We start from the raw sequence: 126,170 nt of genomic DNA on the forward strand, positions 1-126,170 counted from the left end.
CTGTATTTAAGTTACAAAATTAATAATCAAACAACATGCCACTACGTTGAAAATGACTAGAAGAAAAAATTAAAACACCTCGGATCAATTTTGGAGTAAACAAATCATTTTCCCCGTGTGGGGATTTCCCCGGATGAACTTGGGAAGTTCAAGTTCTCAATACAAGTTTATATTATATTTCGTATTTCTCAAACGAAAAATAAACATTTTTGGAACTTCAAAAAAATTATATTATAAGAAAATTTATGAGCTTACTTTAGTTTTAAAGAAATATACATCCCTTTACTGACACCCCGTAAAATAAAGAAATTGTTGCCAATCACCTTTGCAATCTATTTGGTTTCATTAACTTTATGTTCGAAGATAATTTTTTTTCTAGTAGTTACACGCGTATTTTTTTTGTATATTTTCCATATCGAAATCAAATGTTTAAAAATACGAATATTTGCACAAAACTAAGATAAAAATAATCAATTAACAAAAATATTAAATTTAATGAAGTAGAGCAACTTTCACTTCGGTATGAAGGAAAATCGAGCGTAGAGCACACGTCAGAACGCTCCGGCCCAAGGAGCGCGACTAATTCGATATTTTTTTAATATTTAAAAAATTATCAAAATTAAAAAAAAAATTTTTTTAAGGGATTACATTATACTCATTGGTCTTCAACCAACTCGAATAAATTAATGGAAAAAATAACTTTTAGCAGTATTTATCAATCGATTTTGTGAGGCAAAAAATGGGAAATTTAATGAATTTATAACGTTCTAATTAAGAAAATCATAAGTTTTTCGGCAATTGTATTCAGCAGTTTTTAATAACGACTATATAAGGATAATAATGCGCTGATCAGATTGTGTAAATTGTAATCGGTTGCAACGTAGTGAGTGCACAAACTTAGCTCGAAATGATTTTGGGGGAAAGAGACTTATCTTGAAGGCCTGATTAAGGTAACATAAAGTAACTTTATAAATGTGAAAAAATTCACGCGCATTGCGTATATAACACTAATTGATAAACAAGAAAAAAAAAATTCAGTTTATCATTTCATTAGCCGGGAAAAAATTGTCAAATAACTTGTTGAAAACGCAATTTTGCTAGACTGCAGCCTTAAGTGGTTTAGGAGTCCATTGAGGACAAACATTGTGACACGAGATTTATATATATATATTAAGATTGGTCACCAAGACCACGCTCGCTGCAACGTGTACGAAACGTTAATAGGTACCTATAACGTAATAATATAATGAATAAATCGCGTTTAAAATCTGTTAAAATCTTTAATTTCTAAGCATTTTTTTAAAGTGCAGCAATAAAAAAATAACCTTAGGTATTATTATAAATACACAGTAAGACGTTGAGGGTGCAATTTATATTTATAAACCAAATGTGTTACGATAATGTTATATACACAGGTAACGTAACGGCACCAGTCTTGTACAGATTAAGGAAAAAATTGAAGTTTTTTACAAATTTCTCGTAGGTTTTTTAACTTTATTGGATATTGTTTAGTTATACCTTTAGTTCAATGTTAGTTTAACGTAACCAATGTTAGAAAAAAGATTACAATGCATAAATAAAGAAGTTATTTATAAATTAAAAAACCACTTTTTTGCACCAGTGTTGGACAGTGAAAAATCTAATGATGGACATCCAGTTTTGGACAACATCCAGTTATGAACACCCATTTATGGACTGTACCTAATGTTGTTTCTCCAGTTATTTACACTTGGAGAAGACTTATAGTTAGCAATAGAATCTTGAAAATGATGATTGGAATACAATAAATCGGGGATGCATTTATGAAAAATAGTACTTAATAATTATTTTTCATACTTATAATATTTAAAACAGTCTTAATTTCCATTTTCTAGGCAAAAATTGGACAAATGCATCGTTAAATACGAGTTATGTCCGTTACGAAACACCAATATTGTTTTTTTTTTCTCAATAAGTCAGGGATGAAAAATATAACTAAAAAGTACTGCCATTCCATCCATTTTGGGAATTCTTCTTCTTCGTTATATCACTCTAGTCAGAGCGAACGTGGTCAACATGAGGTTTGGGGGGTAGATGTTACCCGCTTCACGATGTTCCACCATATCTCTCTGTTTCCTGGCATTCCGCTACACTCGTGAAGTGAATTGCCAATCTGAATCCGCCAGCAGCCGATCTGATCGGTCCATCGATATGGGTTCCAAATTGTAGCACCCTCGTGCTACAATGGATTCCAAATTATAGCACGAGGCAAAAAGCTTTTTTTAACTGTTGTCAAGATGGTGTGGATGAAATTTAAGCGTGTATGCTATATGGTGGTGGAATTTAGCAGCAGACAGCGATCCAAACAGTTCATCAGAGAACTCTCTATGATAGATGCGTTACAATACGCATAAGTATGCGACTTCTCTAAGCAGTGATAGAGCATGAAGCCGAGAACGAGTCGCACAGCACATAATGACCCATTGTTCTAAAATATATTCTTCATGTTTAGATAGATATTATGTTGTTGGACCCATTAGTGTAATTTTAACAAAAATATCAATGTCCATTATAGGAACCAAAGCAAATCCAGTCATGGACAATTGTTGTACAATATTGGAACCCTTTGTTTGAAATGGTCGTGATAAATATATTATTAATCAGAAAGAAAAGACAATACAGAGAAGCGCATGTAAATAATAACTTTAAAAAAAGTTTATTTTCGACATATGTCCATAAATGGATATATCCATAGAATTAAATCCAGTTATGGACACTGAAGAATTTTATTTAAACAACATAACCTATCATGATACTAAATCGTGTAATATTTCGTACACTTAACTACTATAAATAAAAGTAATATCAAATTTTGCTGACATTTATACAAAAATTTTTATAACCAAAATTGTGTCCTCACTTCCTTAAGGATTTCCTTAGTAAAAACGGATTTCTTCGAAACGAGTCGCAGCAACTAAACATAACGTTCTGCCATCTTCAAACATTTTGGCCGAATAAGATGAAGTGTCGTATTCTGATAGCTTATGAACCAAACTTTTATTTTAAGTATTGCCAAATTATATAACGTTAATTTTGGCCTTAATATTTAAATTTAATATTTATTTTGTCCATTACTGGATGCTTGTCCACGACTGGTGCCGTTACCTTATTATGTTTAAGTAATTGTAATAAATACTCTTTAAATGGCTGTGGATTTAATTACACGTCAAATTTACAACAAACATATTGTACCTATATCAAGTTGTTATTGTGCAGCGAGCAATTAGTAATTTCGATTTAAATGCATAGACAGTAAATAGTAATGCAGTCTATAATTATAGGTGGATATTTTTATTAAAACATTACCGCGTTTTTTGTACCATCAAATAATAAGCAATAATAAGCAAATAATAAATAATGAAGAAGATTCTAATTTTGTAGCACATTTATTAGAAATATTGATTGTGTTTAACAATAAAGTTTATATGCTTTTTTAGTTTCACAAAAACTGCGAAAGGTCAAAACTCAAAAGTAAAACTTAGGTAGGATAACCAATAAAAAAGTATTGTAGATAGAAAAAAGGAAATCAAACGCTCTTCAAATTATATGTTTACGACGAAGTCAAGTCATAAATGCCAATAAAACACGCAAAATATAATAAATCTGTTACGCCTGACTGATTTTATAGCAAAAACGTAGAACAACAACAACCAGAAAAAATCATCAGGCGTCTATATTTTGCGTTAGTCGTACTTGACCGGTTTTTAATAAACAAGGAAAGTCCACTGAACCAAATGGTTGTAAAAAACCAGTTACATCTAGCATTACGCGTGAAGATGTCGCGTATAATAATCATATTTTTATTACATTTATTTTGTTTATCTATAAGTTATAAACATGAAGCTGTGAAGCGTGTATTTGCTTGGAAGCAAATAGATTACAATTTTGATGGTGTTTTTTGTGAGTTTTCTATTTTAATAAATAAGTATATATTTTTATATTAAATTATATATAAGTTTAATGTGATTCTAGTTTGTTCAATTTATAGACGTTTTTAAACATGTAAAGATGACCTTCCCACAATATATTAATTACTTATGATAAATTGAAAAAAATGTTAATTAATACCAAGTTAGAAGGACCATTGCATTGTTTTATACTATAGTTTCAGTATTATAAACATAGTCTTGAAGACATAGCTGTTTTTTAGAAACGAGACAAACTGCTCAAACAAAATGACGATATATGAACAATAGAAACAAAATAAATAAAATTTAATTGTATTTAAAAAATTGTATTCAAAATACTTACATTTTTATCTCAAATTATAATATTTAATTGAACTATTAATTAAAGGGGTTATCAAAATGATATTTTGTTGTGTGAAGTTTTTATCATAAGTATAATATTATGCACTATATGGTATTAATAGATGTCGCAGGCAACTTACTAATTTTATTAGCCGTTTAATAAATGGCCTAGCCTCTTCACTTGGCGGTGCCGGTTAGTTTATATACAATATTCAGCCATTCAATCCAACCGCAGTCAAAGATCTCTAACAGTTAAATACTTGCCTAGTCAATTCATAAAATTTTAGGCCGAGAATGCGCCACCGTTAAATAATTAATTTTAGGCATTTAATTGAATGGCTGGTAACGCTCTTTAACTGCGACAATCAAATATAAATATACATCAAAATGTATTAATTGTTATTCGTAGTTCCTATCTATTCATTAATTATTATAAGCAGTTTAATCAATTCTTTCAAATTATAATTAGACTGCCTTTTTAAAAAATACCTAGTTTAGTATACATTTTAATTTACTTAAAAGCCATTTTATAGTATTTTAATTTTAATATATTTAATACCATTAATATGCAAACCCTTTGATTATACTATTATAAATGTGAAAGTTTGTTTGCTTGTAACTATGTCTTTCAAGTCGCAACGGAATGATTTTGTGATATTTTTGTGTCTGTGAGATAGTTAGGCTAGAGAGTGGCGTAGCTTATAGGTAGGTATCTTATTACACATAACAGCGTTGAAACATCTCATTCCCAGAAAAATAACAGGTTCAAAAATTTAAAAGAATGTGAAAATTGCATAAAAACATATTATAACTAACAAGTCTCATTATAAATATAAAATTTTTTAATGTATATTGTTGTCAAAAAATCTAAATACCTAAGAGATTTTTTACAAAACCTTTGAAACCAGAGAAAAATCCCTACTAATATTATAAATGCGAAAGTAACTCTGTCTGTCTGTCTGACGTCTGTTACTCAATTACGCCTAAACTACTGAACCAATTTGCATGAAATTTGGTATGGAGATATTTTGATACCCGAGAAAGGACATAGGCTACCTTTTATTGCGAAATATTATGTACCACGGGCGAAGCCGGGGCGGACCGCTAGTAGATAATAAAATGAAGGACTAAAAAGTAGAGATGAATAAAAGTAACATTTTATTAACTTTTTAATTAAATTTATTATTTACAGACAGACGCGACGCTAATTTCGAAAGAAAAGCAGATAGAGTAGTTTTTCCGGACCATGTAAACGACAGTGAAAAGTTCTTCATACAATACAATAATGTGCCGATTGGTTTCGAATATTATAAAGACAGGGTCTTTGTGACTGTACCTAGGAGGAGATATGGTAAGTTTAGAAAGAAATAAACATTTATTTGCCACAATACAGAAAAACTGAAAAAAAAATATAAAAAAAAAATGTTGTGTGGTTTTATGAAACCACGGTAAAAGTGAAACTTAGGCACAAAATTATCGTATTTGTACGAAAATGACTCCGAACACTGCTTTATACCTACTCGGCAGCCGACCGTCACGCGACATGCGTTACACAGACCAAAAAGTTTGAGATGATGTAATAAAAGTTTCACTTTAAAAAAAAAAACATTTGCATCTAACGAACATAGAGCAAGCAATCGTAAGTCATTCTTTCGTGACCTTTTAGAGTACCTAAACGAAAACTCGTATTCATCAGTGTTGTACAGTATTAGAACATTGCATTGAATCTTTTCGAACGCACTAAGAACAATGAAATAATGTTCTACGCCTGTTTACACTAAAAGAATTGGACAAGGCTTAGAATGAGCATTTGCTCGTTTGATGCACCGGTACGATGAAATTATTGTATCCTCACAGATCCAAACTGAATAAAATCAGTATATTTAAAGTTTAAGTCAAAATAAGGCGGTTACATACAAACATACAGGTGAAGCTAATAAAAGCATTTTAAATATAACATCACTAAACTTGTCCATAAATAAGTAGATCATGATTCAAAAGCGCCAAAAGATGTCTACTTAAACAAAAAATGTTCAATTTTTTATGATTTTTATTATATACTAGCTTTCTGCCCGCGGCTTCGCCCGCTTTGTCTAAAACATAAAAATTATATACTAAAACCTTCCTCTTGAATCACTCTATCTATTAAAAAAAACCGCATCAAAATCCGTTGCGTAGTTTTAAAGATTTAAGCATACATAGGGACAGAGAAAGCGACTTTGTTTTATACTATGTAGTGACAGTGATTATTAACTGCATTGTTTTACAGGCATACCATCCACTCTAAACTACGCAATGCTATCCGAAACATCCCCATCCCTTCGACCATATCCCAGTATTGAGACCATACACGACCTCGTCTCAGTTTATAGACCGAGGGTGGATGTTTGTGGACGACTATGGATGGTAGATACTGGTCTGTTGGAAGTACCTGGTAAGTTGATGGAGAATATATAGGTATTACTACTAGTAACTTTTACTACTTAGACTGTTTTTTTTACATTATTCACGATCGTAACATACATGAAAACCGGCCAAGTTCAAGTCGTTTTCACGCAACGAGAGTTCCGTATAAATCTGTTTTGTTGTATTGTAAATTTATACTTTTCACAATTATTATTCCTTTATCTGTGCTAGTATTAGATGATGTTCACTGTAAGAGTCCCTTTCGAATGTATGCAATAGGCTATATTTTTTGATTGCGTTGGTTTATAAGTTTGATTTTTCACAGACAGACAGACGGAAAACAAAGTGATTACACAGATAAGGGTTTTTCCTTTTGAGATTCGGAACCCTAAAAAACAAATTGACAATAATTGTTTCATTCAGAGCTCTACACTCTCTATTGCTGATCATTAAGTTAAAAAGACGTGTGGCACTCGGGGACTGCCGCGGTAAAGCTATTGCATGCTATGCCTTCAAGTCACACCTCCGCGCCCGTCGGAGTGGGGAGCGTGAGGTTTTTCGTTACGTAATTTCTGGATTCGGTCCCCGCGCTCAAGGCCCGCGATAGAAGCTATGCAATAGCTTAAAAATATTATTTCCCATTTTTATATTATTTTTCAGGAGAAAGGCGTCAAGTCCAGAAGCCAACGATTGTGATATATGATTTAAAAACTGACAAACATATATTAACATATGAACTCAAAGATTCCGATCTTATTAACGAAAGAACACCCGGAGGTAAGAACTTTTCTTTATGACTAATTTTAGAAAGCAGAAATGTGTCTTATTGGATTGGTATTAGGTACTTTTGATAAAATTACGCATAACAGTAGGTAAAATCCATACTAATATTATAAATTCGAAAGTAACTCTGTCTGTCTGTGTAATACTCATTCACGCCTTAACTACTGAACCAATTTGCATGAAATTTGGTATAGAGATAGTTTGATACCCGAAGGACATAGGCTACTTTTACCCCGGAAAATAGGATAGGTTTTATCCCGGAAATCCCACGGGAACGGGAACTATGCGGGTTTTTCTTTGACTGCGCGGGCGAAGCTGCGGGTGGAAAGCTAGTCTGTAATAAATAATGTTTAATGATGGTTAAAAGGTCGTATAAATTAATAAAACATTTATTGAAATTAGCACTTTATGTCGTGGGCGTAATGCTCAAAGTCTATTGTATCACTCATTACAAAACTCTGCTTACTACACGCGTAGGCATAGTTTAACTCAGGACAATTTTGAACGTGACTGCAGACTGTTGTTGTTTATTTGTCAATGCTATTATCCACACTAATATTATAAAGAGGAAAACTTTCTTTGTTTGATTGTAATGAATAGGCTCATAAACTACTGGACCGATTTTAAAAATTCTTTCACCATTCGAAAGTTACATTATCCACGAGTAATATAGGCTATACATATATCATCATGCTAACAGGAGCGGAGTAATGCGGGTGAAACCGCGCGGCACAGCTAGTGTATTATATATTGAGAATTATTATTAATTGCAGGTCTAACATCAATAACGGTAGACGTAACAGCTGATAATTGTAACGACGCATACGCATACATAAATGACTTAGCTACAGAGGGAATGATTGTGTTTTCTCTCGCCAAAATGGATAGTTGGAGGATTCAGGATCCTTCGTTTGCGCATGACGAAGGATCTTTGAATTTCACTGTTGCTGGTATGTGTTTTTGATAGTAGGAAAGAATATTAAGAACTGGTTTCATAGCTTCATGATATGCTCTAGCTTATCTGTCAGTTAAAGTTACAAATAATGTATTACATTTTTGATAAAAAAGTGACCAATCACGGATATTATCAGTAAGCGGTGAAACCGGCTCTATCTAAGCTCCGTCACGCTGGAACCCGCTTTAAAAAAAACCTTACTTTTTTTCAGCCTATTTTACCTACAAACGATGCCAATAAATGTAGTAGGTTCCAGCGTGACGGAGCTCTCTATCTATTTTCTTAGTTTGTTTTTGTTTACCTATTATAAAGTAACGGTCTTACTAATAAAATGTTACCCATTCGCTATGCAATGGATTAGTTATTGCAATAACCTGTCTCGTTTTTATGATTGACGTTTCATGTGAGCAAGAGCAGGACACAGCTATGGTAGAAAATGGTAGAAATTTATCTATTCTTTAACTTTTTATTAGTAAGGCCGTAAAAGAATACCTACTATATTACCTATTTTGCAATTTATAATTTTGAATATGAAATCTAAATATATATATTTAGGTTTCATATTCCATGTATGTATTCATGTGGGGCATGGGGCAAATGCTTTATACTTTTACTGGTCGATTTTCTTTACGGAAACGGACCATTAGATAATCAACCATCTGTGTCCTGCCAGATTGAGACTTTCCTTTAAACAACTTTTCTACAAGAATCGAGTATATCTATAGTTCTATACTAATATTATAAAGCTGAAGAGTTTGTTTGTTTGACCGCGCCAATCTCAGGAACTACTGGTCCGATTTGAAAAATTCTTTCGGTGTTAGATAGCCCATTTATCAAGGAAGGCTATAGGCTATAAATCATCACGCTAAGATTAACAGGAGAGGAGCAATGCGGGTGAAACCGCGGGGCACAGCTATTTTCTTATTAATGTTATATTTCTAGGTCATGTTATTAACTGGAAGGATGGTCTATTCAGCATCGCTTTGTCTGAAGTTAAAGATGGCTCCAGAATGGCATATTATCATCCTTTAGTTTCTACTCAGGAATATGCTATAGATACTAAGCATTTGAAGAGTAACTCTTTTAAGGGAAATAATGTAGTGAGTAATATTTTAATATCGTATTATAAACATCATCCTACTCATATTACTTATAAATGCGAAAGTTTGTGAGGATGTCTTTCACGCAAATACTACTGAACCGATTACAATGAAATTAAGCACACATATAGAAGGTAACTTGGATAAACACATAGGCTAGGTTTTATCCCGGAAATCCCACGTAAACGGGAACTATGCGGGTTTTCCTTTGAAAAGGCGGGCGAAGCCGCGGGCGGAAATCTAGTAATTTATAAACAAGTAATTGAGATTTTCCTATTTATAATTTATCCCAGTTAATATGGGAAAATCAGAATAAAAAAGTTACTCCTTGTAACACCAGCTATCTGTAAGTGTAAGCCTTTTTAGAGATTAGCCGAAACAAACAGAAAGACAGAAACTACGGTGCGCAAGTTCGATTCGCACTTGACCAGTTTTATTTTTTATTCCTTAACTAGTATATTATCATATTATTATCTGTAGGTATGTATAATATAAAATATATAACTTGATTAATATATACTGAATTATCTATGTCTATTCTTTAATTAATGAATTATTTGAATTATCTATCCTTTTTTTTTATCTTTTTGATGCGCCCTCGCTTTTTAACAATGTCTTACATATCCTTTATTTTTATGGTTGCCTGGAAGAGATTGCTTTTAAGCAATAAGGCCGCCTATTTCCAATTTTATGTATTCATTTATTTTAAATTCCTGTTATATTTACAATGAAGTGTCATAAATAAATATATTATCTTTGAAAGCCCATATTAAGGTGCTTTTTCACCAATAATGTGCGAGGATGCGTAACGAGCAATGTGTTTGTAAACGACCAATCATATCGCTTCATTTAGTTTGAAGTTTAGCGTTTGAAGCGATACTATTGGTTATTTACCAATACATATTCTTCGCTATACATCCTCGCACATTATTGGTTTAAAAGTAACCTAATAGTCTTAAACAAGAAGCTTATATCTAAGGGCGTATTCAGAAAGAAAGCTTGAAACTTATAAGCGCTTATCGGCGATTGTCATGTTCATATATTTTCCTGCGCGGGTTACCAGCACTGACAGGAAAATATATGAACATGACAAGCGCCGATAAGCGCTTATAAGTTTCAAGCTTTCTTTCTGAATACGCCCTAATACTCTGGAGATTTCAGTATGACATTAACTTGTAACAAAAAAATATGACGTTGAATGACGCCTGTATGTTTTTTATCTCTTTCACACCTAACTTGGCAAGTGGGTATGAAAGGGATAAAAAAACATACAGGTGTCATTCAAGGTGATATTTTCTTGTTACAAGTTAATGTTCATATTGAAATCTCCAGTGTATTAGATATAAGCTTCTTGGTCTTAAATTACAAAATAAAAGGCTAATATTTATAAAATTCCATAGCTTCTAGGTAACAGAGGTGAGAACACGCAAAGCGGTTCCCATGGTTACCACGCAAGGACAAAAACAATGTTCTATGCGAATGTCGCGCAAGACGCCATTTTGTGCTGGCGGGTGACGAAGGAATTGAAGCCAGAGAATGTGGCTATAGCTGCACAGGATCATGAGAAATTGGTTTATATATCTGGTGGGTTAATTATTATACAAGGTGTCCCACTATTGGTATACTAAGCGCGAAGGGACTTGTAGTTTTGCATACACTAATCACGTAAAAAATACTTAAACAACAAAATTACGTCAAAAATTTTTTTGCTCAATTTTTCCTGAAAATCCATGTTTTCTTCTCTAGCTTCACACAGGAGGCATAAGTATATCGCTTCTCTAATGTGAGCATTTTGTCTATAATAACAAAATCTTAAACGATAGCTCACGTGCTGGTGGAAAAGTTGGGCGGGTTGCTTGTTATGGGTGTACACATCAGAGTTTTAATAGAATTCATCTATTTGAAAAAAAAAAATGTGTCTGGAATTTTATAAGTATTTTTTACGTACTCAGCGTATGCAAAACTATAACCTCCATTGAGCTTAGTATACCAACAGTGGGACACCCTGTATAAGTTTCTTTGTAGAAGTGGTCAGTTCTGATATGGAGCTTGAATAGAGCAAGAGCATTATTTTATGATCTATTAGTGTAAGCTGTAAACGAAATTTCGTATTTAGTGTTGTTCAGTATTAGAACTTTGCTTAGAATCTTTTCGAACGCACTACGAACAACGAAAGAATGCTCTACGCCTGTTTACACTAAAAGAACTTGACGTAGTGGGGGAAAAATGAGAATTCGCTCGAGTCTCAATTCAACTATTTATTGTGTAGTTACAAAGACGAAAAACATAGCCTTCATTTTTGCACAGTCCAAGTTTTTAATTTTATTTGCTTTTGCTGATCTCAAGGTAATCGGCGATGAAGTCTGGGTTCTAGTCAATCAGATACCTAATTTCGTTTTCTCTACTTTGGACACGAAAGAAATAAACTATTATATACACAGGTAAATGTAACTATAATAATACTAGCTTTTTCCTGGAGTTACGTTCGAATTGAAAATGCAAACCATTCTTGAATCCAACTGAATGTAAAATTGTAATTAAAACTTACTCCTCATAAAGAAGTTCAGAAACAAATACATAGCCAGAACAATTATGAACATCGAGATTATCATAGATTTTGTATTTAAGAGATATGTATATTTAGTATTATAGATAGAGTAGGAGAGCAAGCTCTATGGCACAACTAGTATTAAAATAAGGAAGATAATTTATTTATTTATCTATGTTGATTAGTTGTTCAAATATACTAAAAAAGAGCGTATGTGCCGGGCATACGTATCAGAAGTGAAACTTCCTTGGCAAGATTCAAAGATACCAAAATGGTCGCCTTACTCCATGACTTGACGGTATTGTCATGACGAGACCTTGAAATTTTACTCTCAACGCGCCTAAAGAAGTTTCACTTCAGTAAATTAATTCATAATAGAGTTATTGGAATATCCTAATGTTGTTTTATTTTACAGAGCGAACGTTCGTGACTTAATCCGAGGCACAGTATGCGAAAAAGACTGATTGGTAATTTCTATCATATTATTTTGTAAATGTTTGATTTTATATTTTATTGAATAAATAAACTATTATAAATAAACGTGTTTTTATTTCTTCCCGACTATCTCTTCTTCTTGGTTCTTAAATAATTGTTTAATTTTTAAATTCGTCAACATAAGTACCTACCTTGTGTAATAACCAAGAAGCTTATATCTTATCTATACTAATATTATAAAGAGGAAAGGTTTGTATGTATGTATGTATGTATGTATGTATGGTTTTCACGCATAAACTACTGGACCGATTTTGATGAAATTTGGCACAGATAATCTTTAGACCCTGAGAAAGAACATAGGCTACCTTTATTGCGAAATATGTACCACGGGCGAAGCCGGGGCGGACCGCTAGTTAGAAATAAGCTTCTTGGTAATAACACTAGGTAGGTATTTGTTTTGGCGAAATAATTGTTGTTAATTTGTGTTCATTTAATTCAATTAATAATTAATCTAAACCAACTTAACAAAATTGTTTGGGTATCTCCGGAAATTTTAAATATAGGACATGATTATTTACTGAAGAAGGAAGCTTTAGAATAATCACTACATAGTATAAAACAAAGTCGCTTTCTCTGTCCCTATGTCCCTACGGCCCTTTGTATGCTTGAATCTTTAAAACTACGCAACGGATTTTGATGCGGTTTTTTTTAATAGATAGAGCGATTCAAGAGGAAGGTATCCATACTAATATTATAAATGCGAAAGTAACTCTGTCTGTCTGTCTGTCTGTTACTCAATCACGCCTTAACTACTGAACCAATTGGCATGAAATTTGGTATAGAGATATTTTAATACCCGAGAAAGGACATAGGATAGGTTTTATCCCGGAAATCCTACGGGAACGGGTTTTTCTTTGAAAACGCGGGCGAAGCCGCGGGCGGAAAGCTAGTAGTATATAATTTATTAGGTTTTAGACAAAGCGGGCGAAGCCGCGGGCGGTAAGCTAACAATTTTATAATGAAATCTGTTTTTAATTAATTTCTAGAATTTTGTTTAATTTGCACACATTTTTGCGCATGTTAGATTTATGAAAATTTAGGTTCAATCAAAAGTTGTTTATGACAAAGTTAGGTTTGTCAAAGTTAGGTTTCAGGAAAAGTTAGGTTAGTTAAGCTTAGGTTTCTACATATTATAGTTAGGTTTTAGTAATTAAATGTTTCTGAAAAAGTAAGATTTCTCTAAAAGTTTAAATAAGAAGGAAAGAAATTATTATATTCACAGGTAAATATTAATGTCATAAGTTTTTCGCCGGGGTCTTGCTCACGTTCGCGTATCTAACACCGAAAGAATTTTTCAAATCGGACCAGTTGTTCTTGAGATTAGCGCGTTCAAACAAACAAACGCTTCAGCTTTATAATATTAGTATAGACTATATTCTTTAAAAATGTACAGATATATCAATTTATTTTCTCATGTGATACAACATACAGAATGACCTTCCTTCCTGACATGTTGTATCTCCTCCACAATATGTTAAAGTTATTTTTTTTTTTATACTCTGTGCAATGTTTTATTCAAAAGCAAGTGACGTAAAGTTGCATTGGCGGAAACATTTTTATTCTATGTTGAGGTAGGTCTTGTAATGCCTATTTATTAGATAAAGTTGGTACAAACAGAACTTAAAATATTTTATTCTGGTATGTGATATCTAGCTTTCCCTTTTTTAAGTGGGGAAATCTTGCAACGATACCCACGGCCCCTTCTCCGGGGGCCGGATTGCTACCGACCAAAACCCCACCGTGTTCCAGATGTCTTTCCGTAAAATTTTTTTGTAAGATTATCTTGTGTCTGTCGCAGGCAAATTGTATTATGTATTTCGTGATGTATTTCGCTATTTACAAACAGCGTACGTGTCACTTTACAAACGCGCGGCATTTTGTAATACACAGAAATTGTAGTTTTAAAAACAAGAACCTAACCTAACCCACCCCCTTATCCAAACCAAAAATTTCTGATTACGAATTCTCGACATATTACAAAATGCCGCGCGTTTGTAAACAGCGAGATTATACAATTTGCCTGCGACATGTCTAAGGTAGATAATGATTTTAGATTGCAGTATTAAATGCTCCCGCATTGTAGCAGGATTCGAACCCACGTCTTTCGCTGTGCCTAATGTAGCGGTCCATAGGCTCATAATGTTCCCATTTTAGTAATCTAATCTCTTCTACTCTGTGATTAAAATATTGTTGGAGTAAAATCCGGAAGGCCACCCCCCGCGCCTTCCTCACCGCGGTGCGGCGCGCCTTTATAACAACGAACGAGCGGCGGAGTCGTCCATTTCGTCTGCTACTCGCGCGCACATTATCGCGGAACCTCTGCCCATTTATTTCTACCGTCATTTTGCTGTCATTGTCAAATAAATGTATTTCGTTTGATATGCTTTTAATTTGAACTATTTCCAGTACTTTTTTTATTAAAGTAGGTCGTTTTTATTAGAATATTATTTTATTAACGCTTATGCAAAGAGTATACAGATGGGACATGATACAAATATTCATAGTCGCAGAAATACAAAAATACAATGTACGATGCCACAAACAAGCACCATTATAATAAAAGATAACGCTCTCACAAACACGGACACAGAAATACAAATAAAAACACACAGGGTGTCCTACCATCTGTGTACTTAGCTCAAAGGAATTAATAATTACGGAAAAACCAATACTAATAAAATTCCAAACAATTTAATGACACATAATTCCAGAAAAATCGAATTTAATACCTCAACACAACCCTTGCGAGCACACAGACTTTTTCACACAATAAAATATTTAAAAAGAGCACAAATTTTGTATCAGTTACATTCAGCTGCGATGACACAAAAAGGCACAAAAATACACAGATTCTAACGCATTACATAAAAACCGACATATATACACAGAATAAACCTTTTTCATCTGTTACATTCAGCCTTAACAAATGATACATTACTATTTAAAGGTCATTTCAAAGTGGATTAAATAATAAGCCAAACGGTTGACTAAAAAAAAATGTGTGCGTGTACTAATGTACACACGTAAGAAGTGAAACTTCTTTATGACCTTAGTTATCTAAAAATAATTTACTAACTATATGCAACTTTACAGAAATACGTGAATCACGTGTGGTAGGGATAAGAAAAAGATACAAAGATACTTAAATTATGTATTATAAGCTGAAGAGTTTGTTTATTTGAACGCGTAAATCTCAGGAACTACTGGTCCGATTTTAAAAATTCTTTCAGTGTGAGATAGCTTATTTATTGAGGAAGGATATATATCAGCCATAACAGGAACGGAGCAATGCTTGTGAAACCACGGGGCGCAGCTAGTTTGAAATACGCTCTCGTTAGTGTTTCGATTGTAGATTACGTACCTACTTGCTATCGAAAGTTTAGTATGGGATCAGATCGTGCCATGTGTGTAAATTGTAATGAAATATTTTTATTTTTATTTTTATTGAACTACATAATTTAATTTATTCATCTTGAAAGTAACTCAGCCACTACTGTCTACCTTTTTCGTTTTGCTACGTTGTTATTCATTCTCTTCTTCCTAGCAATAAGTATCGCTTGCTGAAGGCAAAGTTTTTGAAGTGAAACTTCTTTATCGGGGTTGGAAAAAAATTTAGTGTAACATTTTTTCGTCACGCGTGACATTTTTCCGTTACGCGCCATCTTTTTCTTATCTGTAAAGTTGCATATTATAGTAAATTATTTTTTGAAAAATATGGTCATAAAGAAGTTTCTCTTCTTACGTGTGTACACTAGTACGTACTACGTACGCACACATTTTTTTTTATTTCAAATGTCTATTTTGACCAGACTATTGTCCGTAAACTAATCAGTTATCATATTACATTTTGCAACGAACAACGAACAACGAACAACGAACAACGAACAACGAACAACGAACAACGAACAACGAACAACGAACAACGAACAACGAACAACGAACAACGAACAACGAACAACGAACAACGAACAACGAACAACGAACAACGAACAACGAACAACGAACAACGAACAACGAACAACGAACAACGAACAACGAACAACGAACAACGAACAACGAACAACGAACAACGAACAACGAACACCGAACAACGAACAACGAACAGCGAACAGCGAACAGCGAACAGCGAACAGCGAACAGCGAACAGCGAACAGCGAACAGCGAACAGCGAACAGCGAACAGCGAACAGCGAACAGCGAACAGCGAACAGCGAACAGCGAACAGCGAACAGCGAACAGCGAACAGCGAACAGCGAACAGCGAACAGCGAACAGCGAACAGCGAACAGCGAACAGCGAACAGCGAACAGCGAACAGCGAACAGCGAACAGCGAACAGCGAACAGCGAACAGCGAACAGCGAACAGCGAACAGCGAACAGCGAACAGCGAACAGCGAACAGCGAACAGCGAACAGCGAACAGCGAACAGCGAACAGCGAACAGCGAACAGCGAACAGCGAACAGCGAACAGCGAACAGCGAACAGCGAACAGCGAACAGCGAACAGCGAACAGCGAACAGCGAACAGCGAACAGCGAACAGCGAACAGCGAACAGCGAACAGCGAACAGCGAACAGCGAACAGCGAACAGCGAACAGCGAACAGCGAACAGCGAACAGCGAACAGCGAACAGCGAACAGCGAACAGCGAACAGCGAACAGCGAACAGCGAACAGCGAACAGCGAACAGCGAACAGCGAACAGCGAACAGCGAACAGCGAACAGCGAACAGCGAACAGCGAACAGCGAACAGCGAACAGCGAACAGCGAACAGCGAACAGCGAACAGCGAACAGCGAACAGCGAACAGCGAACAGCGAACAGCGAACAGCGAACAGCGAACAGCGAACAGCGAACAGCGAACAGCGAACAGCGAACAGCGAACAGCGAACAGCGAACAGCGAACAGCGAACAGCGAACAGCGAACAGCGAACAGCGAACAGCGAACAGCGAACAGCGAACAGCGAACAGCGAACAGCGAACAGCGAACAGCGAACAGCGAACAGCGAACAGCGAACAGCGAACAGCGAACAGCGAACAGCGAACAGCGAACAGCGAACAGCGAACAGCGAACAGCGAACAGCGAACAGCGAACAGCGAACAGCGAACAGCGAACAGCGAACAGCGAACAGCGAACAGCGAACAGCGAACAGCGAACAGCGAACAGCGAACAGCGAACAGCGAACAGCGAACAGCGAACAGCGAACAGCGAACAGCGAACAGCGAACAGCGAACAGCGAACAGCGAACAGCGAACAGCGAACAGCGAACAGCGAACAGCGAACAGCGAACAGCGAACAGCGAACAGCGAACAGCGAACAGCGAACAGCGAACAGCGAACAGCGAACAGCGAACAGCGAACAGCGAACAGCGAACAGCGAACAGCGAACAGCGAACAGCGAACAGCGAACAGCGAACAACGAACAACGAACAACGAACAACGAACACCGAACAACGAACAACGAACACCGAACACCGAACAACGAACAACGAACAACGAACAACGAACACCGAACAACGAACAACGAACAACGAACAACGAACAACGAACAACGAACACCGAACACCGAACAGCGAACAGCGAACAGCGAACAGCGAACAGCGAACAGCGAACAGCGAACAGCGAACAGCGAACAGCGAACAGCGAACAGCGAACAGCGAACAGCGAACAGCGAACAGCGAACAGCGAACAGCGAACAGCGAACAGCGAACAGCGAACAGCGAACAGCGAACAGCGAACAGCGAACAGCGAACAGCGAACAGCGAACAACGAACAACGAACAACGAACAACGAACAACGAACAACGAACAACGAACACCGAACAGCGAACAGCGAACACCGAACAGCGAACAGCGAACAGCGAACAGCGAACAGCGAACAGCGAACAGCGAACAGCTAACAGCGAACAGCGAACAGCGAACAGCGAACAGCGAACAGCGAACAGCGAACAGCGAACAGCGAACAGCGAACAGCGAACAGCGAACAGCGAACAGCGAACAGCGAACAGCGAACAGCGAACAGCGAACAGCGAACAGCGAACAGCGAACAGCGAACAGCGAACAGCGAACAGCGAACAGCGAACAGCGAACAGCGAACAGCGAACAGCGAACAACGAACAACGAACAACGAACAACGAACAACGAACACCGAACAACGAACAACGAACACCGAACACCGAACAACGAACAACGAACAACGAACAACGAACACCGAACAACGAACAACGAACAACGAACAACGAACAACGAACAACGAACAACGAACAACGAATACCGAACACCGAACAGCGAACAGCGAACAGCGAACAGCGAACAGCGAACAGCGAACAGCGAACAGCGAACAGCGAACAGCGAACAGCGAACAGCGAACAGCGAACAGCGAACAGCGAACAGCGAACAGCGAACAGCGAACAGCGAACAGCGAACAGCGAACAGCGAACAGCGAACAGCGAACAGCGAACAGCGAACAACGAACAACGAACAACGAACAACGAACAACGAACAACGAACACCGAACAACGAACAACGAACACCGAACACCGAACAACGAACAACGAACAACGAACAACGAACACCGAACAACGAACAACGAACAACGAACAACGAACAACGAACAACGAACAACGAACAACGAACACGTGTTATGAACATACTAATGCTTTTTTTTTATTTCAAATGTCTATTTTGACCAGACTATTGTCCGTAAACTAATCAGTTATCATATTACATTTTGCAACGAACAACGAACAACGAACAACGAACAACGAACAACGAACAACGAACAACGAACAACGAACAGCGAACAGCGAACAGCGAACAGCGAACAGCGAACAGCGAACAGCGAACAGCGAACAGCGAACAGCGAACAGCGAACAGCGAACAGCGAACAGCGAACAGCGAACAGCGAACAGCGAACAGCGAACAGCGAACAGCGAACAGCGAACAGCGAACAGCGAACAGCGAACAGCGAACAGCGAACAGCGAACAGCGAACAGCGAACAGCGAACAGCGAACAGCGAACAGCGAACAGCGAACAGCGAACAGCGAACAGCGAACAGCGAACAGCGAACAGCGAACAGCGAACAGCGAACAGCGAACAGCGAACAGCGAACAGCGAACAGCGAACAGCGAACAGCGAACAGCGAACAGCGAACAGCGAACAGCGAACAGCGAACAGCGAACAGCGAACAGCGAACAGCGAACAGCGAACAGCGAACAGCGAACAGCGAACAGCGAACAGCGAACAGCGAACAGCGAACAGCGAACAACGAACAACGAACAACGAACAACGAACAACGAACAACGAACAACGAACACTGAACAACGAACAACGAACAACGAACAACGAACAACGAACAACGAACAACGAACAACGAACAACGAACACCGAACACCGAACACCGAACAATGAACAACGAACAACGAACACCGAACACCGAACACCGAACACCGAACACCGAACACCGAACACCGAACACCGAACACCGAACACCGAACTTTTAGTATCCCTAAGTTACTGTTATTACTTGTTTCAATCAAATATGCATTAATATAGCAGTTATTTGAATAGATCTCCCAAAATTAAATCTCATAAAATCGTAAATGGAAATCTAAACACCAATCTTTTAACTTATATTAATTTAACTGTTCCCCGTTCAATCCCACGTTATGCGATAGTTAATACTTTTTCTGCCTCTTCGTCTCGTACAAACTTAAAGAAGTATAGCCCCATGAACAGACTAATGCGTGCTTTCAATAAGATTAATATAAATAATGATGTTGATATCTTTCACGACTCATTTTGGTCTTTCAAGAAAAAAATTATCAAAATTATCTCTACGGACACTGTTATTGAATGACTGTAAAAATGTTATTGAATTCCTACAATTATTTTTGACAATATTGTTTTCACATTGCTCTACATCTAACATTTTTTTTTCTGTGTATAATTATTTAGATTAAATATTAAATTCAATCCAATTCTCAAGTAATGCTGTATGTACCTATAATTAGTAGCCAATTTAGATTAAGACTTTATGTACGATTATTTATATAATGTTACAAATTGAGTTACTGTTGGTGCATCATAAAAAAAAAAAAAAAAATTGACCAATTAACCAATTACCAATTACCAATTAACCAATTAACTAGCTGTGCCCTGCGGTTTTACCCGCAGTGCTTTAGTTCTGTTAGTGTTCTTAGCGTGAAGATAATAATATATAGTCCCGCCTCGTGATCAATTTTCTTCTATTCTTTATAAATTTATATTATTTATAAAGCACAAGCTTTCCACCCGCAGCTTCGCCCGCGCAGTCAAAGAAAAACCCGCAACGTTCCCGTTCCCATGGGATTTCCGGGATAAAACCTATCCTATGACCCGGGGTAAAAAGTAGTAATGTCCTTTCTCGGGTATCAAAATATCTCTATACCAAATTTCATGCAAATGGATTCAGTAGTTAAGGCGTGATTGAGTAACAGACAGACAGACAGAGTTACTTTCGCCTTTATAATATTAGTGTATGGATTTGAATGCCGTACAACCAAAAATATCAAATTCAGAAAAGTTAATTTTCTTTACTAGAAGTTTATAAATATGTAATTCTTTAATGCTATATCTATCTTTATAAATATTAAATTTATCCTAATCCATTCAGTAGTTAAGATGCAATAATATGACAAACAAACAAATAAAATAAATATATTTGAAATTTGAATTTGAATTTTTTATTTTTTGAAAATAATTATTTTTTCTCCATTGAGCCTATCTATGATAAGAATAATACAGGTAAAATAAAAGACAGAAATTATAATATTAAATGCTTTTTTAATATTTATTTTGATAATCACTTATTTTCTAAAAATGCGAAATTTTGGTACATTCTAATTATAAAAATGCAACATCTGTTGAAAAAAATAATATAATCTTTTAAATATAAAAATGGCATTTCAAACAATTAATAACATAGGAACTAGGAACCATATAAATATAATTAAAACAGAAATTATAAAATATATAATAATTGCAAGGAAATAACTTTTTTTAAGAAAAAACAATCGCCATTTTTATATTTTATCTATGGATTTTAATTTTTGAAATTTGTTTACCATAGAGCATTTCTTGTTTATTGCTAGCATCAAAAATATATTATGTCGAGCGAAAATGAGTAATTTTTCGCTAAATTCGTCGCCTAAATCTTATTTTACTACTAAACTATTTTGGTTCGTAAAACTTCAATTACACAGTTTTCCATAAAATTATTAAATTATATATAAAATAAAGAATAGTCTAGAATAACATTTAAAAAGGGCAAAATTAATACCAAAATCGCAATTATGTATGTTCAATTTAGAAAAAAAATGTGTGCGTGTACTAGTGTACCTACACACGTAAGAAGTGAAACTTCTTTATGACCTTATTTTTCAAAAAATAATTTACTATATGCTTGACAGAAATACGTCGAATCACGCGTGGTAGGGATAAGAAAAAGATGGCGCGTAACGGAACAATGTCACGCGTAACGAAAAAATGTTACACTAAATTTTTTCCAACCCCGATAAAGAAGTTTCACTTCAAAACTATGAATACAAGTATATAATATATTATAGAAAAAAAATAGATTTAAATGTTATTTAGACAATAATTCTGATTATAACAAAAATAATATAGGTCGTTAAAAAAGTAAAAAACACGCTTAAAATCAAGAACTCATTGTCACCGATCCTTGGTGCACTTTGAATTAAATCTGTCCGTTTAAAGTCAAAATCGAGTGTAAAGGAGTCGGTTCCATACAAACATACAGGTGAAGCTAATACAAGCGTGTTCTGTGATATTGTAGTTTTACAAACCATTGACTAAGCTAAATTATCAAGTCCAGTAACATAGCAGTCGTTTAAATAAAATAAATTTAACAATACCAAATCATATCAACATTTGGATAACTTAATGGCGTAATATCGGCTTTGATAAGTCTGTAAGAATAAATCAAAATATTTAATCCTAAAGTCAATTATTTCAAGAAATAAATAGTTTTTGAGCGTAACTCACAAATTGTATTATGTGCGAGAATCACTGCAAGTTGAATCTAAAACACAATACAATAAAGAGATTTTATCTAAAAATACTAAATATATAGTTTAATATTTTCGCGGCAAGAGGTAAAGTGGATAGGTTTCTTTGGGTAGGGCAGCGCATGCCGGCTTTTGTCGTAAGTCATCTTTGCTTACAGCAGCGACGTCAAATTCCTGAACTATGTTTGCGAACATTACGAAGCTCATAGTGGTCACCATGGTTTGTCCTATGCACGTTCGTTTGCCGATACTAAAAGGCAAGTAGTGTGGTATATTCTTCTTCACGGATACAACTTCTTTCTCCATTTCTTTGCTCTTATCTATCGGGCCTGTTCGTTCGCTGTCCGATTCCATACCAGAATCGCATAGAGAGTTCCTTCGTACACGTATTTTTGTCTTTTCCAGGAACCTAGATGGGTCAAATTTCTCTGGCTCGTTCCAGTATTTTGTAGATGTGTTCAACTCGTAGTTGTTGATGAAAACGATGGTTCCTTTTTCGACTCCGTAACCATCTACGGCGGCGTTTTCTGTTGCTACATGAGGGACGATTGGTGACGAACAATATCTAAGGCATTCTAGGATCGTTGCTTCTGTGTACGGCAATGATGGTCGGTCAGTTAGTGTTACGGCGCGTTTACCTTTAGTCACACCGTCAATTTCTGCTTTAATACGCCTGCCAACTTCAGGATCTCTGGCTATAGCTGTCAGACACAACATAACTAGATTACCAACAGAGGAATGTCCTCCAAGAAAATCTTCAAGCATGAATATGATTGTGTTTCTATCAACTGTAGGGTCGTCATGCAGCACTCGTAGTAGACCATCGAGGAAGTCCTTTTCAGGCCCTTCAGTGTCTAAATTCAGTTCTCTTTGCTCAATGATTCTTGACAGAATAAAGGTACGAATCTCTTGTGACCAGTGTGATAGTTTCTCCATGTGTTTCTTGTAAAACGGAGCGAGGAAAGGCAGGAAATCGACGGCGTATCCCTGGTTAATCTCCCAGAAGATCTCATCGAAGTAATCCACGACTTTCCTGAATTCAACATCTGTGTCAGCGTCGAATCGGATACTGCACATGTAATTAGCGAACATGTTCATAGCTGTGGACATTAAGAGCGGTTTGAGGTTGATTGCGCCCTCTGTACTGCGTGTAATGTGTTTCAACGTTTGTATAAGTTCAATGGATTCGAATGTAGCAACGGAACCGATTCGTGCGAAGTTGTCTGTGTGCTGTTTGGGCCCGCAGTGGCGACGCGCGAGGTTTCGTCTGCGGAGTTGTAGGTTCGACCAATCGCAGAGCGCGAGCGCTGGAAAGAAGAAAAAGTTTGGTTAGTTTGGACGAATTGTTTATATTTAAACTAGAGTAAAATGAGAAAGAGGAGGCCATTAATACATCTGACTCAAATATTATTATGACATTATACAGGGTGTCCTACTATTGGTTATCTAAGCGCAAAGGGAATTGTAGTTTTGCATACACTGATCACGTAAAAAATACTTAAACAACAAAATTACGCATAAGTATTTTTTACTTACTCAGCGTATGCAAAACTATAACCTCCTTTGAGCTTAGTATACCAACAGTAGGACACCCTGTATAGGTATGATAATATTATGTAGTTGCAGTTTATGATCAATGCTAACAATTAAGAATAAGAAGAATGAAAAGGGATCATTGAGATCTTTGAAATATCATAATGTACAAAATAACAATAATAAGAAAACTTAATAATAATCATGCCTGAACTAATTCAATTTAAATAATTTATCTAACTGAGTTGGCCCTGCATAGAAACTAAAAAATATAGACTATGCCAGTTATGAATAATTTAGCTTTGAACAAAATAAATATATATCGATAAGTTTTTTTTTCATCTTGCATACTTTACTGTTGTATAACGAACAATTTGTAATCTCTATTAAAAAAAACTCAAAACTCAAACATTTATTTATTCAATTAGACTTCTTCTAGTAGCGCTTTTGAATCGTCATTACATATTTTTAACATTTACCACTGATTCGGAAAGCAGTATCTATGGAGAAGAACCGGCAAGAAACTCCATAGTTGCTCTTTTTATAGAACTGGTATATAAGTGAACTCTACAAAACCACAAGCATATGCTAAATCATAAAGTTTGCATGTGCGCACGGCATTAGCATGGCATGCATTATGTATGAACATATGTCGTTTGACGTTGGTCATTTGAAATTATGATTCTGAACGATTATAAATAAGTTCGGATGGATATTACGATCAATATACAGGGTGTCCCACTATTGGTATACTAAGCGCGAAGGGACTTATAGTTTTGCATACACTGATCACGTTAAAAATACTTAAACAACAAAATTACTTCAAAAATTTTTTGCTAAATTTTTCCTGAAAATTCATGCTTCGCAGTTCGCGCAGCCGGCATATATCTTAGCATTTTGTCTATGAAAACATAATCTTAAACGATAGCTCACGTGCGGGTAGTAAAGTTGGGCGGGTTGCTTGTTATGGGTTTGAGAGATTTTAGAATTCATCTATTTGAAAAAAAAATGCGTCTGGAATATTATAAGTATTTTTTACGTACTCAGCGTATGCAAAACTATAACCTCCTTTGAGCTTAGTATACCAACAGTGGGACACCCTGTATAACCAGCATGTCACTATGTTCCTAAAAAGAAGTAGGTAAGTAAAGTAGTAATAATCAAATATATGAAAACACGCTTTAATAAGATAAACTCATGAAGATATTGTATTGTCACCGATCCTTGATAAGTGTACAAAGTTTGAATTAAATCTGTCCGTTTAAAGTGGGTCAAAATCGAATCCAAAGGAGTCAGTTACTTACAAAAATAATTATATACAGGTGACGATAACAAAAGCGTGTTAAAAAAAATTCTACCTATCAATTTTTCAGGAAATAAGTAAAGTGATTTCTTTTTAAATTTCCCAAAAAATGAGAGAAGTTCCTATATGTAAAAAAATAAATAAATATAAATTTATGGTTAATTTGATTATTGAGGTGGTAAGAGAACTGTGAAACATTCAGAGTGGAAATTATGAAATATTAATAATTCCTATAACATAAACATCTATATACATAAAAATGAAACCCGTTTCGCGTTGTCACGTCATCACGTGTGAACGGCTGAACCAATTTCGATAATTCTTTTTTTTAAATGTTTATGGAAGTCCAAGGATGGTTCTTATGTAGAGAAAACATAAATAGGTACCACGGGCATATCGGGGGTGGACTGCTAGTTCGTAATAATTTGATGGCCGAGTGATGCCGCTATATGAGATTTTAAATTTAAAAACTATAATATGTAAAAAAAAATGTTGTGTGGTTTTATGAAACCACGGTAAAAGTGAAACTGTTCGAACGGTTCCGAACACTGCTTTGTGTAGCGCATGTCGCGTGCCGAGTAGGTATACCTACTCGGCAGCCGCGATACACGCGACATGCGCTACACAGACCAAAAAGTTTGAGACGATGTAATAAAAGTTTCACTTTAAAAACTTTGTAGATAGAGTGTAAACTTTGTAGTAGTGATATAAACTTTGTAAATAGATAGAGTGATTCAAGAGAAAGGTTTTAGTATATAATTTATTAGGTTTTAGAAAAGCGGGCGAAGCCGCGGGCGGAAAGCTAGTTAATTAATAAATTAGGATTTAGGATAATTAATGAACTGGGTTACTATTTTAAGTAAATCCGTTTGTCTATCTCTTCTTCACGCCTTAACCACTGAACCGATCTGGATGAAATTTGTTACAAAAATAGTTTCAGACCTAAGAAAGGACATTCGTCTACTATATCAAATACGTGTTTACGTATAGGTACGTGGTCGAACCGCTATAGCTAAATAATGTGTATTTTAAAGTGAAACTTTTATTACATCGTCTCAAACTTTTTGGTCTGTGTAGCGCATGTCGCGTGACGGTCGGCTGCCGAGTAGGTATAAAGCAGTGTTCGGAAAGTTTCACTTTTACCGTGGTTTCATAAAACCACACAACATTTTTTGGATAATTTTTTTATCTTCTATACAAATATTATAAAGAGGAAAGGTTTGATTTTTTGTTTGTTTGTTTGTTTGTATGAATTGAATAGGCTCCGAAACTATTTGGCAGATTTGAAAAATTCTTTCACTGTTGGAAAGCTACATCATTTCTGAGTGACATAGGCTAGGTTTTATCCCGGAAATCCCACGGGAACGGGAACTATGCGGGTTTTTTTTTGAAAACGCGGGCGAAGCCGCAGGCGGAAAGCTAGTCTTATATATAAAAATGAATCGCAAAATGTGTTGGTAAGCGCATAACTCGAGAACGGCTGAACCGATTTCGATAATTCTTTTTTTATTATATTCCTTAAAGTACGAGGATGGTTCTTATGTAGAGAAAACGTAAACATGTACCACGGGCGAAGCCGGGGCGGACCGCTAGTTAATTCATAAAATATAAGACACGCATTTACGCAGTAGGTTAGTAATACTTGCATTATTTCACATGACGCATAAAATATCTGATTTCCCAAACGTTTGCTAAATAAGAAGGTCATTTATAGTTATTATAATAAATATTGAGATTCTTAAGTCATGAGCGGTAGCGTTAGCGATATAATTTTAATAAATTTAAATCTATACTAATACTAGCGGTCCGCCCCGGCTTCGCCCGTGGTACATATGAAAAATAGATGTTGGCCGATTCTCAGACCTACCCGATATGCACAGAAAATTTCATGAGAATCGGTCCACCCGTTTCGGAGGAGTATGCAGACTAACATTGTGACACGAGAATTTTATATATAAGAAAGAAGATTATAAAGCTGAAGAGTTTGTTTGAACGCGCTTATCTCGGAGACTACTGGTCCGATTTGAAAAATTCTTTCGGTGTTAGATAGCTTATTTATCGAGGAAGGCTAACATCACGCTACGACCAACAGGAGTGGAGCCACGCGGGTGAAACCGCGCGTAGCAGCTAGTCTTTAATATTTATGATTGAGATATTTATTTTAATGCAAAAAAGATGGTTATTGATGGAAATTAGACGTAGATTTTTTTGATTTATAAAGCATGACGCTTTAGTTCCTGTTGTCACAAATCTTTAGGGATTAAGTATAAGTTTACTTGCATAAAGCTAAAATGTTGTTAAATGACATCATATTAATCCATACTAATATGTATTACAAATGCGAAAGTAACTCTGTCTGTCTGTCTGTCTGCGGGTTTTTCTTTGCCTGCGCGGGCGAAGCTGCAGGTGGAAAGCTAGTTTCCAATATGTCTTCACCTTTTCCTTTTTTTCGAAATTGTGGAAAATTCTAGAATATTCTTATTCAATAAATCGCTACCGCTTATGACTTGTACTTCGACTATTTATATCTACTACGCGCTTATAATTAATTTATTCCTATGCAATGATTGTTTATATGTCAAGTGATTCAACAAATTTTTGGATTTGTTACCTCAGAACTTACGACTGGGTGAACCGATTTTGATGACTTTTTTATATTTTGAATGCCTTCCGGTTGTTTCCATTCAAATTTAGAATAGCCTTGATTTACTTAATACGATCACGAGGCGGGATTCGAACCCGCGTCTTTCGCCTTCCCGGGCGACGTCTGACCTATCTGCCACCCGTGATCTCGCCAGAGCAATCGAATTTATTCTACTCTTTTGGTTTTATGTGTTACACGACACGCCACCTATTGAGATGATTTGTTCTAGAAAGTTTTTATTTATTAAATCGCTACCGCTCATGACTTGTGTCTACTATCTATGCACTTATAATTAAGTTATTCCTATGCAAGATCGTTTATAGGTCAAGTGCTGCACATATTACAATGTATGGGAACAGTGGTAACAGTCGTGGGTTCGATACTCGGAGATAGTCTTATATAACAACTAGCTAACCGCCCGCGGCTTCGCCCGCTTTGTCTAATACCTAATAAATTATATACTAAAACCTTCCTCTTGAATCACTCTATCTATTAAAAAAAACTCCATCAAAATCCGTTGCGTAGTTTCAAAGATTTAAGCATAGGTACAAAGGGACATAGGGACAGAGAAAGCGACTTTGTTTTATACTATGTAGTGATTTAAACACAGTCTAACTACCAGGGATCTGTCACTTTAACAGTTGTCTATGTGAAATACGACAAAACCAGATTAAAAAGAACCCGCGCTTAAAGTTAAACCCTGTCTAAAGTTTTTTTATGGTAAGACAGTTCATTTTTTAAGTATTTACTTGGGTTTGATTTAAAGGATGTTAATGTATGATTTTGAATAATTTAACGGTTTTTAAATGAGATTTACTTGTGCAATAATTTTTTAACTTTTTTGCACGATATTCCTGCATATATTAGGAGAACAGCAATTAGCTTGGAAATTTGGAAGCGAACCAAGTCTAACAACGAGTCAAACAAACTACCAATATAAAATCAAATAGTAAGTTACGCGTGTAAAGCATCAAAATCCATTAATTAGTTTATGACCTACTTTTTATAAATATACCTATATTTTTTTACATACCTACTAATAGGTATCTACTAATGCTGACATGGATAATTTTTATTTTTAGATTAATTTTGCAATATGAATTTTAAGATACTCAAGAAAAGTAGGTAAAAAGGCAGACTTATTTCGCCATTTTAAAGTCGTGCCTTTCTAGGGTTGTCACCCATTTTAACAAACTATTTAAATAACGCAGGGCTGTCAATTCTTCAGCAGGCGTTTCAAGTCAAAATTATAAAAAATGGCTGTTGTTTAATGCAAAACTAAAATCTAAGTATATTTTCAAGAGATATCAAAATCTATAAACATAGTTACTTAGGTATAAAATTGTAAATACTGCGATAATTTAGGTGGTAATAATTTTTACTTAAAAATAAAATAATATTACGCTGTAATATGAAGTATTGTTATCAGCATTTTAACGGTCATGCAAAGATTTTCGTCTATATTTTTCGAACAAAATTCATGATAGAGCGTCGAAAAAATATAAATGGCCAAAATGGCGGGCAAATTTTAAGTAAAATAATTTAAAATACAGAGCTATCTTTACGTTACTGTTAAAAATAACAGTTCAAGTGGTTAGTGTTGCCATATCAATTCTTAAAATTTGCACGTCAACACTTATGAATAAAATAATAAAATATAGTATGATTTACAACGCATATAATTATGTCTAAATTATAATCTCTTAGTATCAATTGACAATCAAATTAAACTTTATTGGTCTTACCACAAAACAATTTAAACACAGTCTAACTTTAAACCAGGGATCTGTCACTTTAATAGTTGTCTATGTGAAATACGACAAAACCAGATTAAAGAGAACCCGCGCTTAAAGTTAAACCCTGTCTAAAGTTTTTTGTGGTAAGACCATAATATAATATAGGTATTGTGTTCTATTTTTTTTTATTTAGACATATTTACACGAAAAATATAAACAAAATATGCAATACTCACAATTATTCCTATCCCCAGCGAATAGCTGATGGAATCGCAAAAAATCAGGTCGTCCACTGAAGAATTTGCCGTTTTGATTCAGAACTTCTCTAATCAATTCTAGATTATTCACAACCAAGCACTGCGAACTCCCTAATTTAATGCTGAATATGTTGCCATATTCCTTCGAAAGCTCCGTAAAAGACTGGAACGGAGATTCATGTTTGCCCAAAAGATGCAAGCTGCCGATGACTGGTAATGGCGTAGGGCCCGGCGCGGGCTGCAATTCAACAATCCCTTTTGACTTTTTGCATACAACCGTTTTGCGTGTGAAATATTTGTACGCGATCAAAGCGCAAACAACGATTATTAGGAGCGCACTCATTTTTATTCTAAAAGAAATTTTTTGAGTGACACAACCGTTGACAGGAGAAAAGGCGGGAATGAGACGCCAGCCGGCACTGTGGCTCAGCCGCCATCTTCTCGATATATATAGGGACTGTATTTGCATTTTTGCAACGCGCATACAATTTTTTCAGGCCATTTTCAACTTTAGCACCTTGTGATAGGGGTTTTTCGTGTACACAATAGGACGAGCGTCTGCTTGTTTTGTACAATATAATCGTTGTATCATATTTTTTATTGGCACTAAGATTATGTACGAGATGCCTACAGTGCAAATTAGTTCAAGCCAGGCTCTGGTTCTGTTTTATTGTAAATATAGGTTTGTGTTAAAACAGCGATGGGCCGCCATTTTCAGCGTTGCCATGGTAACGGAGCGGAGTTAGATTCGGTTTTCCGTTTTCATACATAATTCGGACGCTCATACTTAATGCATTTTGGTAAGTTATTTGGGTACTATTTATGAAATATAATTAAAATATGATACGGAGAAACAATATGAATATGAAATACATTAGTTTATGATTATTTGTGACTTAAACAATTAAATATAATTAGATAAATTAATAGGTATATTTAACTAATTATAGCAGGTATGTTGATAAACACAGTTTCAAAAGTTGAAGTCAAAATTAATTTACAAAAACTGGTCTATAATAAAAAAATGACTTAAAAATAACATTTCTGGAACGAAAATTCTTTTAAAACTAAGTATAGCAGACCGACTGACCGCCTCCTCGGTACGGTGGTTGACGCGAGAGCGTAACACCGAGGGGTCCTGGTTTCGATTCCCGGTGGAGACGAAGAAAAAAAATGTCTCGGTCTGGTAGGACACAGTAGGCTGATCACCTACTTGTCCCTAAAGGAAATGGATCAGTGAAACAGATGTATGCATATTGCATCTGCCCCTTACCCCACTAGGGGACACGAGACTTCACTTTATACAACCTAAAAATACTTACATAATAGTATCTAACATCAAACATTTTCATTTCATTTTATATCGTCAATTCATATTCGGTGCTTCTTATTTTTATTTTTTTATACGCTCCGAATTATTGAGAACATTACATATTAAAAATCATATAGTTTTTTGGAAACGTTATTTAAAAAGTTTCCTATAAAACTAATTTTTTGAAAGTCATTAAAAAAACGAAAGCTCTATTAAAACGTTATATTGGCAAGAACAAACATAACATAATAAACAAATGGCATAAAAACGTATTCGTCACAGGAAGGTAGAGATAGGTCTTAAGATATGTGCATATTATGAGCATTGAGCTGTATGCCTAAATCGGAACCTAAGGAAAAATATAGTGCTAAGTTAACGTAGCCCGCGACTTCGCCCGCGTTTTCAAACAAAAACCCGCATATTTCCCGTTACCGTGGGATTTCTGGCATAAAACCTATCCTATGTGTTAATCCAAGTTACCCTCTATATTATGTGTGCTAAATTTCATTGTAATCGGTTCAGTAGTATTTGCGTGAAAGAGTAACAAACACACTCACATCCTCACAAACTTTCGCATTTATAATATACTAGCGGTCCGCCCGGGTTCGCCCGTGGTACATGTTTACGTTTTCTCTACATAAGAACCATCCTCGTACTTCAAGGAATATAATAAAAAAAGAATTATCGAAATCGGTTCAGCCGTTCTCGAGTTATGCGCTTACCAACACATTTTGCGATTCATTTTTATATATAAGAAAGATGTAGGATAGGATAGGATAGTAATTATCTGTGATTTGAGAAGCCTTTAAGTTTAGAAATTGGAAATTTCCGATTATGCTTTCCTTTTTAATGTAGGTGAGTTGTTAGAAAGAGTTTTTGAAATAGGGTGTTTTTAAAAACAGTAAAAAGGGATTTCTAAACTTATAATAAAATCGAAGGAAAGCACATTGAATGTTTACTATCAAACGAGCGAATGCACATTCTAACCCCACTATGTCAAATTCTTTTAGTATAAACATTATTCGTCCATGGTATAAAGGCGTAGAGCAATCTTTCGTTGTTCTTAGTGCGTTCGAAAAGTTTCTATGCAATGTTCTAATACTGAACAACACTTAATACGAGTTTTCGTTAACACTAAAAGATCACGAATGAATGCTCTTGCTCTCTACTACTATGTTCGTTTGATGTAAATTCGCCGCGAAAGTGCGAGCACACACAATCGTATCGATTCTTAATATATTAATTCGTTTTAATAAATATTTAGTAAATTATAAACACAAATAATGACATTAATGATGATTTACAATGCTATTAATGTATAACTGTTTCTCTATAAATATATTATACTAGCTGTTCCCCGCGGATTCACCCGTATTGCTCAGCTCCTGTTGGTCTTAGCGTAATGATATAATATAGCCTATAGCCTTCCTATAGGCTATATTATATCCTATTCCTTTTCTCCGATAAATGGGTTATCTAACACCAAAATAATTTTTCAAATCGGACCAGTACCTAGTTACTGAGATTAGCGGGTTCAAACAAACATACTCTTCAGCGTTATAATATTAGAAAAGATAGGGACATACATCTTGAATCGACTTTGTTTATACTACGTACTCTGTGATAGACCAGAAGGCTGATCACCTACTTGTCCCCAAAGAAAATCGATCAGTGAAACAGATATATAATGAATCTGCCCCTTACCCCACTAGGGGACATGGGACTTTACTATTTTTTCACACTCTGTGATAAAAACTTTTCTTTTTTTAATCTATATTTTAGTTTCCGCCCACGCGTCCCCAGTAAGGTCGAGGTTGGTTTTTTGTAAAATAATACACATTTGAATTTCGAGACTCCATGACGTAAACGGCGGAATATATTGTAATAATCATTTTATAGCGACTGTTGCTTGTTGGTTTTTTTTCTTTTTATGTGTCGATTAGATGGCCTGTGTCAAACTTGAGTTGAATTTAGAAAAAGTTCTCTTTTCGTTTTTGGCGGCTAGAAAAAAAATAGTACCTAAGTATGATATTAATAGACGGCCTGTGTCTTTGGCTTCTTCTGAATTTAAAAAGTTATTTTTCCTTTTTTCGCAGCAAGAAAAAAAATAAGTATGATATTGATAGACGGCCTGTGTCTTTGGCTTGTTCTGAGTTTAAAAAGTTCTTTTTTGTTTTATGTGGCTAGAAAAAAAGTTGACAGATATTTTGGAGCACAGATAAGTTAAAACTATTTGCGTGATTCGTGTTTATACAGATAGACGAATATTAATTATTTAAGTCCGAAGTTAAGAGAGCTTTTAATATTTTTTTTGATAAGTATCCTCATAATATGTTAAAATATGTGTGTGTTCTACTGTAACACTTTTAAAAGTAAACTCGATAAATAAGTGATTGAGTTTAAATTGTCTGCAGAAAACATGAAAGCTCTGAAGTAAATTGAATAATATATAATATTTTACGAGAACCAAGACTAAACAAAAATATGATAAATACATTAGCATTCTCCAATCTCCTTAGTGGAAATTAAGAAAAATTAAATTTAAAAGAGATAGTCGATCTACGTCATATGTATTATTAATGTCTGGCCAGTTCTGGCAATTTTTACACGCTTTATATTAGCTTCACTTGTATGTTTGTATGTTTGTAACCGACTTCTTTGGGCGCGATTTTGACCCACTTTAAACGGCCAGATTTCGTTCAAACTTTGTAGATTTATTGAGGACCGATGACAATACACTAATTTGATAAAATTTTCTATTTTATAGTTCGGTTTTCTATAAAAAGCGTGTTTTTTAGTTTTTTTTAAACTATTATTATTTTTTTTTATTTAACTCCACTGTTGTTTACATTTTCCACTAAGTTCTGCGCACGACTTGGTCCGTATCCTCATTTTATTTGTCGAATAAAGCCTTGAGCATATGAATAGTTTAAGTTCAAAAACAAATTTTGTGTCAAAATAACTAATATTGCAATAAAAAAATATGTTGTTATGTTCGTTTGTTTTTGCAATAAGACTCCTCGTGCTATATTTTTCGTGTTTTTTAGTAGTTCCTGTATTTTGCAACGGTGCATTACAAATATTTAACTACTATAAACATAACATATATAATCTACTAGAGGTCCGCCCCGGCTTCGCCCGTGGTACATATATCGCAATAAAAAGTAGCCTATGTCCTTTCTCGGGTATCACAATATCTCTATACCAAATTTCATGCAAATTGGTTTAGTAGTTTAGGCGTGATTGAGTAACAGACAGACAGACAGAGTTACTTTCGCATTTATAATATTAGTATGGATTTAGATAAAAAGGAAATATTAGTTAATTTAATAGATAGATATTTATAAATTGTACTTAATATATTGTATTGCAATATCATTAGGAATACGATTGGGTGTGTTTTGGCATGTATCGAGTTTAGCACGAAAGTTATTTGCTGCTGCTTATTTTATTGTTGAAGTAGGCTCTCGAGTCGTGGCTTCGCAACTACATATTTGTTATTCTTATACCACCCCATAACACCAAATAGACCAATAAATCGCCAATGCGCAGCTTAACCGTCAGCGTTCTTTTTACATGACCCGACCTATAATTGTCACATAATTATACAGGGTGTCCCACTATTGGTATACTAAGCGTGAAGGGACTTATAGTTTTGCATACACTGATCACGTAAAAAATATTTAAACAAAAAAAATTACGTTAAATTTTTTTGCTACATTTTTCCTTAAAATCCATGTTTTCTTCTCTATCAGTATTCTTCGCGCAGCCGGCATATATCTACCGCTTCGCTAATGTGAGCATTTTATCAATGAAAACATAATCTTAAAAGAAAGCTCACGTGCGGGTGGCAAAGTTGAGCGGGTTGCTTGTTAGGGGTCTACACATAGAGTTTTAGAATTCATTTATTTGAACAAAAAAATGCGTCTGGAATTTTATAAATATTTTTTACTTACTCAGCGTATGCAAAACTATAAACTCCTTTGAGCTTAGTATACCAACGGTGGGACACCCTGTATAAATTGAGTTATATTAGTTGGAGAAATTTAATAAGAAATTTACTTACTATGAATGAATGAATGATATATCGATGTGTAATATATAAATCAATTTCTATTGAGTAACTAAACCCTTTATTAAAAACTAGCTGTGCCCCGCGGTGTTACCCGCATTGCTCCGCTCCTGTTGGTCTTAGCGAGATGATATATAGCCTTTCTCGATAAATGGGCTATCTAACACTGAAAGAATTTTTCAAATCGGACCAGTAGAACCCGAGATTAGCGCGTTCAAACAAACAAACTCTTCATATTTATAATATTAGTATAGATTATTGAAATAAACAAAGGAAATATAAGTTTTGTACATTAGATCGTAAATAAAAACCGCTTTTCAGTGTTGTTAATAATTTTTCACGATTTTATCTTCCATTTTGTACAAAAAATAGAATTTCTATAAATAAACAAAAATACCACGCCCTACATGTAAAAAAATAAAGAAATTTCGTTTAAAAATCGCCCCACAATCGGACTTTTCCCGTTGTAAAACAATTTCTCGGAAAATCGAGATTTTTTACTGGCAATACATTATTTATGAACGGCGTTCTACTTTTTAATTCTAGTTTCAGGGAAGAGATATGACTGCTAGAAAGAGAGGTCAGTATGAATGAACTTTTTCCTTTTTCCATTCACTAGATTTTCGCTCCCATTTTTTTTTATTGAAATGAGTTAAAATCTCAAAAGTCTTAGTTTAGCGGGTTCTAACACGTTTTTTTTACACTACTATTAATTATCCAGACATTTCGAACACTTCACAGGAAACTTGGCTCCGGATAGACTGTACTGAAGTCTGAAAATAATTAATCACTACATAGTATAAAACAAAGTCGCTTTCTCTGTCCCTATGTCCCTTTGTATGCTTATATCTTTAAAACTACGCACCGGATTTTGATGCGGTTTTTTTTTTTTTTTTAAAAGATAAAGTGATTCACGAGGAAGGTTTTAGTATATGATTTATTAGGTTTTAGACAAAGCGGGCGAAGCCTCGGGCGGTAAGCTAGTAGATTATAATATCTATAATATACCTACAAATGAAACGCTAAAGTTGCTAAGCGCATGTTCTCATGCGCAACGGCTCAACAGATTTCGGCCTATTATTCTATATATTTACCTATCTAATAAATGAATAATAGTAATTATCTATACCTAAATGTTTTCATGATTATATTAATCCATAATCCATACTAATATTATAAATGCGAAAGTAACTCTGTCTGTCTGTCTGTTACTCATTCACGCCTAAACTACTGAACCAATTTGCATGAAATTTGGTATAGAGATATTTTGATACCCGAGAAAGGACATAGGCTACTTTTTATTGCGAAATATGTACCACGGGCGAAGCCGGGGCGGACCGCTAGTCTCCTATATAGCATTGTTTACTCTTCAATTTAGTTTAAGCATGTAGTCAGCGACTTTTCGTTTAAATGACTGAAATTGCACACATGCTATGGCCCCATCTTTGTTCATGTATCTAAATTCTAAACTTACAAATATCTACTAAATATATGAATTAACACACCTTATTTCATTCGCATACCTAGTTTTATTTTTGACAAAAAGCCATGGGGCCTTAGACAAAGTAACAATTAAAAAACAATAACGAAGTTAGAAAAGGAAAAATGTATGGGATTGACATTAGATAGACCACGTGATCTAACGCGGCGTATGTCAATCCCATACATTTTTCCTTTTCTAACTTCGTTATCGTTTTTTAATTGTTACCTACTTTGTCTAACTGATCATTCTCCATTTTTTATTAGTCTATATTATGTTATTCTCTTTGACATATTCTTTTGTTTCCGTAACAAAAAGCTCTTATTCCACAACTTTTAATCTATCAATTATTTCGTCAATAAATCAGGGGCCTTAGACAAAGTAACAATTAAAAAACGATAACGAAGTTAGAAAAGGCAAAAATGTATGGGATTGACATACGCCGCGTTAGATCACGTGATCTATCTAATGTCAATCCCATAAATTTTTCCTTTTCTAACTTCGTTATCGTTTTTTAATTGTTACTTTGTCTACAGGGCCAGATCTTTCATTTTATAAATCGCAATTAAACACATTAATAGCATTTAATTGAAGTAATTAACCCACATATATCATTACTTCCGTATAGAAATAGGCATTTTGTTTAAAAATCACGTAAAGTCCAAACAAAATGGTCTAACCTAGATCTAGACACAGTCTCAAATCTAGACATCATGTTTATGTAATACTATGACGCATCATTTTTTCACCTGTCACATTTATATTGATGGTTTTCTCGACCTGTTTCAGGATGACCTATTTTTTAAGTTAACTGTAACCGTTGTTTGGTATGAAACAATATAACAATTTGAAAAAACACGAATTAGGGCTGGTTTTTAATCCTTGGTTAAAACTTATTCGTCGAACAATGTACATAAAACTACCATTTTAAAAACGTAATCTACTTGTCCGTATTTGACAGTTTACGTGACATTTTATCACTTAATACATTCTTAGTAGGTAAAAGTAGTAGTAGGCGCACTTTTAGAAGACTGATTTGCTGGTGCGACTGGTGCGTCAATTCCATATTTTAGAAGAATATTCCAGAATAACAGGAGGGTCGAGTCCTTACGAAACAATAACGTCATGTATATGACATTTGGTTCAAAACAAACTTATATTTAGATCTCTTTGTTTGTTAATATATACGCTTAAGTGGGGCAACACCGACGGTTTTAAAGTGACACCATTTCTAAGAAACACATAACATCTACGCAGTTCGGATATTTTTTGGGATTGCAAGGATACAATGAATGTTATTTATACATTCCTATTATATGGATAAATATCTAATTTAAAAAGCTTATTATGTTTTTTTACCTTTGGTTAACTTTGCTAAGAAACACATTAAATAATATAGTTTTTAGATATACAAAAACTGATGTTGGTATATAAGTGAAACTCTTAACAGGCTGTTCAAATGATGAGCACATAATTAAAAAATGTTGTGTGGTTTTATGAAACCACGGTAAAAGTGAAACTTAGGCACAAAATTATCGTATTTGTACGATAATTATCGTACGGTTCCGAACACTGCTTTATAGTTTATACCTACTCGGCAGCCGACCGTCACGCGACATGCGCTACACAGACCAAAAAGTTTGAGACGATGTAATAAAAGTTTCACTTTAAAAAATTAAGACTTATACATATAAAATAGTATTTTACATAAAAATAATAGATGATTAGGTATATATGATGATTTAATTCCCCGACGAGTACCTAAAACATGGAGGTCTTCAAGAAAAGAGTGAAAGGGTACCTTCTAGGGAAGCGCGCTCCATCTTAGGCCACATCTCAGCTTACCATCAGGCGAGATCGTGGTCAAGCGCATCCCTATCAGGCAATAAAAAAAATAACATTTGATGAATTAATGTCAATCTTAAATACATCATTATAGCAAACGTGTACAAAAATTATATAAAGGAAAGATTTGATTGTATTTATTTGTTTATAATAAAAACAAACATAAGCTGTATAAATAAGTATCTACCTTCTTTTGGCCGTGAGTAAAACCGCGGAACAAAGCTAGTACACGATTGTGTTGGCGGATATTACCAGTCAATAGTGTCAGTTTCCTCTAGACCTCGGTTCTTCTGTCTTCTGTCTTCTTCTTCTGTTTATGAGAATAAAATAAATCTAATTTAAGTATACACCCTCGTCGAGAATCAAACGTTTGACTATATTTACCACTTTTCCATCGTGTGCCAAATAAACGTTTTCTTTCTTTCTTTCTTTAAACTGCAGAGTCACCGATATACATAATATAGAAACTCGTATTGAAATATTTTTCAAAGAAAAATTATAAGCCAACTAGCTGCGCCGTGCTGCACCCGCATTGCTCCACGCCTGTTGGTCTTAGCGTGATGATAATATATTATAGCCTATAAGCCTTCCTCGATCTATCACCGAAACAATTTATCAAATTGGACCAGTAGTAGTTCCTGAGATTAGCGTGTTCAAACAAACAAACTCTTCAGCTTTATAATATTAGTACCTATAGATAGGATAATAATCAAACGAAAATATAATGTACAAAATAATCGGCACGTGTAGGCAATTTTTTTCACGATAGAGAAGAAAGATATAAGTCGAGTGAAAAAGAAAGAGATGTATATATTTTACGAAGCTTCACTATATGTTTATACTGCTGTAGGATAGGTAGTTTATATAATTATTTATTCTTATAAAACATACATACATACATCCATAATATGTATAAAATATAGTTTTAAGATATAACTTCAACGCATGTCTTCCCTTGCGTAGTGGAAACTTAAATAGAAATTAACCTACGTCCTAATAATAAACTACCTCCGTACCAAATTATATTCAGATTTTGATCAGCCGTTTATGCGTAAAAATCTTTCCATTGTCACTAAGTAAATAAATAAAATATAATACGATAAAAGTAGGATATGTGCTAATCCAGCCTATAATCTATGTATGTACAAATTTTTATACAGATCTGTTAAACAGTTTTTGTTTAAAAGAATAAAAAACATCCTTCTAATGCCTAATCCTCGGAAAATGCCAAGTTTAGAAAATTAAGTAGGAAGTAAGGAAGATAAACTCAAACTCAAACATTTATTTATTCAATTAGACTTCTTCTAGAAGCACTTTTGAAACGTCATTACATATTTATAACATTTACCACCGATTCGGAAAGCAGTATCTACGGAGAAGAACCGGTAAGAGACTGCATAGTTGCTCTTGATAGGAATTACGATTATATTATATATGATCAATATCTTCTAAATAACATATGAGAGAAATATACCGTAGTATGTTTTTAATCAAGGGTCTTTTGAAAATGAATTTTTAAGGTATATATTTTTATAAAAATTGTTAATGCATATAATAATCTACAACTACGTCAAAACGGTTTTTTATCGAGTGACAGTCTTTACAATAAAAAAAAATCCATACCCTATTTCAACCCGTCCAAATAATTGGAATTTTCGAGTCCTCTGTTTCTGTACTAAAGTCCATGAAAATCGTTCCATTGATTTTGTATTACAGTCACATAGATTCATATTTATAATAACATAAGTTAAAGCCTTGAGACGTGATGTTTTTTTACCAACCGGAAGAATATTTTGATTACGTGACCCAAGATGACCCAATTTATTCTGTACAGCCAAAATCCGTCGAGACTAGTAGGGTTGCCAGCTGTAAACAATAATAAGTTTTATTGTAGCTTTCCACCCGCGATTTTAAACAAAAACCCGCATAGTTCCCGTTCCCGTGAGATTTCCGGGATAAAACCTATCCTATGTGTTAATCCAAGATACCCTCTATATGTGTGCTAAATTTCATTGTAATCGGTTCAGTAGTATTTGCGTGAAAATGAAACAAACAAGGGCGAAGCTGCGGGCGGAAAGCTAGTTTAAAATAAGTAGGTACATAATATGTAGTCGACTTGAAATTTAAAAATACACAATCGGCCTAATTACCACTATTTTTCAAACATGTTTTCGAATGTAGAAAACGCTTCGATAGCTTGTTTTTTAATGGTTGTGCAAATTTTGATGAATTGATTGAAAAATATGGAAAATAGTAAATCATTCATGTTCTAGATTTATAATGACATTGTGTATGTTGATAAAATAACATTATTATTTATTACTAGCTGCTCCACGCGGTTTCACCCCCGTGGCTCCACTCCTGTTGGTCGTAGCGTGATGATAGCCTATAGCCTTCCTCGATAAATGAGCTATCTAACACTGAAAGAATTTTTCAAATCGGACCAGTATTTCCCGAGATTAGCGCGTTCAAACAAACAAACAAACAAACTCTTCAGATTATTTAGTTATTACAACAATCACCAGCTGCGTATTTCTGTATAAAGAAAAACCCGCATAGTTCCTTTCACGTGGGATTTCCTATGTGTTAAATCAAGTTACCTCATGTGCTAAATTTCATTGTAATCGGTTCAGTAGTATTTGCGTGAAAGAAACAAACATACATTATTTACATACACATACATCCATCCTCACAAACTTTCGCATTTATAATATTGATAGGATATAGACCGAAATATTTTTTCAAATCAGTCTAGTCGTTTCTGAGATTAGCGCGATCAAACAAACTCTTCAGCTTCATCATATTAAGTATAGATATCATGTCATATCATATAGCTTCTCCAATTATTTCAACACAGACACCCCTATCACACGGAAATATAGAAAAAATATATATGGCGACCTTCGATTTTTTGCTCTGTATGCAAACGTATCCCCGAATAATTTTCAATAAATTTCGTCAGGATATCTCGCCATTTGTTGCTTATAAAAAAGGGAAAATAATAATGGTTCCGACAAATAAATAAATCTCCAGCTATCTCTGTCCGACTTTTATTCTAATTTACCAGCGTTATAATAATATACCGACAAAAAAATTCAAAGCATACCGAATAAAATACCTAAATTTTGCTGACACCTATGAACACAATCAAATTACATTTCTACTTAAAAATATATTAAACTTCGAATAACAAAACTAAACTTCTGAATAAAATACTGAACCTCCGACGAGATTACTGGGTTACTGACAACAGAGGTCATGTCAATATAATCATTCTTTTACGAATTTTATGAGTTATTTAATTTTCTAGTGTTGGTTACCAAATATATTTTTTAACTCTCAACATTGATGAAAATACCGAAACTGGTCGGACCGCGCGATCGGCTCCGTCGACGCGCAAAAAAAAAATCAAGTTTAGGTTAGGTTAGCCGTTAGGTTAGGTTAGGTTAGGTTTCTTAAAAAAAAAAACTACATAGAAATAGGAGCCCCGCGAAGCGGGGCTCCGACGACGCGCAGAAAAAAATCAAGTTTAGGTTAGGTTAGCCGTTAGGTTAGGTTAGGTTAGGTTTCTTAAAAAAAAAAACTACACAGAAATAGGAGCCCCGCGAAGCGGGGCTCCGTCGACGCGCAAAAAAAAATCAAGTTTAGGTTAGGTTAGCCGTTAGGTTAGGTTATGTTAGGTTTCTTAAATTTTCATGAATTAGAATTCATGATTATAGTAAGTACATTTTTGTATTTTTAATAACTTTCTGGACAAGCGCCAACAATAGAAATTTAAGTATAACATTGTAGTAAAAATAGCACAGAGTTTATGAAAAATTAAATGTAATTGATGAATTTCTAGTTGGCAAGTAAAGGTAATAATTACAAAGCATTGTTATCAGTAGAACATAATTTTATATGGTAAAAAAGTATTACAGCAATTAACAGTCATAAGATTTTTTCTAAGATTTAAGTATATCATTCGGTCGTTTCGTCATTTTTAGTCGGACAGAAGTAGTCGGAGATTTAGTATTTCGGGCAGTAAATATTATATTTTTAGTAAGGACATTTTTAAATTTATTATCGGAGCTTTTATTACTACCCATAAAAAAGGATATATCTTTCCATAAAATAAAACATAAACTGACTGACTGACTGTTTGTTTGAACGAGCTTACCTCAGGAACTACTAACTACGGTCTACGATTAATTATTTATGTTGGATTGTCCATTAATCGAAAACGGCTACAGGATATAATCAAGTTACGAACAAAATGAGCGGAGAAACTATGAAAATTTTCTTAAGTAAGTAAGAAACATTTTTAAGAGCAGACAAAGATATGTGGGTCAGTTATATTAATTACTAGCTGAGACCTGCGGTTTCACCCGCATTGCTCCGCTCTTGTTGGTCTTAGCGTGATGATATATAGCCTATAGCCTTCCTCGATAAATGGGCTATCTAACACCGAAATAATTTTTCTAATCGGACCAGTAGTTCCTGAAATTTGCGCGTTCAAACAAACAAAGTCTTCAGCTTTATAATATTAGTATAGATAGGTATCTTAAGTTCTATAACAGACAAATATTTAGGGTACTTACTTACCGAATTTACAAATCACAGTCAGACATTTTCAGTTTTTCCAAGTTGAAAAGGCCAGACGATAAAGCTACTTCTAGACCTTGTTACCAATGCATCTAAAACCCTCTTTCCATAGCCCAGTTTACTTTCTGCCGATTTTGCAATAGTCCTACATCAACTATAGACTATCTAGGACTGTATAGTACCTACTATACCTACATTCTACTTAATATTATAAATGCGAAAGTTTGTGAGGATGTGTGTGTGTTTGTTACTCTCACACGCGATTACAATTAAATTTAGCACACATATAGAGGGTAACTTGGATTAACACATAGGATAAAAAATCCCGGAAATCTCACGGGAACGGGAACTATGCAAGATATTCTTTAAAATCTAGTAGAGTAGTACAGGCTCACGGTTCGGTCCCACGACTTAGTAATAATCTTTAAAGTTTGTATCGAAAACATTTTGCAAGAGAGATTCTAAAGATTAAGAATGAGATAGATATGATATTCTATAGCCTATACTTCTCTGCGTGTTGGACCTATGTCTCCACGAAGGCAAAAAGGTCTTCTTTCTAGTAGTGCTCTAATATTATGAAAAGATAATTTTTAAAAATGTGTGCGTGTACTAGACACTAGTGTACACACGTAAGAAGTGAAACTTCTTTATGACCTTATTTTTCAAAAAATAATTTACTACATGCAACTTTACAGAAATACGTCGAATCAGGCGTGGTAGGGATAAAAAAAAGATGGCGCGTAACGGAAAAATGTCACGCGTAACGAAAAAATGTTACACTAAATTTTTTTCCAACCCCGATAAACAAGTTTCATTTCAATAATAATACAGCCAATAAATTAATGTATGTAGATCTAAGGTATGTAGTAGTTAAGTATAGAACTATGGTCGTCATCGATCACATAACAAGAAAATGTTGTAAAAATATTTAAATATTTTAAACACATGTACCCTCGTTGTATCACGTTTTCATATGATAAAATGACATCGTCTACAAGAAAAAACTTTCTCAAATTTGTCGCCATAAGCTTTGTGCCAAGCCCAAAGTTACCATACCAAGTAATCATGCCTTGTTTTTGGCAACTAATTTCACCATAACAGTGGAAACTCCCCGACATTATAATATATCCAAATTTGAGATAACAGTAGAATTTTCTTAAAACAGCGCCTTAACTGTACATTTCTCGATTGTATTGTATAAATACATAATTGCTGTACACTGTGACACTGTTTTCGTCACCGTTAGGCAGTGGCAGCCATTTTGAGAAAGTTCGATCGGATACGCGTACCTGCAAGTTTTTTTTAATTGTGGTTATTTTTTTAGTGTAGGTACTTACTGAAAATAATTGGGAAAATGATGTTATTTATCATTACCTACTTAGCCCATAATAACTCGTAGCACTGATTTGATTGCAGTTGCTTTGCTAGCTTTTTTTAGATTTTAGGTTATTTTCTTGAAAATTCTAAAATACCAAAATTGTCGCCTAACCGATGACGTGACGGTATCGCCCTAACGCGACCTTGAAATTTAACTCTCAACGCGCCTAAAGAAATTTCAATTCTTTTTTAGATTTTAGGTTATTTTCTTGAAAATTCTAAAATAAAAAGTTCACAAAAAATACTGTATTTTAAGTTTTAATCCTTTGTGGTATATTTTTGATCATTCACCCACACTCTTCACTACTATATGTAAGCGTTTATTACTTTGTTAAATAAAAAAATACATAAGTACATTACACATCCAATGTAACGTTGCGTTTTCACGTTGGAATAAGTTGTGCGATATTAATCATCATCATCATCAGCCCATACATGTTCCCACAGCTGGGACACGCTCCTCCTATGAGGGTACAGGCCATAATCCACCATTCTGGCCAAGTGCGGATTGGCGGATGTCACATGCCGTCGAACTTTTGATTCTTCTACATGTCGGTTGACACCAAACTGTCTCGATGCACTGAAATTAATGCATGCATTATTGACTACTAGGTTTCCGCCCGCGGCTTCGCCCGCGCAGTCAAAGAAAAACCCGCATAGTTCCCGTTCCCGTGGGATTTCCAGGATTGCGTCATTTTCCCGGGATAAAAAGTAGCCTATGTCCTTTCTCGGGTATCAAAATATCTCTATACCAAATTTCATGCAAATTGGTTCAGTAGTTAAGGCGTGATTGAGTAACAGACAGACAGACAGAGTTACTTTCGCATTTATAATATTATTATGGATTGTACTTTTTTGTATATATTGTGTATTGGACATAAAAGAGAAGTTATTCCTTTCTTTCATTCATTCTTAAACAGGATATTAACATTGAATACTAGCAGTCCGCCCCGGCTTCGCCCGTGGTACATGTTTACGTTTTCTCTACATAAGAACCATCCTCGTACTTCAAGGAATATAATAAAAAAAGAATGATCGAAATCGGTTCAGCCGTTCTCGAGTTATGCGCTTACCAACACATTTTGCGATTCATTTTTATATATAAAGACTAGCGGTCCGCCCCGGCTTCGCCCGTGGTACATAATATTTACGTTTTCTCTACATAAGAACCATCCTCGTACTTTAAGGAATATAATAAAAAAAAAATTATCGAAATCGGTTCAGCCGTTCTCGAGTTATGCGCTTACCAACACATTTTGCGATTCATTTTTATATATAAGATTGATATATAATTAACTAGCTTACCGCCTGCGGCTTTGCCCGCTTTGTCTAAAACATAATAAATTATATACTAAAACCTTCCTCTTTAATCACTTTATCTATTAAGACGATACACAAAAAAAAATCCACTGCTTGGCGGGCGGAGTCTAATAGCTCGCTATCGCGAACGCGGGTGTGCGCGAAGTCATTCTTGCATACTCGCCGCGCTGCCGCTGGCCGACTCGGGACAAACATGTATGGAGTCGTCATACAGTTATAATATTGTTATACATATATTTAATTGTTGATTTATTGGTTTTATTTTCTTGCTTATAAACACAAAATTATCTTCTTTTTAACAACTACTTAGACATTATTAATAATTATTAATTATTATTATTTCGTAATGTTTACTTTATTACAAAATAATACAGGTTATAAATAATCTTTAAAATAACAAAAAATATTGTTACTCTGAAAAAATGAAATGGTACCTAATTACGCGGACTACTGAATTGATTTAGATAGAATTTGATGCTGACGTAGATATTACATCATGCCCAGAAATGAAAGGTACTATTTCTGAAAGAAGTTATAAACCCTAATTCTTCTCAGTCAAAGTCAAGAGTGGAAGATATCGCTAATACAGTAAAACTGATGCGAAACTTTGGATGTTAATTTGTATATTTTTTTGTTAGTTGTTATTTAATCACGTCAAGACTACATTACCAATTTTGATAAAATATAGCTAATTGCCTTTTTTTTTTTTTTTTTTTAAGTGGGGAAATCTTACCTGAGATACCCACGGCTCCCGGGGAAGGAGCCGTGGGTTATGTCGGATTCCTACCGACTAAAACCCCACTGTGTACCAACGCGCTGCTTTAGACGGGATGCGGGGACACTATCGCAATCTTCCGCATGTCCCGCCCAGCAGTTGCCCGTTTCCAGGCCCTCCGCGAATTGCCTCTTTCCAGGCCCTCCACCAAATTACCCACCATGAGGCGGTGCAAGCTGGAACACGAGCTCACGCCACCCACTCGCCGACGATGGATTGTTCCCCGTTCCATCATCGGCGTTCCCCAAACCCCCGACCCCAGCACCGACCGGCCGGAGGGCGCGCGCCGAAAGGCCCTACGAAACGTGTTTCACGCGTCGAAGGACCCTCCGGCGCACTTTTATAGAGGTTTCCCTCGCAGCCCCCACCTCACACCAGAGATGGCGGCCCTCGGTCCGGCCCCACGGACCGGATTACGAGTTGGCAGACGGCTGTCGCAGGACAGCCGCCGCCCCACACCCACCTACAGGAGTCACCGCATGTCACCAAAGTGACGTGTCGGGATCCCGCCCCCTGCTTTGTTGGTAGTCAACACAACACGCGCGGCCTCTGGCCGCCATCCGCCGCCGCAAAAGCGCGGCCCCCTGCCAGTCAGTCGGAACGAGTCCCAAACGAGCCCCGATCGACCTTCCAACCTCATTTTTTCCCAGCCAAATCGCCAGGCCGCGACCGCTGGCCGCCATCCATCGCCGTACCGCAACGGCACCTGAGCCAAACCTGGCCCCCCGGAGGACCCTAGCTAGCTAGCCGGCCATCCAGCCAGCCAGCCAGCCAGCCGGACAACCAGCCGGTGACAGCAAGCCAGCCAGCCGCCGCCCAAGGCAGCCGGCCAGCCAACCGGTGGAGCAGCCGGTTTCAGCCAGCCTGCGAGGCAGCCGGTGTGACCAGCCGGTTCCAGCCAGCCCGGCCAGCCGGCCTTCAAGCCAGCCAGCCAGCTATATGGATCCCTGGCCGTCGAGCCAATCGAGTCGTCAGACGACAGACCGGCCGTTCAGCCCCTCCGCGTCCAATTAGCTTCACCCAGAGTACACAGTGTACTCCGAGCTACTGAGCCCCCCCGGCCACGACAAGGCTTGGAACTGATGGGGGGGATAGCTAATTGCCTGGATTTACACATAGGATACTTTTTATCCGAACTGAACACTTCTGTGGGATAAAACAGGATTCACGATATAACCTAATTCCACGCGGGCAAAGCCGCGGTCAGAATGATATTTTTTTAAATAAAAAAATTGTTTAAAAAAAACACAAAATATATTGACGCATGTATTTATTTTTTGCACTCTATTATAATTGTAATTATTCATTACAAATAATCAAAATAAAATAGCCAGAACAAAGTTAGGCCCTGGTAGGATAGGTAGGCAGGTACAGCAATGTGAGACGAACACTGGCTTATTTATACCAATAATAATGTATTATAAACATTAAATTAAGTTTACTTTCTAACAACAAAAATACATAATATTAGCTAATGTGAAAACGAATCAACCAATCATCCCACAACAATGAAATGTGCACACAAATATTCATCCAAATCGGTTCATGTGATTAGGAGGAGTGACTGCAGCGCCATCCTCCGGGCCCAATTGTGTTTCCAGATCACCCAGGAACTCAATTTAATATACTTACACAAAATTTTTCAAAATGAAAACTCACATTACTATGTAAATATGAATATAAACCGGTTTTAGTACTAAGCAATTTCCCGCACAGGTGTAGTAAGTATAAATGAAATAAATATCAACATCAAATTCTTTATACAACATACTTATCTACCACCTACTAAGAAATTCTTGAAATTTTTTCGTATTTTTTTAAAATATAATACTACTCCAACGAGCTCCTGTTCCATAATTCCATATTACGTCCACCATACTTCCACTAAGTTCACCATGATTTTTTATTTCTTTGCACTTTGTTGCTTTTTGCTAAAAATGGAATCATGCGATAAAACCAGTAGAGCGTTGATAACATACATTTTTGACTGAATAAAGGTACTTACGAAGGAGTGGGTTCACATTGTGAACAATCAGTGGGTTTATTTTCCTTCTGGATTCCGGATTTCTGAAAAGATTATTTATGCTATAAATGAAAAAATCTTACACATTCGTTATGTACTTAAAACAGGGGTACATATCAAACATCGTCTATAATACAATTATCATCAAATTTAAAATAAAACCAACTTACTTCATTAATTTGTTCCAATTGTAAGCATTCTTTTTCCTCCAACCTTTATGTTTCTTCTTCTTATTTTCTTTATTGTCCCCATTTGTCTCATTTTGTCTTATCGTGTTGTCACCCTTTTTTACGATTGCGCAAGCGACACAAGTTCCCCGTGTGACGGCCGTAGCGGGAATGACTCGTGCAGCGATCGGGGTAGGAAGGTACAGGGCGGCTCTCGCTATATTGGCTGGTCAGGCGCTAATTTCAAGTATTTCTTGTTTATTTCAAAACCATCGCATATTTCAAAATTCTAACACGGTAGACGTATAGGTTGTATATTTTATAGTTAATATCCAAAAAGTCGTAACTTTACGTTTGTTATTTTGAAGATGCCAGAGATTAAAAAAAAATAACAATGAGAACTTTGTATTTTTTTTCGATCGAGAAAATATCATGGAATCATGTTTCTAAAACGGTAGACGTATTGTGTTACTATTGAACTTTCTTGTCAAGAATTTTCATCACGACAACTTTAATAATATAAAAATTACGAAGGTTTAAAAAGGGCCGTAAATGTTAGAAAAATTAATTCATCACCTTAAAAAAACCGCATCAAAATTCGTTGCGTAGTTTTAAAGATTTAAGCATACATAGGGACATAGGGACAGAGAAAGCGACTTTGTTTTATACTATGTAGTGATGTCAGGAAATGAATCCTATACCACTTATTATGTATAAAATTTTAGTCTTTGCGTAGCTGATTTCCGATATATTGAAGATATTTTATACTATTGTCTTAACACCATGTAGCCATTATAGAATCATGCATATTTGAGTTGTATTCGCATTAAAATACTAACTAACTTATTATACTCCAATTCACATTCGAGAAAGAATGTGAATTATCTGAGTCCAGAATTATCTGGACACAGCTTTTAATTGAAATTAATCGAAAGAACGTAAAATTTAGTAATTAAAAAAACAATATTAATTTTATAATCTCTTGTACGAGTATCCGAACACAATCTAATATTCCATTCAAACGAAAACAATATGTAGTCGCGATTTGCGTCAGAACAGCATTTGAATTATTAAAAATAATTCCCTTCGAGATCGAGATACGTGACCGACGCCCCGTAGGACACACGGGGTGGCCATTTGCAATAATTATTGCATTTGTATAGGGCAAGTTTGACTTGCTGATAAAGTGGCAGATAATCTATACTCTCTATACTAATATTATAAAGGTGAAGAGTTCATTCATGGAGGCTTTGGCTAAGAGCAACAGGAGGAGAGCCACGCGGGTGAAACCGCGAAGCGCAGCTAGTAGTTTATATTGAAAGTATTTAATACTAGCGGTCCGCCCCGGCTTCGCCCGTGGTACATATTTCGCAATAAAAGGTAGCCTATGTTCTTTCTCAGGGTCTAAAGATTATCAGTGCCAAATTTCATCAAAATCGGTCCAGTAGTTTATGCGTGAAAACCATACATACATACATACATACAAACTTTTCCTCTTTATAATATTAGTATAGATATAGATATGTACTTATGATGTAATAGTCCAATGAAATTCCTATGAGAATCAGATGTTTCAGCGCGATACCTTATATTTTGCCTAAGCCAAATGTGGAAGAAAAACAAAAGTAAACACTTTCGAGTTTTTAAGATTAATTATTCTTATCATTACTCACTACATAAGTACATAGTATAAAACAAAGTCGCTTTCTCTGTCCCTATGTCCCTTTGTAACCTTGAATCTTTGAAACTACGCAACGGATTTTGATGCGATTTTTTTAATAGATAGAGGGATTCAAGAGGAAGGTTTTAGTATATAATTTATTAGGTATTAGACAAAGCGGGCGAAGCCGCGGGCGGTAAGCTAGTGGACTTATAATGCTCTAATTTTCGGAAATACTGGTTCGATTCGAAAATTATTTATTTGTCGGAGAGACCATTTATCGAGGAGGACTATTGATATAAACATCACGCATATGCATGTCTGAAAAATGTTGCCTTTTTAGAGCAGACTCAGTCTGTTATAAAAATTGGCAAATAGGGACTTAAACAATGATTAATTATTTTATTGGTTAATACTTTATTTTTGCCCCGAATTTCTCAAATCTTTACTAGTTTAAATATAGGATTTACCTACGATATATTTGATGTCAGTTTAGTAATTCAGTTAACCAAAAACAATAATTTTGATTTTTACCCGACTGCGACAGAAGGAGGATTATATTTTTCGTGTGTACGTATGTATGAACCTATGTACATTGTACAATGTACATTCTTTGGAACGACCTATTTGCAGTTGGGTTTTTTATTTATTTAATAATAGGTACCAATATCCTATTGAAAATAGGCAGGTACCTATTGAATTTTGCACGCCTCATAAGCGAAGCGTTGAGGTGGGTACTACTGTCACTTCGCGCAAAACATCTGATTTTTCAAATTGTGTTTTATATTAAAAAAATGTTACTTTAGTATAAAATTATTCATAGGTACAGGGTTTATGCCAACATTTTAAGGTCGCCTTATGGGTAATAATAAAATGAATTATTACCTACTAGCTTTCCGCCCGCGGCTTCGCTCGCGCAGACAAAGAAAAACCCGCATAGTTCCCCTTCCCGTGGGATTTCCGGGATAAAACCTATCCTATGTCCCGGGGTAAAAAGTAGCCTATGTCCTTTCTCGGGTATCAAAATATCTCTATACCAAATTTCATGCAAATTGGTTCAGTAGTTAAGGCGTGCTTGAGTAACAGACAGACAGACAGAGTTACTTTCGCATTTATAATATTAGTATGGATTTACCTAATAAGAAAGTTGTGAGACTAACAACAGATAACCAAATAATTACTACGACAAACACTGTTAATATGCTGTTTACATACCTAATATTATGTAATTATAAAAAAGAAATAAAAATGGCGGATTTATGGCGCTTAAACGTCTTCAGAACTTATCCAAGACGTAAAAATTACGAATTTAAAATATTATGTTTACCACAAAAATTCTAATATATATATATATATATATATATTATATATATATATATATATATATATATATATATATATATATATATATATATATATATATATTATATATATATATTATAAAGGCGAATGTTTGTAAGGATGTATGGATGTATGGATGTATGGATGTATGGATGTATGGATGTTTGTTACTCTTTCACGTAAAAACTACTGAACCGATTACAATGAAATTTAGCACACATATAGAGGGTAACTTGGATTAACACATAGGATAGTTTTTATCCCGGAAATCCCACGGGAACGGGAACTATGGGGGTTTTCCTTAGCAAACGCGGGCGAAGCCGCGGGCGGAAATCTAGTTAAGCTATAATTTCTAATCGTGTATTTTTTTTAAATAATATCGTAATATAGTCTGGTATTAAACTTTTTTGGTCTTACCACAAAAAACTTTACAGGGTGACAGGGTTTAACTTTAAGCGCGGGTTCTCTTTAATCTGGTTTTATTGTATTTCATAAAGACAACTATTTCTACTATTTCTATTTCATAAAGTGACAGATATGGCTTAAAGTTAGACTGTGTTTAAATTGTTTTGTGGTAAGACCATTTATGTTTATAAATAGATGAAGACTGAAGTTACGCATATTGACTTTGAAACAGTGCGTTGAAGCTTGCTATCGGTTTTTATAGGTTTTTTATGCGTTTAGTCTGTTTGTCTAGACTGCATCGATTATATTATAACGATAGCGTTTGTAAACAACACAATGTAAATTGAAATAGAACAATTCAATAAAAATGGAATCAAGGAATCATTGAAAATCAACTCATTTTTACTACTACACAATTGAACTTTTAGATTAATTACAGATTGAATAAACGCAAAAATGTATTCACGTTACATAGAGATAATATACGTACGTACGTACGTAGTACATAATATTATCTCTATGTCACGTTAAAAGAAGACATTTATTTCTGTACATCCATACTAATATTATAAATGCGAAAGTAACTCTGTCTGTCTGTCTGTTACTCAATCACGCCTTAACTACTGAACCAATTTGCATGAAATTTGGTATAGAGATATTTTGATACCCGAGAAAGGACATAGGATAGGTTTTATCCCGGAAATCCTACGGGAACGGGTTTTTCCTTGAAAACGCGGGCGAAGCCGCGGGCAGAAAGCTAGTATTATATATATACGTATACGTTCCTAGCTGTACTCTGCGATTTCACCCGCGTGGCTCCACTTCTATTGGTCTTAGCGTGATGATATAATATTATAGCGTATGCCCTATACCTAGCCTTTCTGATAAATGGGCTAACACCGAAAGAATTTTTCAAAAAAGACCAGTAGTTCCCGAGATTAGTGCGTTCAAACAAACAAAGTCTTCAGCTTTATAATGTTAGTATAGATTGGTAAGACAGTATTTGAATTATTAGCAGAAACATTATTCAAAGTAAAAATACACATAATTGTTTTTACGTTAGCATAATCGAGTCATAACTTAGATGTATCATGCACCTTACGTCAGAGAATCATTTGTAAGTGAAATCTTTCTCGGGACTAATATAAAGTGGCCGTGAATTTGGGACAAATAAACTAGAATAGATAATATACCCTCTTTTATCATTTATGTAATCTTTACCTGCGTATAAGGGTTCTTTTCCAATGTGTGCGTGTACTAGTGTACACACGTAAGAAGTGAAACTTCTTTATGACCTTATTTTTCAAAAAATAATTTACTATATGCAACTTTACAGAAATACGTTGAATCGCGTGCTAGGGATAAGAAAAATGTCACGCGTAACGAAAAATCAAAAAATGTTACACTAATTTTTTTCCAACCCCGATAAAGAAGTTTCACTTCAATAAACAAATGTAAATAACCACTTCAAACTAAATATTTTTTTTAAAAACACATTCCTCGCTACACAACTTCGCACATTACTGGTGGATAGCACTATTAAGTCACAAAGGATATTACCAATGATATTAAGTAAAAAAAAATTTTTGCACACCCAGTTATTGGGTAGAATGTATTAGCGATATAACAATGTAATTTGTAAAAATATAACTAGGTACATTCTAGCAAATAATTTGATTTTGAATTTGTTGTTTTGTTTGTGTACGTGTACGTGTACGTGTACGTGTACGTGTACGTGTAAGTGTACGTGTACGTGTACGTGTACGTGTACGTGTACGTGTACGTGTACGTGTACGTGTACGTGTACGTGTACGTGTACGTGTACGTGTACGTGTACGTGTACGTGTACGTGTACGTGTACGTGTACGTATACGTGTACGTGTACGTGTACGTGTACGTGTACGTGTACGTGTTTGTGTTTGTGTACGTGTTTGTGTTTGTGTTTGTGTCTGTGTCAATGTCTGTGTCTGTGTCTGTGTCTGTGTCTGTGTCTGTGTCTGTGTCTGTGTCTGTGTCTGTGTCTGTGTCTGTGTTTGTGTTTGTGTTTGTGATTGTATTTGTATTGAATTTGAATGTTTGTGCCTCTCCACAAATAAAGGATAAATAATTTTCAAACGCTTGCTTTGGAAATATAATTTATAAGAAAATATTATATTTTATAACATACAATTTGTGGAATAGGTATTGCAGTAAATGTAGTAAAAAATTCAATTATTGTAAACATGAAAACCATGAACCAAAGGTAGTGAAGTCCCTAGAAGGGTACTGCCTACCGGGTAAGGGACAAATGCATTCTATGCTCACGCGTAAATTTAAGTGGTCATTATTCACTTATAATACCACAAGAGCTTCAAAATTATCGGGTATTTTCCGATAGGTTCGTTGCAAACAAATGAAGGAGTCAAGTTTTTAGTCAAGGTTTTTTCCTGAAAAACTTGACGACTTTATTTGTTTGCAGGGAACCTTGAGGGAAATGCCAGATAATTTTGAAGCTCGTGTGGTATTCGGGAGATTATTTTTCCGTCCCAAATGTCGGCCAATAATTTCACAATTGAATTGAACCTGTCAGTTTGACGTCAACGACCAGAGAAAATTTTCAAAAAATTATCAGTATAATACCATGTAGGTTGTACCACGTGACGTCGAATGGTGCAATTCTATTGGTCGATATTTGGGTCGGAAAAATAATCATAATTATTAATAGTCGCCTAAAATAAAGGAACATCAAATTATTGCATTATTAGATAATAGGCTCGTTGCGTATTATTTTGATGTGCTATTTATTAAATAGGTTTGAAGTCGGTGACAAGCACTATATTAAGCCGGTAAGTTTTACATTTGCTTTGCAAATCTTTGTTATTTTTTACTTTCCCGTTTTTGAAGTCGGTTTTTTTTAACGTAGTTATTTTTATTCAAACATAGCACTGAATAATACATCTTTTTTTGCCACTAGCAACCCTCCTGAACCCTCTGCTATAGAACATAAGCAGCCCTCAAAATTATACGGCAATTCAAATATGAAAATTTAAAATTTAAATATATAGCGTTCCTGATCTGACATGGCGTCAGTTTAAAACCTAATCTTGTAGTGGTCACTTCTATGTTCGGTAAGTTTTTAATTGTATTTTAGTATTACTATTATCTAAAACTAGCGGCCCACCGCGGCTTCGCCCGTGGTCCATGTTTACGATTTCAAAGAATTACCGAAATCGGATCAGCCGTGCTCGAGTTTCGCGCTCATTTTCATTTTATAGAAAACAAGCTTTCGGCGATAGGATAGGCTTTATCCCGGAAATCACACGGGAACAGGACCTATTCTTTGAATACGCGGGCGAAGCCGCGGGCGGTAAGCTAGTACTGTATATAAATAAATTATTACAATAATAAGTAGTTATGTATTTACTTTGCGAACATAAGAATTATTTTTAATAGGTTTGCTTCTACATCGTGTAAATAATTTCAGTTTGCACGTGGATCATCTCTTAATATATATAAATCTCGTGTCACAATGTTTGTCCTCAATAGACTCCTAAACCACTTAACCGATTATAATAAAATTCGCACATCATATGCAGTTCGATCCAAATTGAGAGATATGATAGGTTTCATCCCGGAAATCCCTCGGGAACGGAAACTATGCGGGTTTTTCTTTGAAAACGCGGGCCAAGCCGCGGGCGGAAAGCTAGTAGTCTATAATTTTTAATACAGTAACGTTCAGCTGTTCTGAAGTGAAAATGTATCTTACATAAAAAAAGTATCTAATTACATATTTTAACAAACTCTTCCTTTTAAAATATAAGGCTTTATTATCACAACCTATCACTACGTAGTATAAAACAAAGTCGCTTTCTCTGTCCCTATGTCGTGGTCATATCGTAGATTTGCTCATTTCATGAAATGGCCAATTTAGTTTGGCCAGATCGTTAAATCGTCAACGTTTCACGATTTGGTCATCCACATTTGGCCAGATCGTCGATCTGGCCAAACGTGGATGGCCATTTCACGAAATGCGACCATTTTTGTTTCTTTTTTAAAAAGCGATTCGTTTCTGGCACTCGCGGGCCGCTGCCGCGGCACGCTCGCTTTGCTCGCTCGGCTCGTGCGTTGTTTATTAAAGTCTAACCTAACCTAACCTAACCTATATTTTATACGATATGGCCAAATGTCGATGACCAAATCGTGAAACGTTGACGATTTAACGATCTGATCAAACTATATTGGCCATTTCATGAAATGAGCAAATCTACGATATGGCCACGACACCTACATGATATATCCCTATGTATGTTTAAATCTTTAAAATGATGCAGTTTTTTTAATAGATAGAGGGATTGTCGAAGAAGGTTTTAGTATATAATTTATTAGGTAAAACTGATGTATGTGGCCGGCCTAAGAAATTGACTGTGGGGTTATAATGAGCATTCGCTCCTTTGATGTAAATACACCGTTTAAAATATGAATTTATTATTTTGAGATTTTAATTCTACTGTACTATATTTCATTCGATAAAAACATTTAACGAAATTGAAAAAAAAAATTAAAAACTTTACACCCTTTTTCATAATCGGTTAATAAATAAAAACTATAATGGCGCAGCCTCGTAACAAAATATTGTAAAAACTTTACACCCTTTTTCATAATCGGTTAATAAATAAAAACTATAATGGCGCCTGACACAAAATACTGTAAAATGATGTCAGCGTTATGGTATTCAGTTAGGTATAAAATTCTCAGAAATACTAGGTGTTTTCCATGAATCTACCTACTCATATAACAAGACATTTAACACCTATGTTTTTATTGTTTGGCCTTGTAACATCAGCTGAATATGTAGGCCATGTATTTTAATAAATAATCCATACTAATATTATAAATGCGAAAGTAACTCTGTCTGTCTGTCTGTTACTCAATCACGCCTAAACTACTGAACCAATTTTCATGAAATTTGGTATGGAGATATTTTGATACCCGAGAAAGGACATAGGCTACTTTTTATCCCGGGAAAATGATGTAATCCCGGAAATCCCACGGGAACGGGAACTATGCGGGATTTTCTTTGACTGCGCGGGCGAAGCCGCGGGCGGAAACCTAGTTAATTTATACAAAAGCTGAAGAGTTTGTTTGATCGCGCGAATCTCAGGAACAACGGGTACTATTTGAAAAATTGTTTTACTGTTAGATAGACTATTTATCGAGGAAGGCTATAGGCTGTATATCATCACGATAAGGCCAATAGGAGCGGAGCAATGCGGGTAAAACTTAACGACGACTGACAGCGAAATGTACCATGTATTAAAATTAATATTTTTTTTAATTACTAGAAAGAATAAGGATATAAATTTAGCTCATGTTACGCAGTAAAGATGTAACTTTATAATGGAACAATAATTTTTTAAATCGATCATGAGATCGATTCGATCGATCGATTAATCATGAGATTAACTTTTAACTAATCAATAAATATAAATAATCAAAAAATTATTGATAGAAATACCTATAGTACAAAGTACAAACTAATTTATGAAACTTGAAATATTGCATCATTCTTCATTTTGAAGATAAATATTATAATAGAAGCTGAAAACATAACTCGTGAAATTATTGTATTTTCACCGATCCTTGATATGTGTATGAAGTATGCACTAGTTGTGCTCCGCGGTTTTACCCGCAGTGCTCACCTCCTGTTGGTCTTAGCGTGATGACATATAGCCTATTGCCTTCCTCGACAAATGGTACGTGAAATAACAACAGTGAAATAATTTTTCAAATCGGACCAGTAGTTCCCGAGATTAGCGCGTTCAAACAAACAAACTCTTCAGCTTTATATCAAGTATAGATTAAAAAAAGACGTGTGTCACTCGGGGACTGCCGCGGTAAAGCTATTGCATGCTATGCCTTCAAGCCACACCTCCGTGTCCGTCGGAGTGGGGAGCGTGAGGTTTTTTCGTTACGGAATTTCTGGATTCGGTCCCCGCGCTCAATTCCCGCGATAGAAGCTATGCAATAGCTTAAAAAGTATACTATCTAATTTAGAAGGAACTTTCTCCTTTTTTGAAGTTTTCAAGTTCTATATGAAGAACAAAAAATGCAATAATTGTTGATAATAAGCACTAGGTATTACAAATAGCTGTTTAGAAATACTATATCTATGTTTTTATAATGAAATAATAGTCATAATAAAATAATTGGCGCCAGTAAGCGGACACGTTTCCGCATTTATACATATTATATAAAACTAGCTTCCGCCCAAGGCTTCGCCCGTGTGGTGTTTTGATAAAAGGTAGCCTTTGTTTTTTCTCAGGGTCTAAAGATTGTCTGTGCCAAATTTAATCAAAATCGGTTGAGAGGTTTAAACGGGAAAGCGTAACAGACAGACAGACAGAGTTACTTTCGCATTTATAATATTACAAGTAGGGATAATTTTGTTTGTCTATTTGTAAGTTCTACAAAACAAATAAACTAGTTATGCCTGTGACAAGCGCTATGAATAAATATCATTTTTTAATTTACATGTATGTTATAGACCGTTTTACAATAACTACCTACTACCTAGTGGTAAATAAATTACAAAAATTTAATGTTGGTCGTAAATGTGACACGAAAGAAAAATTATTTCATGGCGCGTCGTATAGTAATAATAATATCAACTAAAAAGATTTTATACATATCAAAGAAGAAAGAAAGAAAAAAAGCTTTATTGCCAACAAAAACTTAGACTAACTTAACTTAAAAGTAAACACGTATTAGGCAATCGGAACAGACTCAGCCATGCTGTGGGCTAACACCCGAACAGCGCTGATTTTCAGTCTGCCCGCGTATTTCCGAGGTCCTACATTTATATAAATACTAATAATAAAATAAAATTACATCTATAACTGTTCCTATCAATAAAGGTAAAAATTTATAAATACGTCTACATATTGTGTACATGATATAATATGCATATATATATTATAAAACAAAATAAACAATATTATTATACTTACATAGATATTTAAATAAATCAGATAGATAGGGCGTATATATTATATATGAATGAAAATATATATGTATGTGTATATGGATGGGAATATTTGTAATAAAAAATTGTTTTACCTGCGTGTTGATTCTGCTGTCTGTTTGTTCAAGAGTATATATCAGTATTCCGGAATACATAAACCGCACAAAATTAAAGTAGGGAATACTAAAACCTTCCTGTTGGTGAATTAATATTCAAAATCGGTGAAAATACAATAATTTCATGAGTTGACGACGAGGTCTTCACAGTTCACACACGCGGCCTCCGTTAGGAGGCTGCTTGGGGGATGCTGTTCAGAACGATTCGTCCTCTGCAGCAGGTTGCTGGCGCCGCCCGCTTATACGTGCGGGTTACTGGCCCCGTCCGATTAGGGCCCTTCTGGCCTCCTCCACTCAAGCGACAGCTCAAGCCGAGGTTCGTGGTCCCCGTCAAGGGGGGACGCCCTTGTGCATGTCGCTACCAGGGTGAACCTTCAGTTCACCCCCGCGTCCGCGTTAAAATGTAGAAGCCCTTCTGGCTAACATTGAGAGACACCACACAAAAAAAAAGGGTTACTGGGAGGACGAATCGCCCTGTTTAGGTATTTGGGATACAGTATAGGAGACTGTGCCCGACTTTGTTAATTTAACCCTTTTCGCTTTTTGCGTTGACTCGACCGATCTTAGTTTGGTATTACGAGCCCTTTTGCACGCCTCATAAGCGAAGCGTTGAGGTGGATACTACCACAGACTAATAATAATATACTATACTATACTATACTATACTATACTATACTATACTATACTATACTATACTAGGTACTACTGTCACTTCGCGCAAAACATCTGATTTTTCAAACTTAAAATGTCTTTATGTATCATACATTGCACTTGTAAGATAATACATACACACACATATTAAGAAAAAACACTATTTTTAACGTTCATGATATTTTTGATGTCATTTTTGTTATTTAAACTAGTTAAAAAACAGTTTAAAAAAGTTCTGTCTTGGACGTCCGTGTGTCTGTATGTGCGGATCCTTTTTCTTGAAATACTTTACTAATCGAGTCTTTTTTTTTCTCTTACGCTTGAGTATGCTCAGGAATAGAACCCTTTCATTTTTCAGGGTCTGATTCGATGTGGTTTAATTGTTATTAAATAAACAAAAATAATAATTAATAAATATTTATTAAAAAAAAATTATGAGGCGTGCACTTTTGGATTTTCCAAATTATTTATGTTATACCTTCTTATTTACTTATGTATTTATTTTAAGATAAGATTACAGGATAAGTACGTAGACATATTATTAACGCAGTACATAGTTACTCAATGATACTACCAGCATGTTATTCAGAAAGATGTAGTTACATACTTATTCATTAAAATTTAAAACATTCTTTATAATAAACTAGCTTTCCGCCTGCGGCTTCGCCCGCGTTTTCAAAGAAAAACCCGTTCCCGTAGGATTTCCGGGATAAAACCTATCCTATGTCCTTTCTCGGGTATCAAAATATCTCTATACCAAATTTCATGCAAATTATTTCAGTAGTAAAGGCGTGACTGAGTAACAGACAGACAGACAGAGTTACTTTCGCATTTATAATATTAGTATGGATTTACTTTTCCTATTTATTCAATTGTTTATGAAAGTTTCTTAGTCAGCAATGTATATGAATTTTTTAGTAAGTTAGTGCGGAAAACTAATGAATGAGACTACAACAAAGTTATTACCTTACAATTTAGTTAGTTAGTATGTTAGTAAGTTTGTAGATAAAAAAATAGTAGTAGTGTTTAAACTAACCTTGACCGATAATGCTGAAACTTTACACGAGCGCTTATTTCACGTGTCAGCTGTCATTTCATGAGGCGCCATTTTGAATTTAATATGCATTCCTCTTAACAAGTTTTGGCGCTGTTTTAAAGATGTATAAAGTTTAAATTATTAATAATCAAACAACATCTAGGTATACTATTTTAAAAATTACTTATATTTACGGTTGACTAGATTTCCGCACGCGGCTTCGCCCGCGTTTTCAAAGGAAAACCCGCATAGTTCACGTTCCCGTGAGATTTCCGGGATAAAACCTATCCAATGTGTTAATCCAAGTTACCCTCTATATGTGTGCTAAATTTAATTGTATTGTAGCATTTGTGTGAAAGAGGAACAAACACACACACACACACACGCACATCCTCACAAACTTTCGCATTTATAATAATAAGTAAGATAGGATACCAATGACATTCCCTGATAGGTAATTCGACACTGTTTGGCGTTATGTTTTATGTACTTTCATTAATCCTACATTAATTTTCATTTTAATAGATCGATAGAGAGTACTGTAGTACTGCTGGAAGCTGTGTATTCATCTACTGTTACATAATATAACCACAGTATTACAATACTGTGATATAACACATAGATATTACTGCCGAAAGCACTCAGGGATCACGTACATGTCCAACTGTGCAAGAATTTTTGAAAACGGACCAATAATTACCGAGGTTAGCGCGTTCAAACAATCTCTTCTCTTCTCTCTTCTAAATATTTATATAGATGAACTAGCTGTGTTTCCCGGCCTCACCCGGGTTGACAAATATTACCTACCTATATAGCTTATATTATTTAGTAAAGACGCAGTTTTCTGTTGGTGAAACAATTTTCAAAAACCGTTACAAACAGACAAATGTTTCCATATATTACGAATATAGACATAGACATACACATCAAAATTCATACTTTCTACAGTTCAGCAACAACGTGACAAACCAACGGACATTATGAATATTTTATATTGAATACTGATTTTCAGCTACCTTTTTGCACGATTGAGACGAATGAGGTTTTATAAGATTGATTTTATCGAATTTTGAAACATATTAAAAATTAGTTATAATAATTAAAAACCTACTGAAACTGAATAAATAAAAACAAATCGACCAAGTGTGAGTCGGAATCGCGACGCTCTGGATTCCGTATATAAAATTATTAGCTATTGTAGAGAAATTGAAAAAAAATTGGTAACCATTCACAACCAACCGTCAATCATTGCACCTTAAATTTCTTTTTATTAAGTATTTGTTATAAATTTATAAAGAATAGAAAAAAAAAATTTGTTGGTATCACACAGAAATATATCATCTCTGAAAATTTCAACTGTCTATTCATGGTTTATGAGATTCAGTCTGATGACATACGAACGGACGGACTGATAAACAGACAGGGAAGTCTCAGTAATAGGGTATCGTTTTTACACCTTATGTACGGAACCCTAAAAATTACACTGTTTAAACATCAATTTATAATTGTTTTCTTCAAAATTCCAATTGAAACAACTTGTTTTTTTGTAACAGTGACACACATAAAATTTGCAATTTGGTATATCCAATAAATGGATATAATTAAATATGAGGGAAGAATTTGATGATCACGCAGTTTTGAATATCATTATTTTTCAACAGCCATGGCGGACGGAGCATTCAAAATGGCGGACCATGGAATACAGATTGAAAATGCGCGCGCAAACCAATGTCATATTTTTAAATGGGAAGCAGAGGAGATGTTTTTATTTTTCTTAAATTTGACTTGGACATTGGTACTGGCTGTTTTTGAAATGACGTATAAATATTCGAGTGTTATTCTGTTGTCTGTGATATTGGCCGCTATTTTATATGGCATCTATAGAGCGTATTGGAATCCTGGAGTTGTTATACGGGTAAGTTATTTATTTATTATTTTACTTATGTATTAGCTGTTCGCCCACAATGCTTTTAGACCTTAGAAAAACTGAAACTATCTTTTTAACAAACTTCATCCAAATCTGTTCAGCAGTTTAGGCATTTATATATGTAGTGATATTATATCCTACTAATATTATAAATGCGAAAGTTTATGAGGATGGATGTATGTGTAAGTTTGTTAGTCTTTCACGGAAATACTACTGAATCGATTAAAATAATTTTTTTTACCTACATTTATAGAGGGTAACTTGGATTAAAACATAGGATAGGTTCTATCCCGGAAATCCCACGGGAACGGGAACTATGCGGGTTTTTCTTTGAAAACGCGAGCGAAGCTGCGGGCGGAATTAACAGATTGTTTTCACAATAATAATGCTTGTTTCTTATATTCCAGGAATTAACCGACATAGGATTCAGTCACATCCCTTACATAAAGGGGGTGGATAGAGACCTTCACATAACCAGGGCTCAAGCGAACCGTCCCCTGGGGTATAAGATACCCCCTCCATATCCTAATGGCTGGTATGCGATAATAGAGGGGAGGGATTTGAAGATTGGAGGGGTGTCTTCTGTAGATGCTTTGGGTAAGTTTATTGTTTGTCAGAACCCAGAACTATACTAATTATTATCTGAGGTAAGAAGTAATGTTGTGATAGAGTATCTAAATCATATTTTAAACATAATGATAGTACTTACTGTCTATGAGTTGAAATAGAGACTTGTATTTATTCAAACGAATCATGAGCTTTCGATTGATGAAAAATGGACTGAAATTTTAATATAATGACAATAACTATTTTTTTACAAACATGTTCTTTTGGCATGTGTTCAGAGTCAGACCATGATGCATGTTGATGACCATAGCAGTTTTAATTACGTAGGTAGTAACATAAAAGTTATCTGTGGCAGCGTAGCGTGATGATATATAGCCAGCCTTCCTCGATAAATGGGCTATCTAACACCGAAATAGTTTTTCAAATCGGACCAGTAGTTCCTGATATTAGCGCGTTCAAACAAATAAACTTCATAATATTAGTATAGATTCGATATTCGATCACGTGGCGGGATTCGAAACCTCGACTTTTTCCATTCTTAAAGAATACATCATTTTTAAAGCATTTGAATGCTATAAAACTAAATTTTAAATTCAAACATATCAATTTAAAATTTAAATTTTTAATTTAAATTAATTCAACAGGCCAAACATTTTGCGTCTACCGTGGTGAAGATGGTGTCGCAAGAGCCGTGGACGGATATTGCCCCCACTTAGGGGCAAATTTAGGGATCGGTGGGGCAGTTAAGGGCAATTGTATAGAGTGCCCCTTTCATCACTGGAGATTTGGAGAAGATGGCGCCTGCTCGTATATACCTGATATTAAGAATAGTTAGTATTAACACGCTTTTATTGGCTTCACCGATGTGGATATATAACTAATAAATAAATAATAATAAATATTTCAGGACAATTTTCACACACGGCACAATCTGATCCCATAATAAGCTTTCGCTTGTGTTATGAAAACCAGACGACTAATTAATATAATTATATATAAAAATGAATCGCAAAATGTGTTGGTAAGCGCATAACTCGAGAACGGCTGAACCGATTTCGATAATTCTTTTTTTATTATATTCCTTGAAGTACGAGGATGGTTTTTATGTAGAGAAAACGTAAATGTGTACCACGGACGAAGCCGGGGCGGACCGCTAGTTTGTGATAAAATCGGATCTAGTTCTGAATTAAGCTCTGAACTAGGAGATATTATAAAAGTCACTAGAGGCATATCATCATTAAAAGCTGCATCTGCGGAAAGAGGGGATGGACTTTCTCAGTATATTAATACTCGCGACTTTGTCTACGTGCATTCGGTATGCAGACAAAAATATATTAATAAAGGATGCATTAATTCTTATTTAAAAAAAAGAACACGACATCTGCATGCTCTCCACCTAAAAAAAAGCTTTGAACAGCTACTTCAATTGATTTTGATTGGAAAACTAGGTGCTTCTTTTGTGAAAAAGAAGCGGATGAAATGAAGGAAAGAAGGAAGTCCAAGTCGTCAAGACAACAAATGAGCTACGTCACTAGTACTGATTTCAAGAAAAGTATTGTAAGTTTGATATGTGAAGACAAAAGTGAATATTGTCGCAATATTCATAAAAGAATTGTAGGCGTGTTAGATTTAGTAGCTCAGGGAGCTAAATATCACGCGGATTGTTACATGTGTTTAAAAACAACGCTAAAACAGACTCAGAGGGAGAAAAAAATTCATCTTATTTACACCGCAAACAATGACGCAACGACCAGCTCCAGAATCTTTATTAAAAATTATTTTTTGCTCGTGCAAAACAGGATGTGGAGCATCTTGTGGGTGCAGGAAAAGTGAATTAAACTGCACTGCAGCTTGCTTAGAAGGCAATGGTGACAGCTGCACTAATCCTTCACCTACAATCTATATCAACGAGATCGACGACGACGACAATAATGTACAATGATGTAACAATGTGTATAGTTAATGATAATTTTTTTTTTGTAACTTATTTTTACGATAATCTAATAAATTAACATTGAAGTTACTCTACACATATAGTTTATTACAAATAAAATTAAATTTTTCACTATAAACACTTTTTCCCCCTTCCACCTCTCATTTTTCAGTAAATTGTTGTTAAAAATTGTTGTAAATCGAGATCGGTCAATTTTTTTTTTTAACTTTTTTATTTGAGGTTTTAATAATGCAGTCTCATACTTGATATACAGATTCATTGACTGGCCCTGGGTTCCGAGGTTTGACCATTTTTATGCCTTACGGCACTCTACTATTAATTGTACACTTGTGAAAATACTTTTCATAAGATCCATTCCCAATTAAACATTTTAAACATCAGTTATTATTTTACATAGTGGTCAAAAGCACTATACTCAGTACCCAAAGATATTTCAGGTTGGGTAATTTATCATCATAACTAGCTTACCGCCCGCGGCTTCGCCCGCTTTGCCTAAAACCTAATAAATTATATACTAAAACCTTCCTCTTGAATCACTCTATCTATTAAAAAAACCGCATCAAAATCCGTTGAGTAGTTTTAAAGATTTAAGCATACAAAAGGACACAGGGAAATAGGGACAGAGAAAGCGACTTTGTTTTATTATTTATACTATGTACTGATCATGCATGGTGGTAAATAATGAAATCAAATATGTTTATTTGCTCGTATATTTGATTTGATTTGATAGAAAACTAAAAATTATGTCTACTTCCAGTACCAAAGGGAATATCAATAAAAACATGGCAAACTATGGAAACGGATGGGGCTGTCTGGGTCTGGTATGACGCAGAGGGACGACCCCCGCTGTGGACCGTCCCAGAACTGGAGGAGACTAAGACCTGGGGGTATAGGGGCAGGAATGAGTTCTTGATTAGCGCTCATATACGCGTAAGTGATTTCGTTATCAAAAGTGCATGGACTACTATTTTTATTTAATACTAGCTTTCCGCTCGCGGCTTCGCTCGCGTTTACAAAGAAAAACCGGAATAGTTCCCGTTCCCGTGGGATTTCCAGGATAAAACCTATCCTATGTGTTAATCCAAGTTACCCTCTATGTGTGTGCTAAATTTCATTGTAATCGGTCCAGTAGTTTATGCGTGAAAACCATACATACATATATACATATGTAATTACAAACCTTTCCTCTTTATAATATACTAGTGGTCCGCCCCGGCTTCGCCCGTGGTACCTACATGTTTAAAGTTTAAACTATCCTATCTGTCAAGTTGGATCGAACTGCACATGTTGTGCGAATTTTATTATAATCGGTTAAGTGGTTTAGGAGTCCATTGAGGACAAACATTGTGACACGAGATTTATATATACATATTAAGATAAGTATAAGTATAGATTAATTTAGAGCATATAAATGAAACAGCCAACAGGGCTAGCTATGAAAATCTTTAACATTTATTTAAATTTTATTAAAAATAGTTTTTATCAAACTAAAATTAATTCCATGTTTTCTGTCTGTTCGTATTTTTGTTGTGTAGGTTCTGTGGTTGTTGTGTGGTCCCATTGATTTCGAATTTTTGATTAATTTATGATTAGCTGGTTTTCTTAATTAGAATCGTTTGTCAGCATTTTCAAAATATAAATAACTAGCGGTCCGCCCCGGCTTCGCCCGTGGTACATATTTCGCAATAAAAAGTAGCCTATGTCCTTTCTCGGGTATCAAAATATCTCCATACCTAATTTCATGCCAATTGGTTCAGTAGTTTAGGCGTGATTGAGTAACAGACAGACAGACAGAGTTACTTTCGCATTTATAATATTAGTATGGATTATTTGATAATTATATGTATAGTATACATAAGTAAGTACAACTAATAGGTACATCACTATACGTAAATTTTATTTTATTCGCATTAAACCTAATATCGAATTTTCTACAATCAGTGTTCTTTTTCTCAGGATATCCCGGAGAATGCGTCAGATGCAGCACATCTCAACTCTATCCATAAACTATCATTTATGACAGATATTGGTGGCAAAATGCCGTTTTTAAATAATATAGTCGGTAAGTATCACTCACATAACAAGATTGACGATTTATTATCAGATATTATTTAGCTGCGCTTCGTGGTTTCACCCGCATGGCTTCGGTCCTGTTGGTCTTAGCATAATCCATACTATTAATATTATAAATGCGAAAGTAACTCTGTCTGTCTGTCTGTTACTCAATCACGCCTAAACTACTGAACCAATTTGCATGAAATTTGGTATGGAGATATTTTGATACCCGAGAAAGGACATAGGCTACCTTTTATTGCGAAATATGTACCACGGGCGAAGCCGGGGCGGACCTCTAGTGATATATATATGTATAGCCTATATAATAGACTTCCTCGACAAATGGGCTATCTAACACCGGAAGAATTTTTCAAATCGGACTATTAGTTCCTGAGATTAGCGCATTCAAACAATCAATTTAATAAATTGCCAATAAATTAGTATTCTTGTACAAGTAATATTTTGCGTGTAAGTATTAGTTTAGGTTTGAATTAAGTTTAAAGTAATATTTTTCCATTTCAGGACATCATATCTGGAGAACAGAATGGATGAAGTCGGATGAATCTCATGTTGCTGAAATGAAAATCGATCAGAGCTACATTATAATGAACTATAATGTATTCCCGTTCAATATTTCTGTTAAACAGGTGAGATTGTAACGTCACATTTCAATCGACATAAAAAAGAAGGAGGCTGTCAATTCGACTGTATTTTTTGTGTTTGCTACTTCAGAAGTTATGGCTTGGTGAAAAGATTTTGATACTGATTTTTGTTCTTTGAAAGTTGAGTTCAAACAATATGAAGGTAGTTTTATTTTTGTTAAAAATAATGATAAGTACATAACGTTTATTCTTTTTAAACTATCTTCTTATCAATCACTAAATGCTAAAATGTTAGACATATAATAATTGCCTGTGATATACTTATACGTTGAAAAAGTTATTAGCGCATGCACCGTTCGTTCATTTTTTAAACAATACAAAATTGTATCCAGTTAAAAGGAATTTGCTTTGAATTTTTTGAGCGTGATTCATTTTGAGTGTAGGTAGTTATTTATTGTACGCCAATGACCATTCGTCTTATTTTGTACCCTTTTCTTAATTTTTTTCAATAATAAAAATAATCAGTAGTATTAGAAATAATACGCGGAGCTAGGTTAAATATAATTTTGAATGTAATAAGAATGTACTGCGATTCTACACAGCTACCTAATTGATGTAGGTAGTTGATAACAAATCGCAGCAAGTCAACGGCTATTAGCAAAGTGAGGGTAGTTGGGTCGAACGTCTTATAAACAACGTCCGAGCCCCTAGGCACGATTCGTACATGATTCGTACGAATGCGCCACGATTCAAAGGAAAGCGGCATTTTATAGTATTCGACAGGTACAGAACTACAGACATGAAATAATGACAACTACATTGACAACTATTCATCCACAAAAATATTAAATCAATAGTATATAATAAGTTTTATACCTTTTGCTTGTTGTTTTCCCAGATCGGTCCAGCCCACGTCCGTCTCCATTTCAACTCAATCTTCGGCTCCACTGTAGTGATACAATCTGTTACACCAATAGGCCCAATGCTACAGAAGGTTGTTCATCGAATATATTCGCCAGCTCGAAATGCGCTGTTCGGCGCGGTTCTTGTATTGGCTGAGGCTTATCAGGTAAGAATACTTTTGACTATTAGTATTTAGTTACTAGTTATTATCATTACAACTAGTATTTTTTAAATGCAAGTGTATTTGTTTGTTTGAAATAATAAAACATTTGTTGTAAACAAAACACAAAAACACCAAATATATAACATATAGCAAGCACATATTTACACATTGAAATTTGACAGTAAATTTGACAGGAAGGAAAATATGTACTTATGTTTATAGAATACTAGCGGTCCGCCCCGGCTTCGCCCGTGGTACATATTTACGTTTTCTCTACATAACAACCATCCTCGTACTTCAAGGAATATAATAAAAAAAGAATTATCGAAATCGGTTCAGCCGTTCTCGAGTTATGCGCTTACCAACACATTTTGCGATTCATTTTTATATATAAGAAGAGAAGATGTAGTAGGTAGGTACTGGGCATTTTCCAATTTTGATTGTTTTTCAATCAACTCAGTATTTGTCAATGTTTCCCATCGCTATGTGCGACTCAAATGAGATGTATGCTACTTTTTACTGCAGTGAACTGCCTAATATAAGTTAGTTATGCCACAATAAACAGAACGAACAGTAAAGCAACCAAGGCCTTTTCGATAAAATAAAATTAATGGAACCAAAAAGTTGTTATTTATTGTAATTGATATTTTGTTTTGTTCATTAAAAAATTGAACGCAACACTGCGATTAGGATTGCCGTCAATGCGCATGTTGGTTTGTGTTTCGAACGTTTTATAGAGATTTTCCGTACTGGATGTTATTCTGTTTATAACATGTTTATAACTGTGTTTTGCTCTGTTTAGTTTAGTTGTTTATTGCACGTCAATGCATCGTCTAAAGTATATAATATGATTGTGAGTGTAATAGTTTGTTGTTGTTGTATATTATCTAAATTCTATCTTTGCAGTTCGAACGTGACGTGGTAATCTGGAACAACAAGAAGCATGTCAGCTCACCCCCTTACGTACGGGCGGACAAGTCGATCCGGGCTTTCCGTGACTGGTTCGCGCAGTTCTATAGCGAACATAGCGTGTCCATGCGCGATGCTATGACTAAGCCGTTGGATTGGTGACTTTTTTATTGGTAACCATGGTAACGTAGTGAAACAGATATGGTTACCATGGTAACGTAGAGTTAAAGGAGTGGTTACCATGGTAACGCAGTGTTATGAATATTAGTCGGTTCGTGCCTTCTGTGACTGGTTCGCGCAGTTCTATAGCGAACATAGTGTTACTATGCGCGATGCTATGACTGGTAAGGGTAACCATGATAACGAGTGAAAGAACGGTCACGAAATGGTCGCATTTAATGAAATGGCCAACATAGTTTGATCAGATCGTTAAATCGTCAACGTTTCACGATTTGGCCATCCACATTTGGCCAGATCGTTTAAATATAAAGAGTCCATAAAATATTAAAAAAATTCAGAATATTCTAAAAACTTGTTTAATGTCATTTAAGTTAGTGCCGCGGCAGCGGCCGGCGAATGCCAGAAGCGAATCGTTTTTGCAATAAAAAACAGTTAGGTTAGGTTAGGTTAGACTTTGATAAACAATGCACGAGCCGAGCGAGCAAAGCGAGCGTGCCGCGGCAGCGGCCGGCGAGTGCCAGAAGCGATCGCTTTTTAAAAAACAAACAATTATAATACTATAGTAGGATATATAAATATATATCCTAAAAGAAAAAATGCGTCTTAAATTATTTTATTGAAGACGCATTTTTTCTTCAATACATATAAGATATCCACATTTTCCATAGTACTCGAACCGTCGTAAATTCTTTGCTATGACTTTCTTCATATTGTTATTAAACGAATAATATGAAGTTTTTAACTGAGAATAATTAAATTTTCGCCAGCGGCCGCCATCTTATCACATGAACACAGAGCTTGCAGCGCCTCTACCAATGATTAATGTAACTATTTTACGATATGATCAAATAATTTTGATCATTTCATGAAAAAACCGCGCGTTTAGTTGGCCATATCGTGAAACGATTTCTTATCATTGATCTGCTCAAGCCACATCATGATGTGGCCAAACTAAATTGGCCATTTCACGAAATGCGACCATTTCGTGAAATGGTCAATCATTTCATGAAATGAGCAAATTTACGATATGGCCGCGACATATACACTACATTAAGTAACTTTTATATTCCTGGACAATTTTGTTATGTATAAAACTCTATTAGCTGTTGTTAAAATTACTACGTAGTACATAGTAAGTAGTAACTCAGTGACTTAAATAAGATTAAGAATCAATTGTGTTTTGTTTTTAATAATTCGCTTGTTGATATATTGAAATTTGTTGAATAATGTTACAGAATTATAGCTAGATAAGGGCTGATTTTTCAATCCTTGGTTAAAACTATTCGTCGAATAATGTATAAAACTACCATTTTAAAAACGTATTCTAACTGCCCGCATTTGACAGTTTACGTGACATTTTAATATTATCGTGTAATACTATATTGGTCGGATAAGTTTTATCCAAGCATTGAAAAATCGGCCCTAAGTAGAATAATTTATATATTTTATACATTTATGCGCCATTTAAAAATATTGGCTATCCATTCTTTGAATCTATCTATACTAATATTATAAATTTAATAGGCAACATTTGACGTCTATCAATTTTATCTTCGAAGAGAGGTAACCTGCTTAAAAACATCGATTAAACTGAATCAAATCTTAAAACTACTTGTATCGGTCATTATTATTATAAAAATGTAACCGTAATTGAAAAAAGTTAAGCAAATGTGCTGTTCTAACAAAACGAAATATCATGTTATTCTATGTCGTCGTTACTAGGTTATGTTGTTTAATTTTGTTGAACTGTCAAATGTTGCCTATTAAAATGGCTCGACTATAGTGCTATTCTTGATTTAAGGCATATTCAAACTACAGCGGTATCCGCTACCGCCGGTCTATGTACTCTAATCGGCAATCGCGTACCGATCCGAGTACGGTAGCGAACAGCCGATCGGTACGCGATTAGAGTCTCTATAATATAATTCGTAAGAGATTGAATCGCGTGCCATCGGGATAGCGATACCCGCGGCGCCGGCGGTAGCGGATACCGATCTAATCTGAATAGGCCGGAACTGACTGCTTGTAAATTGTGAAAGTTGAAATAAAATATTATGCTTATTAGTTATTTTATTTCTTTTAACCCTTTTATATATTATATCAATAAATAATATAAAAAATACGTTTTCATATGAAAATAGATTTTCAGAGCGTTCATTTTTAAATAACAATCAAAATAAATTTAATTTGAAATTTAATCAAATTTTTTTGATCTTAATTAATAACTTAACTACAAGAACTGTCTATTTTATCCCTACTATTATTATAAATGCGAAAGTAACTCTGTCTGTCTGTCTGTCTGTTACGCTTTCCCGCCTAAACCTCTCAACCGATTTTGATGAAATTCGAATCTTTAGACCCTGAGCAAGAACATATTAGGCTACCTTTTATCAAAACACCACGCGGGCGAAGCCGCGGGCGGAAGCTAGTACATATATCATATATGTATAAAAATTCTTTAGAGCAATTTAAGTACCTAGTCAGTTTATGAGGATTACCGGAGAAGGCTATAGACCACGCGGGTGAAACCGCGAAGCGCAGCTTGTTTGATTATAAAATGCACATAGATTTTAAAGTAAGACTAATTATTTAAAATAGGTAATTCTTAAAAAATGTAATTCCTTACCAAAATTGGTATTCCTACTCTCCAGCCCCCCTAGTCAAGTGGCTTTCTGTTAGCGTAGCATTCAATAGAATAGACTACGAATGTATGACATTGACGTAAGCTGTAGATACGTTTATCTACAGCCTTCGTCAATTTCATACATTCGTAGTCTATTCTATTGAACGCTACGCTAACAGAAAGCCACTTGACTAGGGGGGCAGATGAGTAACTATTATTGCACGCCTCATAAGCGAAGCGTTGAGGTGGGTACTACTGTCACTTCGCGCAAAACATCTGATTTTTCAAACTTAAAATGTCTTTATGTATCATACATTGCACTTGTAAGATAATACATATACACACACATATTAAGAAAAAACACTATTTTTAACGTTCATGATATTTTTGATGTCATTTTTGTTATTTAAACTAGTTAAAAAACAGTTTAAAAAAGTTCTGTCTTGGACGTCCGTGTGTCTGTATGTGCGGATCCTTTTTCTTGTTAACACGATAGCGACCGAAATACTTTACTAATCGAGTCTTTTTTTTTCTCTTACGCTTGAGTATGCTCAGGAATAGAACCCTTTCATTTTTCAGGGTCTGATTCGATGTGGTTTAATTGTTATTAAATAAACAAAAATAATAATTAATAAATATTTATTAAAAAAAAATATGAGGCGTGCACTTTTGGATTTTCCAAATTATTTTTATCTATCTCAACCATATCTCAACCAACAATAAAATACAAAAAAATACATAATTTTGTAACTTTGAACATGATTAGCACTATAAAATGCTTCGTATGTAACTAATGAGGTTTTTCTCGCATCCTTATTAGTTGTTGTGATGAGATGATAAAAACCTCTAAATAAATCCGCACGGTCAAATGTGAGTTGTTACATTGTTGTGGGTTCCGTATAATTTTAATGTCGTATAATATAACCAATCTTCTTCTATGTATATAAAAATGAAACCCGTTTTCCTTGGTTTACATAGTTATACGCGACATATACAATATAACATGTCACGCCGTAACATTGTAATCTAAAATTGCAAGCCTTCGAATAATTGGATCCGTAACCAAGTACTTACTAAAAGTTAACGCATTATTTTTCGTTACTGTGCGAATATCGCAATAATTGAAGTGAAACTTCTTTATCGGGGTTGGAAAAAAATTTAGTGTAAAATTTTTCCGTTACGCGCCATCTTTTTCTTATCCCTACCACGCGTGATTCGACGTATTTCTGCGTATAGTAAATTATTTTTTGAAAAATAAGGTCATAAAGAAGTTTCACTTCTTACGTGTGTACACTAGTACACGCACACATTATTTATGTATTATGCCAAGAATTTACCTCCCAAACTTCGGGCAGGTGCAGCCTACAGGTATGAGTCAACGTGGGCGGTTTCTGCTAATTTAAAAAAAAAAGCTGAACGTAACCTAACCCATCATACTGAAAGGACATTCCCTATTAATCGGCTTCATACCGATAGATTATAATTTAAATAAAAAATAATGCATTAAATTGTAAGCAGTAAGCAGCTAGCTGTCCCGGCAAACGTTGTACTGGCTTACTTAGGGATGTGAAAAATAGATATTTGCTGATTCTCAGACCTACCCGATAGAATAAAAAAAAAAGAACACAGAACACAGAAGGCTGATCACCTACTTGTCCCTTGTTGTGAAAATCGATCAGTGAAACAGAAAAATAAAAATAATAATATGTTGTTATTCACAATACTCCGAATTCGTATTCAAACAAACGATACATAAATTTTATTTATTAGCATGTATCATAAATTTAAAATTTATAAAAATAACTTTATAATATGTTTCACTAAGTAAAATTCACACACTTAGACAATAATAATTACATCATTCTAAAATCTAAACCTAAGACTCTAGAGTCTAGAGCATTAAACCAATGCTCTAAGTTCTAAACAGTTCTAAAATAGCATATGAAATAAATTTACTTAGTTATCTAGATATAATAAATGAAAAGAAATATAAAGGAACCCTAAAAGTATTAATCTGAAATTCTTATTAAGCGAAGCAATTGATATAAAACACAGTCGAATTTATCTTTTAGGAGTGGGGATTCATTTTACTATAGATGCTAAGTAAAGCAGTGTTGCTCTTGTTTTATCTATATTTAATAAATAATTTTTATTAAAACAAAATATTTAAATTAAAAAAGTGTCACTGGCCTTACAGTGAACAAAAAATTAAGAAAAAAAATTCGATGAAAAAAATTGACAGCACATTTTGAAAATGGATTCCCGAAATTTAGAACATAAAGTTTGGCGGGAAAAAGAATGTGTTGTTGAAAAATGGGATTCGAATGAAATGTTTTTTATACTTTTACAAGGATTGTGGTCTTTGACGTACACATTTGTAGGAGCTATTTATGTTTATTTTTATTTGATTGTTTTATCTGTGCTTTTGATGGTGATACTTTTTGGATTCTATCGCGGATATGTGAAGCCTTCAAACATAATACGGGTAAGTAAATCCTAAGTAAATCTATCTATTTATTATAATAATATATATATAAGTCTCCATTTTAATTAAGGTTTTACTTATATTAAGGTTTATAAAATATAAGTAGTGCTAAATTTAAAACTTATGTAAAAAAATGTAGGAGTCGTGCTTGTTAATTTTGAATAAAAAACGCCTTTAAAATTAACGTTAGATAAGTATTTACAATATTATTATTTATTATAAAAAAAACATTTCAACGTCTATTTAAACAGTAAACAGTTTTGTACCAATTTACATAATTTTGAAGAACTTCTTTCAGCAATTACTTCAAAAGATTTTTTCGCATTTTTAAAATTACAATAAAATTAAGTATGACTTGGTTTTGTAAACCATACTAGCTTTTCTAAATCTACATAGTCTTGTCATATTAAAACACTTTAATCTTATATTATAAAGGCGAAAGTTTGTATGGATGTATGGATGTATGGATGTTTGTTAGGTACTCTTTCACGTAAAAACTACTGAACCGATTACAATGAAATTTAGCACACATATAGAGGGTAACTTGGATTAACACATAGGATAGGTTTTATCCCGGAAATCCCACGAGAACGGGAACTATGCGGGTTTTCCTTTGAAAACGCGGGCGAAGCCGCGGGAGGAAATCTAGTAAGAAACTAAAACAAAGCTTAGTTATTTTAGCTTTCATTTTAGCTTTCATCTATACCTATCTACTTAATTTTATAAAGCTAAAGAGTTTGTTTGTTTGTTTGAACGCGCTAATCTCAGGAAATACTGGTCTGATTTGATAAATTCTTTTGGTGTTGTCGGTGTATTTGCGTGAAAGAGTAACAAACATACACATACATCCATCCTCACAAACTTTCGCATTTATAATATTAGTAGGCAAAATATAATACCTATTTGTGTTGAAATAGTTAGGAGGCTAAAATATTGCTTTTTACAGCGGTGAAAATTCTCATTATTTCAATTTTCATTGATTACGCGGACAAAGCCGCGGGTTTCAAGCTTGTAAAAGTATTTTAGATATTCTGATATTTCAATTTAACAGATAAGTAACAATTTAACAGTAAAAGTAAATAAACAATATACAGAAGATATCCAGAAAAAAGGTTGTGAAACTAACTGATCATATTATTTTAATATTTATTTAATAAATACCAAGCAGACATTGTTCTGCCCTATTGACCCTTTTTCGTGCTTTCTCTCCATAAGACCTTCCTTGTGCCTTTATAAAAACGTAATAAAATTGCGGACTAAGTCGAGCCGTTTTCAAGTTTTACGCTAAGCAACACATTTGGCGATTCATTTTATTATACAGGGTGTAATCGTAAAGTGTGCATAGGCGATTATTCCGTAACTATAAGAGATATCAAAAAACTTTAAACTGATATCAAAAGTACTTAACCTCATGAATAAAATGGTCATAATAAATTTTTAAAAATAAATCGAGAAATATCTAAAAAAATAACTTCAAACCCTCCCATACATTTAGTATGAGATATGAATATCCCATGTACATAAGAAAGATTTTAGCTTTTTCTTTCATTTTTTGGTTTTCTGCTTTAATAGCGTCGCAAATTTGAAGTTCATTTAAAAACTGTAAATAGAGTTCCTCACTGTATTGCACAATGAGGACGTCACTTCGAAAATCTGCTATGAATACAAAATGTATGGGAAATAAATTGTATGGGAGCGTTAAATGTAACATTTTTGGATACTTCTCGTTTTATTTTTTAAATTTATTATGGTCATTTTACTCATTAGGTTAAGTACTTTCGATATCAATTTAAAGTTTTTTGATATATGCAATAGTTACGGAATAATCGCTTGTGCACACTTAACGATTACACCCTGTATAGATAATTTATTTAAATATTAAATGAAAATAATAATTGAATTATTACAGAGAAAGCGTTTTTTTACAACTTATTAAAACTGTACATAGTTAGGCCTTTTTATTAATTTGCATAAGTTTATCTAAATTAATATAAATAATTACCTATTGTATTTGAAATAATAATTTGGTAGTACATCACCGTTATTTTAAATTTGAATAAATTCGTTCCACTCTCTGCGTTAATACCTTCACGTGACGCCTAATTATTTTTTATTTAATATTATTATGAATAATATACATTTCTTAATATACATACATGCGCAGGCAATTAATAGGCCCTCTACACAATGGGCAGTGTTGGCCCAACAAACGATCGTCGATGTTTGCCGTCATTAAGGCGATTATGGATAAACATATACAATGAAGGCCGATAAGACATTTAGGCTCTATCGTGATTGCATTTACTCGCCCAACGCTGCCCACTGTGAAGCATATATTCACATTAACATACTTAGTGTACATACGATTAATATAATTACAAAGTGCTTGTCAACATTCTTTTATAAATCACTAGTTTTCCGCTCTCGACTTCGTCAAAGAAACCCGCATAGTTCCTGTTCCCGTGAAACTTCTGGGAAAAACCTATCCTATATCCTTTCTCAGTTTAAAGCTGTCTCTGTAGCAAATTTCATGCAAATCAAGGAGACAGAGTTACTTTCGCATTTATAATATTAGTTAGGATAAAAAAAAGCCCCTAGGCATTCATTGGAATACGATAATTTGTAACGATGCATTTAGACTTTAGATCAAACGAGCGAATGCTCATTATAACCCCACTATGTCACATTATTTTAGTGTAAACAGGCGTAGAGCATCCTTTCGTTGTTCTTAGTGCGTTCGAAAAGATTCTATGCAATGTTCTAATACTGAACAACACTGAATGCGAGGTTTCGTTTACACTAAAAGATGACGAAAGAATGCTCTTTCTCTTGATCCAGCTCTATGTTCGTTTGGTCTAAAGATTCGATTAAAAATGTAAGTTCATCTATGTAACTTGTAAGTTGTCTTGTTGCTATAGCAACCATTGACTGCGTTGACTGTGTCTGTAGACGTGTGACATGCCCATGAAAATGCTTTGATTTTGTATTTGCCTGTATTCACTTAAAATATCCTATCCTACCCTACTTATCCTACTAATAATATAAATGTGAAAGATGTATGTGTGTGTATGTATGTTTGTTACTCTTTCACGCAAATACTACAGAACGGATTACAATGAAATTAAGCGCACATATAGAGGACTTGGAGGATATAGGATAATATGTTTTATCTCGGAAATCCCACGGGAACGGGAACTATGCGGGTTTTTCTTTGGAGACGCGGGCGAAGCCGCGGGCGGAAAGCTAGTAGTATTTATATCCGGAGATTATCAATATAACACTATTAACATATTGTTTATAATTTTTATATAAATGATAAATGCTACTAATTTTCATCTAGTTGCAAATTATTTCTAACCTTGAATGTACTTCGTCTAGACAATTCAATAATTGACATTATATTATGTCATATTGTTTCGCAAAAACATTGATAATTTTCTATGAAAATTTTAGCACAATCCTAAAAGGAGTGTAATATTTATTTGTCGTTTATGTAATAATTATATTACTTCTAATTAACGTCAATATAAAACAAATACAACACAAAATAATATTTACACGCATAACTTATATTACGAGTAGATTTTTTAGGAAAAAATATCTGCTCTTTTTCAGATAGGTATTTTATGCATTACAGATTCTATAGCTTCTTTTCTCCCTTATCAAAATAATTTTATGAGTTTATCGCATTATCCCATCCTTTTTTTTATAGTGGGGAAATCTTCCAAAGATACCCACGGCCCCCGGGGAAGGAGCCGTGGGTTATGTCGGATTCTTACCGACTAAAACCCCACTGTGTCCCGTCGAGCCGCTTTAATGATGGGGCCGCGGGTATTGGTTAGAATTCCTCCGCGACACATTATCCCATCCTAATAGATAGATAATATTATAAATGCGAAAGTTTGTGAGGATGTGTGTGTTTGTTACTCTTTCACGCAAATACTATAGAACCGATAACAATGAAATTTAGCACATATATAGAGGGTAACTTGGATTAACACAAATAATAGGTTTCATCCTGGAAATCCCACAGGAACGGGAACTATGCGGGTTTTTCTTTGAAAACGCGGGCGAAGCCGTTGGAAGGTAGTACATTATAAATTATAATTAAACTTAATAATTCGAAATACAATTTCCTTACAGGAATATACTTCCCTCGGTTTCGACCACATCCCTCACACAAAGGGAATCGACAGGACTTTACACATAAAAAGGTCCCAAAGGAATCGTGCCGTGGGGGAAAAGATCCCCCCTCCTTATCCGAATGGATGGTATGAATTAGTTGAAAGTCGGGATCTGAAGATAGGGGGAGTCGCTTCGATTGATGCATTGGGTAAGTTTTAAATAAGCTTTAAAAAATAGAATTTAAAACCTAATTTATAATTTTGTGAATTTGAATTTACGAAATAGGTTCATCCGTTTTCGAGTTATGCGCTTACCAACACATACCTATTGCGATTCAATTTTATATTATACTAGCTGTGCTCCGCGGTTTTACCCGCAGTGCTCTGCTCCTGTTGGTCTTAGCAAGATTACATACAGCCTTCCTCGATGAATAGGTTATCTAACAGTTAAATAATTTTTCAAATCGGACCAGTAGTTCCTGAGATTCACGCGTTCAAACAAAAAATTCTTTAGCTTTATAATATTAGTATAGATTAGGTTTTAGACAAAGCGGGCGGAAAGCTTTAACCCAACCATTTCAAGCCATGTGCCACTAAAATTTTCAAAACACAAAAAGGCGTGTTAAATTGGTCATGTAATTCGTACTAAATGTACTCTAAATAATGTTTTTTACTTACACGTGTTTGAAGCAATATTTTCACGGACGATACTAAAAATTAATGTTGCGTAAATTTACGTGTGACGTGTTTTTCAAATTATAAAATTCAAATTCATTTATTTTCGAGTAAGCATGGTAAAATATAATTCAGTTTTACACCATGTTTAGCTAAAACATGTCCTACTAATATCATAAATGCGAAAGTTTGTGAGGATGTATGTATGTACGTATATTTGTTACTCTTTCACGCAAATACTACTGAACCGATTGCAATGAAAATTCCTAAGATTAGCGCGTTCAAACAAACAAACAAACTCTTCAGCTTTATAATATTAGTATAGATTAATATTATATTTGTAATAACGCTTGTAATACTTTCATTTTTATATTTTAGGGCAAAACTTCTGTATCTATCGTGGAGAGGATGGTGTTGCAAGGGTAGTAGACGCATATTGCCCCCATTTAGGGGCAAGTTTCGGGTCCGGTGGGGCAGTCAGGGGCAATTGTATAGAATGCCCCTTTCACTTGTGGAGGTTCGGGGAAAATGGAGAATGCACTTATATACCTGATACAAAGACTAGTAAGTATATTTAATTGATTATTTTAAAGGTAAATTTAAACATAACATATTTTTTTGTTGAGTTTTAAAGCGTCTGGTAAAAGTTATGATCCACAGAAAGTGTCTGGTAAATATGTGTACTGTATAGGTATACATAATGTTCAATATTATTTTAACTATACTAATCTCTTAATTTACAAGAAACTGCTATAAGAGTTTGATTAAATAACAATTTAAATTTTTACCAACTAAGGGCCGATTTTTCAATGCTTGGATAAAACTTATTCATCGAATAATGTATAAAAACTACCATTTTAAAAACGTATTCTAATTGCCCGTATTTGACAGTTTACGTGACATTTTAATTTTATCGTGTAGATAGTAATACCACACCCTGGACACTCCATACAAAATGATCGTTTTGACAGTCACACTGTAGAGACTGCAAATGTGTGTGTTAACGCTTTATGGTTGGCACATTTGTGACTAGCGTAAAAAAAAATTCGCGTTTTTCTGATGAAATACATCCGTAAACAGCACAATATCTAACCATTTTCTACGAAAAACGATAATCACAAATCCAAAATAATAAAATCACTTTAAGTCAATTTGATTAATGTTGTCAATCTTCGTTGCGTATCGTCCTTGCAGAAAAATATGGCCCATTTTATGTCTGATCGCGCGGGGGTGAGGTAAGTTTAATTTTGGCGGGAGGCGGAGAGTGTCCGTTCTGTAGCGTTTAGCTACTATTATGTATTCTGTGGTAATACTTTATTGGACGGATAAGTTTTATCCAAGCATTGAAAAATCGGCCCTTAGTTTATTACATACGGCATTCAATGTAGTCCCACCGGAGCTTTTCTCAAATGACAATTATTTTATAAAGATATTATTACGATTCTAAAACGTATCAATTACTTATCAAGTAATAAAACGTGAATCGTAACTCATGACTTTACCATTTATTTGTGTTATAACTATTCAAAAACTTCCATAATTATAGTCTAGTTACTCCATTATCTTATATATAAAAATGAATCGCAAAATGTGTTGGTAAGCGCATAAATCGAGAACGGCTGAACCGATTTCGATAATTCTTTTTTTATTATATTCCTTGAAGTACGAGGATGGTTCTTATGTAGAGAAAACGTAAACATGTACCTCGGGCGAAGCCGGGGCGGACCGCTAGTTATAAATAAATAAATATTTCAGGACAATTTTCACACACGGCACGATCTGATCCCATACTAAGCTTTCGCTTGTGTTATGGAAACCAGATAGCTGATAAACATACATATATAATTTTAAATAAATACTTATATAAATAATCAACACCCAGACACAGAGCAAACATCTATGTTCATCACACAAATATTTGCCCCGGGTGGGAATCGAACCCACGACCTCTGGCTTGGATCACTACCAACCAAGCCAACCGGTCAGTCAAGTCAAGTTTTATTGAAGTGAAACTTCTTTATCGGGGTTGGACAAAAATTTAGTGTAACATTTTTGCGTTACGCCGTACGCGTGACATTTTTGCGTTACGCCGTACGCGTGCAATTTTTGCGTTACGCCATACTCGTGACATTTTTAAGGTCATAAAGAAGTTTCACTTCTTACGTGTACTAGTACACGCACACATTTTTTTATTATTATTTCAGTACCAAAAGTGACACTAAAAACCTGGCATTCAACGGAATTAGATGGTGCCGTTTGGGTCTGGTATGATGTTGAGGGTCGACCCCCACAGTGGACCGTCCCTGAAGTAGATAAGATTAAATCTTGGGGGTTAAGGGGTAGGAATGAGTTTATTGTTGGCACACATATACGGGTAAGTTCAAACTCAAACATTTATTGAAGTGAAAACTTCTTTAGCGGCGTTGAGCACTTTTTCTGTAATGGGTATAAAATCTTAAACTCGCGTCAGGACACGTGACCTGATCGAAAAAGCGTAAGACGGATACCATTCCAAAATATCAAACATGCTCAACGTTAATAATCAAGTTTTCACTTCTGCCGGCACTCCCCCAGTGCAACCCGTCTTTTTTTATTCAATTTGACTTCTTATAAAAGCACTTTTGAATCGTCATAACATTTTTAACATTTACCAAGGATTCCGGTTAGATACACCGGCTCTAGAAATTTAAAAAGGTAATGGATTTTAAACACGAATTAGGGCGTTTGTCCACTACAAGGAATTTTACGGTCCGGCATTCCGATTTTTTACGGTCCGGTATGGCACGCAATTAATCTAAATACTAGCTTGTGCACTATACGTAATTTTACTGTCCGACATTTTACTTTTCCCTATTCCGGATGGTTTTTTGAGTTTACGAGTCGCTATAGGTATAATTGTTTTCGAGTGCCCACTTGCTTGGATTTTACTCTTTTTATTGCATATGCCAATTGAAAACAAGCTCTTGTTTTACTTTCTTTTAGCTGGCAATGAGATTTGAGAAGTTGGTATGGTTATTTTATATACATTGACCAAGCATTGACCTATAATTATTATCTAAGTAAGTGTTGGTAAGTTAAAGTTCAAGTGGGAATAGCTTTAGCTCCTCGTCACCGATTAAAATAAATAAGTGAAACACGCATTTTAAATCTCTTACGGAACTTTACTTTTTATTATAACGAAGTAATATAATATTTCACCTTCTATATTTTTACTCGTTTCTTGTAAAATGCAAAAACAATCATTTATGATAGCATTATACCGCCATACTTCCTTGAACTGTACCGCACTGATCCGAGTAAAGACGGACAGGTGCACAAGCAATTCATCGGTTTTTTCATGCCACACCGGACCGTAAAAAATCGGAATGCCGGACAGTAAAATTCCTTGTAGTGCACAAGCGCCCTTAGGGTAATTTTCCACCAATAGTATCGCTTCATATTTCAAACTAAATGAAGCTATATGATTGGTTCTTTACAAACATATTCCTACACATCCTCGCACATTATTGGTGAAAAGCCTTATACGGATGTAAAATGTTTAGCGTCGAGATAAAATAATAATAAATGTTTATTGTAATAACTAGTATAATTAATATATTAATCAAGTTTAAAATCCGTTAAATGTCTTATATTTTATAATTAATGTGTAATCGTCAAAAAATAATAAAATCTTCTGTTTAGCCCTTGTAAACAGAACATTAATTAAAGTGGACAAAAGATGACAATATTAAATACAAGCTGCGCACCGCGGTTTTACCCGCAGTGCTCAGCTCCTATCGGTCTTAGCGTAATTAATAATTATATATAGCCTATAGCCTTCCTCAATAAATGGTCTATCTAACACAGAAAGAATTTTTCAAATCGGACCAGCAGTTCCCGAGATTAGCGCGTTCAAATAAACAAACTCGTCAGCTTTATAATATTAGCACAGTATTACAATATTATTTCCTAATATTAGTATAGATTTGTTAGAACATCGTAGTTGGGCTATTTGGCTATTTTATCAATTGTAAATACTTTTGTAAATTTATTGTCAATTTCATGTGCCACATACAAACTGAAATAGCACTCATATTTTTTCTGTTTAAGTTATAATATTTTGATAATATTTACAGGATATCCCAGAAAACGCAGCAGACGCGTCTCACCTTCATACAGTGCATGGTTTGAATGCATTGACCAACTTGGGCAAAGAGTTCCCGTTTCTTAATGATATTATAGGTAAGTGTTATTATGTAAATTATTTAATACTAGCTTTCCGCCCGCGGCTTCGCCCGCGTTTTCAAATAAAAACCCGCATAGTTCCCGTTCCCGTGGGATTTCCAGGATAAAACCTATCCTATGTGTTAATCTAAGTTACCATCTATATGTGTGCTAAATTTCATTGTAATCGGTTCAGTAGTTTTTTCGTGAAAGAGTAACAAACATCCATACATCCATTTCACCTTTATATTAGTACATAGTAGGACGAATATCTTAAATCCATACTTAATATTATAAATGCGAAAGTAACTCTGTCTGTCTGTAACTCAATCACTCCTGAACTACTGAACCAATTTGCATGAAATTTGGTATAGAGATATTTTGATACCCGAGAAAGGACATAGGCTACTTTTTAACCCGGGACACGGGAATCCCACGGGAACGGGAACTATGCGGGTTTTTCTTTGACTGCGCGGGCGAAGCCGCGGGCGGAAAGCTTATATGTAGTTGAGTTATAAATTACGTACTTATATTTGAAGTTGCAGAAAAACAATTCATAGAGCTACAAATGAGATTGCTTAAGATCCGGTCATTTAAAAAAAATATTAGTTAAGAGGAAAATGTGAACAATTTTTTATTGAAGTGAAACTTCTTTTCGGGGTTGGAAAAAAATTTAGTGTAACATTTTTTCGTTACGCGTGACATTTTTCCGTTACGCGCCATCTTTTTCTTATCCCTATTACGTGTGATTCGACGTATTTCTGTAAAGTTGCATATAGTAATTTTTTTTTAAATAAGGTCATAAAGAAGTTTCACTTCTTACGTGTGTACACTAGTACACACACACCTTTTTTAATTTTTAAGAATTCTAGTCACAATATTGTGCGATTTAAAATCCATTAAAATTAAAAAAAGCATTTTTTTAAGTACCTATTTTAAGTTTTTGAAGTGAAACTTCGTTATCGGGGTTGGACAAAAATTTAGTGTAACATTTTTGCGTTACGCCGTACGCGTGACATTTTTGCGTTACGCTGTACGCGTGACATTTTTAAGGTCATAAAGAAGTTTCACTTCTTACGTGTGTACTCTAGTACACGCATACATTTTTTTTCTATATTTCTTTCTCCAGGCTTCCACTATTGGACGACAAGTTGGACAAAAACAGACGACTGGCACATCGCGAAACTGACTATAGACCAAAAGTTTCTTCTTATGAAAATGAATTTATTCCCTTTGTCTGGTATTGTGGAACAGGTAGGTTAATCCTACTAATATTTATTTATTTAAACAATTTACAACACAAGCCTTAATTGAGCTTACTGTGGGACTAGGTCGATTTGTGTAATAATGTCCTATAATATGTATTTATTTATTTATTTAATTAGATGACAGAGATCCATTAATGGTACGTGACTTAAAAGCTAATATTATAATTTTTATAAATGCGAAAATTTGAGGATGGATGTTGGTTACTCTTTCACGAAAAACTACTGAACCGATTACAATGAAATTTGGTATGTAAGTAGCTGAAGACCCAGAATCAGACAGAATACTTATTATCCCGGAAATATTAGAGAAACGGGAACTATGCGGGTTTTTCTTTGTAAACGAAATGTATAGTATTAGTTGTGTTGAACTAGATAATCAAAATTATGTTAGTAACTATAGCTTTCCACCCGCGGCTTCACCTGCGTTTTCACAGAAAAACCCGCTTAGTGGGAACTATACGGGTTTTTCTATGAAAACGGGAACGGGAGTTCCCGTGGGATCTCCGGGATAAAACCTATCCTATGTGTCATTCCAAGTTACCCTCTATATGTGTGCTAAATTTCATTGTAATCGGTTCAGTAGTATTTGCGTGAAAGAGTAACAAACACACAACACACTCGCACATCCTCACAAACTTTCGCATTTATGATATTAGTAGGATTTATATTATACTAGCTTTCTGCCCACGGCTTCGCCCGCATTATCAAAAACCTTATCTATACTAATTTTATAAAGAGGAAATGTTTGTATGTATGTATGGTTTTCACGCATAAACTACTGGACCGATTTTGATGAACTTTGGCACAGATAATCTTTAGACCCTGAGAAAGAACATAGGCTACCTTTTATTGCGAAATATGTACCACGGGCGAAGCCGGGGCGGACCGCTAGTAAATTATACAGGGTGTCCCGTAAGTAGTGGACCAACGGGTTATGGGGAGTAGAGGGACTTATTATCTAACAAAAATACTAAAATTTATTGTCCTAAACCATAAAGTTTTTGATTTATGCTTTATTTAAAAAATTTGATAAAAATATCATCCACGTAAGCTTAATATGAACTTTTACCATTTCTGTTTTTATTTTATTCTTATTTTTTTTGTTCAAGGTTGTTAAGAATACATAAGTCTTCCTAATTAAAATGATACTCAAGCATAATTAACAACAACAACAAAATTAGACCAAAAAATAGGTAAAATTTTACGTTTTAAAAATTTACGGACTGAAGTTTGAACAAAGCTGGTGTAAAAAAAATGTATGGTGACCCTGTGAAACTTTATTTTAAAAACTTCTACATCTCATACAAATTACAAAAAGGTATAATTGTTTGGTATAAAGTATTTAAAAAAATGTTAAATTGGCGTACAACATTCAAATTAGAAATTATCAGGTAGTCAACTCATTAAGTTATTCCGAGAATTATTGCCTTTATGGGCGCGCGCTGGAATTCTTTTGTATTGTTTCTGGCCAATCATAGACGATACTTGAACCCACTATTATTTTCTTTGACTTTCAACTATTTCAGTGACTTGCTTATAGCTCGGAACTACACGCGTATTTAACTTGATCCCGTCATTACGATATTATTCTTTGTTGAAGTACGCTTGAATTGGACACTGATTTTGCTTGTGATTTGGATATTGTTCGAATTTAGTTTTTTGAAGGAAATTGCCTAATACATACACTCCACGTGAATATGCAGAAATGTTAAAAAAATTATTGAGTTAAAAAAAATTTGATCCAAGCATCAAGCATCTCTCGGCAAAAATTAATTCGTCGTTGATAATCACCTGGTTGCTTGCATGCACCTTGCTCACTCGTACATGATACGGGTGCAAATCACTTCTCTTCAATATGCGATGCACTGTACTTCTTGGTACACCAGTGCGTCTAGCAATACGGCGAGTACTAGTTGAAGGATCTTCTTCTACTTCTGTCAATATTAGACGATCATCGACTGATCTAGGTCTTCCTATTCGATTTCCAATTCCAGGAATACGACCTTCATGGTATGCGTTATTTACTCTGAGAAAGAATCGGTTATCAGGATAGCAATCCCGATTGGGATAACGCTCACGATAAACACGTGCTGCTTGTCGAGCATTTCCATCACTGAGTCCATAAATAAAAAACATTTTTCTGCATATTCACGTGGAGTGTATGTAATAGGAATTTTCCTTCAAAAAACCAAAGCCGAACAACATCCAAATCACAAGCAAAATCAGTGTCCAATTCAAGCGTACTTCAACAAAGAATAATATCGTAATGACGGATTCAAGCTAAACACGCGTGTAGTTCCGAGCTATAAGCAAGTCACTGAAATAGTTGAAAGTCAAAGAAAATAATAGTGGGTTCAAGTATCGTCTATGATTGGCCAGAAACAATACAAAAGAATTCCAGCGCGCGCCCATAAAGGCAATAATTCTCGGAATAACTTTACCTGATAATTTCTAATTTGAATGTTGTACGCCAATTTAACATCTTTTTAAATACTTTATACCAAACAATTATACCTTTTTGTAATTTGTATGAGATGTAGAAGTTTTTAAAATAAAGTTTCACAGGGTCACCATACATTTTTTTTACACCAGCTTTGTTCAAACTTCAGTCCGTAAATTTTTAAAACGTAAAATTTTACCTATTTTTTGGTCTAATTTTGTTGTTGTTGTTAATTATGCATGAGTATCATTTTAATTAGGAAGACTTATGTATTCTTAACAACCTTGAACAAAAAAATAAGAATAAAATAAAAACAGAAATGGTAAAAGTTCATATTAAGCTTACGTGGATGATATTTTTATCAAATTTTTTAAATAAAGCATAAATCAAAAACTTTATGGTTTAGGACAATAAATTTTAGTATTTTTGTTAGATAATAAGTCCCTCTACTCCCCATAACCCGTTGGTCCACTACTTACGGGACACCCTGTATAATAAAATATCACTCTATCTATTATACTCTGTCCATTATATTATTTGCTTTTTGACAGCTCCACGCCTATGAAGGATTGTATTGTCTATGTTAAAATGTCATACAAATAATTATTGTACTTCATGGACCGGCCCCGCCCACTTAGTGATGTCTACACAGAATTATTCAATGATGGGTCGATAGATTATAATAATCGATAGAAATACTCTTTAAAATATATCCGATACAGAAAAACTCTTCTAATAAGTTATATCATTTAAACATAAAGACAACCAAATTGTAAGATAGAAACCAATAAATAATAAAATATTAGTTTAGTTTAGTTTTAACATAAAATTCAAAGATATGTGGTCTTATTATCACATATCTTTTTAGTACATTTACGTTGTAATTATTATTTACGTACCTAATTCGATTTTTGATAATATTTTGAATTTATAATTGATGAAATTGTATCACAATCGATAATCTTTTAGACATCACTTCTGGTATCACCCGTCGAGCTGTCAAAAAGCAATTCTTATAGTGGACAGACTATAAAAAACCCCCATCAAAATCATTGCTTTTTGGGTGAAATAGAAATATTACTAAAATCATGATTTCAGATCGGTCCAGCCCACGTCCGATTATCTTTCGATACATTATTCGGTCCATTTTTCATAGTACAATCTATAACTCCTTTGGGACCAATGTTACAAAAAATAATACATAGGGTTTATTCGCCAACTTGGAACGCTGTTCTGATCAGCCCTATGGCGTTGATTGAGGCTAAACAGGTAAGATATTTAAGTGAATAAATAGTTTTTTCTTTCAATTATATAAAAAAAATGTTTGCATGTACCAGTGTACACACGTAAGAAGTGAAACTTCTTTATTTTTCAAAAAAATATTTACTATATGCAACTTTACAGAAATACGTCGAATCACGCGTGGTAGGGATAAGAAAAAGATGGCGCGAACGGAAAAATGTCACGCACGAAAAAATGTTACACTTAATTTTTTTTCCAACCCCGATAAAGAAGTTTCCCTTCAAAAAAGTCTTTCTTGTCTGGTATTTTTGATTTGGAGGCATAGACTTTTGTAATTTTTAATATCTTTAAAAATTCTGGTTTATTTTTTAATTTATCGCAACTTACCTTCAAATCTATCACATACATTCAGCTATTTTTCAATTTTTGTCTCGTACTTGATATTATATACATTATAAGGTGAAGTACGTGGGTTCGAATCCCGCCTCTGGATTTTTTCTGACCTTTAAATATAATAGTAATTATATTTTTTGTTGGCAGTATAATAAAGAATTCAAATAAATAAATAAATTTGTCATTTATAAGAATACCTTTACCTATACAGTTCGATCGTGACGTTAAAATCTGGAACAACAAGAAGCACATTCATTCCCCACCTTACGTACGGGCGGACAAGGCAATTCGTGGCTTTCGCGATTGGTATTCGCAGTTCTATAGCGAACATAGTGTTACTATGCGAGATGCTTTAACGCCAAAATACGATTGGTGATTTACATACACATACATACACACATTTAACCAAACATGAACATAAACACATAAAGCATTCACACATATACATATAAACACACAGACAGACGTATGTATACACGCAGTTGTATACAGGGTGTCCCAAAAAGTAGTGATGAACGGAAGCTGGGAGGTAGAGGACCTAGAGGGCTATCCGAATGACCCCCATGTATGTTATGCGACTTTTCGTATTTTCGGAGTTATGACGTTTTTTTTCAATCTTTCACCTATCGCCTATCGCCGAGTACGATGATATTTTCACTCATGGTGACGTCAATTGTTGCACTAGATGCTTGATTTTTTTTTTTTGCTAAGCTGAAAGATAGGCCAATTCAGTATGGTAACATTTACTATCGTTAGATCTTCGAATGGAACAAAAAAAAGAATTTAATCTGTGCCAGTCGCGAGCGACAGGCACAGATTTTCACACAGAGATTTTCACACAGAGATTTTCACACAGAGATTTTCACACAGCGATTTTCACACAGAGCTTTTCTCACAGAGATTTTCACACAGAGATTTTCACACAGAGATTTTCACACAGAGATTTTCACACAGAGATTTTCACACAGAGATTTTCACACAGAGATTTTCACACAGAGATTTTCATTAGATAGTAAATGTTACCATACTGAATTGGCCTATCTTTCAGCTTAGCAAACAAAAAAAAATCAAGCATCTAGCGCAACAATTGACGTCACCATGAGTGAAAATATCATCGTACTCGGCGATAGGTGAAAAATTGAAAAAAAAACGTCATAACTCCGAAAATACGAAAAGTCGCATAACATACATGGGGTGATTCGGATAGCCCTCTAGGTCCTCTACCTCCCAGCTTCCGTTCATCACTACTTTTTGGGACACCCTGTATAATGTTACTATGCGTGATGCATTAGCATTTAGCACCTAAAATACTGTGATTTTCTTCAACTAAATACGGTGATTTTCAAACATAGGTACACATAAACAGCATAGACATATATATGTAGTTACACACACAAAACATGCACACACATTCCAGCACACACATATATACAGTGTGAAAATTTTCGGTTGTCCATGGAGGGAAAGTAAAATTTGTTATTATGGTCGAAGCAAGTGAATTTTCGAAAATCTTTGAATTTGAATATTTCTTTTTAAAAATAAAGGAATGTTTCCTTTCAGCACAATTTGATATCTGCAGTATTTCAAGTAGGTCCATCCTCCAGGGCCCATCGAATATTTCCACACACTTACAAACATTCACACACACACACACACACACACATATACATTTATCCTATTATTTATATTTAAGTTTTCTTAAAGGTTTTAAGGTTAATTTTGCTCACAGAAAAAACACAATGTTTAATATTATTGAAATATTCTTATTATTTTAATGTTTGCGGCCATAATATTGTTAGCTTTTTAATTTTTATGTAGCGTTATATTATAGCAGTTATATTTTAGGTACCATGACGTCTTAAAGCAGTATTATTTCCATCATGGGAAAGAGATGGCGCAAGACAACTCATATGACTGACCACTCATATGGCTTGGTTGGTAGTGGCCCTGCCTTCCAAGCCAGAGGTCGTGGGTTCGATTCCCACCCGGGGCAAATATTTATGTGATGAACATAGATGTTTGCTCTGTGTCTGGGTGTTAATTATCTATATGAGTATTTAAAATTATATATGTATGTTTATCAGCCATCTGGTTTCCATAACACAAGCGAAAGCTTAGTATGGGATCAGATCGTGCCCTATATAATATGTATAATATGTTTAGATATTCTTTCCACACTGGAAAAAATAGTGCTTTAAAACATCATGGTATGATGCTTAAAAGTTATTGGGATTGGTATTGTTACTCATTTGTTATATTAAATGTGTAAGTAAATAAATAACTTATTCGAAAACGTGTTTTTATTTAATTCACCTTTATCTTAATCTTATACTGTTAGTACTTAATCTTATAGTTACTGAATCAAAGTTGTAGAGAATTTAATTTGCAACGAATAATGTTGACATTGTTTTATTATCAGATTTAAATAGTCTAAGAGATATATCGTTAAAACCATTTCAACCGCTATTTTCAAGATGGCGGCCATGGGACAAGGGTGGCGACCCCACAAACTTGGTTTTAGCTTCACACTGACCCCCCCTACACATTAAAAAAATAAAATTGCGTCCTCTAAAAAACGCAAGGTCAGGCCTAAAAATGTAATATTTCAATGGAGTATATACACTATCGTGATTGCCTCGACTCGCCCAACGCTTCCCATTGTGAAGAGGGTCCATTAGACTGTGCCTATACCATAGATTTAGCCCGATATTCTGCGTAGTCTATATAACCGTCATTATTCAAATCTGTTTCCTTCAAGGCGCCTTCCACCATGTTAACTAATTCTTCATCTTTGTAGATCGCTGTGGTCACTATTTCTTTGCCTTCGTGATCTAAAACAAGTATTAGCTTACAATTTATTGTAAATTGAAAAAAAAACCTTAATTTTTCGTAATGTCACAGATAATAATATAATCACTACATAGTATAAAACGAAGTCGCTTTTTCGGTCCCTATGTCCCTTTGTATGCTTAAATCTTTAAAATTATGCAACGGATTTTGATGCGATTTTTTTTTAATAGATAAAGTGATTCAAGAGGAAGGTTTTAGTATATAATTTATTAGGTTTTAGACAAATTGAGCGAAGCCGCGGGCGTTAAACTAGTAATACAATAAACAATTTCTGTTCGAGTCTAGTTTCACCAGGTTTCACTAATTTTAAACTTTGCCTGTGACATCTAAAAAGTGCTTATCTATTAGAGGTAGTTAATTGGAAATTTGTAGGTAGGTAATGTTATTTCGAAAACTAATAAACCAATTTTTAACATTCTTTCAACTGCAATTATCAAGAACCAAAATACCAAGCTTGCTTATGTACCATTAATAAATGTACGAATTCAAATATATAGGAATACTAGCTTTCCGCCCGCGGCTTCGCCCGCTTTGTCTAAAACATAATCTATACTAATATTATTATAAAGAGGAAAGGTTTGTATACGTATGTATGGTTTTCACGCATAAACTACTGGACCGATTTTGATGAAATTTGGCACAGATTAGGTATCTTTAGACCCTGAGAAAGAACATAGGCTACCTTTTATTGCGAAATATGTACCACGGGTGAAGCCAGGGCGGACCGCTAGTATATTATATACTAAAACCTTCCTCTTGAATCACTCTATCTATTAAAAAAAAAATGTGTGCGTGTACTAGAGTACACACGTAAGAAGTGAAACTTCTTTATGACCTTATTTTTCAAAAAATAATTTACTATCTACAGTAATATTATAAAGAGGAAAACTTTGTTTGTTTGTTTGTTTGATTGATTGTAATGAATAGGCTCATAAACTACTGGACCGATTTTAAAAATTCTTTCACCATTCGAAAGCTACATTATCCACGAGTAATATAGGCTATATATTATCACGCTAAGACCAACAGGAGCATAGCCACGCGGGTGAAACCGCGCGGCACAGCTTGTATACAATATTACAGAAATACGTTAGTCTAACACGCTCGTCGTTTCGCTCCTTGCTACCTATTTAAATATTTACACCAGCCGCTGCTGCAACTCGCTCGCTTCGCTCGCTCGGCTCGTGCGGTAGTTCAAAAATTAAAAGTTAACCTAAGATGCTCGTCGCTTTGCTCCTCGCTACCTATTTAAATATTTACACCGGCCGCTACTGCAACTCGCTCGCTTCGCTCGCTCGGCTCTTGCGGTAGTTCAAAAGTTAACCTAAGATGCTCGTCGCTTCGCTCCTCGCTACCTATTTGAATATTTACGCCGGCCACTGCCGCGACTCGCTCGCTTCGCTCGCTCAGCTCGTGCGGTAGTTCAAAAGACCAAGGGAGACGCCAAAAAATTCGAGTTATATAGAGTTTTCAACTTATAAAGGATTTCGACTTAGGCGGATTTTGATTGGACATAAAGAGTTTGAGGTTTATTCTTATAAATATTGAATTCACAAAATCATAATTGAACACCAATCAAGCAAACACGTGTTAACGTGAGTCATAGATTTATTATCGTATACTCCTAAAATGTTTTCTAAGAAACAATACTGTACTTACATTGTCGGCAAGTTCTTAAAGGCGGTAACTTATTTTTGTTCGAACAATAGAGGTAATAAATATAAATTCCTAATGTCGAAATCTCGAAACAGTCAGAAATTAATGACGCACATAGTATATATGTTATAGGCAAACTCCGAAGCTCCGGCGCTCCTAGGTTGGACTGGTCAATCCTCAGGTCAGACTGAATGACTTAGTCAAAGCCCAAACAAATGTAAATTTTCGGCCTGTGAATAAACAATTTTCGTCAAACCTGGGAGAGACTAATTTGGTCAGGCAAACGTCAAAACACAATTTTATTAAATCGGGGTTTGACGAGTCAAACTCCGATATAGGTATCTTCGTATATTTGGAAGCATTTTATCATTTAAGCAGCTTTCAAGTCTTAAGAACCGCTTAACTCTGCCAGTTCTGACACCTGATTGGTCAGCTTACGTGATTTTCACTTTTATATTTGAGATGCTTTGAGAGAATGCCGTGTGGCATTAGGCCCGCCTTTTGTACGATGTGCAATAAAGTATAAAATAAATAATTAAATGATTTGGAATATACGGAGGTTAGTTTGTATAAGATTAAGTATAAAAAAATAACATTTTTAAAATTTTGATGTTTATTGTTTTAATAATTTCTTAAGTAATTAAAATGAAAAATTAATCATTTTTCTGACATGGTGAGGCATTAACTTTAATGTTAATTGTTTTAATAATTTCTTAGGTAATTAAAGTGACAAATTAATCATTTTTCTGACATGGTGAGGCATTAACTTTAATGTTAATTGTTTTAATAATTTCTTAGGTAATTAAAGTGACAAATTAATCATTTTTCTGACATGGTGAGGCATTAATGTTAATTGTTTTAATAATTTCTTAGGTAATTAAAATGAAAAATTAATCTTTATTCTGGCATGGTGAGGCATTATGACATTTAGAATTGCACAATACATTAGACCTTTTACATTTGCATAATTTTGAAGAGCATTTTTTATTGCAGTGGCATTTTATAAAGCCTTGGCCACCAAATTTTGAATCCTTTGCACTGATTTCTCTAAGAGACAGCCGAACGTCAGGCACATCTTCGATCTTAAGAAATTTTTCTTTGCATTCTTTTATTTGATTCATTACATGTAGAGTGTAGACCTCAGTTCAAGGTAACGAACGTTTGATTACCAATACCGTCGCGCGTCGGTCGACCGTGTCAATTCGTTTCAGTTTACACATCGACTAGTCGAAGATTTTAACTCGTTGATCGACTAGTTGATGAACGACATTTAACGGTCTAGTTTCGTTCATGAAAAATGCGTCGACGACCCATGCCTAGTCGGAACACCGCGGTCCGCGAGAGACATTATGAACCTATTTAAACATGTTCAGATCAACGTTTGACCGAGAATTGCAGTCGCTTCTAGGATTGACTAGGCCAAAACCGAAACAGAATAATTTACTTTCGACGTTTGACTGAAAAGTTAGGAGCTCCTGGGTTTGACTAAAAATACTTCAGGCAAAGGGCGAAATTGAAATGTATTTCGTGGATTGCCTGATGGCTTTGGCCAAACCTAGGATAAACCAGTCCTTCCGCGAAGAGACTGTGTATCGGACTTTGACTATAACATATACATATTATGACAGAGGTTAAGCTTAAATAACTTGAAAAATAAATAACATGATCTCGCCCACGTGTTGGTGTTTTAAAAAATTCAATCAAAAACTGAGGTTAACTTTAAATACAATTTTAGAAAAATAAATACCACAATCAACATTCAAGTATTAGAAAAAATTGATACCATAATTCCACCCACGTGTTAGTGTATTGAAAAATACAATCAAAAGTGAGGTTAATCATAAATAACTTAGAAAAATAAATACCATTATTACACCTAAGTATTAGAAAAATAGATGTAATTACTTATTTACTTTTTTTAGAAATTCACTGGAATTAGAATTAAAACAAACCCTTTGATTTTGCTGATCACTTTAATATAACATGTATAATGTATATAGTCACGAGTACGGCGTAACGCAAAAATGTCACGAGTACGGCGTAACGAAAAAATGTCACGCGCGCGGCGTAACGCAAAAATGTTACACAAAATTTTTGTCCACCCCCGATAAAGAAGTTTCACTTCAAAAATGTTGTGTGGTTTTATGAAACCACGGTAAAAGTGAAACTGTTCGAACGGTTTCGAACACTGCTTTGTGTAGCGCATGTCGCGTGACGGTCGCGACGGACGGACGCGATACACGCGACATGCGCTACACAGACCAAAAAGTTTGAGACGATGTAATAAAAGTTTCACTTTAAAAACCGCATCAAAATCCGTTGCGTAGTTTTAAAGATTTAAGCATACATAGGGACATAGGGACAGAGAAAGCGACTTTGTTTTATACCTACTATGTAGTGATAAAACTGTTGCGTTGTTTTATATTCGATTTTTTTCAGAAATACGACCCATTGAACTTATAGAAAGTTCATATGATCCAAGAGTAAGTATAAGTAGTAAGTATAAGTGAAATAAGTCAATAATAGTATGGTAGTACCTAGCTAATCTGTAGTAGACAGCAGTAAGTAGTTTAATAATCTTACTACTAAATACTTCCTATCGCGTTTTCAACTAATTTAATATTCATTTTGAAATTGTGTATTCTTATTATGTTACATCTTTGCTGTTTTTTTTAAATGATCAACAAAATCTCGATAATACATTGTCTATCACTATGGTCAAATTCAGCAAATTCGGTTGAGCTATTTTGTCATGAAAGTAGAACATACAAACGCACTTTTGCTATTAGGTTCATATAGAACGTATAATCATAATAATCATAATCATTTATTCACCATAAATACAAAATTAAATACATAGAAATAATTATCTTAATTAATTAAACATAAAAATACAAGGATATTATAATAGGACCTGATGATTAAAAAGATAATATGACCTGCAGACCTACACTAAGACAGCTTGTATCGTAGGCCTGCAACCCTTCCTGGGGCCTTAGACAAAGTAACAATTAAAAAACGACAACGAAGTTAGAAAAGGCAAAAATGTATGTATGTAATGTATAATGTATATTTACGCTATATCTAAAGAAGAAGACAAAAAAGGAAGTAAAATAAATAAAACACAATATAATATAATCAATAGGTACATTTATTTATATAGTATGCGTTCTGAATTCCATGTAATCAATGTAACCATCTCTATTCTTATCAGCAGATTTCAAAGCATCTTCAACTATTTCTATCAAGTCTTCATCTTTGTAAACTTTCTCAGTTTCTACGACTTTCCCATCGATATCTAGTAACAATTAAATGTTTATTTGATATGATACTAAATAATATTACTTAGAAGTTGTTTATCTAAAGTTTACGTTAAAAATAAACAAAAATTGGTATAAAATATAAATTTTAATCATAGGTAACTAGCCAATTGTCTGTACCTACATGCAAGACTTACGAAAAATAGTATGATATTATTTTTTCATTAGGAAAATTTAAATTTTCCCTAGGTGAGTGAAAGAAAAACTACACAATTATAGAAATAGAGATAGCGTAGATATAATTTATTTATTAACAAGAAATAAAAATGCCATTAGAAAAAACAATTTTATACAATAGAATAAAATTTGAAATAAAAAGGAAGATTCTGAGCTGACTCTTTGTAACTACTCAATTATAAAAAAGAACAATATCGACGGATAAAATTGGAACTTTCAACTATAGAGACGAATTTATTTTGTAAAATTGAATAGATTTATTTATTTCATTTATTAAACTAACTAATTATCTATGCTAGAATAATTTTATAAAATAGTACAAGGAATAAGCACAGAATCTGTAAAACTATACATATAATATACAGAAAAGCGGTGCTAAACTTTAAATCGTCTATGCCTGGGCTTTGGCTTTTTCAGTGGCAAGTCTAGCTTTGTAGTGGCTGATTCTGTATTCCAAATAATCAATATAACCGTCGTTGTTAATATCAGTATGTGTAAGCGCTTTCTCCATTAATTCTTCCAGCTGCTTGTCAGAATATATCACATAGCCTTTCTCCACTTTTCCTGAAAATGAAAGAAACTAGTATAGTATTTGACGTCACATTAAGGAAAATAAATTGCACAGATAAATTATTGTCACATGAAAAAAAATTAAAAATAATAAAAGAAGCTCGAATTTATAGAGAACGCCACGAAAGAAGTCCCGCAGGCACAGTGCTGAGGCTGTCGTAGCCTAAAATAATGTTACCAGTATTATTTAATGCCCCCAGAGATGGAGAAAATAGATATGGGTTATAGAATATCTCGCTTCATTGTTTGTAGTATGAGAGATGTTTATTTTAAGATAGAGGTTAGAGAACAATAATTCTGTGCCTCCAGTGAATAAGGGAGTAAGACGAGTTATTCCCTTTGGTTTTTATTGCACCATTGGATTCAGCTCGTCAAAATACACAACATATCAAAAGGTCATATCTCTAGCTGCGTCCTAACCCATTTTTTCGAATGACCCAAACGGTATAAGTAGGGTGTGATTAACGGTATAAGTTACCTTATCCATCATTTTAGGCAATCGCAAAGGAACTATTCGTCTCGAGTCAAAAGTACCCACGAACACAAAGACGTATGTGTAGTTATACTTTTTGAATAAAGACTTAATTCATTTTGTTCCATCAGTCCTAATACTATTTTAGTATAAACGCATTTGTGTCATTTTTCTAACACGAGCATAAAGGAACAACTCTTTTAGTGTCATTGGTTCAAGTGACGACATGAGACAGTTTGGCATTAATGCTGTGTTGCTATTGGTCTATTTGAATACTGCACGGAAACAACACACACTATTCCTTATTATTTTTAAATCGTTTTTTCAATAAATCTGCAACAACAAATCTTTATATTTTTTAAAAAAAGGTATTTATCAGTTAACTTGGGATACTAATATATTTCTATGGAAATTAACTATTTTTTGCAATAGATATTAAAAATACAGTTAACACATTAAGTGCATTTAATGATATTAAGTTACTCTTTGTTTATATAAATACAGAACGATAATTGAATCATCTAAAAAAAGCCAACAAAAATGTTAAACTTATATATTCTTCTTATCATTGGGTAAGTTTTTAAAAAATAACTCGTTTTTAATCTTTTTTTTTTTTAATTATCTAACTACAATAATCAAGACAATAATACTATAGTCTATAATAATCGCATAAAAAAAAAGTATTTATATAGCGTTTTAGCCACTGTGCTTTGGTAATTTGCCTTTTTTATAGGAAAAAAATCCGCAATATCGATACTTCTTTGGTCCTGCATTTTCGTAAACATTTTATGGATACTCTGGTACCACATATTTTGAAAAAATTGGGCTATTGTCACGTTGAGTCTCTTCAAAGTGTGTGCCACAAGTCGTATTTGCATCCAAGGCACGTTCAATTCTGTGCTTAATTTTTTCATAAAATCTTTGCGGCTCATTGTATTTTCTTTATTTATCTACATTATTTTGATATTATGTATATGATATAGAAATTGTTAAAATTCTATATCATGCCGTAAAATATCGCCACTGACCAACTATAACTTTTCCTGTATTAACTGAACATACAGGAATATGGTTTTCGGGCTTCTCTTATCTCTTTATAGTGCTTGTATCCTCAATGTATACCACCATGACATTGTGGCGTTGCCACTTTTATTATCTATATTTTATTATCAGTGGCGTTCCGAAACGGAACGCACTTGATCGAATTTTAAATTGATTCGACGATTAATTTTCACTAGGACAATAGTTAATACGCAAAACGCATTATGCAGTTGATACGTATTTAATACCAATGCTCAATGATTGTCTCCTGCTAACCTGTACAGACTAGACTCATTGTGGTGACTGGTGAAACATTGTATAGCATTAACAACATAGTACTGTATTATTGAGAGATATTTTACAATCTACGACTTTCATTATACATGGGTTATAACAAAACCCCATAACATATTCCCATATAATCTTAAAAGTTACGAAAAGCCCAATTATACGTCAAAATGACGCACAACATCCTCTTTACAACCAAATGGCGGAATTTACCGGGATGAGCCAACTATGTGCTGCCAGGTCTCGACGGCTAATAAGTTGGTTCTGGATTATATAGATGATGGTATGGTAAATATGATAATGATGGTAAATATAGAAGAGTTCATACGTCAAATTTACGTAGATTGGACTTCTAGGGTTAAATGCATAAATACCTAAATGTTGTTTTGTTTTTATTATCTAATAACGATAAAAAACCCGTTGATTTCATTCGTTTTTCAAGCTACGTGCATAGTTTTTCCACTAAAATGCCTCAATTGAGTCATAAAGTACACAAATTTCAAGCAAAATAAGTCACATCATTTCTATAAAACAAAAACTGGCAATAATATAAGTCGTGTTGTGCGATTATGAACATAGTGCATAAGGGCATAAGTCGTTATATTGCAAAGAGTAAAAAAAAATTATGTGAATACATTGAGTTATTCCATGAAGTACTCGTTCATAAGGCAACAACTATAAAAAAACACGAAAAAAGTATATTTATGGGGTTGTTACAATATGTGTTCATATGTAAAACTATAGTCTAACATCATATCTTACCCATACAAGCTTAAAATTTTGAATTAATAAAGATTTAGTATTGATATATAGTTTTTTGTCTCTCCTGAAAAGTGCTGTTTTTGAGTTATTCCCTTATTCACTGGAGGCACAGAATTATTACTCTATATTCTATAATATGTCTATTACTTTTCAATCGATGACCCATAATCCAGTTGGAAAATATGTCATCGAAATCACACATATCATCGAAAGTCCATATTTTTTTCAATGGTTCAAGACACAGTGCTAGGGCCAACTCGTGAATTTTTCTAAAATATGGCCGTCCTCTGAAATTTAGTTCCTAACTGCGCCGCAGACGTCTTTCGTGGCGACTACTCTTTTAAAGTTATAGAAAGAAATGCCGATTTTAAACAGAATTTTATACAAAAAATCTGTTTATGTGATTAAACTTTATAATATGAATGAATGTACCTACCTATTTTTACAATGGATTTTTCAGCAATTAAATCATAAAAATGGTAAATAAATGTCACAAAGTAAATATTATGATACTCACCCAAGTCATATTAAGGGAGTCATGATACACTTTACAAATGAAACGCCGATTTTAACCGGTTTTAAACATGATAGAATCTCAGATACAAAATATCTTATCTAAATCTTTGAAGTAAAACTTTTTAACAGCTTGTACAGTTTAACATTAGCTAGCTTTAGAAGTATATGCCCTTTTTGGATATGGGGCAGATAAAAGAAGAAAACATTGTGAATTTCTAAGTATTCTCATAAAATAGATCTTAGAAGATCATTAATCTCTATGATTTTAAAAACCCCAAGCATTTGTTTGTTTGAACGCTCTAATCTCAGATACTACAGATCCGATTTAGAAAATTCTTTCGGTGTTAGATAGCCCATTTATCGAAGAAGGCTATAATATATCATAACGCTTTAAATATTATCATGAGTGGCTATGGTACTGACACATAAAAAAGTATTTATTTAAAAATTCTTTACCCATCACCACAAACAAGGAGTAAGGACATAATAAATGAAACAACACATTAAATATATAAAATTTAATTAACCATCAACAAACCATTATACACAACCATTTACACAGACAAACATAGAATGACACATAATATTGATGACATGCCCACATTATTAATTATTATCTATGGAACATCAACCATAGACATAGAGGAGTGAAATATCTCAAAGATTTCGAAAAAAATCTTTTGTTTAAAATGATTATAACTTTGTGAGATATTGCTGATATGTCTTTATGTCTATAGTTGATACTTAAATTAAAATACATAAAACACATTTTCTATGTGGCAACAACATTAAAAATGGCGCCAGATACTGACATTGACAATCCACAAAAAATGGCGGGAATATGCAGTCATTTTTTTTGTCTTTTTTGACTGCGAATAATAAAATTACAATGATACGTTTTAAAATAAAATGGTCGGAATGTTATGATTACTAAATAATAATTTCGACACCAACCTAACCGAAAAAAAAGATCAAAAGAAATACTGTTAATTAGAATAAAAAGAAAAGTTTTAAACATTAATATTTCGAATCATGCCCTCTCGCTCTGTAACTCGCCATTTATATCTTGCGTCTCTTTTACTCCGTCTAAATATCACATCTGTGTATTTAGGATAGAAATTATTACAAAACCATTATTTTCTTCAAATATATACACATGTAGTTAGAACATTATTCTCTATAAAACATAACCTGCAAATTCTAGTGTTATTACCACAAAACAATTTAAACACATTCTATCTTTAAACCAGGGATCTGTCATTTTAATAGTTGTCTATGTGAAATACGAAAAAACCAGATTAAAGAGAACCCGCGCTTAAAGAAGTGTCTAAAGATTTTTGTGGTAAACAGTAGTAAGTCTAGTCTTAAAAATAGCTTCGAGGAACAAAACTTTAAGATTGACGTTCAGTTTAGAAACATTCGTAAAAAGTTCGATTATTTTGTACTAGATATATATTTACTTATTTTTAATCCAGTGTGTTGCTGATTCTTTATTTTTAATCACAGATAACACATATTTAACAAAGAACATTCAGTAATATATTTTTAATTTTTAAATTCGAGAAAATATGCACCCTTCTTTAGACAATCTAATTGCTCCAAAAAATAAGGAAGATCTCATTTGAGCATCGTAATAATCGTTTATGGCAACATTTAATAAATAAGAGAGGAAATAATACATCTTGCGGTTGAATGTTGCCAGTAAAAAACTATTTTTTTTTAATTTAGTTTTTACTATTGTCCGTCTTGTCTCTGGTTCTTTTGTTGCGCGCGCACAAACTCTGGATAGTCTATGAAACCGTCTCTATTGTGATCGTCCATATTCAATATGGGGTCTATTAAATTAGTCAATTCGTCGTCTTTGAATATTTTCTCGCCGACCGGCGGCTGGCCTTGCTGCGGTTGTTGCTTGTGCCCCTGTTCTGCTAGAAGCAAAGCCCCCATGTGACATATAATGACATGACAGGTGACACATGACATTGACATTTAATGACAAGCGAAATGGCGGGAAGTGTCTATGGTTTTTAGAAAGATAATTTTTTATTTACACAATGTAAGGGCGTATTCAGAAAGAAAGCTTGAAACTTATAAGCGCTTATCGGCGCTTGTCATGTTCATATATTTTCCTGCGCGGGTTACCAGCACTGACAGGAAAATATATGAACATGACAAGCGCCGATAAGCGCTTATAAGTTTCAAGCTTTCTTTCTAAATACGCCCTAACAGTCCAAATTAACAGGTAAAAAATATAAATAATGTAGTAACTTTTATAAGTAAATAATATACGGAAAAAAATAATTTTATTTAAACCATAGACAAGTCTCCAATGATAAATTTACCCCTTGAATCATGTTTAAAACTCAATTACATAAACTAATGACATTTACACTCCCATTGCACATAAAATCAAAAGCTTTTTTTCTTTAATATCTATCATCTTAAATTTTTTACCTAATCAATTATGTTTTAATTTTACAAGTACAGTGTAAACTCTATATAACGTCACTTAAGGGACCGTGCATTTTTCGACGTTATAGAGAGTGGTCGTTAAATGGAGAGAAAGGGAAAATTGCATGATTGGTCCAGAGACAGGAATATTATTTTGACATTGCCTATGAAACCATGTTATCATCGCTTGATCAAGGTCTTCATATTGAGGTTTCTTCATTTTTTTGGCAGATCGTCCATCTTCTTCGGCATGCAGAATTTTTTCTTTATTTTTCTACGACTGCATTTCTGAGAATCTTCGGTATGTCAGTAAAAAAGAATGTAAACAACTACATTTTCATTGATTTCGGCAACTTAGTCAGTACTTCCTAGTCCTAGTTCCTAGTTGTAATGTCTTATTGTGGTCGTTAATTAGAGTGAGCGTGATGCTATATGGAGTGTATTATTGTATAGACAACAATATAAACCAACCAAAGTCGAGAAATCTTGACGTTATACGGAGTTTGACGTTAAATGGAGTGTCGTTATATAGAGTTTACACTGTATTTGTAAAATTTCTTTAAAAACAAATCTTTATTTTTCTTCATCGCATTGTTACCCAAGTTCCCTACAGAATAAAGAATACTTGAAATTTACTCTATGGCTCATACATTTTAAATGGACTTTAAAAAAATAAATAAAAAAGAAAAACTCACCATGCCAATGTATCAACGACTTGATTAGTTCACATCCGTCCAATTTATTATTATTATCCGCGTCGTGCATTTTGAAATAGTGAAATTGCAGTTCCTGTTCCGACATCTTGGACGTGTCTATGGGCACCTCCATGTGCTCTTGGATGTGACTGTAATTTATGGTGTTTTTATTAGATATTTAAATGTGAGTGAGCATGTAAAAAGTAGCTGTCTGCGTTTTAGTATATAACTTGTTCAGTTTAGGACAAAGCGGACGAAGCTGCGGGGAAAGCTTTTAGCTAACAAAGTCAAAAAAATATTCCATATTTATACATATATAAATTGGTAATTTACTTTAAATTTACTCACTCTCTTTCTTGCGCTATATTGGCAGCGTTCAATAACTGGGGATCTGGAATAATACATATTTTATTATGTAACAACTGCTGGTGCATTTCCTTTTGACTAAAAAAGTCATGACTGACAAAAAGCTTTACAATCCTGACTATTGGTAATTTACTCTGTGCTAGTAGTGACTAATTTACTCATTTAAATTTACACAAATTACAAAACACTGACTGTTAGTCACCATACTGACTATCACTGACTATAAGTGACCATACTGACTATCACTGACTATAAGTGACCATACTGACTACCACTGTCTATAAGTGACCATACTGACTATCACTGATTATAAGTGACCATACTGACTATCATTGACTATAAGTGACCATACTAACCGTGACCATGACCATGCGGCGGTTGAACGTTAACCTGTTGCACGGGCACTTGTTGTTGCACCGGCATTTGTTGTTGAACTGGCATCTGTTGCACGGGGACCTGTTGCTGATATTGTTGCTGCGGTGGAGGTGCATATTGTTGCTGCAACAGATTGCAAAATGAATAAATTGTTGCTTGGGAATTGTAAGTGCAGCTTTTAACGTATAGTAAAATAAGTAGTAAGAAAAATATAATTTATGTAATTGTTTAAAACTGTCATACCTGTTGCGGCGTGGGGGGCGGAGGAGGCGGTTGATAGTTCTGGAAATAAATAATGATAAAATTAAACTTCATATTGAAAATTTACTCATTATAAATTTGATGCAACACTTGAATTAAACGGCTATGTTTAATAGTTAATCAGTGGATGAAGCTTTCTAATGATAAATAATAAATTAATATTTCTATACAATTTTCACACACGGCACGATCTGATCCCATACTAAGCTTTCGCTTGTGTTATGGAAACCAGATGACTGATAAACATACATATATAATTTTGAATAAATACTTATATAGATAATTAACACCCAGACACAGAGCAAACATCTATGTTCATGACACAAATAATTGCCCAGGGTGGGAATCGAACCCACGACCTCTGGCTTGGAAGGCAGGGCCACTACCAACCAAGCCAACCAATAAGTCGAAATTTATCAAAAAAATCAATTGACTACTTTTAAAGCTTAATAGTAACAAAAAAAAAAACAAACAAATAAGAACCCTTTATTTATGACAATTAAAAGTGCTGATATACTTATAAAACCTAAAAAATTCGAAATTATAACTATACCCAAAGGGCAGCCTTATTACATAAGGGTGATTTCTTGCAATCTTAAAACCTATTTAGGTTGTTGGTAGTTCTGCCTCAGAAGTAGAAACAATTCAACATTAAGTATTTTGAATTTAGTATATATAATTAAATCAAAAGTATCTAAGCAGCCAAGTATTTAAACAATATCTTCTAGTGAGTGATGGCATTTTCTTTACTTTGATTGAACAGTGTATCTCCAATCATGCATGATCTATGAGAAGATTGTCAAAAAATAGGTATTCAATAATTACAGACATATTGGATTACAAGGAACAACATATAGGCCAGGGTCCGGAGTAAGAGCTAGCGCGCACGAGCAACTTTGTCTCCGCAACTATTTTGTCTCTTCCATCAATTTGTATGGGGAGTTGCGTCGCTACGTGCGCGCACTTTCATACTGGCCCATAGGTGGGAGAGACAAAATAGTTGCGGAGACAAAGTTGCCAGTGCGCGCTAGCTCTAAGAGTCTACTGTACCAATTTGATATTTAACATGAGCTTTTAAAATAATTTCTACTGAATAAAGTAGTTAGTTTGACCGCCTCATTGGTACAGTGGTTGATTCGTGAGCAAGGGGTCCTGGGTTCGATTCTCGGTGGAGACAAAGAAATAATTGTTTCGTTCTGGCAGGACACAAGGCTGATCACCTACTTGTCCCTAAAGAAAATCAATCATTGAATCAGATGTATGCATTATGCATCTGCCCCTTACCCCACTAGTGGACACGGGACTTCACTTTATTATCTAAAATATGCTAATATACTATTATTATTATTTATATTGTTTGTTGGTTTATTTGGAATCTTTAGAACCCAGTTCTACCTCTCTTATATCAATTTGTAACTTCTGAACATGTTGAGAATTATCTTCAACATCATAAATTTACACATTTTATAAAAAAGAAAATCATAATATAATCTGAATCTGTAAGGCCATCTCTTTGGTCCATCTCAAAGATATGATCTCAGTGTTATTAGTTGTTACACTATTTTATTAATATTCATGATATTATCAATATCCTATAAAATATTCCATTACATTTTCCTCCTTTTAACCACAAAATTACGTATTATATAAAATAGCCAAAAATATAATTTATGCATGGATAATATTTTGAATCTATTTTATGCACCTAACAGCTGTCAAAAAGTGAAAGTAGAGAAAGTTTTTTTTTTTAAGAACTTTTAAACTAAAACTTTTTTTCTAACTTAAATGCAGATAATAAATAATGTAAATTGTTACCTGATAGTTCTGTGGAGGGACGCCGGGAGCGACTTTCTGTTGATATTGCTGTGATATAGTTATTTGAACCAACGCCGAAAATATAAGGAACCGCCACATTTTCCTGCCTAAAAATAATTTGTACACACACTTAACACTTAGATACACAACCGATCTAACAGTTTATTCAATTTTCTAACGTTAAACGCGTAAACTTATTTCAAAATTACAAAATATGTGACCACGTATCACTGTGGCGAAGAAGCGTGCTAAATGGATGGAAAATCAATTTACCTGTCAATGCAAATATACGTGGAGGTACGTGATAGAACGCGTTATCGATTTTATGATAAAATAAGAATAAGCAATAATTATTTCTGCTAACGAATTCAAAAAACAAGTTGGTTCGGTGATAAACACGTCACGGCTATGTGTCAAATGTCTACGTCAGAGTGACTTTTGTGACATTTACAGTTTACACATATTCTCTGAACAACGATCATAAGGAACTGTATGGAACTGCCATATGCATGTACTTTTCCTGCATACCTAAGTAAACAAATCGGGGAACAAACATGGCGGGCTAGGGACGTTCACTTGTTCGTCTAGTCGATAATATTGTATCGATTGATGACAGAGTTAAGAATGGATAATTCAGGTAATAAGAATTTTGTCTTTTTGAATGATAAGTATGCAGTAGGTGCTTACCTAGTAAGAGGTACTTCTTTCAACAAAATAAAAAAAGATAACTACTTCTATCGGGCAATCGTTACTCGGTAATTCGTGATTCGGATTAACCATTTTGCAATTGTACCTACCTACTAGGGATAGCTGTAGTGTGTAATCAATACATTTTGATATTTTCGTTCTGCAGTTTTATTTGAAACAGCTGGTCAGCTGATTTTTTTCGCGATTTGACAGGGTTTTCTTTATATACCTATGTATCCTCACTAATCCTATCCTATCATACTTCCTGCTAATATTATAAATGCGAAAGTTTGTGAAGATGGATGTGTAAGTTTGTTACTCTTTCACGCAAATACTACTGAACCGATCACAATGATATTTAGCACACATATTGAGGGTAACTTGAATTAACACATAAGATAGGTTTTATAATATTATAAATGCGAAAGTGTGTATGTATGTATATTCCGTTTTCACGCTAAAACGGATAAGCCAATTTTGATGAAATTTAACATCGGGTACTCCAATCCATAGGGTACTTTATTTATTTATTTATAAGCTTTATTGCACACAAACAGAAAAAACAAATTTTACTTAATAGGACATATTTAGTCAAAAGGCGGCTTTATTGCTCCAAGCAATTTCTTCCAAGCAATCCATTCGATCATAAGAGCATTCTTTACCCGCGACTTCGTTCGCATGTACGAAAATAAAAAAGAGCAGAGCCGCTGGCTAAAATACATGTGAGTGACTCAAGCAGATGTTCAAGGACAAGTATAGTTAAATAACAAACACAATTTTTTCATAAAATAATTTATTTAAGTTATAGTGGTTACTATATATGTTTAGGTACATGCGACAGTAGTCACAGATGCGGCAAATGAGCTTGGCCATATACAGTGTGGAAATTTGTTGACGGACCACTTCATTTAAACATTTAATTTTCTTTTTCTGTTTCTCCACTTTTTCTTCATTTTTTTTTAATTCTTCGAGTGCTGAAGCCTAAAACATTAAAGAAATTTTAATTATTGATAACAGTTCTCATAATTATACACATGAATCTGAGCATGTATGACTAAGACTATGAAAAAGTTACGTATTGAAGTTCCCTTTTTTTTTAAACAAGAATTATTTCATATAGGTTTTCTATTCAAGAACTGCTCTTACCAATTCAAGATCCTTGGCATCTTGTTGATGTGGATAACCTGAGCATGATGGTTGATCAGTAGTATTTGATATGTCAATTAAAGCAAATTGAGATGGATGGTCTGCCTGAAAGAGATAAAAATGTTACATTAGATATGGTCCCAAGTGGTAATAAATAGATTGCTACAGAAACATGAACTCAATGTTTGGTAAATTCATAAATTGTAAAACTTTTAGTATTTTTTTTTTATTAAAATTATTTATTGAACAAACATAGCGTATTATATACTTATGGAAAGTGTAGCTTTCCAACAACGAAAGAATTAAAAAAAATTGGACCAGTAGTTTTGAGGTCTTTTTGTGCATACACAATCAAATCTTTTCTTTTTACAATATTAAGTATAGAAAAAGTTTGAGACGATGTAATAAAAGTTTCACTTTAAAAGATTTTAATAATGTAGGTAATATCTTAAAAACTAAAAAATAACTCAGTAGGTTTTAAGTACCAGTCATCACACCACTTGTCTCATGACACTCTAGGTCTCTAGAGCATATAAGTCAAAAAAGATATTGTGAAGCATATAGCAATTAGATTAATCGGTCAACAGAAAGGGGGTACAATTTCAATTACTACCTTGTACCTAAAAAAAACAAACAGGATGAGCTAAATAAAATCTATACTATAATAATATTATAAAGCTGAAGAGTTTGTTTGTTTGTTTGTTTGAACGCGCTAGTCTAGGGAACTACTGGTCCGATTTGAAAAATTCTTTCAGTGTTAGATAGCTCATTCATCGAGGAAGGCTATAGGGTATATAATATATATCACCACGCTTCGACCAACAGTTTTGGAGCCACGGGGGTGAAACCGCGCGGAGCAGCTAGTTGTTTAATAAAAAGATTGATGAATTATTTACCTTTGCAAATACTGTTGGGATAGCATCATCTCTCAATCAAACGATATTTAAAGTCTTATTAAATGCGCTCTCTTCAAAGAGCAATGAGTACACATTAATGTTTTTAGTTCCTGGCCGGATATTTTCTATGCCAATCTTTTCCAACCATGCCTTTCGCCGGGATTCGTTACTTGGTAAACTAAAACGAAATATGCAACAATATATAACTTCGCACGTAATTAATAAACAAATTAATAATTTATCGATAAGGTGTTTATGCGATGATGTTCGACACTAGCACTCATGTTTATGTTTTCGATGCAAATGAAATAAGGAGAATATTGCGGGTTTCTACAGCTCATAATAACTAAGATGATTAAATGTAAAATGATTAAAAGATTTCTATACACTTGATAATAAATACACTTTAATATAAGCAACAATTTAACAAAATGTTAGCCACTTACCGTTGAAAGGTTAGATTCGGCCTGTTTTTGCTTTGGCATAGGCCACAACCTACTATAGAACACTTCATGGTACCTATTATTATTTTCAATTATACTTATTACACTCGAATATGGGCGAAAAACACTGGAAAATCATGGGAAAATCATAAAAATTTCACAATGACATCTTCTCACATGTAAACAAAACCGTATACTAAAATGGCGTCCGTGGCAGCAAAGGTACATCGATGCCAATGAAGAGGGCGCTAATAAAAAGAGTGTAGATGCTTTTTCTAAGGTAAAACCACTGTTGTGAGAAAGAGATGGGTATATCATTATTATTTCCGCGTCAAATTGAACAATTACGGCAGTTCCATAGGATTCTTTGTTCTGAGCACATATTCCTTTTTACGGTATTATCAACAACAAAAAAATCGAAAATTGTATTCGAAAAGAATAAGTAGTAAGAAATTATGTCATTATTATTCAGTATTCACTAACTTTAAATATGAAGAATACATAACTGCATTAGGAACAAACATGATTTACAGTTGTAGGTATTAATAGTAGTTATTACGTACAGCAGTACATATTATCTATATTTTACTGATTATTTTTCATCCAGTTTCAACCTCGGGAAAGAAAGCCACAAAAGTTCATTTATTATGCTGTAAGTTATTACATGAGTGAGTCTCCGCAAATATCAATATCAAGTTACAGTGTAACTTGGATTAACACATAGGTTTTATCCCGGATATCCCACGGGAACGGGAACTATGCGGGTTTTTCTTTGCAAACGCGGGCGAAAGAAAAACCCGCGCGAAGCCGCGGGCGGAAAGCTAGTTACATTAGTTGAAACTTGGAAGAAATATGTCTGTAAAGAAAGATGCCTAATTGATAATGTATTGTAAGGGTGTTTTCTTTATGTAAATAAAAGATATAACATTTTATAAGAAATATTTAATAAACGAATTATTAATCTTTTTGGTCTTTCATTTATACTTAAAACAATGTCTTAGCTTAGGTAAATATTATAATTAAAAGATAGATACTAACAAATAGATGATAACAAAATATACCTACTTTGTAAGAAATATAGTCACAGTTCAATTCAAACTTATTGGCGGTATGGTATCCGACTCTAACGTTCCGGTAATATTTGAAATTGTTTTCTGCGCATCAGAATCGTTCGATGTTCCGAGCCGCCATTAACATTGTATCGTACTGTAATAAACTTTGTATAAAAAATATATAATTCTTAAAAAATGTAGTAATACATAGATCTTTTTAAACTCTCTTGTACACTATGTAACAATGTTTTATGAACAACATCAATAAACTGTTTAACAAAATATCACTAAAATTGAATATTTAATTTTATAATATTAATTATTTTTATAAATGAAAATAAAGTTAGCCGAAAGGCATTCCCACAGTAAGGACGCGGGTTCAAATCCCGTAATGTAATCAATTTTTAGGGTTTCGTACTATTACTTAGACTTCGTTGTCTGTCTGTCTGTCTGTATCTCATAAGCCGTGATAGTTAAAAAGCTGAAATATTCACAAATTATGCCGCTATAACAAATATGTACTAAAAAATAATAAGCCCATAGTACGGAATCCTTCGTGCGCAAGTCCGACTCGCACTTGGCCGATTTTAACATATTACATATTATTATTGTCAAGTTTTTATAAGAGATATCCTATTTCTAGGTTGGAAGAAATCAACTTTAAACTACAACAACAATTACTCACCATTTATAGAAATTTTTAAAGTAACTGTACGGACGTGTTTGAAAATTTCTAGCTTTAGAGAACTATAATATTATGTATTTAAAAAAGTATAATCAAATAAAAATGTTGGCAATCCTACTTCTTGTTTTTCTTTACTGACAACTCCTGATCCGAGTGTGTACTGCCAATAATAAGGATATAAGATGTAATATTTTATGTAAGTACCTACCGTACATACTTGTATATCAAATATAATCTAAGACACAGTTATCTTTCGCTGTTGATTTCACCTCTGACGTTAAAAATCAACCGAGTAAGTACTTACGTCTTACGTAAAAAAACACAAAAATAAAATACTACCAAATATATGATGACTACAGCTCACGCAAAAAAATACTATTAATATCACGACGCATCTTTCCTAATAATAAAAACCTTCTTCTTCTTCCCTTCACCATCTTCTTGCACAATTAGACCGTCAAATTCAGAACACAAATCCTTGATACAATTAACTTCGTTACTCGTAAAACTATTTGGCAGTTCAAATTTCGTATATTCGTCACTTCCCGCCAAATCTTGACACATGTCACGAACCGTGTTTAAAAAGTCACTGTCAACGTCATAGACAACTTTTTTCTTTTCAGGCACTGACCGGAGAGCATTCTGCCACAATTCCTTTTCGCTTTCCGCCGATTTTTTATTGTATTTATCCAAATTAGCTAACGCTTTACCGATATCGCGATTTTTAGGTTCCAATTTCAACGCCAATTTGTAGTACTTTAACGCGTCATCCGTTTTACCTAACATTTCATACGCTCGACCGTAATAAAACAACGCTTTGCAATGTTTATTTATATCGGTGACAAAATCAAGATTTTCACACATATTGATCACGTATTTCGGTTTATTTATTTTATAATAGCACACCGCCAAATTGACATATGTATTTATTTTTAAACGCTTCACTTCCGCTTCCTCCGTGGCATTTTTGACCACAGATAAATTAAGAACGTACATAGACTGTTGATAGTTTTTTATGCACTTGTTAAATTTCCGTTTGGCGAAGAAATCTTTGGCTTGAGCGTGTAACGAGTTCACAGTTCTTGTGGTCACTTCGAATTTGCTTTGTTCTTCGGACGGTAGGTCGTTGAACCTGTAATGGAATTAAAGACAATAAACAAAAAATCATAAGCAAATAAATTGGTATGAATCTATACTTAGGGCCGATTTTCAATGCTTGGATAAAACGTATCTGTCCAATAATGAATAAAGTATTACACGATAATATTAAAATGTCACGTAAACTGTCAAATACGCGCAATTAGAATACGTTTTTAAAATGGTAGTTTTATACATTATTCGACGAATAAATTTTATCCAAGCATTGAAAAATCGGGGCTTAATATAATGCTGAAGAGTTTGTTTGTTTGTTTGAACGCCCTAATCTCAGGAACTACTGGTTCGATTTGAAAAATTATTTCGGTGTTGGATAGTCCATACATCGAGGAAGGCTATAGGCTATAATATATCATCACGCTAAGACCAACAGGAGCGAAGCCACGCTAGTGAAACCACGCGGCACAGCCAGTGTTAAAATATATTCTCTAAACAGATTTTCTTTTTCATTGGTAACGAAACTATTTTTTGATACAAAACTTACCTGATAGGAGCTTGCAGATCATTAACGGAGTACAACTCAATAGTAAACAGGGCTGCTTCGGGCCTCACTCTCGGCAACACACCCTGAGGGCCCCAAGCCAATGCTGGCTGTATTAACAAAAGGAATCTCGCTTTGGGGCCCCTGACCATAGTTATACCGATCTCTAGGCCGGGTATGCAAGATCCTTTGCCGAGTTTTATACGCTAAAACAATAATAACATTATAATTAATTATAATAAATATACATAACCGCCGCGGCTTCACCCGCTTTGTCTAAATATTACATTACACATCCAACCTATGTATTTGAATCAAAATAAACTTAAATTATTTGGATATTTTTAAATAAAAAAAAACACTATAAACCATATTTCGTGAAGAGTAAGGAAACATTCATCCTTTAAAAACTGTCACATTTATAATATTACGAAAAAGAGCGCATGTGCCGAGCACACGTGTCAGAAGTGAAACTTCTTTGGCAAGATTCAAAGATACCAAAATCGTCGCCTTACTCCATGACGTGATGTTATTGCCATGACGCGACCTTGAAATTTTATTCTCAACTCGCCTAAGAAAGTTTCACATCAAAAATAGTATGATTTTTTAGTAATATCGTTTTCACACAATCTATTGGTTGCCTGGAAGAGATTACTTTTTAGTAATAAGAGAACCTGCTGTGTTGTTTGTCCTAGTTTAATATTGTACCTACTACTGTTATGTTTGCAGCACAATAAAGTGTTTAAAATAAAATCTATACTAATATTATAAAGCTGAAGAGTTTGTTTGTTTGTTTGAACGCGCTAATCTCGGGAACTACTGGTCCGATTTGAAAAATTCTTTCGGTGTTAGATAGCTCATTTATCGAGGAAGGCTATAGGCTAATATCATCACGCTACGACCAACGGGAGAGGAGTCACGGGGGTGAAACCGCGCGGAGCAGCTAGTAAAAAATAAGTATGACTGCAAACAACTTACCATAGGAGCTCCATTGTTCATAGTGAGGGTAGAATCGAATGGAATTTTATCTTTTTCCCAGTAGGCTGCATAGTGTATCGTCACTTCAGCGTCCACTGGTATTATTGGACCGTCACCTAAAAATATAATTGTAAATAATCCTAAAAATATGTTTATTCTTTATTATATTTAGTAAATAATCTATTTTTGAAATTATACGGGAGGTCGGGTTAAATATTAGTTTTAATGTAATAAGAATGTACTGCGATTCTACACATGTAGACAGTTGATCACAGCAAACAGAACAAATCACAGCAAGTCAACGACTATAGCCAAGTGAGGGTAGTTGGGTCAAACGTCATATAAACAACGTCCGAACCCCGGAATTTTATATTATTCGACAGCTTAGCATATTCGGACAGGAAATAGTGACAACTATACAGTCTATTAATCCACAAAATTTTTAAATCAAAAGTTACGTCTAGCAATATAATATTATATGTTTAAAATTAATCTTTATCTTTAAATTCAATATAAAAATTAAACGCAAAATGTGTGGGTACGCGCATAACTCGAGAACGGCTGAACGGCGATTACGTTATTTCTTTTCATAAAATATTCCTTGAAGTTCGAGAATGGTTCTTTTAGAGAGAAAACGTAAACATGTACCACGGACGAGGCCGGGGCACACCACTAGTAATATTATAAAGTGGTACAGTAACTAATTTTGCTTTTTTATTCGATATTTGTTTTCAATACAAGTTAATGAAATTACAGTACAAGATTAAATTAGGCAATCTACAATTACATCTTAACTAATAATACTCTTAGAAAATCTTAGAAAATCTTAATATTACATGTCCTTATGTATAAATGCCATCTTATCTAGGCCAAAGTACACAAAAACAAACTATAATGCCGCGGAAATACGGACAATATAGTTGCATTTCTAATAAACAGTTTCTCTCAATACCAAACTATGTATATTAACACTCAAAAATCAGCTCAAATTAAACACACTAAAGTTTCATTTCCAATAAAAATATTCTGTCAATTCTAAACTGTAAATACACTGTAAAATCAGCTCTAATTCAACACAATACAGTTGCATTTCTTATAAACATTCTTTCTCAATACCAAACTATAACAACACTCAAAAATCAACTCTAACTCAATACAATAAAGTTTCCAATACAATAAAGTTTCCAAGCATTTCCCATCACACTTACCCTCCTCTAAAATGAGCATTTTAACATCCCCTGAAGAGACACAATCAATCATTTTTGTTGATAAATCACTAAACGAATGATATTCCGGGCAGCTTAACATCATTTTAGAAGCCGATTCCTCAATATATTGCAAAACATCTTCTGTGTCACTAAAATATAAGTTACAGATAGGTTTAATAAACTAAAATACATGCTTTTATAAGATGAAATTATTGTATTGTCACCAATCTATACTAATATTATAAAGAGGAAAGGTTTGTAATTATGTATGTATGGTTTTCATGCATAAACTACTGGACCGATTTTGATGAAATTTGGCACAGATAATCTTTAGACCCTGAGAAAGAACATAGGCTAGCTTTCATTGCGAAATATGTACCATGGGCGAAGCCGGGGCGGACCGCTAGTCATTGATAAGTGTACAAAGTTTGAATTAAATCTGTCCGTTTAAAGTGGGTCAAAATCGAGTCTAAAGCAGTCGTTTACAAACATACATGTGCAAAGCTTATAAAATAACGATTTACTTAGAAATCCTTTTTACATTTCAACATGTATATTTTATAGACAAATATTTTTTCCAATCCATAGACAGACTTCTATAAATTTTGTTAAAAACAACATGAGATATGAATAGCTAATTAATAATTATTACAAGCTTTCTGCCCGCGGCTACACCCACTTCGCCTTCACTCTATCTATTTAAAAAGGCGCATCAAAATCCATGCGTAGTTTTAAAGATTTAAGCATACATAGGGACATAGGGACAGAGAAAGCGACTTTGTTTTATACTATGACTAGCAAATCCGGCGAACTCCGTTTCGCCACCAGAGATACCTTTTCTTTGCTATAAACCTCACGGAGCCCGAGACCTTTCTAACAAATGCAAAACCGTGGAAATCAGTTCGTGCGTTCTGGAGTTATAGCGTCAGGAAGGAAAACCCAACTAATTTTTTTATAGTAGAAGTACTATTGTATGTACCTGTCATCCTCCAAATCATCAAAGAATTCTCGATCAATAGTGAGATCAGTTTTCTTGAAATCAACATCTATGCTAAATTCCGTAGACGTTGTAAATAATTCGCTGAAATCAAAAATATACAGTGGTGGACGTATAATTAGAAACACGCAACACAATGAAGTAGTCATCAAATTCATTTGACATTTGTGTATGATAACGTATTAGAGATTAAGCATTATTTCTTATGTAATAGAACACCCGTGTATCTAGCTTTATAAGATATTGCTTAATTTTAATCAAACGTTAGCTTAAATTAATAAAATCAAACAACTTTAAGTGCAGTCTAATTTCCGAGTATTTTCAGTCTGGACAACAAATTAGAAACAGCATGGTTCGAGTGTTCTAAAGTCAAAACCTGTTGAAATACCGCCAATATTTTTTCCTTCTGCAAATATTTGCACCGTTTTTTAAACATTCTATCTAAAAGTTTCTGAAAATTAATTAACTTTGCAGTAAAAATGGGTAAAAGTAAGATTTGTGACCCATCAACAAGAAAAATAATCGTAAGTTTACATTTTGACAAAAGCTGGAGTTACAGGAAAATTGAAAATCATTTAGAGTGTTCGATAAAAAGATATTCAATGTTATAGTCTATTTCAGTAAGCATGGTAGTTCTGATCAAGTGTCTAGAAAAGCTGGACCATGAAAAATCACTGCTCGCGAGGATAGGCAAATGATTCTTTTGGCAAAAATGGATCCATTTAAAAGCTCAAATTCTATTATAAAATTAGTTTTTTCCGAAGATGAACCACGCCATGTGTCGATGAGATCGGTTTTCGGGTGGTAAGTCGAGGCAAAATTGTTTGTGAGAGACGCCAGGAAAGTACAGCTTCTTATTAGGCAGGGAACGACGATTTGCATTTACTAAGAAATATTGTTTGAGAACAGTCCGCCAGTGAAAAAGTTTTATTTTGGGACGAAACAAATTAATTTAATCAATTCTGATGGCAAAAGATACGCGCGTCGTCCAGTTAACCATACCTTAGATAATAAATTAAAAACAGTTAAGCAAGGCGGAGGAAACATTATAGTATGGGGTTGTTTTTAGATTGTTATAATCTTTATAGACAACAACGGCTTTACAACGTCGTGGCTCAGATTGTAAGAGATTTTCACACGTTTGCAAAAACATATTTCCTAATAGAATTGGAACCTTTAAATGGATCTATCTTTGCGAAAAGAATAATTTACCAATCCTCGCGAGCAGTAGTTTTTCATGGTCATGCTTTTCTAGGCACTTAATCAGAAGTACCATGCTCTTTGAACTATAGCATTTAATATCTTTTTATTGAACACTCTAAATGATTTGCAATTTTCCTGTAACTCCAGTTTTTGTCAAAATATAAACTTAAAATTATTTTTCTTGTTGATGGGTCACGAATCTTACTTTTACCCATTTTGTCTGCAAAGTTAATTATTTTTCAGAAACTTTTAGATAGAATGTTTAAAAAACGGTGCAAATATTTATAGAAGAAAAAAATATTGACGGCATTTTAATAGGTTTTGACTTTAGAACACTCGAAACAAGCTGTTTCTAATTTGTTGTCCAGACTGAAAATACGCGGAAATCAGACTTCACCTAAAGTTGTTTGATTTTATTAATTTAAGCTAACGTTTGATTAAAATTAAGCAATTTCTTATAAAACTAGATAAACGGGTGTTCTATTACATATGAAATAATGCTTAATCTCTAATACTTTAATACACAAATGTTAAATAAACTTGATGACTACTTCATCGTGTTACCTGTTTCTAATTAAACGTCCACCACTGTATATTGAGTAAAATATGTTTAGCAAAAATTGTAATGCTCTAAAAATTCACTAGAGCTTAAATTGAAAATTTAACTGTACTGTAATTTTTGGACCGCCTCCTTGGTACAGTGGTTGACGTGTGAGCGTAGAACCGAGGGGTCCTGGGTTCGATTCCTGGTGGAGACGAAGATAACAAAAATGTCTCGGTCTGGCAGGACACAGAAGGCTGATCACCTACTTGTCCCTAAAGAAAATTGATCAGTGAAACAGATGTATAATGGCATCTGCCCCTTACCCCACTTGGGGATATGGGACTTCACTTTTTTTATAATTTTGTAAAAACATTTTTTTTAGTTTTACTAAAATTCAGCGAATGATGCTATAATTTAATTCTACTAAATAATAAAATGATATGAATTATCTTTAAAATACACTTACTGTAAGTTGATTCCTTTGGATAGTTGCACTGGATCTTCCAAGATGTTGTCCATTATACTTAAATTAATACAAATAAAAATTAAGCGGAATTTTAGACTTTAATTCCTTTGAAGTTGACAGTACTATGTTGCCACTGTTTTTCTTAAGTACCTGTGTGGATAGTTTTTCACCTCATAAGTTTATTTTGAGGCCCAAATATCCCTATACCTATTCCTACTTTTATACTAATACTAGCGGTCCGCCCCGGCTTCGCCCGTGGTACATATTTACGTTTTCTCTACATAAAAACCATCCTCGTACTTCAAGGAATATATTAAAAAAAGAATTATCGAAATCGGTTCAGCCGTTCTCGAGTTATGCGCTTACCAACACATGCCATTTTGCAAAAATCGGGTCTTGTGCGAAACCGGCTCCCGGTGCCGCCGCAGTTGGGGTTTTTGGCGGTCCAATATTTTTTTAAAGTCGATTATCTCAGATTCCTTTATCAATAGCACATTTGCAAGTATATATGTATATTCATAGATAATAAAATAGTCTATGCCTTGTCAAAACATGGTACCATTTAAATAAATAAAAACAACTTGAGTCAAAGCAAATGTACCCTTGTAATTTTTGTTACATTTTGTCTGCTAATAAAAAATTAAAACAGCTGTTCAGTGAGATTTTAATATTTATTGATCCTTTGTTACACTCTTCTTACGAGAAAATAAAAACATCATACCCTCCCATACATTTTTTTTACACATTCCTTGTTTATTTTTTTGTACAAAAAACTACCTACTCAATGTGTCATGAAAAGTGGGCCACTTAAATCATGTGGTTATGTTGTTATCTTGATTTATAGCTAGCCTGTTCTTTCCTTAACATGTCATATAAGTTAGAAAGAGGAAGGTTATTAGACCGTTTTATAAAGCGAACGCAAAACCCACGACTGTTGATCGACCGGGAGCCGGTCGCAACGCACAAGCCCCTGAATGTGGATCGACCGGCTCCCGGTCGTTCAGCACTTGAGTGGTTATAAATACGAAAGTAACTCTGTCTGTCTGTTACGCTTTCCCGCTTAAACCTCACAACCGATTTTGATGAAATTTGGCACAGACAATCTTTAGACCCTGAGAAAGAACATAGGCCTTTTATTGCGAAATATGTAACACGGGCGAAGCCGGGGCGGACCGCTAGTTATATATAAGTATACTAGTTATCATGAGAAATCTAAATTTATTTTTCTTCCTAATTAGAATAATTTTATCAGCAAATAATTTTATTAGTACATATTTTAGAGCAGGAATGCAATTGCTTATAGAATATAATGGTCAAATGGACAAAGAGGAGGTGGTAAATGTTAAAAATACTATGTAATGACGATTCGAAAGTGCTACTAAATAGTAGTCTAATTGAATAAATGAATTTTTGAGTTTGAGTTTGAGTTTGAAATGGGAAGTTATCATCAGAATGCATGACGAAAATTCACCATGCAAGATTTTTTTATAATTTTGATGGATAAGGTACTTTTCGTACAAATGTGTTTTAAGGAAGGCGAGCACTATCATTTTGGAAAATAAATCCCTGGAATCAGGGCGATATATAGATATTTAAAGCAGATAACTTACCAGTAAATTTAAGACTAGCTCGTTATTAAATTTGAAGCCTGAAGTAGGTATAAGCTAGCTTAACTTTTTCTCAATATAACATGCGCTCAATAACACAAATGATTCAAAAATGGAATACAAATTTCAGAAGAAGCAAAATGTAATCAACCCAAGAACCTGTGCAAGAACCCAAGTTATACTTTTACAAGTTCGCTTTCTCATCAAAATTCAAATCTATTTCAAATCTTTATTGTTTTGACGTTTGAAGTTTTTAACTAACCACAGACAAAATAAAATTAAAATACATAAAAATAACTGCGTTAAAAACAACCGACTTCAAAAACGGAAAAGTAATAAATAAAAAAGATTTGATATTATTAATTACTAGTTACATATTATTTAGATGTGCTAATTTACTAAAAATGTTTGATGTCGGTTGTTTTTAACGCAGTTATTTTTATTTAATACTTTTAAGTGTATTTTTCAACACGAATCAAACGAGCCCAATCTCGATAAAGTTGAGTCAATATATTACTGAGTTCCTATGGCCACCTTCCGATTCCATCATCAAATCAGCTCTATTTCATGATAATGTTTCATCGCAATCCAATTTACATACGTATACAAAATTTCAGCTCAACCGGTTACCGGGAAGTGAATCAAAGTTACTTGCTACATTTCAATTAAGTCATCGAGTACAGACAAAAATGCTCATAAAATAAAAACTACTGGGTCTATCCGAATAAAATTTGTATGGGACCAATTCGACACCATCCCGCATCGAACAAAAAAAGAATCACGTAAATCGGTTAAGAAACCTCGGAGTAATCGGTGTACATACATACAAAAAAAAATTATACCGGCCGAATTGATAACCTCCTCCTTTTTTTGAAGTCGGTTAAAAATAATGCAAATACATCACAGATGTAAAAACATTACTTTAAATTTCTGTGAAATACACATTAAAATGGGTTAAAAAATTCTCATAGAATATGATGTAGATTAAAAATTGGTTAAAAACAAGTTAAAAAGTTATCTAAAATGAAATAATATTGTATACATCAAGAAACTTATATCTAATACACTGGAGATTGCACTGTGACCATGAGGTGACCATTGACTTGTAACAAGAAAGTATGACGTTTGGTGACGCCTGTACGTAGACGGAGAATCCAATAGACACCGGCAATGCGTGTCGCAGAAAGGGATAGAAAAGATTACGTCACAATATTTAGGGTTACCATGTGAAGGAAAATTTACCCCACAATTTGTAAGATACAAATCTCTCAATATCATTATTCATATAAGTGGATAATAATGAGATATCCACATAATGATATTATGTAGATACATACTTACATGTCTATACTTAATATTATAAAGAGGAAAGGTTTGTAATTATGTATGTATGTATGGTTTTCACGCATTAACTACTGGACCGATTTCAAAAATTCTTTCACCATTAGAAAGCTGCATCTTCACTGAGCAACATAGGCTATATTGCATTTTCAAAAAAATTAGAGATCCTTACCAAAAATGCAATAATGTATCCTTAATAAAAATTCTGTCATCGCGTGCGCTGCGGAATCTATTGAAGATAGAACAAAAAAATGTTCTACGGTATTATAGAATGGATCAATATCTACAAGAAAGTCCGCGATATTCCATTCAAAAGATATAACGAATTTTTAAAAGTGTCAATTTACAGAAAATAGTAGGTATACTGTATAATTCAATGAGGAGGCGTAGTACGGGAAAAAGCCATTGAATATTTCAGATATTTAATTAAATACACACTGCAGAATATATATTATTACTAGCGGTCCGCCCCGGCTTCGCCCGTGGTACCTACATGTTTTTAACTATCCTATCTCTCAAGTTGGATCGAACTGCACATGGTGTGCGAATTTTATTATAATCGGTTAAGTGGTTTAGGAGTCCATTGAGGACAAACATTGTGACACGAGATTTATATATATATTAAGATTTCCCATAATAGTGGGTAACAATTTGTAGAAAAGTTGGCAACACAAAATTTTTTAGGTTAAAATTTATAATTATTATTTTTGTGGTTTTTAAACAATGTATTCAAGTCAACAGCACGTGATACACAATATATTAACACGCTAAAATATCATGAAGGCCTATTAACTGATAAAGAGTTTAGTCCATTGAATAAAAAGTTCTAGAGTGCGTGAGTTAGTAACGTAAGATGTTTCTTCGGAAACATATCAAGAGTCCCTAGATAATAAACTTACTAAAACCCCGGGACACTAGGAGGAGCCCCGGAGTTGGGGGAGGGGGGGAATGGGTCCATTTTTTCATTTTTCGCTTAAATCTCAAAACGGTACATGTTAGAGAAAAACTTTCAAGGAAAAGTTGAAAGGCCATAAAATTATCTACAAGTTGTGCCTCAATCATTTTTTCCTATATCCTACCGTTTCTGAGTTATACGCAGTAAAAAATGATTTTGACTCGAAACAATTTCCCCATATCGATCAAAAAATATTTATTTCTTCCAAAAAACTCAAATGTGCAACTTGTGACCAGTACTGATAGATTGCTCTTAATTAGGTCTATAATTGGTAAAATAAACACATTCCTCCATGGAAGCCTTTAGGAGGAATCGATTGTCAAAATATTATATTAGGGCAGTTTGAGTTACTGAACTTGATCTTTTTATTTTTTTCTTCCAAAAAACTCAAAAGTGCAACTTGTGACCGGTACAGATAGATTGCTCATAATTAGGTCTATCATTGATAAAAATACCGAATTCCACCACGGAGGCGTTTACGGGGAATTGAATTTTATTAGGGTAGTTACGATACTTGAACTTATTATTTTTTTTCTTCCAAAAAACTCAAAAGTGCAACTTGTGACCGGTACTAATAGATTGCTCTTAATTAGGTCTATAATTGGTAAAATAAACACATTCCTCTATGGAAGCCTTTAGGAGGAATCGATTGTCAAAATATTATATTAGGGTAGTTTGAGTTACTGAACTTGATCTTTTTATTTTTTTCTTCCAAAAAACTCAAATGTGCAACTTGTGACCGGTACTGATAGATTGCTCTTAATTAGGTCTATAATTAGTAAAATAAACACATTCCTCCATGGAAGCCTTTAGGAGGAATCCATTGTCAAAATATTATATTAGGGTAGTTTGAGTTACTGAACTTGATCTTTTTATTTTTTTCTTCCAAAAAATTCAAAAGTGCAACTTGTGACCGGTACAGATAGATTTCTCATAATTAGGTCTATCATTGATAAAAATACTAGATTCCACCACGGAGGCGTTTACGGGGAATTGAATTTTATTAGGGTAGTTAAGATACTTGAACTTTTTATTTTTTTCTTCCAAAAAACTCAAAAGTGCAACTTGTGACCGGTACCGATAGATTGCTCATAATTAGGTCTATCATTGATAAAAAAACCAGATTCCACCACGGAGGTGTTTAGGAGGTATTGAATTTTATTATGGTAGTTACGATACTTGAACTTTTTAACTAACTACCCTAATAAAATTCAATTCCCCGTAAACGCCTCCGTGGTGGAATCTGGTATTTTTATCAATGATAGACCTAATTATGAGCAATCTATCTGTACCGGTCACAAGTTGCACTTTTGAGTTTTTTCGAAGAAAAAAAATAAAAAGTTCAAGTATCGTAACTACCCTGATAAAATTCAATTCCCCGTAAACGCTTCCGTGGTGGAATCTGGTATTTTTATCAATGATAGACCTAATTAAGAGCAATCTATCAGTACCGGTCACAAGTTGCACTTTTGAGTTTTTTGGAAGAAAAAAATAAAAAGATCAAGTTCAGTAACTCAAACTGCCCTAATATAATATTTTGACAATCGATTCCTCCTAAAGGCTTCCATGGAGGAATGTGTTTATTTTACCAATGATAGACCTAATTATGAGCAATCTATCTGTACCGGTCACAAGTTGCACTTTTGAGTTTTTTGGAAGAAAAAAAATAAAAAGTTCAAGTATCGTGACTACCCTGATAAAATTCAATTCCCCGTAAACGCCTCCGTGGTGGAATCTGGTATTTTTATCAATGATAGACCTAATTATGAGCAATCTATCTGTACCGGTCACAAATTGCACTTTTGAGTTTTTTGGAAGAAAAAAATAAAAAGATCAAGTTCAGTAACTCAAACTGCCCTAATATAATATTTTGACAATCGATTCCTCCTAAAGGCTTCCATGGAGGAATGTGTTTATTTTACCAATTATAGACCTAATTAAGAGCAATCTATCAGTACCGGTCACAAGTTGCACATTTGAGTTTTTTGGAAGAAATAAATATTTTTTGATCGATATGGGGAAATTGTTTCGAGTCAAAATCATTTCTTACTGCGTATAACTCAGAAACGGTAGGATATAGGAAAAAATGATTGAGGCACAACTTGTAGATAATTTTATGGCCTTTCAACTTTTCCTTGAAAGTTTTGCTCTAACATGTACCGTTTTTGAGATTTAAGCGAAAAATGAAAAAATGGACCCATTCCCCCCCTCCCCCCACTCCGGGGCTCCTCCTAGTGTCCCGGGGTTTTAGTATGTTTATTACCTAGGGACTCTTGACATGTTTCCGAAGAAACATCTTACGTTACTAACTCACGCACTCTAGACCCCCCTTGGAGGGACTCATTCAATGGACTAGTTGTATACTTACGAGTGAAAAGACAATCCAGGCATTTTCGTTCCACTATCACTTTTACACCCTTTAACACTACACCGCACCATGGTATTATTTTATAAGGTATTAACGGTAAGTTTAAATTATGCAAAACCAAACACAATGAATTACTTCTAACTTATAACATGTAAAAACTATATTTTAGGGAAGACGATAGTTAGCTGTCAAACTTTGTTTAGCAAAGTAGGTTGCTTTTCTTGAAAAAAGTGGCACGCTGGGTGAAACAAAAAATTTTATCGTTCTCTCTCATTTCTTTACACAACACCGGCATAAGTTTCTCTTTTTCTTGTGTGAATGCGACATAAGATATCAATTTGTCTATTGGTTTCTCTGT

The 126,170-nt window shown here is 34.3% G+C and overlaps 6 protein-coding genes and 2 long non-coding RNA genes across 16 annotated transcripts; 3 read left to right on the forward strand and 5 right to left on the reverse strand.

Moving 5' to 3' along the window:
* Positions 1–3,789: 3,789 nt before the first annotated feature.
* On the forward strand, positions 3,790–12,621 carry LOC149475137 (L-dopachrome tautomerase yellow-f-like). Of its 2 annotated transcripts, XM_089713642.1 has the most exons (9): positions 3,790–3,939; positions 5,482–5,640; positions 6,559–6,723; positions 7,356–7,472; positions 8,252–8,428; positions 9,376–9,533; positions 10,934–11,114; positions 11,869–11,974; positions 12,497–12,621. In XM_089713642.1, exons 1-9 carry the CDS (start codon positions 3,816–3,818, stop codon positions 12,543–12,545), a joined length of 1,236 nt encoding a protein of 411 aa, XP_089569768.1. In that variant the 5' UTR covers positions 3,790–3,815; the 3' UTR covers positions 12,546–12,621. The 2 variants fall into 2 exon arrangements, with proteins under 2 accessions (XP_089569768.1, XP_089569769.1); XM_089713643.1 differs by lacking the exon at positions 5,482–5,640.
* Positions 12,622–21,464: 8,843 nt separating this feature from the next.
* spo (spook) lies at positions 21,465–30,523 on the reverse strand. The gene is made up of 2 exons (XM_089713618.1): positions 30,091–30,523; positions 21,465–23,945 (listed from the first exon to the last, which is right to left on the reverse strand). The coding sequence occupies exons 1-2, from the start codon at positions 30,452–30,454 to the stop codon at positions 22,705–22,707; spliced, it is 1,605 nt and encodes a 534-aa protein (XP_089569744.1). The 5' UTR covers positions 30,455–30,523; the 3' UTR covers positions 21,465–22,704.
* Positions 30,524–47,986: 17,463 nt separating this feature from the next.
* LOC149475139 (uncharacterized) lies at positions 47,987–49,481 on the reverse strand. Its single transcript, XR_016318156.1, has 3 exons — positions 49,070–49,481; positions 48,882–48,943; positions 47,987–48,807 (listed from the first exon to the last, which is right to left on the reverse strand). It is a non-coding gene; the product is annotated as an uncharacterized LOC149475139 (long non-coding RNA).
* A 5,780-nt stretch (positions 49,482–55,261) lies between these two features.
* On the forward strand, positions 55,262–71,055 carry LOC149475140 (cholesterol 7-desaturase nvd-like). The gene is made up of 10 exons (XM_089713627.1): positions 55,262–55,297; positions 55,426–55,579; positions 62,937–63,190; positions 63,610–63,799; positions 64,414–64,599; positions 66,481–66,653; positions 67,680–67,785; positions 68,301–68,425; positions 69,279–69,449; positions 70,353–71,055. The coding sequence occupies exons 2-10, from the start codon at positions 55,573–55,575 to the stop codon at positions 70,515–70,517; spliced, it is 1,377 nt and encodes a 458-aa protein (XP_089569753.1). The 5' UTR covers positions 55,262–55,297; positions 55,426–55,572; the 3' UTR covers positions 70,518–71,055.
* An 8,407-nt stretch (positions 71,056–79,462) lies between these two features.
* On the forward strand, positions 79,463–90,733 carry LOC149475141 (cholesterol 7-desaturase nvd-like). The gene is made up of 8 exons (XM_089713732.1): positions 79,463–79,474; positions 79,787–79,976; positions 80,821–81,006; positions 82,647–82,816; positions 84,558–84,663; positions 85,775–85,899; positions 89,452–89,622; positions 90,200–90,733. Exons 1-8 carry the CDS (start codon positions 79,463–79,465, stop codon positions 90,362–90,364), a joined length of 1,125 nt encoding a protein of 374 aa, XP_089569858.1. The 3' UTR covers positions 90,365–90,733.
* A 1,925-nt stretch (positions 90,734–92,658) lies between these two features.
* On the reverse strand, positions 92,659–108,014 carry LOC149475142 (lymphotoxin beta receptor inhibitor). Of its 4 annotated transcripts, none has more exons than XM_089713687.1 (7): positions 107,874–108,014; positions 107,601–107,707; positions 105,768–105,806; positions 105,506–105,647; positions 105,132–105,174; positions 104,784–104,932; positions 92,659–92,819 (listed from the first exon to the last, which is right to left on the reverse strand). In XM_089713687.1, the coding sequence occupies exons 2-7, from the start codon at positions 107,697–107,699 to the stop codon at positions 92,674–92,676; spliced, it is 618 nt and encodes a 205-aa protein (XP_089569813.1). In that variant the 5' UTR covers positions 107,700–107,707; positions 107,874–108,014; the 3' UTR covers positions 92,659–92,673. The 4 variants fall into 4 exon arrangements, with proteins under 4 accessions (XP_089569813.1, XP_089569812.1, XP_089569810.1 ...); XM_089713686.1 differs by lacking the exon at positions 92,659–92,819 and adding an exon at positions 102,144–103,562; XM_089713684.1 differs by lacking the exon at positions 92,659–92,819 and adding an exon at positions 102,144–103,565.
* A 927-nt stretch (positions 108,015–108,941) lies between these two features.
* LOC149475143 (uncharacterized) lies at positions 108,942–111,145 on the reverse strand. Of its 4 annotated transcripts, none has more exons than XR_016318151.1 (4): positions 110,776–111,145; positions 110,330–110,507; positions 109,363–109,538; positions 108,942–109,268 (listed from the first exon to the last, which is right to left on the reverse strand). It is a non-coding gene; the product is annotated as an uncharacterized LOC149475143 (long non-coding RNA). The 4 variants fall into 4 exon arrangements; XR_016318153.1 differs by having other exon boundaries at positions 108,944–109,268; positions 109,472–109,538; XR_016318152.1 differs by having other exon boundaries at positions 108,944–109,261; positions 109,434–109,538.
* Positions 111,146–111,862: 717 nt separating this feature from the next.
* Positions 111,863–121,369, reverse strand: LOC149475144 (inactive peptidyl-prolyl cis-trans isomerase shutdown-like). 2 transcript variants are annotated; one of them, XM_089713629.1, is made up of 7 exons: positions 121,152–121,369; positions 119,542–119,598; positions 117,311–117,412; positions 116,332–116,480; positions 115,124–115,239; positions 114,149–114,351; positions 111,863–113,641 (listed from the first exon to the last, which is right to left on the reverse strand). In XM_089713629.1, exons 2-7 carry the CDS (start codon positions 119,592–119,594, stop codon positions 112,894–112,896), a joined length of 1,371 nt encoding a protein of 456 aa, XP_089569755.1. In that variant the 5' UTR covers positions 119,595–119,598; positions 121,152–121,369; the 3' UTR covers positions 111,863–112,893. The 2 variants fall into 2 exon arrangements, with proteins under 2 accessions (XP_089569755.1, XP_089569754.1); XM_089713628.1 differs by having other exon boundaries at positions 111,864–113,641; positions 119,542–119,691.
* Between the last annotated feature and the right edge of the window lie 4,801 nt (positions 121,370–126,170).

This window comes from Colias philodice, chromosome 31 (genome assembly GCF_061535455.1).
Source record: "Colias philodice isolate Cphi_HAF_F1 chromosome 31, ilColPhil1 Martin Lab GWU primary, whole genome shotgun sequence".
Classification (NCBI taxonomy): Eukaryota; Metazoa; Arthropoda; class Insecta; order Lepidoptera; family Pieridae; genus Colias; species Colias philodice.

What these genes read in the sequence shown, in the direction of transcription:
- LOC149475137 (XM_089713642.1), top strand. Translation starts at nt 3,816, where the DNA reads ATGTCGCGTATAATAATCATATTTTTATTACATTTATTTTGTTTATCT. An exon ending in CAATTTTGATGGTGTTTTTT is followed by an intron (nt 3,940 to 5,481) that starts GTGAGTTTTCTA and finishes TATTATTTACAG; the next exon opens with ACAGACGCGACGCTAATTTC. An exon ending in TGAGAAATTGGTTTATATAT is followed by an intron (nt 11,115 to 11,868) that starts CTGGTGGGTTAA and finishes TATTTGCTTTTG; the next exon opens with CTGATCTCAAGGTAATCGGC.
- spo (XM_089713618.1), bottom strand. Translation starts at nt 30,454, where the DNA reads ATGAGTGCGCTCCTAATAATCGTTGTTTGCGCTTTGATCGCGTACAAA. An exon ending in CGCTGGGGATAGGAATAATT is followed by an intron (nt 23,946 to 30,090) that starts GTGAGTATTGCA and finishes TCTTCTTTCCAG; the next exon opens with CGCTCGCGCTCTGCGATTGG.
- LOC149475140 (XM_089713627.1), top strand. An exon ending in ATCCTGGAGTTGTTATACGG is followed by an intron (nt 63,191 to 63,609) that starts GTAAGTTATTTA and finishes CTTATATTCCAG; the next exon opens with GAATTAACCGACATAGGATT. An exon ending in TATTGGCTGAGGCTTATCAG is followed by an intron (nt 69,450 to 70,352) that starts GTAAGAATACTT and finishes CTATCTTTGCAG; the next exon opens with TTCGAACGTGACGTGGTAAT.
- LOC149475141 (XM_089713732.1), top strand. An exon ending in TATACCTGATACAAAGACTA is followed by an intron (nt 81,007 to 82,646) that starts GTAAGTATATTT and finishes TTATTATTTCAG; the next exon opens with TACCAAAAGTGACACTAAAA. An exon ending in TGTCTGGTATTGTGGAACAG is followed by an intron (nt 85,900 to 89,451) that starts GTAGGTTAATCC and finishes TCATGATTTCAG; the next exon opens with ATCGGTCCAGCCCACGTCCG.
- LOC149475142 (XM_089713684.1), bottom strand. Translation starts at nt 107,699, where the DNA reads ATGTGGCGGTTCCTTATATTTTCGGCGTTGGTTCAAATAACTATATCA. An exon ending in TCCCTCCACAGAACTATCAG is followed by an intron (nt 105,807 to 107,600) that starts GTAACAATTTAC and finishes ATTTATTTCCAG; the next exon opens with AACTATCAACCGCCTCCTCC. An exon ending in GCCGCATGGTCATGGTCACG is followed by an intron (nt 105,175 to 105,505) that starts GTTAGTATGGTC and finishes GTATTATTCCAG; the next exon opens with ATCCCCAGTTATTGAACGCT.
- LOC149475144 (XM_089713629.1), bottom strand. Translation starts at nt 119,594, where the DNA reads ATGGACAACATCTTGGAAGATCCAGTGCAACTATCCAAAGGAATCAAC. An exon ending in TGAACAATGGAGCTCCTATG is followed by an intron (nt 114,352 to 115,123) that starts GTAAGTTGTTTG and finishes TTATTGTTTTAG; the next exon opens with CGTATAAAACTCGGCAAAGG. An exon ending in GATCTGCAAGCTCCTATCAG is followed by an intron (nt 113,642 to 114,148) that starts GTAAGTTTTGTA and finishes ATTCCATTACAG; the next exon opens with GTTCAACGACCTACCGTCCG.